The 125,102-nt window shown below is 40.7% G+C and overlaps 2 protein-coding genes across 2 annotated transcripts; one reads left to right on the top strand and one right to left on the bottom strand.

Annotated features, from left to right (window-relative positions):
* Positions 1-4,579: 4,579 nt before the first annotated feature.
* Positions 4,580-15,505, top strand: IFIT5 (interferon induced protein with tetratricopeptide repeats 5). The gene is made up of 2 exons (XM_057737169.1): positions 4,580-4,695; positions 12,451-15,505. Exons 1-2 carry the CDS (start codon positions 4,691-4,693, stop codon positions 13,892-13,894), a joined length of 1,449 nt encoding a protein of 482 aa, XP_057593152.1. The 5' UTR covers positions 4,580-4,690; the 3' UTR covers positions 13,895-15,505.
* An 11,679-nt stretch (positions 15,506-27,184) lies between these two features.
* Positions 27,185-109,055, bottom strand: SLC16A12 (solute carrier family 16 member 12). Its single transcript, XM_057734073.1, is given in 8 exon segments — positions 27,185-27,732; positions 30,514-30,773; positions 32,743-33,322; positions 34,919-35,062; positions 37,345-37,448; positions 47,635-47,883; positions 91,777-91,921; positions 109,026-109,055. Coding segments are annotated over 6 exon segments (1,554 nt in total). The 5' UTR covers positions 47,838-47,883; positions 91,777-91,921; positions 109,026-109,055; the 3' UTR covers positions 27,185-27,469.
* Between the last annotated feature and the right edge of the window lie 16,047 nt (positions 109,056-125,102).

Raw genomic sequence — 125,102 nt, 5'->3', positions numbered from 1 at the left:
GTCTCAAGTGATTAACTTTTCTCCTTCCTGGTAGACAGAGGAAGAGAGACATTTTTTCAGGCAGATGGGGGAGAGCAGAGAGCTTTTCTTATATCTGCTTCTTTTCAACTGCCTTCAGCTCAAAATAATCCTTATGGCAAGGTGGCATATTTGGGGGTGGCATATTCTGCTACCTTTCAGTGAAGAAAGCAGATATTTTCCCCAAATCTCATGCACCTTACAATCCAGTGAAAGAGACAGACAGTGAAACAACTACACAGTCAATTGAAGGTCTGCTTTCTCCATGAAGATGCTTGGAACTTAATTCATTGTCAAATTGTTCCAAGCACTTTCTCTTGTTTTATGCCACTTTGTTTGAAGCACTCTTGATTCAGTCATTTGCTAGTATTGATTCAGTTAGATTAAGAAACATGAAAAGGATGCTAAAGGATCTGAGCGACCATCTGTAGCAATCATCTTTGATTATGACGTTTTATTAACAGACAATGCACAACAAATAATATTTTTGAAAGGAAAATTAAGGAAACCATGTCATTGTTTTTTCATTCTCATATGTGTCTGGGGGCAGGGTGTATTAATTTCCTATTGTGGCTCCAATAAATCACCACAAACCTGGTGGCTTAAAACCACATTAACTTATTATGTTATAGTTCTAGAGGTCAGAAGTCTGAGATGGGTTTCATTGGCCTGAAATCAAGGTGTTGGCACAGCCAAATTCCATCCAGAGGCTCTAGGGCACAATTCTTGTGGTACCTTTTCCAGATTCTAGAGGCAGCCTGTATTTCCTGGTGGGGACCCCTAATCCACAGAAAATACAAGTCCCCAAGGAATTCACAGAAATATTGGGCAAGGATTTGGCTTTCTACTGAAACTCTATACGAACTGAACAAAATTTATATCACTGAGGGGCAGGCATCAGAGTTATGCAGAAGCAATTTTCACAATTTCCTTATCACTAAAACCAGAGATTTATTAGATTAACAAAAGCATAAGTTAAAGTGCTTATGTTTGGGCAAGGAGGCTGTAAGTTACTAAAGTAAGTCTAACCACTGCCAACTCCCTGGGGTCAGAAATATTAAAAGTAAATAACTATTGATAAGTGGTCAATTCTCAATTAGGCAACTCTTCCCAGGCATTGTTATACATTCTTTGCACCCACAAAGCAGAGCTCATAAATGTAAAATAAATCTCTGGATTATGTAATGTGTTTGTGTGAGGTGTGTTTGACAATCTCCAGAGATCACATTTACTTAGTGTGTCTTATAACCTAATACCATCTCTCTCTCCCATCCTTCCCAACTCTGGAAGAGATCTCTGCGCTTCCTGGAGCTCAGTAAAACTAAAATGTGGGACAGCCTGGATGTCTGCAGAGAAAAACAACAAGCAGCAAATCCAGGAAAATAGATACTCTTTGGTATTGAAAACACTATTGCCAAACTTATAAATGAATATCTCCAGGGATTACCAAGAGGTCTCTTTAAATTGACAGCTGAATTTCAGGAGCTTGTTATTCCCATGCAAATGACTGACAGAACCTCAGTTGGTGTCCTTATCGAGAGTTCCCCCGAAGTGCCCAGGGAGTGCCTCTCATGTACCCTAAATCAGGCCTCAGCTCCTGCCATTCACCACTATTACAGGTGCCCCAGCCCAGGTCTTTGCTACTTGCTGTCTACACACCACCACAGGATTCACCTCCTTGAGAATCATCCTGGCCACCACTGTCTCCATTCTCATGATGCTACTAGAGCTGGAACTGCATTAAGACTAAGAGCCTCTACCCTACAGCCTGCCCCAGCTTGAATTGCCTACCCTCAGTCTGTGTCTATAGCTCTGTATCTTGCCCCCAGCCAGACTCAATGTGATACAGCCACCTGCACTTTGGAGCCCATGGGAATAGGCCTTCTCTGACATTCCTCTGGATATCAACTCTTTCACCCAGGCCATCTCCTGAACTCCAGTACCACCGCTGACTTCCCTTGACCTGTACTCAACTTTTCCTCTCCCACCTAAAGTCCACCTCCTATCTCTTACAGGCTGTGCTGTGAAGATTAATTCAAATAAATTAGGTATTTACATGAGGTTTTTATTACTCACAGGATTCTCAACTGTGGGGAAGAGGAAAAGGAGGATGTAGCCCCTCAGGGCAAAAAAAAATGTTGGATTTGGCAATATATGGAGACAATTTCATTTGTCACAACTGCAGGGTGCTACTGACATCTAGTGGATAGATGCAAGACTGCTGCTTAAACATCCTAAAATGCACTGCTCAGCTTCCCACAGCCCAAATGTCAATAGTGCCAAGGTTGAGAAACTCTGCTGTCTACCTGTTCCTTGGTAGAGTTATTACTTAAGTTTCAGTTTCCCAAGCAGATTTTTGATCAGTTGCCACGTTTCATGTTCTACTTCTCTTTTTTCTCTGGTTGCTGTGTTTTACTGGTTGATAAGAATAAATTCAGAACACAATACACTATTATAATATTTTTCCCAAGAATCCACCCAATCCAACAGTCTGTAAAAAAAAAAAGACTGATATTCAAATTCCATCTAGTAATTTCAGCATGTTCAACACCTACTGAACAGTCAGGTCTTTGCTTCTTCTCAATCCTAAAAAAGTATATTCCTTTAAAATTTTCACAGACCTTTTTTGCCTTTCTGAATTTGAATTCCTAAACAATATGACAACCAGGATCTTGTCCCTTTTGATTTTTATCATTGATTGTTTAATTGCTGCCCACTCAAACCTTAATAAACAAAGACTATCTCTTGGCCCAGATACAGCTAAAAGAAAGGAAAGGAAAAAAAGTAGGAACAAGGAAGAAAAAAACATGATCAACACACTGGAAATTTTTTTAAACAGTGCTCTATTAAACGTTTTACATCCTTAGGATGGAGGAAACTCTGGGCTTATTTTTTACCTCCAAATAAGCCATTCAGTATTTTTTCTAAAACATGGCTTTGCACTTAAACATTACAATAGCCTACAGGCCCACCACATCCACATTACCTCTCCAACCTCATTTCTTACATTTTCCCTGCTCTCTCCACTCCAACCACGCCATCTGTGCTTGCTGAGTATGCTTGAACCTCCAGGCCTTTGCACTTACTGTTTCCCCAGCCTGGAAGGCTCTTCCCCAGCCCCATATCCACTTCTTCACCCTCTTCAGATCTTTGCTCAATTTTCACCTTCTCAGTGAAGCCTCCCCTCACCAAGATATTTATAACAGCAAAACACCCTGCACTCCAACCCTCTCTCTGCTTTTTCTCCATAGCACCACCTAATATAAAACGTTTTATTTCTTCTTTATCTTTACTTTTCACACTAGAAATTAACTCCAAACAAGAGACTAATAAAATCATAAACATTCAACTAACTACAGTTGTGTACCTACACTGTTAGCCATGTTTAACTTGATTCTGCGCGAGCAAGAACTGACTTTACCTACAAACCCCCTTTTCTGGCAAAATGAATGAAAAAATCCAAGTCAGCATCTTTTAAACTAGTGACCACATAGTAAAAACTGCACATCACTGTCCATACCTTTGAAAAGCAAAGTGACTAGGATGGTATAAAAGTGATAAACCAGTGCCTTTTAAACTTTTTGATGATGAACACTTTTTCTCAAAGTTTGAGAAGCATCTCCAACCCCTGTGCATAACCAGGAACAAAAGAAGACAGTGAGGGGGATAGGGCTTGTCACTTGTCTGTTTTATTCCTTGTTATATTAATAGGGTCTTCAACAATGTCTGGCTCTTGGCAGTTATTTAATAAAACTTGTTGAATGAATGAATGACTGAATTCGAAGGGGACAAAATTTTTAGTGTATGGGCATTTGATATTTTCCACTTAGATTCCTAATACCACCCCATCTTTATTGGGACCTTAGTATAGGAAGCTCGGTTGGCGAGGGCATGAAAGGCAAGGAAACTGTCATGCTATTGTGAGTGGGGCAGTGTATAAACCTCTTTGAAAAGCTGTTCGTCAATAGTAACCAAAATTCTGAATGCGTATACATTTGGGCCCCCAAATTTCTCTAGATTTCCCCAATGGAAATCACGGCACAAGCGCAAGGCACTGCACCTGCGTTTGCTGAATGAAGACTTGAGTCTCAGCCTAGGATGCTGAAAGCTGTAAAGAGCATCGCCGCCACCCGACCAAAATAACGCTAAACAATCTCCCGTCATTTTAGTTAAAAACCAACCAACCAACCAACCAACCAACCAACAACAACCCCTAAGAAAGCTACCCGAGAGGCACGTGCACTCATTGAGGCCGGTGAGAGCCAAGACCAAAGTGTCGAGGCCCAGCTGCAAATTCCACCCCGAACGACCCCGCGCTGCGCAAACCTTTCAAGGCGGCTCCACAGCCGGCCAGAGGAGCCCACTCAGCTCTTCCAAAAGTTTCTGTTTCCCCGAGATGGACTCCGCCTAGTCGGGGATCAGATTCCTTTTCTCGCTCGGGTCCCGCCTTTCACACAGCGGCCGCCCGCGCGCCCGCGCGCGCGCGGACCTAGCGCTGCGGCCATCTCGCTCGCCCCCCACCCTCCGCGCGCACGCACACACGCACGCGCACACGCACGCGCACACGCACGCGCACGCGCGCCGCCGCCGCTTAGCCGAGCAGGAGCCGAGAGCTGAGGAGAAAGCCCGAGCGGACCCGTGCATCCCAAGACGGCCGCAGAGCCCAGCCATCATGAGGTGAGGGCTTCTCCCCGCTTCTCCTCCCCAGCTCCGTGTGGCCTTTGTTTCAAAGCCGCGTTTCTCTCGTGTTCCGTTTCCAGCGCAGCGCTGCGGCCCTGGAAGGGGCCGAGCCCTCAAGCCCGATTTCCGGGCGTCTGCGTTGCGGACGCGCCCCGGGAGCCCCGTCCGGGTCCGGGACGGCTGAAGGCGGGCCTGCCGGGGAGGGTGGCCGAGGGGACCCTTCCCGCGAGCCCCGGGCGTCCGCGGTCGGGACGGTCGGGCCCGGGGAGCGGGCGACGCGCCTCTCGGGCCTGTCACCTCCCTGCGGCTCCGGTCGTCGCCGCCCCCGGGCCGGGGCAGGCGGCTTCTGCGTGACCGGTCCCCGCAGGCCGCGGCCCCCGGCGTCACACGCGTCCGCTTCTGCCATTTTGCCTTTCTGATTCCTGGGTCTGACTTCTCCCCCTCCTTTGTGCCGCGGGCAGATGGTTCTTGTTCCGCCCCATCCACCGTTTTATGAGGCCTTCTTTCTCCATCTCCTTGACTGGCGTGTGCTGGGGGGTCCTTGGCGGACCCATGTCATCTGGCCCCCTGCCCTGCACGTGGGTAGTTAACGGTCTGCAGTAGGCAGCTGAGAAGTGGGAGGTTCTGATCCTGGGCTCCTGATGCCCAGAGAGCCCTTTGTTCTAAATCCTGACTCTGACCACCTACCGGTTGGGTGACCCAAAGCAAAGTTTCTTCAACTAGGTGAGGCTGTTTTTTATCTGTAAAAATTGGTGGCATCCATCTCTTAGGACTGTAGAAAGGGTTGTTGACTAATGCCTAGCACATAATTGCAAATGTTGACTATAAACATGTTTAATAAGTGCCTCACTTCTACCATTTGTAAGAAGGGAGGGAGGTGGGAGGTATCAGGAAGGGGCCTGAAGAAATAGGAAAGGGGGGTGCACTGTATGTGTATGCAGGGTGGGGTGGACCCCCACTGGGCACTGTCTCCCAAGGAAGATGAAAGATTGTTCCTTCCTGACAAAAAGCAAAAACAAAAAAACAACCCCCACACACAGAAAATTACCTAAAGGTACATGTTACCTTTTCAAACACAATAGCCTCTCTCTGCCAGCTTCCCAGAGACAAAGTTTAAAAATTAGGTAGACGTAGTTGAAAAAGTAAAACTTGTCATAGTGTCCAGTTGTGCATAAATTCCATAGCGTGTGGGCAAAGCACTTACATGGCTGACTGAATGTCCCTTGGAGATCTCACAGCCACATCATAATGCCTGGGGCAGCCCCCCTCCTATCGTCCTCGCAAAGAGGCAGATGTTCATTTTACTCTATGGATGGGGAGAGGGCTGGTAAGCCCATGCTGTCGTGGATCTGGGCAGGCTGTTAAGGGCATGGATGTCTTGCCTATGATTTTGATGCATTTACACCCGAGAAAGGAACAACTACAAAGAGGTAGTCATACCAGGTTTCCCTATTTTTGGAAATAGTCCAAAACCTATTTTCAAAATCTAAACAGAGAGCCAGAGAGCATGCCAAGATGGAAAAACAAGTAGGATAGGGAAGACTGAAGTGGCAGAAAGTTTAGAGCCATTAGCAGGATGAGAAGAACTAGCAGGAATTTCCTCATCCAAAATTCAGGTGCTTTTTTTTTTTTTTTTTATGCTAGGCTCATGCCTGTGGGCTGGAAATGCCAGAAGCTACTGGTATACATAATGTATCCATTCATTAATTCACTCAATAAATATTTATTGTTGAGCTTCCCTTCTGTGCCTAAAATCACAGATTCTGGGGACACAGACGTGAAAAAATAAAACCAGAATAAGGTCCCTGTTCTCATTTAAATGGGGGAAATAGACAACAAAGAATAAATGAATAATCAACATAATTCAGAAAGTGATAAGAGCTATAAGGAAAATAAAATAGTGTAGTGAGCTAAGAGAGTGACCTAGAACGGAGGGGGTTATTTTAGATAGCTCTGCTACAGGCGGCCTCTTGGGTAAAGAAAATTTGAACTGAGTTAAAGGAAGGAGCTCGTCATACAGAGATTTAGGAGCAGAGCTTTTAGAGTGAAAACAGGTGTAAAAGTCCTTGAACTTAGTATGTTCAAGATAGGAAGAAGGTCAGTATGTCTAAAACACAGATAATGAGGAGGAGTGTAGGAGGAGACAAGGTTGCGTGGGTAGATAAATCCAGCTGCTTTAGGGACTTGTTAAGACATGGCAAAGGCTAGATTAAAATCTAAGGGTGTTGGGAAACTGTTGGGAGATTTTAAAGCAGGAGACTAACATAAACTGGTTTACGTTTTCAAAAGTTTACTAATGCTATATGGGGACCAAGAGTGGGAACAGGGAAACCAGATTTTTGCCACAGCTCAAAGGAAAGGTAATAGTCTTTTAGACTAGAAAATAGTAGTGGAAGTGGAAAAAAGTAGATGGATTTGAGATGTATGTGGGTGATAGAATTAACAGGACTTCCTATTGGATTGGATGAGGGGTTGAAGAAGAATAGGAATCAAAGATTACTCCTAAATTATTTGGCCTGTGGGACTAAGAGGTACCAAAGAAGGTGGGGAAAACTAAGGGAGGAACAGGCTCAGGGAACCCAGATTTCTATGATTTCTTTATTGAGATGCCAACTGAACTTCTAATTGAAGATGTAAACTAAAAATTAGATAATTCTGGAATTCTGGGGAGACAGAGATAGAAGAAATACCTTGGAAGATCATCAGCATATACATCTTTGGATTATGGGGAAAAAGGTATTTTAATTCCCTTACATTAATAATGATGATAATTATATCTTTGATAATATTTTTGTCCTTCCTTCAGATCACTTTTAATACATTTCTACCCAGCTCTTTTTTTATTTGAAAGAATCGTTAATCATCCTCTCTGCCACTCCACAGCATGTCCTAGTGAGGAGCTCCATCTCAAAACAACTCCCAACTATGCAGAATGCTGTGACCTTAGATTGAGGGCTCATAGTTGAAACCATTGTTTTCTTATCCTGAGGACTTTCACTATCTGGCATGTCTTCTCCAATGGGCAGTTACACAACCTCTTACCTGCTCTTTAAGCTGTTGTAAAATTTCTTCATGTTTTCCTTTTAAGTCCTTCCCAGGCAAAGTGAATTTTACATGCATTAGACTTATCCTATATTTTAAAGCAAACCATTCTTTAAAAAAAATTCCAATTTTTATATAAAAGAGGTAGTATAGCATTATGGTTAAAAGGCGTATACTTTTGTTTGAGTCAGGCAGAACTAGTTTGCATCTATGCTTGGCCACTTTATAGCTATGTAACCTTGGACGTGTAATTTAAACACTATTTCCCAGTCCTCATCCATAAAATTGAAAATAATAAGACATTGTTATAAAAATTCAGTGTAATTTGTGTGAAGTGCTTGGCACACTGCCTGATGTGTAGTGTGGCAAGTGAATGGTTTTGGCGGGTGTATATTTTTTTTTTTTGAGTTCTCATCGGATTCTGGAAATATATTGTACAAGTGTAACATTTATACTATTGAGCTGAATCTTTAGTGAACCTAGGTCATAGGCATAAAGTTGTTTTCTCAAATATATCCTTGTTTGCCATTTAGTTTAGCTCTTCACCTTGAATAAAATAGGGAAAATTTCAAGTTAAAGTAGAGGTCTAACCTGTTGGGCTTGAGGCTTTTCTATACATTAAGCTCTGTAGGCCCAGTGTCTTCAACTGTCCTGTCCCATACAGTAACCACTAGTCATATGTGACTATTTAAATTAATTAAAAGTAAATAAAATATAAAATTCAGTTCATTGGTCATACTAGCCACATTTCAAGTGATCAGTGGTCACACATGGCTAGTGTTTACCGTATTGTACAGCACAGATAAGAACATTTCCATCATAGTAGGAAGTTCTGTTAGAAAGCTCTAGTCTAGAACCTGCAATCACTAAAATGTGGGACCTGTAAATATGTGTTTATGTGTATGTACAAGAGAAAGAGAATAAATATGAAAAAAATTATAGTATTAATAATTATAAGTGAATGTAAATGTCTACTAAATATGTTGTTAGCTATTAATGTTTAAATTTAGCATTTATGAAAATTAGAAAACGTTTCATGAGGTATAATATTAGATTATAAATATGAAGTGGTTTTATTTTCCTAATCACTACTACTAATTGTGTAATTAATCCAGTTCTCTAACTCTTCTGCCACTTTTGGCTATTAGGACAGCCTCTTTCCAGTTCCTGAAGACTCAGCCCAATTCATTTTAAAACCTCAATCTCATATTTGATTCAAAGCACTCTTCTCCTCTTTCCCAACTCCAAGAAAATATTGATAAAAGTGCTATGAAGAATAGGAAAATGTGATAGACTAGACTTCAGGATGGCACACAAGGTGGAGATGCAGCTTAAATTAAGATGGTCAGGGGTAGGCTTCTTTGAAGAGCTGAGATTTGAGCCAAGACCAGAATTATGAGAATAAGTTAACCCTAGTACTCTCTTAGGAAGAATTCACAGAGTGAAGGAATAAAAAGCAGGTACAAGTGCCCTCACGTAGGTACATACTTGGCATAGGAAATAATAAACAATAAAATGTTTTAAAGGCCTGTATGACTGGACTACGGTGAGTGAGAAGAAAGTGGTACAAAATGAGGTTAGAGAAGTAGACGTGGGCCAGATGGTGAAGGGCATAGTAACCATGGTTAGGAGTTTGGGGCTGGAGGTAAAGATTTGAGTAGTATTAACAATGTATAGCTTCACTCTGCTTCATACTCCATCTTTCTCACAATTACTCCCCTCTCTCCCACAGGCATCATTTTCTCCCTTAATACTGTATCATTCCCCTTTGACATATCATTGTCATTAAAAATATGATTAAAATTTTTTTTGACAATTTCCTCAGGTTTGCTTCTATTTCTCTACTCCCTTCATAGTAAAATTCCTTGAAGGAGTGACCTATATTCCCCATTCCACCACTTCTCCTCTTCCCACTATCCCCTCAAATCACTCCAGTAATATTTTCATCCCTACCATTCTATTAAAACATTTATCAAGATGCCCCACAACTTTACTCCTCCCAAAACAGTGGTCTCTTCTCTGTCCTCATTTTCTCAACCTCTTAGGATCATTGTGCACATTGAACATTTATCTCTCTTTTTTGAAATCAACATTTTCTTCCTCAGGCTTTCCCGACACCAGATTTCTTGGTTTATCTGCTACCCCATTGATTTTTAAGATTAGAAAGGGGCAAGTGAATTGAAGTAAGATCTCAACAGTAAAAAGGAGGAAGTCATAAAAGATCTGAGGGCAGAATGGTCTAAACCAGTGCTTCTCAGCCAGCATGATTTTTTGCCTCCCAGGGGACATTTGGTGATATCTGGAGACAATTTTGGTTGTCACCACTGGAGAAATGCTACTGACATCTACTGGATCAAGGCCAGGGATGCTACTAAATATTCTGTAGTGCACAGGTCAGCCCCAACAAAAAGAATTCCTTGACAGTCATAACTAAAGTACACCACCACCACCACCACCTAATCTCATTACTCTGATTTTTTTTCCTCTTAACACTTAATGCAGTCTGGAATTATGTTTGTTTTCCGTCAACCCCTTTTGTTCCCTCCTCTCCTATAATAGAATTACCATGAAAAAAAGGCCTTTTTCTATCTTGCTCATTATTATATCCACTACCACCAGCATATTGCCTGGCATGTATGATATGAGGTGATCAATAAATGTTTATTTTTTGTGTATGTAATTGGCTGCATCGGGTCTTAGTTGCAGCACGTGGGCACTTTTTTGGAGCACACGTGGGCTTCTCTGTAGTTGTGGTGCATGGATTCCAGAGTGTGTGGCTCAGTAGTTGCGGCGTGTGGGCTTAGTTGCCCCACGGCATGTGGGATCTTAGTTCCCCAACCAGGGATCAAACCTGCATCCTGTGCATTGGAAGGCGGATTCTTAACCACTGGACCACTAGGGAAGTCCCCAGTAAATGTTTCTTGATAGAAATATTACTATAGTTCCCATAAATATTTATACAAATACACATACATATAAGGAGGGGAGTCCTGTGTGCAGCATAAAGGGAAATACACACACATAGTGTACACTGTTCATCCGATAATTAGAACATTTCCCTCTTTGAGAGAAGCCTTGTATAGCTTTTTTTCTGTAAATTTCTTTCAGCCCTTTATTATGGCCAGTAGTAGATTTAGAAAGTCTTTCCTGACTGCCTCACTACCATCAGCAAAACAAACAAACTAAGTATATTAATCAGGATTTTGTCAGTTGCAGACGGGAGAAACCAAGTGCAAACTGGCTTAAGCAAAAAGGGAGATTATTTCCTTTAAAAAATGGAAGTCCAGGGATGGGTGGGATGATCCAGGCAATACCTGCGTTCAGTAGTGAGTCAACATAGCAAGCGATCTATCTTTATTCCTGTCTAAGCTCTGCTTTCCTCTATGTTTGATTCTTTCTCAAGCAGGCTGTCTCCAAGAGTTTGGAAAGATGCCCACCAACAACTCCAGCTTATATTCTACCAGCTTAAAATTTTTGAAGAGAGATAGTTCTAGCAAAGCCCCATTTCAGCAAAATTATATTTTAATTGGATTATCGTGAATAAATCACTGGGCCCAAGGAATGGCTGGAATATTGTGTGCTTTCCCACAGACTGGAGGAAAGTGTAGACAGCCTGTCTCAAATCACATGGACTGAGAGTAGAGGGACATGTTTCACCCAATGAAAGCCACAGATGTCCACAACACTGGACTGGGTGCCCTTGCTGAGTCACTTCCATGGAACTTTTATTGGAATGCTGAGTTGTAATTGACTATGTACTTAGTGTACTTATAAGCTCTGTGTAAGCAGGACTGTGTCTTATTCACAGTTACATCCCCAGGGTTATTCAGAAGAGCTTGCACATAAAAGCCTTTCAGTAATGAATAAATATTTCCTGTCCCTTCCTTTCCCCTTCATCTTCCTAGTTTCAGAGATGAAACTAGGCCCTGCAGAGATTACACTGCTTCACACAAAGGGAGTTCACCAAATATTTGTGAAGTGAATATTAAGGGTAATGATAAGTTAATAATAGGCGGTAGCCTTTATTGTTGCCCACAATCCTAAAAGTCAGAAGGATGTGGCCCTTAACATCAAAATCTACTAAGCCTCCTTTTGCCTTTTCCCTATTTTCTCTAAATCTTTGTTATATCTGAGACTTATACTTCTTCCCGTCTCTTGGTATATTTGTTCCTGTCTGACTGTGTTTTTTTTCTCTGTGGGGTTTCTTTTGTTTCTTTCCTTCTTTCTCTGCAAAAATTATATATACATGTGGCTTCTCTGTCTCCTTCAGTGTCCTTATTTCTCACCTTCTCTTTCCCTTCACTACTCACAATACAGAAATGAAATTTTTATGTTATTTATTAACTGTGTATATATCTATTATTCTTAAGTTTCAAAGCTAGTAAATAAAATATTTTAAATTCCCATCTCTAAAAATAGGGGGTCCTTGTGGGCTAGTGACTGCCAAAAGGAAATAGATACCCTATAACATAGGAAACACTGTCGTCTCTCCAGAATTGGTTTTGTAATAAATAATGTGAATTTAATGAAATACTTCCAGGACATAACTATACATAGAGGAAACTAGTGTAGAGTTATAGAAACCTAGTTCTTTAACTGTAAGATCAAATAGATAAAATTGGTTGTTAAACAAAGAACTGTATTTAAGATTTAAAATTTTATTATTTCCTTCATTTCTTCAAAAATTAAAAAGGATTTTATCTTTGACAGTGAAATTCCTAAGGACTCCTTGAAGGCCATTCTGTTGGAGTTAGAATGTCACTTCACATGGAACTTACTTAAGGAAGACATTGATCTGTTTGAGGTAGAAGATACAATTGGGCAACAGCTTGAATTTCTTACCACAAAATCCAGACTCACTCTTTATAACCTGTTGGCCTATGTGAAACACCTAAAGGGCCAAAATAAAGATGCCCTGGAGTGCTTGAAACAAGCAGAAGAAATAATACAGCGAGAACACTCGGACAAAGAAGAATTACGAAGTCTGGTCACTTGGGGAAACTATGCCTGGGTTTATTATCACATGGACCAGCTTAAAGAAGCTCAGAAGTATATAGACAAGGTAGGTAACGTCTGCAAGAAATTGTCCAGTCCTTCTAACTACAAGCTAGAGCGTCCAGAGATTGACTGTGAGAAAGGGTGGGCTCTCTTGAAATTTGGAGGAAAGTATTACCAAAAGGCTAAAGCAGCTTTTGAGAAGGCTCTGGAAGCAGAACCAGACAATCCAGAATTTAACATCGGCTATGCCATCACGGTGTATCGTCTGGATGATTCTGACAGAGAAGGGTCTATAAAAAGCTTTTCTCTTGGCCCCCTGAGGAAAGCTGTTACCCTGAACCCAGATAATTCCTATATTAAGGTTTTTCTGGCACTGAAGCTTCAAGATGTACATGCAGAAGCTGAAGGGGAAAAGTATATTGAAGAAATCCTGGACCAAATATCATCCCAACCTTATGTCCTTCGTTATGCAGCCAAATTCTATAGGAGAAAAAATTCCTGGGACAAAGCTCTTGAACTTTTGAAAAAGGCCTTGGAGGCGACACCGACCTCTTCTTTCCTGCATCACCAAATGGGACTTTGCTATAGGGCACAAATGATCCAAATCAAGAAGGCCACTCGCAACAGACCTAAAGGAAAGGATAAACTGAAAGTTGATGAGCTGATTACATCGGCTATATTTCATTTCAAAGCAGCTGTGGAACGAGACTCTATGTTTGCATTTGCCTATACAGACCTGGCCAACATGTATGCTGAGGGAGGCCAGTATAGCAATGCTGAAGACATTTTTCAGAAAGCTCTTCGCCTGGAGAACATAACTGACGATCACAAACATCAGATCCACTACCACTATGGCCGCTTTCAGGAATTTCACCGTAAATCGGAAAATACTGCCATCCACCATTATTTAGAAGCCTTAAAGGTCAAAGACAGGTCATCTCTGCGTACTAAATTGACAAGTGCTCTGAAGAAATTGGCTACCAAGAGACTTGGTCACAATGCTTCAGATGTGCAGAGTTTAAGTGCCCTAGGATTTGTTTACAAGCTCGAGGGAGAAAAGAGGCAAGCTGCTGAGTACTATGAAAGGGCCCAAAAGATAGATCCAGAAAATGCAGAATTTCTTACTGCTCTCTGTGAGCTTCGACTTTCCATTTAAATACATACTCTAGGAAATTGGTTCTAAGCTTTTCTCTCCATTTTGGGTTCTTATATTTTTGTTTATTGTTTTAATCCATTGTTCATTATAGAGCTAATTTTTATTGAATGGTTATTGTGTACCTGGCATCATGCTAAATACTTCATGTATATTATGACGCATCTTGTTGTTTTGTTTTGTTTTTAAATACAGTGATCCACTGAGAAACAGCAAAATTCCAGCTGTTATAACTTTTAAAAATCATATGGTCATTATGACTTTGTATCCTTTATCTCTGCTGTTTATAACTTTCTGATTAAATTTTGTCAGATTTTCCATGTTACTCCCTTATGCTGTGAGTATAAGCCTACACAAGCCTTTGACACCTAAGTCAGGAACACTCTTTCAGGTGTGCAAAATTATATTAGTTAAGCACTTAACTATGTAGCTTGCAGAAGATGGAAACTTCAAGTTACAGATGTTCTGACTTTGAGGATATTTAACCATCAACCTGATAGTTACCTAAAGAATCCTCTTTGTTGGAAGAAAAAAGTTTATAATATAACTTTTATAGTAATAAAAGTTTGTCATCCCCGATGACTTCAGTAAAAGGAGAGAAAACTAGAACATGAGAAAAAAGTTTTCCCCAAATACAGAACTTCAGGGACCCATGAGAAATCCAAAGTATTACCTCCCAAAATGTTCATTAAGTAGTTAGAAATAGTGATGAGAAAAAAAATGAATAATGGAAAATCATTAGTTTCAAGTTTTTCTAATTCTTTAGAAGAATAAACCTAAAATTAATCTAGATGGAATTAATTTTATTCCTTCCAGTTAAAACTGCAGTATTTTTAGGTTGAAGTCATTGAGATAAAAAGCAGGCCAGTTGAGAAACTGGGAGAAATGATAAACAAATGGGTAAAGTAGATGCCTCTAACCTACATCCCTAGATTACCAAGACCTCAGTGATTTAGTTTTGGGTCAGGACTGGGTGGAATTCTCATACACAGAATTTCTGGCCTTTGGTTAACTGTTTTCGTATTCCAAAGTTACTTCTGTGAAGCTTTTCCTTTTGTCTGAAGTTTTCATATTGACATGTTTTCCTGTGGATCCTCTAGGATAGTTAAGCCCTGTTTTCGGTTTTAATATCCACCTTGAAGGGTCACTGCTTAAGGGTTCTTATCCCAGAGGACTTTTTAAATCGGGATGTTGCTAAAAGTGGCTTCTTTAATGTTGTTTCTTTGATTATAGACCACACAATTATATTTACCACCACAATGTTAGTGGAAAAATGTGCCATATGATTTAATTCTCTATGTCCAATGTAGCTCTTAAAACCACTGTATATATGTGTAAGTGTTTTTTACTTTTTGTTGCTATTTTTTTAATTTCTATTATAGTTTTGATTATTATAAAAGTAATGAATTCTCACTGTAAAATTTCAAACAGTATGGAAGTATATGAATTTAAAAGTAAGAACACTCCCTTCGCCCTACCCCAATTCCACATGCCCAAGGTAAACTGTTAATAATTTGATATGTATTCCTCCAGATATTTTCTTCTATGCATATTCAATCATACATAAATACTGCAATGTATCTCATGAATTAAATTTTTTTAATGTTTGTTTTACTTAGGTCCCTGCTGTTTTTATTTATTTTGCTGATTTCATTTATTTATTCAAGAAGGAAGAAGAGGCAAGGGAATGATCTTTAAGTATTTCAAAAATTCAGGACTGAAGTTCTAACCTATCAGTAGAAACATTTGTCCTGTTTTGCAGCAAATAGTTTATCTTTCCGCAAGTCATTTTCCCCCATTGGGAATAATGTCATGATTAAGGTTATGTTCCCAAGTAGAGACTTCACACACAGTGAAATTACAGTTGTGTTTTCAAAACAAAGATACAACTATAAACCTCTATATTTAAACATTAGACTTTAAGGTCTATTAAGTGATTTTAAAATCCACTAGATATTAAAATATTGAAATATATAAAAAGCATAACATACTAAGAAAAAATCAGCATATGAATAATACAACTATAATATTGAACTAAACTCAGTATTAAAATTTTGTCAATATTGTGCTTGCCTTCCTAAAACTTACAACTATTTAGAGATATATTCATAGACTCTTAGGTTTAAAAAAGATCTCAAAATTCACCTTTATTAATTAACCATCAAAATTTGAAGATTGAATTATCTTCCTAAATGATAGTTTTATCTTCAAATAGTCCTTATTCTTAGAAATGTATTTTTGCCATTTAACTGAAGACTTCTAGCCTGTAGTTTACACCTTTTGGCCTATCTTTGGGGACTTAAAGATCTAATCCTTTTTAGAGATGACATTTTGTATTAGTTAAAACTCTTGATTGCAGATAAAAAAAACTCAGCTAAACTGACCTAAGCAAAAATGAGAATATAATGGCTGATGTAATTTAATTTCAGATAAATTTGAAGGGACAAATGAATCACCAAATACATATGGCTGTTATTGGAAGTCAAGTGATGCTGAGTAGCCAAAAACCAAATGTCTAGTACACGTCTTAAAGTAATTGAAGACAATTGCCCTATGTCCCCTGAAACTTAAGTTAAACATGCCGTTTCCTTTTACCCACCCCTGTAAGACATACTGAAGCCTCTTCCCCATCATGGTTATTTTGAATTCTCCAAATCATCTTTACCCTTTGCCAATGGTTTATGCACAGGGTTCAACTTCATACCTAAAGTGAGGTCTCAGGACTCTGGTAGAATGATCCCTTATCTTTTCTATAAACTATATATATTAATGTGACCAAAATAATACCCGCTTCCTATCTGCTTATGTGTATGTTTTTCCATACATTGCTGTTTTAAGGCTTTTGAAAGTGTTTTATGTTACTTGGTAGCGTTCGGCACTTCAATTCGGATGACCCATGTCTCAAAGAAATTATATAAATATTATATATAAGATGCTATCCATTGCAAATAACAGAACTGATAACAGAAAACCCAGCATAAGCTGTTTTTAAACCAGTAAGAAACAAAAGTAAATTGTGTTTTCAAACAAGGCTTAATCTTTTCAAAGCACTGTGACCAAGACACACTCATTGTCTCTACTTCTCAGCACTGATTTATCAAATTTGGCTCCATTCTGAGAAAACTACCTTTGTGATCCTAAGATGGCTGCCACATGCACTCCCGTCTGTACAGTGGAAAAGAATATATCTCCTCCCCTAACCATCTGAGAAGTCCAGGTTTGCAATGTGGTAGGACCATCTTAGGTTACATAACCATTTTCAAATAAGTCATCATGGCCAGAGAGGAAGAGACCATGTTCATTAGTTAGACCTGAGACATAGCTGGTACAGAAAGCCAGGAATGCAGAGAAAGTTGACTTCCTAGAAGCGTATGAACTACAAAGTGCAGGTGGAATTATCAAAAAGATCAGGATTGGATACTGGCAGCCAAAATACCAAAGTTATGTAGATTCAAATTGTGCCTTCTTCCCCACTCCATACATGTCTCTATAGCAAGTAAAGAATTTCAAAAATGAGGTATACATTCTAGTCATTACTGAAGCTCCGGTAAACTTTTTCTGTTGAGATTTCAGTCTGGTTCCCTTATTTCTCTTTATTTCTTCAGATCTGTTCTGAGCATCATGGAGAACAGCCTGGTAGGGGACTGGTGTATGGAAGGTGGAGCAAGGGAAGAAGTTATACTCATATTTAGCAACTGCTACCAACTAATTCAGACAACTTCAAAAAATAGGTAGAACCACCAGAGGCATTGTGGCTTGTAAATGTATCCAAAGTGCCAAAGATGACTGTGTTGACTGAAATAATGACCTATATCCAATAAAGCTGAGCAGCCCCTGAAGAAGCCGCCACCAGCTTATTCACAGCTGCTGTGAGGTCTACAGGCCTTGAACTGGGCTAGTCCAAATTCAAAATGACAAAGGTAGATGATAGAAGTAAGTATGGGATGACCTAGACATCAAAGGACAACCAGATTACCCATGTTGCCAGCTGGTACGTGTGTGTGTGTGTGTGTATGTGTGTGTGTGTGCAATGGTAAAGTCCCATATAAAAATAACTGCTTTGCATTCATTATAAGGTACTTTCATGTTACCTTATTTAACTATCTCAACACTGCGAATGAACAGAACAACACTCAGAAGTTAGTTGAGTAACATTATCAGAATCGCACAAGCCACCTGGTTACTAAGTGGTAGGACTAGGATTTAAAACCAGATCTGACCTCATTTACAGTCCAGTCTCTCTCTGTTGTATCAGTGGTTCATAAACCTAACCCTAAATCAGAACTACTAGTGAAGTTTTTTAAAAATCAAATTCCCAGATCCCATTACAGACCTACTAAACTAGAACCTCCAGGGATGGGGCCTATATATTTGTAAAGCACCCAAAGTGATTCTGAGGTAAGGAAACAACTATAATAACTTTGGTGGGATGGCCTTGTCTACTGCATATCTATCCTATGCATTCCATTTGTAAGTAGAAATCCTAAGGTGAAGGTTAACAACAGCCCAAGTTTAGATACAACTTTTACCCTGTTATGTGGAAGCTCTCTGAATAAAAAAGGTTAGGGGAAGTAACAGAAGGAATAAACAAGAATAATGTAGAATCAGAGGTTTGGGGAGGATCTAACCTCTCCACTCCTCTCTCCCACTTCTCTCCCAGGACCACAGCCTCTCATTCCTCTGCAATTCTCCTCTTAGCCAAAGTTCTCTGGATCATTGAAATGTGGTTTCTTTTCCACCTTAGCTTCTTCTTTCCCTGTGATCATGCCACACATACCTATCCCACCCCAAACAAAACTCCCACCTTCTCTGGCAGGGTCTTATTTACTAAGATAAATTTGTTCATTAAGCATTTTGTTGTACTTCACTTTAAGTGAACTAAAAAACAGGTCTAATTACTAGAAACATGCACAGAAATGCCACATATTCTATCTGCTCCAAACCCAGGGGTCCTCTATAAGTGATGAACTAGAATTTTCAATGTCTCCTTTCACGATGGCCTCTAGGCAGAGTAAACAACAAAATAATGAAGGTGAGAGGTGTAAGCTTTGGGAAAGCCAAACCTCATGGGAGCACACAGATGCCTCATAGGTAAACTCTGAAGGACAAGCACGGATTGATGTCACCTGGATTGAACACCGAAGACACTGAACACACTGGTCTTTCCTATCCTTCAGGAAAAGCCATTCCTGTTGAAGCTTCTTCCATTCCAACATCAAAGGGTAAAATGGGGTGAGGGTAAAGAAAGAAAGAGATAAATACTCAGGAGTTCAAAAGTGAGCCTATAAATTAGCTTCCTCCAAACATGTCCCTAACTCACCACCAGATTGGAGCAAAGCCCTAGGAAGGAGGGAATGCTAGTTCAGCCACATATATACACTCTAGTGACACGTGAATAGCCGTAGCTAACTCATACCTACATAGAATACAATATGTACTAGGTGCTGTTCTAAGTTCATTACATGTATTAAACATAAAACCCTCACAAAATCCCTATAGATAAGCATTTTTATTTCCTTTTGCATATGAGTATACTGAAATTTAGAGAGATTAAGTAAACCCAAGGTCACATAGCTAATAAAAGGTAGAAAAAGAATTCAAACTTTGGATGTCTGGTTCTAGAATCTAGCATTTAGCCACTATACAATATTTTCTAAATGGTTTTAAAATTTGGAATGAAGGATGTGGGAAGATAGGACCAATCTATACAGAAACTGTAGGGGAATGCTACAGAGAATCACAGAGCACAGACATTCTACCATCATAGCTCACCCAACACTTTCACATACAGCCCCAAAAACTCCCTGGAAGGAATTGTGAAAGGGATTAAAAGCTGTTCTGAAACCCCTGGAGAGAATGGCCTAGGAAATCAAGGGACTCAAATCTAAGGGAGGGGTTTGTCTTAAGAGTTGAATTGTTAGAAGTCAGATACTTGTAATAAATTCTCAAAAAGGGTAGCAAACCTACTTTGGAAGTTTGAAAAACCAGTAGACAATTAGAAGCCAGAATACCTCGTCCTTTGCCCTTGGGAAGAAGGATACATCTTCCATGCACATACCAACCAGAATCAGAACATTTACCCAATGTGGAGAACAATGCAAGAAGGCAAGGAATGAGGGTGCTATAACTCATGTAATGGCAAGAAGTAGGCTGGGATCACCTGCCCCTTAACATCCCCTGGTTTGCCTTGAGCCTCTAAGCCACGGACTTTGGAAAGTATCTCTGAGCCCCTAATTCCACTGAACACTAGTTTAAGAGGCGTTTCACCTCTTCCCATGCTTTACCTTTTGCATACCACCTTAACTCCAGTAACCTTACGCCTCAATCTCACCGAAACAAACAACAAACATAGAAACCAAACAAACACCGAATATGAAAACCGCTTACAGGTCATGTGTATATAAAACCCCTTTATTGATAAGGTTTAGGAGAGAAGAATCTATAATTTAATATTAGATAATCACTTTTTTTTAAGGAAGAGAGAAGGAGAAAGCGTGGAAGGAAGGAGGGAGAAGAGATGGGCAAAAGAAAGAAAAAAGAGAGAGGGACTGAGGGAAAAAAAAAAAAAGGAAACACCCTCAAGCATTTCTTGATATTCCTGCCTCCTGCCATGATTCTGGGCCCTACCTCCTTCCCTATCTCTACTCTTCTCCTGAAATAAGAACCAATTCCACTGTTTCCCTTAACAGAGCAATTTAGTTTTCTCTTATCCTCATATATAGGCTCAGACCCACTTACGCATAACCAAATTCATCAAGTTGCTTAGTTCAACAAAAGGGTCTTTCATTTTAACATGATACATTCTCCTTTGAAGGCAATTGTTGCTATAAATAAATAGCATTCCCTCACAATTTCATGGGAATTACACATTTAAAAGTAAATTCAATCACTAAATCTGTCATAATTTGTATACAGTATAACAAGCATGATGTTTTATGTTTCCAAATTAGACAGAATATACTCCCCTCACTTGGTTTCAACATTTCTCAAAATTTGACTTCTGGTATGTGTTTGAGATTTCATCTTATACTTTAACTTAATCTTTCATCAACTCAAATCAATTAATGCAATAGCGGGGGACCAAAAATGGGACTCAGGATGGCAATCTGAATTCCCAAAGAAGGCCACAGAGGGCTCAAAATATTTTTTTCACATTAAATTTTACCTATGGTTAGCCCTAGTTAAGTCAATTAAAATCATCACTCATTAACTTTGATATTCTACATAGAGATGACCTAGGCAATCAAAATGAATACTGAAAAATACAACACAGCATTTTTATCCCTATATTTGTACTTGAAAGAGGAAGTGGATAAATGTGGGATGGGTAGTGAGTAAGGACTGCAGGAAGGAAGAGAACGAAACAGCAAATGTTAATGTTTGTTCTAAGCTTCGCCTTGTCCCATTAAACTGTAATTGGAGGCATCACCAACATTCGGGAAGTGGTCTCACTAATTCCAGCAGATGGCAGTGCTGTACAACGTGTAGTTATTTTAAAACAAAAAAAACAAACTTTCTTGAATCTCTGGGCCCTTTAAGAAGAGAAAACTTATAAATGATTCCTTTTTAAAGTTGAGAGGTAATTATTAGAGTAACTCCATGCCCTGAAAATCTGTTTTTAATATGAAGAAGCCAAATGCAACCCCAAATCCCAGCAGTCCCAAAAGTCCCAGACACTCCTTCCCAGGACCTTTATTAGTGTCAGCTTGTGTTTGATTTTGCATTGCCCTTAGGAATCTACTAGAACCTCAGGTAGCCACATAAAGCAGCTTCCCCACATCCTTTCCTTTTACTCCCCAGCTTCTTCCTGTGAGAAGAGTAGAGGCTGTTTCCAACCCACTCAATTCCATACCTGAGTTCTTAGGAATCATCTCAAATTTCTCCGGCCCATCATGATTTCTTCCTCTCCTAACCTCCAGAGTACGCAATGCCCTTAGCCTCAGGTCAGCATTTAAAAACCTCTTGGGATTGTTCTCACCTGCGTTAGTTTCAATTTGCCAATTAGGCAGTACACCTGAGATCATGGAAGGAGTGGTGGTATGTGTATTTTGAATTCCCCACAGTATATAACATGGTGCCAGATTCCAAGTGCTTAATAAATAGTTGTGGTTGACTAACTCCTCTCACCAACTCTTAAAAAAGCTTGCTAGCATGCCCTCTGATTTTCAGTCATGCCCTGTGAGTTAGAGGCCAGCCACAGGACTGGGCAAGACTCTAGTCAGGGACTTCTTCTCTTGGCCAAATCCTGGCACAGGGTTTTTGTGTAAAGTAAAAGCAACTTGCGTGGTCCCTATAACCGAAACCCCATCTTTTCATGCATGAGTCTCATGTGCTCCATCTTTTCCCAGTATTCCAGGGCTCCTTTGCATGGGCAGTGCCCCATGCCCAGGCCTCCCACTCAATGTGAGCACAACAGAGCTATTTAATTAAGTCTGTTGGGTTCAACACAGTTGTATCATTTTTACAGTCAGGCCTCAATCAAAAGTTTTAATTAATATATTTCTCCCGACTCTTCTCTTTGACACCTTTATTCCCTTTCCCAAATCTGCCCCCCATGATACTCAGGGCTCTGGAGCTCCTCCTATTTATGTGACACTTCTTACCAGGTGTCCTATTTAGGCCCACTGAACTGGGAACATCTAACATATCCTATGTATTCTGGGTGCAAGAGCGACTTCAAGCAAACCCCCACCCTTGCTGCATTACAATTCTCTTTAGCAGTTTCTTCCTTCATTTTTTCATTTGTTCACTTGTTTTCACTCATTCATTCATTCACCACCTGTTTACTGAGTGACTATGGATTAGGCGCTGGACTCAGTGGTCAGTCAGTATGATCCCTATCCTCAGAAAGTTGTGGTTTTGTGGAGGTGACATTTAAAAATAAACACACCAATGAATATGCAATTATGATTAAAATACATTCTTTGATGGGAAAGAACAGGGCGCTATGAGAACAAGTCATGTGAGTGGTGATGGCGGGAGAGGTAATTTAGATGGAGGCAATGGTTAAGGACAGACTTTCTAGGGAAGTGACATTTAAACTGTGGCCCAAAAGATGAGAAGTGAGTATTCCGAGGGATCCACATATGGAAAATGGCCTGGGAAACAGATAGAACAGGGCACTGCAGTGTAGTGAGTGGGAAGAGTGTAGCCCAACAGGGTCATATTCCAACGTATAACATTGGTGATTCTAAAAAGGATTTTCCCTTCCCTGTTCGAACTTTAGAAACTAGAGTCAGATGTCCGAATTGTTCCGTCTCTGCTTGGGCAGGAAATGGCACATTTAGAGATCCAGAGGCCTTCAGTGTCCACTGGAACCTCAGGTACCCTACATCCCTTTCCCCCACTAAGACCTCCTTCCCCACCTGAAACAGACTCTGCTCAAGGCCCTGTGGAAAAAAACAGAGACTGAGAATACATCTTCACTTTTCCTGGGATTGGGACCACTAACTTTTCCATCATTACATGTATCAGTGGGAAAAGACCTAACCTGCCATCACAATAGAAACAGTTTTATGGGAAAACGTTATACGAGCTGCATTTTAAAATGCTAATTTTAATGCCTTTTAATGTCAGTGCATATCTTAAGTGGAACATACATTAACTCCTCAAAACTAAAGTGCTTTATATTTAATTTTAGACCAATCCTAGGTCCTGCATCCCTCAAAGAGGCCTCTGACATTTAAATAAGAGTAATGATGGCAGTCATAATAGTCACTCTTTTCCAGAATTTAGAAGCACTTTTCACTTATTTTGACACCTCCTTAAGCTTCAGGTAGAAAGATCACATAGGGGCTGGGAAAGAAGGAGGAAGAGTTTTAGCCTGCAATTCAGGCACCTGAAGGAAGCCCACAGTGAGAAAGCGGTCCCCATCAGCTTTGTAGGTAATGATGTGGCTCTTTAATAGATGATACTGACCACCCACACCCTCCGTAGCCTGTTCTTGCCAAGTTTAGTTATTCCTTGACAACTGAAGGAAGCCATGTTCTGTCAACATATTTCAGATGGCTTTATCGGGCCAGAGGGAAAGGGGAGGATAATTGTAGGTGCTGGGGGATGGTACACCAGCTTTACTGTACTTTTCTTTCTGGTTTTGTATATGTTTGGAAAGTTTCATAATAAAATGTTTTAAACAGCAGTCTTTTTATCATTATTTAATATTTTTCCCACTCCTCCCACCAAATATTTCTTTGTGCTAATGGGACAAAATCCCAGTCATCTCTTCCTGGTAGCTGCTCTGGCAACAGGTATATATATATGTATTATTTGGTGGAATTAAAAAAAAAAAAAAGACTCAAATTTTGAAGTATGAGAAGAGAAACTCAAATATGTATCTTGAATTCACACTATTTCATTTCAACAAATAATTTCTGAATTAGACCTATTGGGACCAGGAAGGTGAGTGCCAAATAGATATCATCTTCATCATCCCTGGGCAATGGTGCGGGCACTTCAGAAAGAACTCACCTCCTGACTGAGAAAGCGTGACTTTGGCAATGTGGAAAGTGGGAAAAAGCGTGCTCCCCAACCTTCCCCACATTCCCCCACACAAATGCTCCCAAAGAGGAGCCTGGATCAATAGACAGCAAATTAAATCACTTAGCCTGGAAGTAGTGGTCTCAATAGAACCAGACTCTTGGGAACACTCTTGGAAATCTCCATTCCAGGATTCCCATCGATACTAATTAGAAGATTGAAGCATAACCCAAAGGATTTAATCCACCAAAGGAAGGGCTTATTTCTAAATGGTTTCTTGAACCCACGTGAGAAGATGATTCAAGTAGCTGCAGAGGGAGGGAGGCAGACTCAGCATCAGACAGCTTCCTAGTTTTATAGGAATGCATTCCAGGCACTCGAGTGCACTGACTACTGAGTCAGAAGCCGTGGGACCTGATGCCTCACTTTCCAGGTCTACTAAATGGTGATGATATAGATTATTATGGGGATTAATAAAACAGTGCATAAGAAGTGCTCAACATAATAGCTAACACACTGGAAGTACTCAGTCAATGGTTTTGGTTTTTGTAAATTATTTGACTGCTTACCACATCTTTATATGCCAGTTACATCTTGGCATAATCCAGACAGACCCACTCACAATCCAATCCAAACCCCTTGTGCAGGGGAAAAATGCATTTCCAAACACGACTATAAACTCATTTTATTGTGCTTTTGAAATAAGAATATATTATCATAAATATCTGATCTATTAGTGAAATCACAATCTGAAAAAAGGCCAAATGGTACAGTGTATCTACGGAAGTTAAACATTTCTTTTGCTTTTCTACTCAATTTCAAAGTAGAACTTTCAGTGATAGAAAGAAAATATTTAAGATGTAAAATCATTCCGCCACAATTTTGTTCTTGATTCCATAAAACAAACACATCACTCCCATGAATCTCCATTCTGAAATACACAGTATAGGCACGGGGAATGTAACAGTAAAATTTTGTGTAGATGACAATGGTAACCTCTGAGATCTATATTTTCCTTACTGGTTTTCTAAAAATGCTGTTCCAAAAAGAAAAGTAAAATACAAATGAATGCATGTATAAAATCAGAATATCACAAATATTTTATATAAATTTTTAAAAGCTCTGATCTCTATGCTCATTTTTCATGAATACTTATAACACTTTACAGAATTACATTGCAGAACCAGATGAACAAAATTTTACTGTGATCATCACTAGGAAAAAATATGTATCAGAATATTTATAACTCTTTATATTTCAAAAAAATTTTAGGCTTGAAGATTCAAGAAATGACATTTAGTGTAAAGTGCTATTCCAAACACATAAAACTTCATCTAAACTTTGACTGTTTACAGATATTTTCCAAATATTGTTTTTAAATTGCAAATGACAATAAGTGGTTTCACAACTAAATTCTTGAACCAAGTATAAAGATAACAGGAAACATTCCTGTTTTCTCTTTGGAAAACACCAATGAGATATTAGTTTTCTGCCATCAAATCAAGTCAGTATTTCATTCTGAAAGCAACATATTAATATGTAATTTTTGAAATAATCCAGTTATAGGCAATGATTCTTGCTGAATGTGGTCAGTCAACCCTGGGTCTTCCTCATGGCTGTGTTTTTTCTCTCAGTACCCCTGGCAAGGCATTTGTGAGACCTCTCAGGGGACAGTGGATTGAATGGCCTTCAGGGTCAAAATAGTTCCTTGAGGTTCAGATTTTAAATTTTGGAGTAATTAAAATCCCCTTTCAGTTGTATAACTTGCCCCTGTGTTACAGGTGCAACATGATTTGGGATTCAGGATTATAACTCAGAGAACTTAAAATGGTTGGAGACGGGCTGGGGGATCTGGCCTTTCTTTTCTCTCATCATGGCCTCCCTCTTCAATCTGAAGACTTTAATCCCAAACCACAGGAAAGTACGGTACTTGGGAAAGAGTAAACTATAATCCAATGAGTTAAGGTATGTGAAAGAGTTCTATAAACTGTAAAACAACACACCACCAGCCTTCTTAACCTTGTCCTCCCTCTCCCCTGACCAAAGCTATAATTTGTGAGAAGGCTATGCTGTGAGGTTAACCCCCAAAGCCTTCTCACCCAGCTGAAAAGGTCCACCAGGTTTCCAGTGATTGTAAAGAGACAAAGAGCAGTGGACACTGGAATAAAGATTAACACCAGGAGAAAGGAATCTCACCTTCAGAATATCTCTAGGATTATATTTTTCAGGCAAAACTCCCAAGTCCTGTTTTGGCTAATGATGAACCTGAATGCCTGATCTGAAAAGAAAACTCTCACTAGAGACCTGCTGATTCAAGAATTCAATTCCTGCCCAGTGGGAATGTAGCCAACATTTTTCCATTCCTAACAAGAATTGTCTACAGTTTAAATAAACACTCCATTTCTAAAGGGGAAAAAAAAAAAAGGAAATGTTAGTGTTAACATTTCTGGTAAGATTTAGAAATCGCCCATGTGTCTTGGTGTGTTCTACTCAGTTTAGAGTAAGTACTATGCGTGTTAGCAGCAGAGGTGAGTGTCTGGTCAGAGGTAAAGAGCTCTCAGTGGTGGTGGAAGGTGAGAATGCCAAACCTTCTTCCCAAGAAAGTTTCTCATTAGCATTTGAAACAAGGTTGTTGAAGAGTACTTTAGATTATTCAAAAGGCAATGATTAATACGGCCCCCTTCTCTAAACAGCATAAAGAAACCTACACATCAATGTTTCTGTTTACCTTCTAAGGAAGGAAGATGGAGGGGCATAGAGTTTGAAACAAAGCTGCTCCCAGTGTCAACGGCTTTGGTCATACCTTGAAATTACCCCTATTTACAGCTAATTATATCAGCTATGTCCTAACATTCTCCATGGCGTGATGCTCATTGCCCAAAAGATGTGATTCAATTGTGAGTACAAGTCCCAAATGGGGGAACTCTGAGCCAGTCCAGCTTGCTTTGTTATTTTCTATTTTCCCCCTACAAACATATTAACAAAACGGTAAATTTCCTTGGAAGGCAATACTTCTGCCAAAATAAAATCCTTCAGAAACATGTACAGTACAGTGGTCCCACCTCTCTCAGCCCTGAAGATTCCCAAGCTCAAGGCCTTTGATCATGTGGGGCTGGAACCAAGCATTGCTATAGCCACAGATTCCCCATCTTTCCAATCTAATTCTCTTGCTACAGAGTAAGCCACTGATCCATTGGTCCATAGCTGCAGCTTGGGATCTGATTCTCTGGCAAGGAACCGCAGCTGGGGCTTTTTCATCTTCTTTACAAGTCTAGCAAAGCCAAGCAACACAGAACTAAATATCATTGAAAATCCACAGAGAAGAAACGCTGTAGTGTAGCTGCCAGTCGTATCTACAAGCCATCCTGTAACAAGCAACAGCAAAATGATATTGTTGAGTTGAAAATTCAGTTATTTACCAACTCTCAAATCTAATAATTTGTGAGGATAATAACAGTAGATTGCTACCACCACCACTATAATTTTGACACAAAAAGCAGATGTCCTAAAAGTATTGTGCAGCAACTGAAAAATGCATTCTACTTTCTAGGGAAATTTCTCCAATGGATTGTTATTATTATATAAAGTGCCTGGAAGTGTCACATTCTTAGTAGTCACAATAAATATTAATTATTATTATTAATCCCATGAAATAGGGTAGAAAAGCTAAAAATAGCATCATTCGAATTACCGATGTTGGGATTCTTTCTTGATCTCCGGTGTTAAGAGAATGTAATTGTACAGAATGCTAGTAGTAGTATTCCCAGCCCCCCTATGATGTCTTTCTTGAGTAACAGAACGTGCTTCTAGATTAAGCAAAAGCCAAATTTTCTGTTGGATCCAGTCATTGTACCCCATCCAGTTTGAAAATCAGATCTTTGGGCCATCTTAAAGTTTCAAATGCAAACTTCAGAAAGCATAATTCTACAACCACAGCTTTTTTTCTTTATCTCTTATCGCAACAAATTAACCACAGTATCTATTCCAGCTCTAAATTTTGAGGCGAATCAGAGCATATGATATGCAAAATATAGTCACAATAATCAGAGACTCAATGGGATAAAATTAGATCTTGGCAGGAAATTATTTTGTGATTTAAAAGGTTTTTTTATTAAAAAAATTTTTTTTATATTGGAGTATAGTTGATTAACAATGTTGTGTTAGTTTCAGGTGTATGGCAAAGTGATTCAGTTGTACACATACATGTTTCTATTCTTTTTCAAATTCTAAAAAGGTTTTTTAAATTCCTCCAAACTTTACTTATATGCCAAGAAAATCTGCCAGAGAAATATATGATTTCTCCTCTCACCTACTTCAAAACTATTAGTCAAAAATGGCATGCAAAAATTGTTAGAAGCCCCATAAAGTTTCATGCAGTTCAAACTACTTTCAAATATTTTAGTTATCATGTGATTTACTTGTGCATTGCTGTAGCAGAAAACAGAAGAGACTGAGTAGAGTGTTGTCATCTTAAAAGTAATTAAATAAGAGAAGTATTAAATAGGAACTCACATGCTAATCCTCTAGTACCTGGCAATGAGTATAAAGTCTGATTTGCCAAAAGAAGGTCATGGTTTAAAAAAAGGATCCAGGAATCCCAACTTATGTCTTATGACTTTTTTACAGAATTACACTGTTCCTAAAGGTTGGTAAATACAAAAACTGGCTATGGAGGGAAGATGTGGGAACATTTGGGGGACATTTTTCAAAAATGAAGCACTAAACATATAATCCTTTACCATGGAGTTTAAACTGAGCAGGAATTTTCATCTGCAGCAGTCCAACAGTCACAATTTCCCCTGGTTTGATGCTTTAGCAATTGCTGGGGTTTGGAAATAACCTGAACATTCTACTCACAACAGCAGCTAAAGCAGAAATCCTGCCTTCTTCAAAAAATTCCCTTCCTTCCTTCTAAGCAAATGTTTGGTCCATTTCACTTTTACCTGTCTTCAGGCACTCTCATTTTTAATTCAGGCAGGTAATAATCTGGACTGTTTATTCTCAATCTTTAGTGTACAGGAGCATCACAAGAAAACTGGATGAGAATGTCGATTCCTGGACCCACCCACAGAGGGAGGGTCCAGGAATCTACATTCGAACAAGGGTCCTGGGGATTCTGATGCAGGTTAATGTATGCAATAAATATTTGTTGAATTACTTAATGCATACAATGAATATTTGTTGAATTACTTATTTAATCATGTTTTTAATTTTTATATCATTTTACAGTTTTCAAAACATTCTAGATGCTTTATCTTGAGTCCCAAACCTGTATATCCAAATCTGGCCTCTCTCTAACACTCAGATTTCATCCTTAAACAGTGCTACTGAGCATTTTATTGGGTATTTCAGATATCTGAATATGTCTAAACATTAAATTTAGTATTTTTCTGGCAAAGCTACTCTCTCCAATTTCCTGATTTCTTTCAACCATACCACTATCTCCTAAGTTATCCTGGATTTCTTTCCCTCCTTCCTCCCCACATGCTAAATTCAGTTGATTTTTTTTTCCTAAAATTTCCTCCTTGCCCCCAGAGCTCATTCTCATTTCTGCCGCAGCAGCCTTAGTTCAGGTCTTTATTAGATGGCTCTTGAACTATTAGAATGAAATCCTCTTTCTCCCCTAAAGTACCAGATCAATTGCTTGATCGTGTTTTCTAAAATATACTCTTTACTCTATTACCCCTTTGCACAAAAGCTGTAATACTATCCATATTCTCTGAAGCGTATAGGGCCCCAGCTCCTTCGGCTGCCACTCAAGACACTCCACTATGACATTGCACTTTATCATTTCAGCCTCTATTGGAATCCTGTTCTCCTGCCAGCCGTCCCTCTGAATGTGCCCAACTGATTTATAAGTCTGAACAGCTGCTTCATTCCATTGCTCCCATCATTAGTGTGGAATGGAATCAAGATCCTAATTTGGGACTTTTTCTTTCCAAGAACGCTAAGGTCCCCCAGTTAGTTGGAGGAAGATTACAAAACAAGGATGTAGGTGAGACCATGATGTTCTGGTGGCACTGGCATCCCTTTCTCTTTCACTCTTCGCAACTTACTTCCAATCCTCATCGTGTGTGTGTGAGTTCACTGTTTTCACATCAGTATGACAGAGAAGAGGTGACTGGGGGTTCTTTCTGGAAACTTACCTGCAATGGGTGGGCTCACTAAGTATGGCACTGCGTGGAGGAAGTATACCACGCCAAGTGCTGAAGACAAAGAAGTGGTCCCCACGATTTCTGCGGTCACTACTGGGATCAAAGTCACGTAGGCACCATCAAAGTAGCCAAAAGTACAAGCAAAAGGCACAAGCAGGGGGAGACTTTGAAGCATTGGGAGGCAGAGATAGCAGAGCCCATCCAGTCCGATGGCAAAGAGGTAGCAAACATACTGGTAATTCTTCAGACACCTGTGGATGTGAAGACCAAGAATGAGTGCAGGATGCACAGGTTCTATCAAAGAGCTCTAGCACCACGCCCATGTAGCAGTAAGCACTGCAGTTATTTATAGAGACAGCCTCCCCATTGTGTGTTTTCTACATTGCCTTCCTATCTTTCTTTTGATATATGCAAATGTAAGAATGTATCTTCCCAGGAAGCATGGTATGGTATAAAATACCCTATGTTCTAATATTAGAAAGATATAAGTTTGAATCCAATTCTACCACCTACTAACTGCCTAACTCTAACCTCAATCCCTTTAGCTATAAAATGGGGAGGTTGCCTATCTCACAGGGTTGTTCAAGGATAGTTGTGAAATAATTCCTAGAGGGTCAGGAGACTAATACTTCCTAGAAGTCTACCATATTACATGCTTTCAGATATGTCATCCGTCAGTCTCTGGCATGTCATATATGCTCAATAACCCAAGTGATTATACAAAGAGGAAGTCATGATATGAAGAAATAAAAATGATTTGCCAGAGATTATGAAGGTTTTGTATTAGGACTAAGTCTTATTTCAAGACCTCTCCAGTGGTACTTTCATGAACATTTCCCTTTGTAGATCCAAACCCATCTGTGATACCAATTATTTTAAAGATTCTGTATAATATCAGCACCAGCAATTTATGCTTTACAAATGTTTTTCTGCCCACAATCTCACTTAAGCCTCACAAAATGCTATAGGGTCCATAGGAAAATATTGAACTGGCCCATTCTACAGATGAAGATCCCTGAGGATCTGAGGGTTAGGTGATTTTCTCTAGGTCACAGGATAACATGGGACAGAGCCAGCACAAGAACTTAGGTCTTGTATATCTCAGACTAGAGATCCCTCTTTCAGACTTATACCAGGCTGCTTCTTGTTGAGTTATTTGATTGTAAAGATAGATACCCTTTGCTCTCCCCCCAACTCCTTAACCATTAAAAATGTGGATTTAATCCTAAATATTACATTCATGACACTGGAGAATGGCAGTTGGATCCTGATTAGTTCCCAAAGACATAACGTGTGAGAAGCCTCAGGATGGTAGCTCTCCCAGGTCATATGCAGCTCAAGTGCGAAGAGCCTATCATTTAAGAGAATATGAGTAGTTTGCTCTCTTCAATCCAAACAGATTAGCATTAACTGAAGAAACTACTCAGTAGATTTCTTATAACTTTGGTTTCTAAGTCTAAAATTATAATGAAAGTATTTGCTATTTGCACTGTCAAAAATAAATATGCGGCTACAGATAATGTGTTATTATTGACCTAATCCTCTTGCCTGGAATGGAGTCTGTTTCTGTCTCTATTGCCAGCCACTCTCTGTGGTTGTTCAAAAGAAACTAAAACCACAATGTCCAGACACAAGTTGTCTCACCGGAGGACTGACTTGACTTAGAATGGAATTAAATTTGTCACCAGAACTTTGCTCCTACCATTTAGACATACCCACCATCCTAAACAATGTAGAACTGGTGTCAGCAAACTATGGCCAAATCCAGCCCACCACTTGTTTTATTGGATTGTGAACTAAGAATGGTTCTCCCATTTTTGAATGATTGGAAAAAATCAAAAGAACAATATAATTTTGTGACATATAAAAACTGTATGAGAAATTAAAATTTCAGTGTCCTTAAGTAAAGTTTTATTGGAACATGGCCACTCTCCTTTGGTCACATATTTCTATAGCTGCTTTTGTGTTACAACAGCAGAGTTGGGTAGTTGGGATCATACGGCCCACAAAGCCAATGTGACTTTGTCTGTTTAATATCTGTCCCTTTACAAAAATGTTTGCCGACCTCTGACTAGAAGAACCAACAAGGGAGTTGCCTTCAGATATTGAAAACCTGTTAACATTATTCAGACCTAGGTATTCCAGAGGGTAAGGTGATGAGGGGAGACTCGAAGCTTAAAGTTCCTGGTGGGGAACCAATAGTATTTTCACGGATTTTACCTTCTGTCGGTTAGCCATCCGAATGTGATGTTGCCAATAATGTCAATCACCCCAAGTATGGACATAAGCAAAGCAGCTTGCTGGTGACTCACTCCGACACTCAAAGCATAAGGCACCAAGTACACAAAGAGAGGGCTGCAGCCATAAGCCATAAACAGAACAGAGATGGCCAACACAACAAAGTCTGACATGAGTAAAAAACTGTATTCCTGCTGCAAAGAGCCACAGAGGCAGGTCTGCACCCATTCTTTAGTCCAAGTCGAACAGGGAGACGCCCGCTGAAAGTCTTGTGTCTGAGTTCTACAGACATGGTTCTGCTCTGGAGTTGTCTGGTCCTCTTTCAGAGTAATTGGCCGCATCAAGGCACCACAAACACATAGATTCAAAACGAAGCCCCCAAGGATGAGCAATGCTCCCCTCCAGGAAAATTGTTCAATAAGGAGCTGAACCACAGGAGCCAGGATGAAGATGCCAATGCCACTTCCCGACATGGAGATCCCATAAGCAAGGGCCTTCCGTCTGCTGAAATACTTGCCAACCATGGCAATAGCTGGAGAGTAACAAAGTGCAAATCCAAGACCTGGGGATAAAGAGAACTCTGTGAGTGCTGGTGGCACGCCGTGAACAGCCACTAAAAGAACATGGCTCGGAATCAGACTGTTTGCATTAAAGAGGATCTGACCATCAAATAAACCCTTTTAAAACGGCTTTCTACACAAGCTGAAAATGAGTCTCCCCTCACCAGTCACCCACAATTTGGCAAGCATGGCATATGTATGACTTTCTTCTTGGGAAGAAAAGCCTCAAGGGAATGTGACTTAAGCAAAATAAAATGAAGAATCTGAAAACTATTATACAAGCTACATTTGAATTAACTAGAAAGTCAGGATAACACTGACCTAAGAGATTTATTCTCCCCACCAGTATTTCTTTTTTAATAAATTAAAATTAATTTAAAGAAAATATCTCTGGATAATTTAACAATACTTATTAAATTACTTCAACTCCTCACTGCCCATGAAGACACAACTCTGATAACCGGACCACTCTGGAATCTGGGTTCAAATAGCATATGGGACCCCATGAAAGTTCCAGACTAATTTCACATATTAGAAAACACGGTGCCAGTTTCATACACAGACATAGCATGTACACATAGCAACCTGAAACTATCCCTTAAAGTCAGCAGAAAGCCTCTTCAAGATTTTCCACTTCTATGCCTTGTAAGTCAAGAAAATCTGAAGGGCTTTATTTCAAACCCGGGATTTAAATGTCAAGGAAGGACAAGGAGGACTGCCTTCAGCTCTAGTTCCCATCTGCAGAGCAGGGTGAGCAACGAGCCCAATTGGCCTGGACTGAGGGATTTCCCAGATGTGAGGTTTCCAGCACCCATACTAGGATAGCTCCTGGTAAACTGGATGACGGGACACCCTAGCAGTCAGGCTCTTCGGGTGACAGGGGACAGATACATTTTTAGCGGACAGAGCTAGATTCATAACCCCGCCATGAGCTTATATCTTTTACAGGCCTGATCCTGCTACCCCCGTGGCCCAGACAAGAGTTAGTGTGACCCTCCCCTCTGAGTGATGGGGCAAAAAACTGCTGCTCCAGTCCGACCACCCAAGCCCACCTCGATCCTATGCAGTCCCTGTAAGTGTGATTTATGGGATACACATTGGTTGCTTCTCTTTCTACGGGCTTCATTCTCTAAAGTATACATCCATAACATCGAAAGAGGATGTGTCGGGTAAGACTATTTACAAGGGGCTTTCTTCTTAAAATGGTAACCCTCCATTTATTGGACAGTGGTACTCACGATAAAGTAGGGGCAACTCAGATCAACCACAGATAGTATTTCAGTGTCTTGGCAAAGATGCTGGGAGAATGAACATTGCCAAAAATTTATGTTGCCCTGACCAATGTCACAGCCATACACGGCTGCCCAAGGGAAAGCAAGCCGTCACTGTTGTCATGTGAATTAAAGTGGTGATACATTTTCATCACATGACAACAGTCCATTGCGTTTCTAGTCCTTTTGTTTAACTGCTAGGAAGGCAGACATTCAGCTAAATTATGCATCGAACAAAATGAACATTTTATGAATTACTGCTCTGTTGGTGGGCTTGACAACCCCTGGATAGGGTGGGGTGAGAAGGGTGGTACAAAGTGCCCTTACCTGTAAGAACTCCCAGAGTGAGGTAGAGATGCTTCAGACTGGTGGCAAATGAGCCCAGGATGAGACCAGTAGATGCAAGCAAGCCACCCAGCATGATTCCCACTTGACAGGAAAAATGGTTACTGACAACACTCCCAAGTGGAGCTTCAAAAACAATAATAAATAGGTTCAACACAAAGGCCTTGAGGGCACTGTGGAAAGGCTGTGGTGCTGCACTGGCAGAGCAGAGAACCATCCATCTTCAAAATCTCGAGCCCGCCCCACTCATTCTACAGATTTGGAAACCAAGGAGAGAGGAAATGACTTGTGCATAGTCCCACAGAGAATAAGCAGCAAAGCTGGAATTACAATCACGTCTCCTGACTAGCATTTGACCGCTCATTTCACATCTCCATTCTATGACAGTCACAATCCTAGGACTGCGGGGTGTTTTTTTAAACAGCGAATCAGCTCCTTTAAACTACATGTTACCTGCACAGCAACGTGCCTTGTATGTCTCTTATAGTTGATTATCCACAATTAACAATAATTATGGTAGGTAAACGATGGAGAAGGAAAGTGGGCAACACTGTGTGGGCAGCAGTGTTATGTAGGAAAAGGCCAGGGAGAGAAAGAATAATTTCACAATCTGGCACTGCTTCCCGGCTTTTGGAAACCCTGTGGTTGAGAAAGCAAAGCTCGGGAAATCTAGGAAATGCCATGATGACATTTTGGTTGGCCTCACTCTGTTTGGGGTTTAACAATGTGTCAGAATTGTGCCAACTTCCAGGTTTATAGAATAATAATTAAAGCTGGAAGAGACCAAAAAGAAATTGAAGTTCAGGGAAATATGACATACCCAAGATCACCAAAAAGTATAAAGCTCAAGGAATCTGACACTGAGTGCAGGGTTATTTCACCCTGGTTATTCTGGCTCCTTGAGTCTCTCAGACTGATGGCAGAGGTGTGAATTTCTTCCTAAAGAACAATTCATGCTGACACCAGTACTCCTAGTAACAAGATCAGAAGAGCCAATTCTCTGGGTATCTCTGGAGTGTAATTTTTACATCCATTGGGTTAAAATCAGGCCTGACTCAAATGTACATGGTAGAATCAGTCATCAGCTTAGCATCCCGTCTAGTTAGAATGGTGGCTGGCTGCATATATACCCTCTGGAGAATAGGAATGAGCAAATCTCCTGAAAATGTATATAATTCTCTAGGCTGATGTTGCTATGGCTATTGGAAAGTGACAAAATGTATACTAAACTCAATGAAAAATGTTCACTTCTCTGTTCATCATAGGGCAGATATGGCCCCCATGGGTGTCCCAGATGTGATTCTACAGCCTCTTGTCCATACTCTGAACTCAACTAATGTCACCAGGAGAGCAAACGGGTATATGGTAATTCGATACAAGAGGCCTCAAGACCTTGAATAGAACTTAAATATGCTGCATCTAACATGACCCTGGTTTAGCTCAATGTCTCATGTGGTCATTGTGACCACAGTGGTCACTGAAGGCCTTTTATTCCTCTTTGGGGGATTATAAATATTCTCCAAAAGATAACAGTGAGAAAACTGAGCCACCTGGATCCTCCATGAAAGATAAACCCTGTCTTGGCGTGCCCACACAAAGGCTGTGGCTAATCATCTGAGCCTGACAACCAAGTGATCATCTTACTTGTTAAAAACAAAAAAGACAGGCTAGAAAACCCAAAGATATGATTTTTTGATCCCTTATGACCTTCCGCTGTTATCAGTAGCGACAATTTAGCCATCTCGTGAAACCCAGAATTTCACTCAAATTCCTTCCAACCAAGAAAACACATTTCAGCACAAATCAGCCAATTCCTGATTATGTACATTTTTCTAAAAATAAATACGAATCAGTACCTAGAATGGAATAGATGACATTATTTACGAGTTACTAACTCCATGAACCAGATTTTGAACCCTCTGGGAAGGGAAGAGAGTGAAAACAGGACATGAGATGTGATGCACATATTGTCGGCACTCATTACATTGAGATCAGATTGAAATGGCTCAAGGGTGCTTTGCAATGACTGTTTACATGACTGTAGAATGAGGGAACCACAGAATTCAGAAGAAAGCAAGCATATACCGTATGGTTAACTGTGTCCAAAAACGGGACAAACCCTGTGATGCCCAGCTCCCTACCTCCATGTGGAAGAACCAAACGGTATGTCTCCAACTAACTGTATTCACTACCTGCTCCACCTAACATCAGCCAAGAATGTTAATTCCAAAATCACGTCTAATTGTGTTTGGCTAAAGGCAGGATCATACTTTTCTTTTTATACGGTTCTAGTCAATTTTTACCATAGCCCTTCTACTCAGAAAAACTGGTCCTCAAAGGCAGTGGAAGGTCACTGTCATGTACAGTCCAAGGGTAGCCAGTAATTGTCTCTCCCTGGAGACACTCACCACAGAGCATGGTCACACAGTCTATGATGGAATGGATCCAGGCTGTCTGTGCATAATCCTGAGAGAAGTGTGTCTGAAACTCCACAAAAAAAATTGAAATACATCTGAAAAAAAAAAAAAGTGCAAGCATTTTATAAAAAACAAAACAAAAAAATGAATGAACATGTATTTGAATGAGCGTTTCAAGTTTTGGTTCAATCAGCTGTTTCTGTCTCCAGGGGTTTTAATTGATTTTCAGTGGTACGTTGCTGGCCCATAATAAGTGGGAAATCAGAAGCTGACCACGGGGACGTTCTAAGGGATTAGAACAAGCGTCCATGTGCTAGAGTGGCTGCTTAAAGCTAAGTGGTTGTAAAGATGACTGCTGTAAGGAAGGTCTTATGGAAAAGACAGCAGGGCAAACACATGGATTCTTACTCATGTTAATGTTTCGCTAACATCCGTAACTTCTAAGAGGTTGTTATATAAGTTAATATTTGACAGTAAAGTGTTATACATCACCCAGGAATTTCACTTCTAGGTTTTAACCAAAGTGAATAAACAGATGATGGTAATAATTATAACAGATACACATAAAAGGATATATTCTGGAGAACTATTTATAATAGCCAAATATTGTAACCCACATATATGTCCATTAGCAAGGGATTGGTTAAGTAATCTATAGCATATCAATAACATGAAATATTATTAGGTATTAAAAATGATTTATTTGTATTTATTGATTTGGAAATAAATTCACAGTACAATGCTAAGTAAAAAAGTAAGTTACAAAATAGTTCACATAGTAAGGACTTATCTTTATAAAAACATAGTTCATGGAAATAGAAAAAGCCCAAAAGCATATAAACCAAAATGTATCCAGTCATTATATGTACATGATGAGGTTATAAATGATTTCTTTTGTCTTTACTCTGCATTTTGAATTATATTACAGTGAACATGATTTCTTATACAATCAGAAACACGTGTGTGTATATACATATATAGGGGGGTGTATATACAGAGATAGAGAAATTTTTATACTGAAAAATAGCTAATTACTTTGGAAAAACAAGACAAAAATGATCCAGATGCAATTGACTGTATCATTGTACAACTTGGAAGAAACCTCACACAGATTAGCAGGGTATCCTAATTCAGGACAGGAAACTTTTAAGAGCTCCGTGATAGGAGCGAAAGAAATCAGACCTTGCAGCTTGGGGATGAGATAGGAGGTTATCTGTCTCCTTGGATAGGACGACATACCAACTCATTATGCTTCAGCAGCCCCTAGTAACCTGTTATTTTACTCTCCCTTTCCTCTCCAGTTGCTGCTGGATGTGAACATGCGTGATGGAAAAGTCAAAGAAGAGGGAAGAAAATCAGGGTGAATCAGGTCCAGCTTTACGGGTGTACAGCCTACATAGTCACACAGAATCTGGCACTCAGAAGCATTAAACTTGGTTTAACTCAGCTGTCACTGTCTTAAAATTCCTAATAATTTTATCTTTGAATTTGTGTTTTGTAAGCGAAGTCCAGTGGGACAACGAAGCATGCATGTGAGCAAAGAGCCACGGATTCTTCAGTCTGCAATTCTCTGCCTTTCCATTGGCACATAGTGTTAGAGATGCCCCAGCACACAGAATTCCAGTAGACTCTTGTGCGGGAGTCCAGTGAGACCCAGACTGAGTACAAGGTAAATGTGTTACACCAACAACTGAGTGAGCATGGACATAGGGGAGTGAGAGAGACCATGCTTTCCTTTCAAACAAAAACTTGCTTCAGGACTTCCCTGGTGGTGCAGTGGTTAAGAATCCACCTGCCAATGCAGGGGGCAGGGGTTTGATCCCTGTTCCAGGAAGATCCCACATACTGTGGAGCAACTAAGCCTGTGTGCCACAACTACTGAGCCTGCGGTCTAGAGCCTGCAAGTTGCAACTACTGAGCCCACGTTCCACAACTACTGAAGCCCGAGCGCATAGAGCCCGTGCTCTGCAACAAGAGAAGCCACCTCAGTGAGAAGCCCATGCACCACAATGAAGAGTAGTGATAACATAAACTACCTGGCTGAGTATATAAATTTAAATTTAATTAAAATTTTGCAGAACTTTTTCTAAGGCATGAGTTAACGGCAACAGCCTTATACTAGTTTTATTTCAGTGCAACAATAACAGAAAACTCTATGATGTTTCTTAACATCCTAAAGATTGTTAGACTAGTACAAAATGTCTACCATTTTCTCCTAACCACTAGGTCTTTGATTTTTTTTTAAGCTCTTTATTGAACTATAATTGCTTTACACTCTTGTACCAGTTTTTGAGGTACACCAAAGTGAATCAGCTGTATTTATACATATATCCCCATATCCCCTCCCTCCTGCAACTCCCTCCCACTCTCCCTATCATGGCCAAGTCATCACCGATCATCGAGTTGATCTCCCTTTGTTTAGGCCTTCGATTTCAGTGAATAATGATTTCTTGGATGTAGCCTCATTATTGAAATAGTTAAGTTATCCTTAGCCCAGGATTTCTCACTCTAAGCACTATTGACATTTCAGAGCCGATAATTCTTTGTCCTGGGGGGTGTCCTGTGCATTGCGGGATGTTTAGTAACATCATTGGCCTCTGCCTCGAATGTCTCCAGACATTGCCACAGGTCTCCCTGGAGATCACCATCAGCCTGTTTAGGACCACTGATCTAATCCACTGTCAAATTCTGCTTATTCTACCTTACATATATCTTTCGAATGCAGCCACAGAGCTCCATCCCCTTTAACATTTATCACTCATGACAACATCTCTCTCCTGGACTGCAGCCAAAACTCTCCTAACTGATTTTCCTGAATTCCCACTTGGCTACCTTCAGTATATTTTACACTCCATGGTCCAAGTGTCCTCACCAGAACACAAATCCAATCCTGCTACTTCAAACTTTTTAACATTACTCAGGAGACTCTGCATAAGTTGGTCCTTCTTAGCATCTCTCCTTTCTTCCCAGCTGCTGCAGTCCACACTTCAGACAGACTGAACTTTTTTCTACAACTTTCGACGTACCTCTGAGCATTTTTTTTTCTAGGATGCTCTCCCAGCCTCCCTCATTCTTTTAGTCTCAGGATTAATAGTCAAGGACTTCCCTGGTGGCACAGTGGTTAAGAATCTGCCTGCCAATGCAGGGGACGCAGGTTCGATCCCTGGGCCAGGAAGATCCCACATGCCGCGGAGTAACTAAGCCCATGCACCACAACTACTGAGCCTGCATGCTGCAACTACTGAAGCCCACATGCCTAAAGCCTGTGCTATGCAACAAGAGAAGCCACCGCAGTAAGCCCACGAACCGCAACAAAGAGTAGCCCCACTCGCCGCAACTAGAGGAAGCCCGTGTGCAGCAATGAAGACCCAGTGCAGCCAATAAATTAATTAATTAATTTTAAAAAGATTAATAGTCAATTCCTCAAGGAAGGCTTTCTTGACTACCTGAGTCCAGGCTTGCTAGCTTTCTTAAGTATTTCTAACGACATGCTGGACTCTTACCACACTGTATGGTGATGCTCTTTGCATGTGTTTGTATTCTCCATTAGACTCTTGCTTTGTGACAGCAAAGACCATGTCTGTCTTATCTTGCACCAAATCCCAAAAATCTAGTACTATAGCTTCCATGTATGGGGTGGTCATTAAATATGGAAGGAAGGAAATTAGGAAGGAGGCAGGCTGAGAGTTGGTAGATAAGTGACTGGAAGATAAAGAAGTGAAATTGTTGAATAGCAACTTCAAGAACTTGAATGAGAAAGGAAGAGGAAGAACGGATGGCAGCTATGTAGGAGCACGTGGCTAGATATGGTACAGTAGAGGTGTGAAGAATCTGAGTTTATAAGCTGAGAGAAGGAATTAGTAAAAGAGAGATGCAGAAGCTGGAGATGCTGGAAGAACACAGGATGACAAAGAGGAAAGGGTCCCAGATGATAAGATATTTGGAACTGTAAATCATAATCTCTTCTCTCCACTAAATCGTTTTGGAGGATTTAATAATTGTTGGACTATGTTTGTCTTTTGTGACTTTTTTTTTTATCTTGTTCTGTTGTTGTTTTGCTTTCTGCTTGATGGGTTTTTTCCAACTGATTTGACTAGTCACGTCAAATTGTAGGTATGTAAAATTCAAAAGTAACACCTGAGATTCTTGTCTAATCATGTGAGTAGGTTTGTCAGAGGTAAAATTTAATAAGCATTATAGACATGCTTCTGAATGACTGTGACTTTTATGAAATATGGGAAGAATTAGTGTATTTTAATTTGTTCTTCAAAAAGAAAGGACCATGGAACTTTTCAAATGGTAAAGTTCCATGATCTATGCCTTCTAAACACAGGCATGAACCTTAAAGAAAACAAATTTTATTGGGAGCACACGTGTTTCTCACTCTAGAAATTATTTTTGTTGTCCCTTGGAATATTTGTGCATCTGACAGATGTCAGGAGAACTGGATTCTGATCTCTGATTCCTGTGCAGAATATTTGAGAGTTGTGATAAAGCTTCTTAATATCTCAGGGTCTTGGTTTCCTTATCTATAAATTAAGCATTTGGGGAAGCATGACTGCATCAATCAGAGTGGATTAGATCACGCTGCAAAGTGAACAACTCTGAACATCCTTCAGGGGTTGATAGGTTTTGTTCATAATATCACCCACATGTTGTTTGTCAGAACTTGTTCTCAAAGATACTTTCTCTCAAGGGGTCAACATACTTGCTGTCTCTATCTTGTCACGCTGCTATAAAATTCTTCTCTGGCACCTGCAGCGTTGGAGGCTGACAACATCTGATATTTGGTAAATGCTTTTTTCTGGCTGATGAAGTTATCCACTAAGTCAACACAGTAAATAATCCAGTGGTCAGTGTATCCCGGTGGTTAAAAACACTGCCACTTACTCACCATGTGACTTTGGACACATTATTCAACCTCTGTGTGTTATAAGGATTAAATGACTTAATCAATGCCTGGAATAATGTCAACAAGCTCAGAGTAAGTGCTCAGCTAACATCAGCAATTATTACAGGACTTCAGTTGTTGTTAAAAGAGCCCCACAGTTCCATAGGACTCTAGACATGTATTGCAATTAAGTTAATTTAGACCCAGAAGACACAGAGAAAGAGAGGTCTCAGAGCTGGGGGTTTTCTTTAAACATTTAAAACAAGTGTTGCTTTTCAAGTATCAGCTCCAATTCAATTTATCAATTTACTAACAGAATTTCATGTAATTCCACAATGAAATATGATTCTTAACATAGATAATGTGTTTGGTAATAAGATGTCTCGAAGAAAAAATTTCTAATCAATGCACATTAACAAACAGAGAGAGTAAACAAATAAGAATGACTGCTTTAATAGCCTGCACAGAAACAGAGACACAGATGTAGAGAACAAACATATGGACAGCAAGGGGGGAGTGGGGTTGGGGTGGGATGAATTGGGAGATTGGAATTGCCATATATACGTTACTAAAAAGAAAAAAAATCAAATTGTACACTTTAAATATATGCTGTTTATTGTATGTCAATTATATCTCAATAAAAGTTCTTTAAAAACATTTTAAAAAATAGCCTGCACAACTTTAAGCTTTATACAAATTTTATGTGTAAGGAAGCGTCATCAGTTACAAGGCAAGAGTGAAATATGATTTTAAAATGGCCTGGATTATAATGGTAGCATTGTCTCTAAAGCAAAACCCAGGAAACAATGTAAATGTCCATCAATAAAAATGTTTTAAATAAATTGTGAACACACCCATATGGTGAAATTTTAAGCAACTATTTTTCATTGAGGTAGGACCATATGTGCTGATATGGAAATATTTCCAAAAGATATTATTAAGCAAAAAAAGAGTTCAAAACAGTGTGCATAATATAAGCCAAGTGGTGTAAATGAAAAGAATATGCTTTATATATGGACATAAGGTTTTTCAAAAAAATTTCTGGACAGATCTCAAGAAACTATTTATGAGATTAACTTTAGGCAGTGAAAACAGGGATTCAGGAAGTGAGGAGTAAAAGACTTTATCTTATATGTTTCTGTATTGTCTGAATTTTTACCTTCCAGATGTATGGTTTAACTTTTAAGGATATTATTTAAATCAAAGAAGAGGGAACCCTCCCAAACTCATTTTGTGAGGCCAGCATTATCCTAATACCAAAACCAGAAAAGGACACTACTAAAAAAGAAAACTACAGGCCAATATCCCTGATGAGTATAGATGCAAAAATTCTCAATAAAATACTAGCAAAATGAATTCTGCAGCATAGTAAGAGGATCATTCACCAGGTTCAAGTGGAATTTATTCCTGGGATGCAAGGATGGTTCAACATACACAAATCAATGAATGTGACACATCATATTAACAGAATGAAAAAAATGAACTGTATGATCATCTCAATAGGCACAGAAAAAGCATTTGACAAAATTCAACATCCATTTATGATAAAACTCTTAACAAATTAGGCATAGAGGAACATATCTCAGCATAATAAATCCATAAGTCACAAGCCCACAGCTAATATCATGCTCCATGGTAAAAGGATGAAAGTTTTTCTTCTAAAATGAAGAACAAGACAAGGGTGCCCACTCTCACCACTCCTATTCAACATAGCACTAGAATTCCTAGCCTTGGCAACCAGGCAAGAAAAATTAATAAAAAAATATTAGAATTGGAAAGGAAGAAGTAAAATTGTCTCTATCTACAGATGATATGATTTTATATATAGAAAATCCTGAAGATGCAACCAGAAGATTCTTAGATCTAATCAATGAATTCAGTAAGTTGCAGGATATAAAATTAACATACAAAAATCTGCAGTGCTTCTATACACTAACAATAAAATTTCTGAAAAAGATATAAAGAAATTAATCCCACTTACAATAGCATCAAATACAATAAAATATTTAGGAATAAACTTAACTAAGGGTGTGAAAAGTCTCTATGCTAAAAACTACAAGTCATCAATGAAAGAAACTGAAGAAGACACAAATAAATGGAAAGATATCCCATGTTTGTGGATTGGAAGAATTAATATGAATAAAATGTCAACACTATCAAAAGCCATATATATAGATTCAATGTAATCCCTATCAAGAGTCCAATGGCATTTTTTACAGACATAGAAAAAACACTCCTAAAATTTATATGGAACCACAAAAGACTCTAAACAGCCAAAGAAATCCTAAGAAAGAGGTATCACACTTCCTGCTTTCTAACTATAATATAAAGCTATAGTCATCAAAACAGTTTGGTACTGGCATAAAAAACAGACAAATAAACCAATGGAACAGAATTGAGAACCTAGAAATAAACCTAAGCATCAACTAATGTTTGAAAAGGGAACCAAGAGTACTCAGTGGAGAAAAGGCAGTCTCTTCAATAAATGATGCTGAGATAATTGGATATTCACATGCAAAAGAATAAAACGACCCATATCTTAGACCACTCACAAAAATTACCTTGAAGTGGATTAAAGGACTAAATATGAGACCTGAAACTATGTAACTACTAGAAGAAAACATAGGAATAAAGTTCCTTGACATGGGTCTTAGTAATGATTTTTTGGATCTGTCACGTAAAACACAAACAACAGAAGAAAAAATAAACAAGCAGGACTACATCAAACTAAAAAGCTCCTGCACAGCAAAAGAAACCATCAACAAAGTGAAAAGAATGGGAAAAAACATTTGCAAACCACATATCTGGTAAGGGGTTAATATTCAAAACATACAAAGAATGCACACAACTCAACAGTAAAAAAACAAACAACCCAATTTAAAAAAATAAGCAAAGGATCTAAATAGACATTTCTTCAAAGAGGATACACTAAAGGACAACAGGTACATGAAAAGATGCTCAACATCACTTGTCATTAGGGAAATGCAAGTTAAAGCTACAATGAGATATTACCTCATGCCTGTTGGAATACTCATCAACAAGAAGATAAGAGATAACAAATGCTGATATGGATGCAGAGAAAAGGGAACCATTGTGCACTGTTGATGGGACTGTAAATTGGTACAGCCACCATAGAAAACAGTATGGATAAAAATGGAACTACCATGTGATCCAGAATTCCACTGTTAGGAATAGATCCAAAGAAAACGAAAGCACTAACTAGAAAAGATATCTGCACCCCTACACTCATAGCAGCATAATTTATAATAGCCAAGACATGGATGGATGAATGGATAAAGAAGGTGTGGTATGCATATACAATGGAATATTATTCAGCCAGAAAAAAAAAAAAAGAGGAAATCCTACCATTTGCAGCAATATAAATGGACTCTGAAGACATTCTGCAAAGTGAAATGTTAGACAGAGAAAGACAAATACTGTATGATCTTAATTATATGTGGAATCTAAAACAACAACAACCAAGCTCATATAAGAAGAGATCAGACTTGTGGTTACCAGACGCAGAGGGTGGGGAAAGGGGAATTGGAGGAAGGTGGTCAAAAAATACAAACTTTGAGTTATAAGATAAATAAGTACTAAGAATGTCATGAACAATATGATGAATAAAGCTTAACACCGTTGTATGATACATAGGAAAGTTGTTAAGAGAATAAATCCTAAGAGTTTTCATCATGAAGAGAAAAGTTTCTTCATTTTTTCTTTTCTTTCCTTTTTATTGTAGTTATATGAGAAGACAGATGTTAGCTGAACCTATAATGTATGTAAATCAAATCATCATGCTTACAAACTATTATATATAAAATAGATAAACCAAAAGGTCCTGATGTATAGCACATGGAACTATATTCAATATCCTGTAATAAACCATATTGGAAAAGAATATATATATATACACACACACACATATATACATAATATATATACCCATATACACACACACATATGAAACTCAATCACTTCGCTGTACATCAGAAGCTAACACAACACTGTAAATCAAATATACGTCAATAAAAAAATCATCACATTGTAAGCCTTAAAATTATATAGTGATGAATGTCAATTATTTCTCAATAAAACTGGAAAAAAAGGAAAAAAGAACTAACTGCCAATGGGCACTGATCCTCTGAACTGACAAATCACCATGCCAGCTGCCTTCCTTGTCTCTGTCTCCAGTTCTCTTGGCTGTTTCCTGGTGTGTCACATTTTTCTCCTCTAAGCTTATTCTGCTCAGGTATCCTCCTCTCAGCCTCTCCCAGGAACCTCTGAAAACAGGCCTTTGCTGCCAGCCACAACCCTCTTTTCTGGTTTCCAGACACCCTTTTTATAAAGCACTAAGCTCACATCCAAAATTTGCCTCTCATGGGAATGATGAAAGCTTCCACATGTAAGAACCAAGATGAAAGAGATTCCTTTTAACTCTGTGACTCCCAGAACACAAGATCCATAATGTTGATGGGAGAAAAATCAGATGCAACCATCATATCATTTTAAACAAATCTACAGTTTATTCTGACACATAATCAATGAATCCTTATTGCAGCAAAAACAAACATCCTCCTTCTTTCCTGCATTGTTGATTTGTTACGGGGGGAACATCGATGCTTTTCTTGATGATGCCATCAAGTAAAGTTATGTAGTGCAAATCACTTTCTTTTGCTGCCCAGGGAGTGTTGCCAGAGAAGAGCAACAAAGAGTTCGATTTGAATGAAGGCACCTCTAGAGGAGAGAGCTAGCACATGCAGATTTCAAATGTGCATTTATTCCAAATGTAAATGAGAAGAATGCATCTCAGTGTACGCACGTTTAACCTAAGTATATTCAACACTATGCCGTTGCGTAAAAGGAAAAGAGGAAACATGACCAAATGAGATGAGAGAATCCCTGTATTTATGCTGTTTCTCTCCTTCAACCTAGAAATCAGCCTCTACTACCACAGCCAAGTGCAAAATAAAGCAAAAGAATTTAAATTCTAGGCTTTAAACTTCCAATGGCTCAGTATTATGGTGAGCTGAAAGGTTTTCAAGGGCTATTTTGAGCTTATATATTTGTCCCTTGTGGGATGAGCTGCTTATGAAAATAAATGTCTGGCATAGCCATGATATTTAGTAGCAAAATGTCCTAACACTCCACGTTTATGTGTCAGATATTAGAAGAGACCACTATCCAGGAGTTTTAAGTGTCAGAAAATCACATTCCTTGCAAAGAAAAAGATATCAAAGCAGCCAAAGGAAATACACACATGTGCATGCAAAACATATATATACACATATATTTTCACAAGGACAGGTTCAGAAATAGAATGAAGCCGACTTAGAAAAAAAGACAAGCCAGATCATCTAATAATAAATTGAGAAGAAAGTGCCACCTACCTGGTTACTGCCCGGGTACAGATGGTAACAAGGAAACAGCCAGCCACAATCATCCAGCCCCAGCCTCCATCCGGTGGGGAGGTAGACCGAGCTCTATTCACTTTTGTCATGGTTCCAATTCTTTTTTCTTCTTTTCCAGGTTACTCCAGCAGCCCAGTTATGATCTTGGAAGGGTTTGCCGTCCAGCGACTTCCTGTTGGCATTCAAGATTGGCATAGAGTGCTACCTGGCACATGGGTTATTGGCCATCTAAAACCAAAAATCAGGACATATTTGTATTTTATTGCCATATCCAAAGATAGTTTTTCACTTGGTGGAAGTGATTATTACTTTCCTGTTACATACAATTATTTGTAACTGTGAATACTGGACTGGGGCAAAGACCATTAGTTGTCCTTGGAATCTATCTGCTCTCTTCTTTTTAATGACAGATTCTCTCAACTTTTAGCCAAATCCATGATGACAGTTTGATACCATTTTCCATACCTTGAAGGTAAATGTGGCAACGTGGCTTAGTCTAGACTAAAGGGATATGATTCTGGGTTCCTCAGCTCAAAGGCAAAGGCGCTTTCTCAAGACGTCCACCACCTCCTCTCCCACAGGGTGGAACGTGGATGTGGAGATGAGACAGTTCCAACCACACAGGCCCGGACATCACCCTAGAGGCTGGCACAGCAACAGGACAGAAGGAGCCTGGGTCCTCAAACAATTCTGTGGGAAAGAGGTGCCTCTCCAGCTCTGGACTTCACATACCCCTCACTGTTACGCCAAAGGTCAATAAGCCTCAGCTTTATTTGAAGCTCTCCATTCTGGAGTCTTTCTGTTACAACAGCTTAGGCTATGTCTTAATTATTACACTGAATGATTCTGACAGTAACTGCACTGGCATTTCTGACCAAGAATGCTATAAATCTTAGATGGAAAAAAACTGAAGCAAGAAGAGAATGGAAAATAAATGAAACCAAATAGAAAGCCCAGAAGGTAGTACACAATAATTCAATATAACTAACTAAGGTAGCAAAGAGGGATGGAGAAAAAACAGGATTATTTGCTACCTCCCGTTACAACTCTCCATTTAGTTCTTGACCTTCTAAATAGATCAGAGTTAAATGTAAAAAAGAAATCATTAAAAATCTAGGTGAAAATACAGGCAAATATTTATCCAATCTCTGGGTAGAAGAAGGACTCCCTGAGATGTAATGTTAACAAACCAAGGGAGGACTTCCCTGGAGGCGCAGTGGTTAAGAATCCGCCTGCCAATGCAGGGCACGCGGGGCCAGTCCCTGGGCCGGGAAGATCCCACATGCCACAGAGCTACTAAGTCCATGCGCCACAACTACTGAGCCTGCACTCTAGAGCTCACGGGCCACAACTATTGAGCCTGCATGCCACAACTACCGAAGCCCGTGTGCCTAGAGCCCATGCTCCACAACAAGAGAAGCCATTGCAATGAGAAGCCCATGCACCACAATGAAGAGTAGCCCCTGCTCGCTCAACCAGAGAAAGTCCGTGGGCTTCCCCAGTGGCGCAGTGGTTAAGAATCCACCTGTCAATGCAGGGGACATGGGTTTGAGCCCTGGTCCGAGAAGATCCCACATGCCGCAGAGCAACTAAGCCCATGTGCCACAACTGAGCTTGCACTCTAGAGCCTGTGAGCCACAACTACTGAGCCCACGCACTGCAACTACTGATGCCTGTGCGTCTAGAGCCCATGCTCCACAACAAGAGAAGCCACCACAATAAGAAGCCCGCACACCGCAATGAAGAGTAGCTCTCACTTGCAGCAACTACAGAAAGCCTGCGCTCAGCAACGAAGACCCAACACACCCAATAAATAAAAATAAAAAATAAATAAATAAAATTTTAAAAAAAATCTACTTTCAGCAACAAAGACCCAACACAGCCAATAAATTAACTAAGTTATTTAAAAACAAAACAAAACAAACAAAAAAAAAGAACCAAGGGAAAATTTTATTGATTTGTCTAAATTAAAATTTAACATTTCTATACATCAAAACATGTAATAAATAATACCAAAAGGTAAACCATAGACTTTGGGGAAAAAATTAGCACCACATGACTCAGAGAAGTAATATCTGCAACATTAATTCAACTACCAACACTTATGGAGTATCTAATATGTGTTAGGCATTATTCTGGTCACTGAGGATTCAGTGGTGAGCAAGACACACACAGCTCCTTGTGGTGGACAGACCCTATGGTCTCACCTCCTGCTGTTCTTGACTTTGTGTAATCCCTTCCCTTGAGTGGGTGGGATCTCTGACTTGCTTTTCGCCAGAATATGGCACAGGTGATGATGGGACATGATCCCATGATTAGGTCATGCTGAATAAGACTCAGCCTTGCTAGCTGACTTGCTCTCACTCTCCCACTGGCCTTGAAGAAGCCAGCTGCTGTGTTGCACACCACCATGGGGAGGGCCACGTGGCAGGGAACTATGGGCAGCCTGTAGGAGCTGCGGACAGCCTCAGACAGCTAAAGTGACAGCAAAAAGCTGGAGCTCTCGGTCCTACAACAGAAAGGAAATGAATTCTGCCAACATGCCAAGTGAGCTTGAAGGCAGATTCTTCCCTAGTTGAGCCTCCAGTTGAGAACACAGTCTGGCTGACACTTTGATTGCAGCTTTGGGAGACCCTGTGCCAAGCACCCAAGTAAGCGAGGCTTGGATTTGGCCCAAGAGATCAAGTGTTTCTTATGGTATACTTTGGCACGTCAGTCAAGCTTCTTAATTACAGTTAGGGATGAATTTTTTAAGAGACTAAATAAGAGTTTTAACAGGTGATTTTTCCACTGGATTGAGCCAATCACCCAGTTTTGGGTACAATTTCATCATGATCACCAGAAGAAATTTTAAGTAATATTAATTAAATATAACATCATTTCAAATATGACCAAGCGTGCATTTTTTGGTGACCATAGACCATGCAGCACCTGGTAAATTATGGACAAACCAAAATAATAAAGAAAAATTTACTTTAAAACCACGACTTTCTCAAGAAAATGGCTCACGGTAAGACCTTGCAAGCGTGCATCTTTGAAGCCACGGGAACAAATTGGCAGTCTGTGAGTTCGGAGAGCAAATGCAGAGCAAAGATAGTGAGCCCAAGGCAACAAGAGTGATTCCATGCAGACCACTTAGGCTTGCTCGCTTTCAAGACCTGGAAGTGTCTCCCTCTTTGTCTTAATTAGCCAACCTGTGAATGTGGGGAGCCTGACAAAGGAGATGGAGTCAATGGCTGGAGAGTATAAATCCATCAGAAGTACTAGAAGAGTAGTACTGGTACAAATATTAAGCCTACTGACTGAGAGAAAGTCAAAATTGTTATTTGAAATGGTAGTATTGCTAATCACTGGCCTGGGGACAGAGTCATAGCCAAAACACGGGCTAAGTGAAAACAACAGGATGGAGGTAGCTTTTCAGACCGTTGCCATAGGCCATGCTGCTATGAAGCATCATTATAGACAGCATCTCATTTAATCCTTACGATAACCATAGATGGTAGGTGTTATTATCCCTATTTTACAGATACAGCAACTCAGACTAGAGAGATTCGGTAATTTTCCTAATTATTATTATCACTGCCAAGGAGCAGAAATGGGATATGAACTTTAGTCTTACTTTTCCTAACCAATGCCCTACACTGCTTCCACTACCTTTCCTTATTCCATGAGGTAAATTCATATACATTTTTACCTAATCATATGCATATACTTCTTGCTGAAGGCACCAGTAGGACGACATTAATTGCAGTCTGATGCAGCTCACTGACTTGATCAGCCAGGGAACTCTCCCTGATAACAAAGCCGCTGAAAGAGTCTCTAACACGCTGGAGCTTTAGGGTCAGACCCTCCAAAACATAACTTTGTGTCATGGGTAAGTTACTTTTAATAGTCAACTACTTTCTTCCCCAATATTAAACATTCAAAGAAAAACTCATTTAAAAGATATATCATACCTGTATTTTCGCTTTAATATACACAGCCTACTGCAGCAGACAGAGCTAGCTGTGTAACCCAAATCCACAGCTCACCCCTCCTCCATTCTATCATAGCCCTGGCTTGGTTCAGGGGTCTACTCTATCTGCTGTCTCTCCAGCAGCCACTTGCTTCAGGGTCAGGTGGCCCAATCCAGTGTTTCAGGGAAAGGGTTCTGACTGATCTCCCTTTCCCTTGTCAGTAAGTGCTTAGAGACTAGGATGTGAAGCAATTCCAGCCAATGAGCTATGAGGGAAAGTCCTTTGGAAAAGATTTCCTTGCTCTTAAGAAAAGATACAGGAAAGAAACAAGCCTTGCTTCTTTCTGTGGACATTTTGAATCTGGATATGACACCTGGAACTACAGCTGTCACTTTTTCACCATGAGGGAAGCTGGCCTGAGGACAAAGTCAATAAGCCATCTTGCTGGCACAGCAGAAAGATGAAAAGAACCTGGAAATTTAATGATGTCACTGAGCCACTAAATTAACCAGTTCTGGAGCCACCCTATCTAGCTCTTTAGGTAACATAATACATTTTACTTACTGTGGGAAGTAGTTGAGATTTCTGTTACTTTGGCCAAAAGGATCCAAATGGATACATGCCTTCAGACAGTGGAGCCAGAGTCAACTGCCTCTCATCCCCATGCCACGTTCAGTGATGTCATATTGGTGGCTTGAAACTGGCCATGTTAGGAGTGCCTCTACCACAGAAACCACACATTGGTAAACTACACATCAAATCTTTTTGTATCCTGAGAGAACCAGTTAGTAAACATTTATTAGCACTCCACTGCAATGTTGGGGTAATTTAAGGTGTATACAGTAAATATTTCTATGAACTACGAAGTCAAGCCAAAGAACTAGAAAAGAATTTAAATATCTATACAGTGAGCTAGCCACTTAGCTAGTTTGTCACTTTTTAATAAGATAATTTGTCTGTCTCATTGGGCAGGAATTGGCAAACTACAGCCCTCAGGCAAAATTTGGCCTGCTGCCTTTTTTGGTAAATAAAATTTTACTGGAACACAACCATACCCATATATCTGCATTTTGTCTTTGCTTTCATGCTACAATAGCAATGGAGTAGTTGCCACTAAGTAAAAGTATTCAGGCTAGCAAAACCTAAAATATTTACTATCCGGCCTTTTACAGAGAAAGTGTGCAGACCCCTGTTCTAGGGAGATGTGATGCACTGATCTGCAGAATAAAATGCCAATATTTGGGAGGATGGGGTGGAAGAGAATTGATATTTATGGCTATGGTAGCAGAGTGCAGGGTAGAAGGTCGAAAAGAACTAGCAGTCAGAGGGAGATCTGGGTCCTACCTGGTCCTGATTCTCTAACTTATGAGTTATATGAACTCAGGCAACCTACTTTACCTCTCTGAGCCTCAGCTTTCTCAGCCATAAAATGGGGCTAATATCCTCACAGTACGTTGTATGGATTAAAATGAGATAAAATGAGTACCTGCACACTACTATATACAAAATAGACAATAAGGACATGCTGTATACCACAGGAAACTATATTCAATATCATGTAATAATCTATAATGGAAAAGAAATCTGAAAAAGAATATATATATATATGCATGTATGTATAACTGAATCACTTTGCTGTATACCTGAAACTAACACAATACTGTAAATCAACTCTACTTCAATAAAAAAATGTAATTGGAAGAACATGAAAAGAACCCAGATGAATGGATAAAGAAGATGTGGTCTATAATATATATACACTGGAATATACTCAACCATAAAAAAGAATGAAATTTTGCCACTTGCAACAACATTGATGGACCTGGAGGGTATTACGTTTAGTAAACAAGTCAGACAGAAAAAGACAAATATTGTATGTTTTCGCTTATATGTGGACTCTGAAAAATGAAACAAAGGAATGAATATAAAAAAACAGAAATTCAGACTCACAGAGAACAAACTAATGGTTAGCAGCAGGCAGAGGGGTGGGGGAGGGGCAATTGGGGGGAGGGGACTAAGAGATACCAGCTACCACGTAAAAAGTAAATACGATACAAGCATGTAATGTGCAGCACAGGGAATACAGCAAATATTTTATGATAACTTGAAACAGGGTATAATCTATAAAAGTTATCGAATTACTATGTTGTACACCTAAAACTAATATAATATTGTAAATCAGCTATTCTTCAATATAAACCAATCTGTCAATCAATCAATCAATAAATCATGAGCAGTATCTGGTACAAAAACATAGATATTATTTGCCATGTGACTTAACCTGTTTTCATTTATTCATCACTCATTAATTCAGTAAATATTCATTGTGTGTCCAACATGCACCAGGTACTATTCTAGGAACAGGGCATAGAGCAGCGAAGAAAATAAACAATGGCCCTGCCTTCAGGAAGCTTACATCCTAGCAGGACAGGCAGTCAATAATCTGTTGAACAATAATTTCTGAGCCTTACCTTCTTCGTTTATACAAAAAAAAAAAAAATCCCCTCTATCTACTTTGTGGGACTGTAGTTAGATACAGATGAGAATAGTCACAAACTGGCAGCAATGAGCAAATCAAACTTCAGGACATTTTTGTTAGACCAACACTGTTTTTAAAATGTTTACTTTGGTTGCCATGTGTAAATACGAGATTTCCTAATGCTATGGACTGAATTTGTTCCCCCAGAATTCATATGCGATGGTATTTGGAGGCGCGGGCCTTTGGAAAGTGATAAGGTCATGAGCACTCTGTGCTTACAGAATGGGATTAGTGCCCTTTTAAAAGAGACCCCAGAGAGCTCCTTTGCCCCTTCTGTCATGTGATGTCACAGTAAAAGCATGGCATCTTTTAACCAGCAAGTGGGTTCTCACGAGACACTGAATGTGCCAGCTCCTTGACCTTGGACTTCCCAGCCTCCAGAACTATGAGAACTAAAGGTTTGTTGTTTAAGCCACCCAGTCTGTGATATTTTTGTTATAGCAGCCTGTACCAACTAAGATATCTAAAATCCAGATTTCCAAGTTGTCTTGAAAAACTGAGAGCTGGTCTGGCATTCCTTCTTGACAGCCATCAGCTGCAGTCAAGTATGGTGCCCCTCCTTTGGGTAAGGTCTGTATATCCCCCTCCACCCTGCTCCTGACCTCCTGTATTGTCCAATCCCTGTGCTGTTTCACTCACCTACAATACCTGCTGGGCTCCTGGAGGCAATAAGATCTTCCACTTCTGCCTATACTGTGTTGCCATAAATCAAAGTTTCTTGCACAGCCACATGTGAGTCGACTTTATGGCATGATTAATGTCTAACACTCTGGCAATTTTAATAGAACTAGCATTTGAGATTCTACCAACAACTGTGTACAAACACATACAATGTAATAACTCACCGACTGAACACAGTTAAGTGTCATGAAATGAGAGGATCAGTTGTACAAGTGAAAAGGTCAAAGCTCAGAAAGCTCTGCCTTGGGACTTCCCTGGTGGTGCAGTGGTTAAGACTCTGCACTCCCAATGCAGGGGGCCCAGATTCGATGCCTGGTCAGGGAACTAGATCCCACATTTATGCCACAACTAAGAGTTTGCATGCCACAACTAAGGAGCCCTCAAGCCACAAATAAGACCTGGAGCAACCAAATAAATAAATATCGGGGGGGGGGGGGAAGCTCTATCTTGCTATATAGTCCTAGCCTCTTCATAGATTTTTCTGTTAAAATAGTCCCCAAGGTTGAGGTATCTTTTTTTTTAAACTCTTTATTGGAATATAATTGCTTTACACTGTTGTGCCAGTTTTTGCTGTACACCAAAGTGAATCAGCTGTATTTATACATATAAGCTTTTGCACAGCAAAAGAAACCATAAACAAGACAAGAAGACAACCCTCCGAATGGGAGAAAATATTAATCACCAAAGCAACTGACAAAGGATTAATCTCAAAAATATACAAGCAGCTCATGCAGCTTAATACCAAAAAAGCAAATAACCCAATCCACAAATAGGTGGAAGACCTAAATAGACATTTCTCCAAAGAAGACATGCAGATGGCCAACAAACACATGAAAAGATGCTCAACATCACTAATCACTAGAGAAATGCAAGTCAAAGCCACAATGAGGTATCACCTCACACCGGTCAGAATGGCCATCATCAAAAAGTCTAGAAACAGTAAATGCTGGAGAGGGTGTGAAGTGTCTTCTAATTTAAGATTATAAAGCCATCCACCCATAAATGGCCAGTGTGAGACCATCTCAGTCTGTGCTGCCCAGTGTTGTTGAAAAATTCGGAGACAGGCAGTGCTATGAAACAGCCCTCTGGAAAGCAACATAGTGCAATGGATCAAGAATTAGAAAGTTATTCATATTCTTTGAAGAGTAATCTCAGTTCTGGGAATTTATCCTAAGCAAACAATCTAAGAGAAGCTGAACACTGTGGGCAAAAAATAATAGCTGTGCTATGAATAACATGTAAAACTGAAACAAACTAAATGCTCAACAACTGGGAAGTGTCTAGAGAATTATGATACATCAAACAAATGGAATAATAGACAATCCTTTAAAATTATAAACAAGAAGAAAATACTGTAATATGGTAAAACATTTATGATGCAATGCTAAAGCAAAAAGAAGACTAAAATTGTGCATACAATGTGAGGGAAGCTATGTAAAACTTCTGTGAAAGTTGTATTCTTGTAACTTACAACAAATGGGAAGAATATGCAAAAAGGAAGTATAAGTGGGATGGTATAATTTAGTTATGATTCGTTTATTTATTATTATTTTTTAATTGGAGTGTAATTGCTTTACAATGTTGTGTTTCTGCTGTACAATGAAGTGAATCACCTATATGATTCATTTTTAAAATTGCATTCTATTCTGCATGATACTATAATGGTGGATACATGACATTACACATTTGTCAAAACTCATAGAACTGTAGAACACAAAGAGCGAACTTTGCAAACTATGGACCTCAGTTAATAATGGTGTATCAATATGTGTTCATCAATTGTAACAAATATACCACACTAATCTAAGATGTTAAAGATTGGAGAAATTGGTGAGGGATGGGGGGAAGGATATCTAGGAACTCTTTGTACTTTCTGCTCAAATTTTTCTTTAAACCTAAAACTTCTCTAAAAATTAAAGTCCATTAATTAAAAATAAATAAAATAAAATTATATTCAATACCATTATATATATAATTTTCTGAAATAGATATTTCAGGTTACTCTTGCAGTGTAAATGTCAGCACAAAAATCTCTTTTGTATGGTTTCTCCAGGACTACAAATAACCATATCATTTATTGACGCTGCACACTGAAAATTAGGTGATTATCCTGTAAAAGACACAGGGAAGGAAACAAGCCCCTGGCAAAATAAAATGTTCTGTTTCTTTAAAAGATATTAAACATCATTAATTTTTACCTTCCCTCTGCTATCCCCAGATGCTTCCATTTTTATTTGTTTCAGTTAGATAGCCTCTCTTTGGCATTCCCATATCTTATAAGTTAAGAACAGATTGGTGACGGTCTCTCAAAAAATATAATTGCATAAATACAAATAAAAAATGCAAGTAACAGCACAGTGAGCAAAGGTCTGTTGTGAATTAGAGTCAAGCTGGGTAAAACCATGGAACAAGGAATATCCTCACAGGGTTCCAGGGTGGGAAGAAAGGACTTCTCTGAAAGCATTAGTATGTGAGACTATTATTAATAATTCCTCGTGAATAGTCACCCTTGAGCCTCAAAAGCCTCAGAGATGGGCACGATTTTCCTGCTTCCATGATGATGAAGCCGAAGCTCACAGAAGTGAAGGGACTCACCTGACAACACTGTATCTGAATTGCCATGGGGATGAGTAGCTCTGGCACAGATTTCGGACGGTGCGCTTGCCCATCTGCCCTCCAGATTTCAAAATTGTTACTGGGCATTTCTGTCAACAAGCCACGGTAAAGCTTAAGCACTCATTCATGTGAATGACCACGACCAAAGAAGCAAGAGGTGGGGAGGTGGAGGTGGGAGGTGAGGTTAACCACAAGGTTAACTCAGGGGTATATTGCTGCTCACAAAACACGTGAGTTTCTTTCAAAACAGGTCATGTAATACGTATTCAGAAGAGATGCACAGGCTAAACAAGGCTAAACTAGTTTCCTAGAGACTTTGGAGCAGCCTGCAGTTCCCCTAGAATATTAGCCTGAGACTCTTGTAAATAATTAACCCACCTGATATGACACAAATATAATGAAAAAGTCTTTATTAAGAGAATACCTAAAAGTATAAGCAAAGAAAGTACATCATGCAATTCTTCATTTTACTAAGCAGCCTTCCATTTATTTTATTTTGACACCCAACCACTAAAATATAATTGCATTCTGCATCTCATTCTGGCTTCAGAAAAAAAAATTTTGAAGCAAAACAGGCTCTATATTATGATGTTCCTCTAACATTACTCCCTGAACAGTGCAAGTTGTGATATATTTTCAATTTCACTTTATCCTCTCTGCATTCAAAAATCTAATCATTTGCAAAGAATTCTTGCTAACAGTCAATCACCCTCCAGTAAAGCACTCCATTTGTAGGGCAAATCTTTCACATTGCCCTCGGTAAAGTTTTCTGAAGTGATCCCTTCTACCAGTAGAAAAACTACACATTTCTTACAGTCAGTATGCAGGTGGAGAAAAGATGCTTATTTGGGTAGGCTCCAACACTCTTTCTGTTGTTCTTTCCTTCCTCAATCCCTTCTACTTATTTTCAGTGCCCTAACCTTTAGCAGTGCTTACTTTTAAATTGGTTTGCGACCATAAGAGAGGTAAAGGTGTGTGGCAGAAAGATAACAAGAGTGGGATTCAAGACCACTGGGTTCAAGTGACACTACTTAGTTGTATGACCCTGTGTGACTCACTTCCTCTCGGCCACCATTTCCTCATCTATAAAAACAGGGCATCAGGGACTTCCCTGGTGGTGCAGTAGTTAAGAATCCGCCTGCCAACGCAGGGGACTTGTTTGATCCCTGGTCCGGGAAGATCCCACATGCCGCGGAACAACTAAGCCCGTGTGCCACCACTACTGATGCCCATACACCTAGAGCCCGTGCTTTGCAACCAGAGAAGCCACCTCAGTGAGAAGCCCGTGCACCGCAAAGAAGAGTAGCCCCCACTCACTGCAACTAGAGAAAGCCTGTGCAGCAGCAAAGACCTAACACAGCCAAAAAAATAAAATAAAATAAAAAGTTAAAAAAGTTAAAAAAAAAATAGAAACAGGGTGTCAAATTACTGATGTCTAGACTTTAAATCAGTCGACTGATTAAGTATCTCTTCCCCAATATCTAAGATACCTGGTAGACTTTGCTTATTGTTTATTGCTGTGCAGAACAAGGAAATGGGTCCCATCCAGAATAAATCCATCTATAAGTAAGAAGTCACAGAATTGTGTTGAAGGGGAAGTTCCCATCACACAGAAAGGGAGAGTAGACGCCTACACCAAGAGAGGAAGTGGAAATGTTTTTTTAAAGGAAGAGTGATGAGTTGTGCAGATATCTCAGGCACCACGTCTCCCACTGCCTGGACCAGCAGTATGTATGTGATACAGAAAAGACATAGGAACCTGAGCAGGTGAGGGGGAAGCTGAAGTAAGGAGGCCTGTGCTGTGTGTCCCATGGGTAAAAATGGAAAGACAGTGCTTCACTGGATGCCCTTGGCCTGTGATGTGTTTGGGCAGAGAGAAAGCCAGAGACAGTGTCAACTAACTGTCCCTCACCTCCCATCTGGCACAGGAGTGATTAGAGGCTCTCTCATGTTCTCAGTGGAAGACAGCTAAGAGATGAGAGGCAGAGCTGAGGCAAAGGGGAAAGTGACTTTGCGGCAAATAACCTGAGCCAAATGGAAATCATGGCTGATCCTCAAGGATGACAACAAGAAAGGTGAGAAATTTCCCCATGTGCTGGACAGTCAGAGAGTACAAACTGTAAGTTCCTCCAGCAGCAGCTATATCATCACAGTACACAATGAGGACAGAAGCCCTTACCTAGAGACAACCAAGGTGAGTTTCATCAGCAGAATGCCCAGTGACCAATACTAGGGACAGTTCAGCTTAGGCCAATGAGAATTCACAGATCTGCATGCCAACCACCTCCTCCACCATTTCCACGATGTCGCATGAATTCTCCCCTAAACCAACCACTCATACAGGAGAGGGAGGGATGAACACAATGCAGGAGAGAAACAACATTTATACAGAAATCAACCTTCAACTTGGCTACATATTGATTCAAAAAAGACTGAGCTAAATGGAAGACATTACTTTAAACTTGCAAAACCTGCTAGAAACTTTTTTAGATTGAGGTATAATTTATATACAATAAAACACACCCATTTTAAGTCTACATTTTGATGACTTTCGACAAATGTACACACTCATGCAACCACAACCACCACAATCAAGATATAGAATATTTTCATCACCCCAAACACTCCCTCATGCTCCTTGCAGTCAGTCTCCACCAACCTCAGCACTGCGTTATCACTATTTGCTTTCTGTTGATGCAGATGAGTTCGGCCAGTGAAGAATTTCATAAACATAGAATCACACAATATGGACAATATGAAAGAATCACTGGTTTCTTTCACTTATGATGATGTTTTGAGATTCATGCAGGTTGCTGTGCATACCTGTATTTGATTCCTTTTTATTGATGAATAGTAATCTGTTTTATGGATATATTACTATTTATTTATTTATTTGTTGAGGGCATAATTTTGGGCCATTACGAATAAAGCCTCTGTGAACATCTGTATACAAGTCTTTTGTGGCCATATGCTTTCATTTTCTTGAGTAAATACTTAGGAATGAAATTACTGAGTCACAGTGACAAGAACAAGGACGCAGGTGCAGAGAATGGACTGGAGAACTCGAGGTTTGGGAGGGGGTGGGGGGTGAAGGGGAAGCTGAGACGAAGTGAGAGAGTAGCACAGACATATATATAGTACCAACTGTAAAATAGATAGCCAGTGGGAAGTTGTTGTATAACAAAGGGAGTTCAACTCGAGGATGGAAGATGCCTTAGAGGACTGGGATGGGGAGGGTGGGGGGGACTCAAGGGAGGGTGGGGGGAGAGTCAAGGGAGGGAGGGAATACGGGGATATGTGTATAAAAACAGATGATTGAACTTGGTGTACCCCCTAAAAAAAATAATAAAAATAAATAAATAAAAATAAAAAATAAAAATCCAAAAAAAAAAAAAAAAAAAAAAGAAATTACTGAGTCATATTGTAAGTGTATATTTAACCTTAGAGGAAACTGCCCAGCTGTTTTTCAACATGGCTGTATGATATTAGCAGTAACATATTAGAGCTCCAGTGTGTAATGGAGTCTTATTGTAGTTTTAATTTGTACTTTCCTGACTACTAATGATGTTAACCATTTTTTTTCATGTTTTATTAGCTATTCGTATATCTTCTTTTGTGAAGTCTTTGTTCAAATATCATGCCCATTTTTAATTGGGTTATCTTATTATTGAGATACAGGAATTCTTTGTATATTCTAGCTACAAGTCTTTTGTAGATATATGTATTGCAAATATTTTCTCCTATTCTGTGGCTTGCCCATTCATTTCTCAATGGTGCATTTTGAAGAGCAGAAACTATTAATTTTGGTGAACTGAAATTATTATTTTTTCTTTTTAGTAAATTGTATTTCTATATATTAGTAGTTGTTGCCAAAACTCTGCCTCTGCTCACCAGTGCTGAATAGAAACACGGAGACAGAGTTTTGGGTGAAGTAGAAAAGAATAGCTTTTATTGCTTTGCCAGGCAAAGGGGGTCACAGCGGCTAACACCCTCAAAACTGTGTGTCCTGCCCTGGAGGGGGTAGTGAGGAATCTTAAAGTGTTCAAGGAGCAGGGCATGATCAGCTCGTGGACAATTCTTGGATTGGCTGGCAACAAGGTGAAGTTTCAAGCATCGTCAACCTTCTGGTTTAAACCAATCTAGGGTCTATGTTCTTCCGCTCAGCAGTGTTCATCTGGTGGGGGGTCTGCTTCCTGTAAAAACAACTTAGGAATGTGTGTCAGGACTTTATATCTTTCAGGGAACTGGGAGTTCGGTGATTCTGCTATGTGGCAGACATAGTCTAAATTGTTACCAGCTCCCCAGCCCAACAGCTATTCTTTGTTTCTACATCTTCATATTTCCCAATCATTAACTCTTGAGGCAGATTTTACTTCAAAAGACAAGGACACAGGGGCTTGTACACAATTTCATAGTGAACAATTAGAAACTGGAATTTAAAAATATCACCTTACATTAGGCATTTCATCAAAACCCATGAGATGCCTAGGAATAAATTTAACATAATATGTGCATTATTTGTACATTAAAAACTACAAAGCAGTTCTGAGAAAAATTTATAAAGGCTTGAGAGAGAGAGAGGGAGAGAGAGGGAAAGAGAGAGAGGGAGCAAGCATGTTCATTCCATGGAAGACTCAAAAGATGTCATATCTACCCATGTTGATTGTTTCAATGAAATCCCAATCAAAAGTCTAGCAGCCTTTTTTTAAATAGAAACTAAGCTGATTCTAAAACTCATATGGAAATGCAAAGAACCTAGAAAATCCAAAATAAATCCAAAAAATCCAAAAGTTAAAAGAAAAGTTGAAGATATACTAATTGACTTTCAAAGACTTGCTCTAAAACCAAAGTAATCAAGAGTGATTTTGGCACCTTAGATTAGTGGAACAGAATAGACAGTTTAGAAATAGATCCACACATTTATCCCTATGGGAAAAAACAACTCTCTAGTCTTACCTCACACCATATACAAACCTAACTCAAAACAGCATATCTAAACATAAACACAAAAACTATATTAAAAAAAAAAACTTCTAGAAGAAAACATAGGAGAAAATCTTCATAATTGGGGGATAGGCAAAGGTTTTTTAGACAGGACATAAAAAGCAAAATGAACTCCCCACTCTTGCCTTCATAGAGGCTTGTGAAGACACTTAGATTTATTACAGCAACAAAGAAGCTGTTTTTTTTTTTCACATCTGTGTCATTATATGAGCAAATCTTAACCTTACCACAACTCACTAGAGAAGATTTCCAATGGACTCACTATTGCCTCGACAGTGGAAAAGTCCTCTTTAATGGTATACCATTTGTAGCTCTTAGGGTGTCCCATTTGAAGCTCTTTATCTAGATACTCACTCCTGTCTCTGTAAAAACAAGAGGGCAACTGAGAGATTTCTGATAATGGAAACTCAATGTCCTCGGCCATGACCTGTTGACTGAGGACTGCCTGGTCCCATGTTCAGCCCGTATGTATGACCATTTCCTTAGCCAAACATCAGCCTCATTCCCAGCCCATCATCCCTCTCCCACCTATCCTATGATACTAGACATGTCTTGCAACCCACTGAAAAAATCAGGCTTTAGTATCTTCTTGCATGCTGTTTTCTTTACCTTCAAATTCCTTCCTTCCCCACTTCCCCACCTGACTTATCTATCATTTCTGCTTCAACTGCTTCCACTCCAGCCCCATCCCTCAAAGTAGTTATCTCCCTTTTACAGACTCTTCAAGCTCTCTTTATATACCCCTCCTGCCCTTATCAAATGCACTACTGTTATGTATTTAATGTATCTCTCTACCACTGAACTGTTTAATTCCACAGAACAGAAGCTAGTTTGTCATCCTTGCTCTTCCTGCAATTTTCTCCACCATCCCCAAACCCCAACACACAAACACAATGTCTGATGCAGAGTAAGAGCTCTATCAGTGTCTAATAAATGAATGAAATAAGTTCTGCCTTCTCCAGAGAGAACCCTAGCAAGTCATAAAAAATAAATTAAAAGCGTAAATAACAGTCACTAGTTTTAAAGTGGTAATTCAATTGAAGGAAATGGGAAAAGCACTCATCTTCATCAGAAAGGTCTAATCTTCAGACATCAAGCAAGAAAATCAACCATTTCAACTAGAAAATGAAGAATATTCAGCACAACCAGCTTCTCTCTAAAGGATGCACACCCAGGAGCAAAGCAGTCTTGCCACAGAGGAACCAGCTAGTATTTAGAGCTCAAGTCTCTGACTCCTGAGCCAGTAAGTAAGCCACACAGTAATAACAGTAACAAAAGTTACTATTCGGGGGCACTTAATCCATCAGGCTCTGAATTCACTATTATACATATGTTATCTCATTTTATCTTTACCCCAGCCCTGTGAAGGAGGTATTATAATTTCCATTGTATAGATAAAGAATGCTCTAACTATCCAAGATTCAGCCTTGGCCTGAGTTCAAAGCTTGTGGTCTTAATCTCCGCATCCTGTTACTCTACACTTGGCCTCCAAGCTCCCTCCTGGTGGAAGCCAGCAAGGTTATGTTCAATCTGGTGTCTCCAGCACCTAGAACACTGCCTGGCATATATTTGCTAAATGCTACAGTGAGATATAAGCCTCTTGGTCAAGAGCAAGACATCTTGCCTCCCAGTCCATGGACATTTTATTACACTCTCTTATCAAAGATTAAATGTCTGGCTGTATGCCATTCTAGGACTCAAGGCCCCACCGAACACCCTGGCCGAGGGGATGTGCATTAAAGGGCCAACTTCCAGGTCTGCCATGAGGGAATTCCAACACCTTCCCTCACAGCCTTTACATCAGTGGAGCAAAGTGTTCCAGCTGAGCCTTACAGACTTCTCTCCAGGGGCAAACTCAAGCCCCCAAGATGACTGGAAGTAGGAGGGAAATTAAAGAAATCTCTTCTCTCTCTGCTTGGTTTTGTACAGTCTCTGGCTCAGGGACCCAATTGTTTTTTTTTTTCCACTTGGGTCTGGATCTTACAGACACCTTCTAATGCATATGGATTTATTTATTTTTGTTGCCCAATGATACTACACATATGTTGTGAAAAAAATACATTGTTCTTAAGTGCAGAAAGACTAGTAATTTGCTTTTTTTGTTTTTTTTGCTTTTCCTTTCTGCTTCTCTTTGCTTAGTCCTCAAACAGATTCTGGTAATGGAGTAAATAATTACTGACTTCAACCAGATATTTTTGGATTTCTGTCAGGACCTTTGGGCACTAAACTGAAACACTGACCTTTGCTAATAAAGCTGCCAACGTTTCAACATTGTCTATGAGACTCTGAAGATAGGAATACTTTACATAAAATGTAGGATAAACAGCCAAGTGATTTATATGGTATTTGGTCTACAGAAAAGGAGAAAAAGATACAATTTGTGATTCACAAGAGACAGAGACTAGAAAGCAAGCTTCTTTCTCACCCTGTCAGTTCCTAATCAGCAGAGTCGCTGATTCTAGGCAACATCAGAAAAACGCTTACTCCAGAGTCCAATAGTTTGTTGACAGTGCAATTTATAACCAGGAGCTTGCCCCCAGTAACCATTTTCTGCAAAAATACAGTTCTTTTCTCTTCCATTTGGCAATACAAGTAAAAGCAGTGATAGACCTAAGCTATAGCTAGCCCTCTTCAATAAAACACATAGCATGTAGTTGAATATTCCAGCACTTAGCGCATCTTGTGTAAAACTGGTGCTCAATACTTGTGTAGTTCGAGGAAGAAATTTTTGTGTGTAACTCAGTGACCTTGCACAACTCTTTAATTCTAATTTTACACTTTTAACAGCATATGGAATTATTAAATCAGATTATGATATCAGAGGCCTCTTGGCTACAGAGGAGAAACTTGGAGTTTGAGATGCATTTCACAGTCCTTTTGTTAGCTGACAGAGAAACTTTTATTGAAGAACAGTGCTGCCTGTCTCTAACACAACATTTTCCTCACTCCCTAATCACTGCTCCCACCATGTTGTTGACATGGGAGGGGAGCTGAGTGAAATATTTCAGCTGGCTGGAAGTTAACCCCTCAAGTCATGGACTGTTGCGGAGAACTACTGTTTAAAAGAGGGTGCAGGCAGGAAATCCCCTGCCGGCCCAGTGGGTAGGACTCTGCTCGTCCACTGAAGGGGGCACGGGTTCAATCCCTGGCCGGGGAACTAAGATCCCACAAGCCACGTGGTACGGCCAAAGATTAAAAAAATAAAAAATATAAAGATATAAAAAAGAGAGTGCAGGCAGAAGAACTCAGGTCTGTGCTCAGAGTGCAAGCTCCCTGAGAGCAGGGACCTTTAATGTTTCAGTGCCTAGGATGGTTCCTGCAGGAAAATGGCACTCAGTAACTATTTAGTGAAGGAACACCCCCAGTTCTTGAGTTCTGGATGTTTTCTCGAGTCATGTGGGAGGGCGTCTAGGGAGCTTGAGGAATGGGGACAAGAAATTACCCATTCCTTCTTAGTTCTTTTTAGCCACTGTCAAACCAGGTTAACCAACCAGTCTTCCCAGTATCTGGGTAACAGAGGCCTAGGTGAATATATCTCATTGCGAACACAGGGGCAGGGCCAGGCCCTAACCCCAGACAGGGCCAAACCTGGAAACAGAACCTCCCTGCCAGGCGGGTGGTCGCTTCTTGCTTTTGCCGAGTGGCTAAAAATGAATGTGGGCTGCTGAGAGGCTCACCTACAGGGCCTGGCGCTCGGCCCACTGTCTGCCCCACAGTGCACAGGCCATCAAATTCCATAGGCCCTTAGAGATGTTTATTTTTGCACTCTGTAGGCTCTGCTCGCTGCTGGAGCCATGGCAGGTCACACAAAGGACAAGGTGTTGCCAAGCTGAGAACGTGGGGTGTTCCTTAGTGCAAGACCCAAGACCTGAATTTCTTCCTGGAAATGAAAGAGTTAGGAATGCTCTTACAAAAGTTCCTTCAAGATGTAGGTGATCTTTGTCTCTGTCTTTACTGAAATTATTAGGAAAGAACCAGTTCATTCCACTTCCTTATAGTTTTGGACCCAGGGAAAAGTTTGATGAACAAAGACCTTGGAAGTAGTTCCCAACTGTTTTGCATGTGAGGTCCCTCTATACATCCTAAAGTATTTCGTTAGCCAAGCAAGGCAATAGTTATATTTTTAGAATAAGTTATAAGTTGATTAAGAAAATATGTAAAGGCAACATTTAAATGAATTTCACAGCATTTTCAAATACATTTTGTTTTATTTGATGAATCACTAAGACATTTACAAACATTTGAAAAATTGTGGTAACTGTGTATGATATTCTTCTGTCCACTGACAGGATACTGTCATGTACATGTGGATTTGCACACCTTGTACTAATTCTATCGTCTCCTCCCAGGTCTGAGACCCCCAGATTAGAAGCTCCTCTCTGTTTATTAAGGGTAAGCCTGGTGCCTTGAAGAACATCAGTTCCTTCTGGTTTACTAGGTATATTATTTATTCAAGGTCCCAGTAGGAACTGGGAAACTGGGGAGATTTCAACAAAGATATTATTTATAAAGGTGTGAACAAGTGTTCATAAAATCTAGCAAAGGTCAGTAGAGTCCTCTGGGGCCAGTAACACTACCACTTCTAGGCCTGAGAGGCAAAGGGAAAGAGCAGTTATTGGAACCTTCTGCAGAGTCACTGAGTAAAGGAAAGCAGCCAGTCCATAAGTATCTGACAGTAAAAGAACCAAGGAAATAAATACACCAACCTCGCACTCCTGTCTTCCAAGTCCCATCTGTGGCTGAACCGAACAGCAACCCAGCTGATGTAGCCTATACGTGTCAGCCTCCCAGGGCAGAGAATTGGGTGGAAATGAGTGAACAGTGAACTTGGAGGTGCAAATGGAAACTGTCCTGCACACCAGCGTAACCTATAAGCTTGCCCTGTAGTGCATTAGGGCTATGGTTAAAAATGAGGTCAAGTCCTGAGCTGATCAAAGCTGGGCCTTGCCTTTAAATTAGGTTACAGACTCAAATCTTTCAGTGTATTTCAAATAAAAAACTCAACTATGAAACCAACCTCCTCTTTTGCTTCTCATACTAAAACTCTCCCTTAGTTTCAGCCTGCGATCACCTTTAAAAGGGCAACTCCAAAATCTGCATCTCTGCTGCCAATCTTCCTCCGAGTTGAAAACTCAAATTTCCAACAGCCTACAAGCTACCTCAACCTCACATCTCTATAAAGCACTGGCTAGTCTCCCCTGGAAACACTTTTATTTTCGTGCTTTCACCATTTTCCAACTAGGTGTGCTGGAACACTCTGAGTCTTTTGACTCCTCCCCAACTCCCAGAACAAGTGAGTCCAATTTGTACCACTTCTGCTGGTATCCCTCTCACGTCTGCCCTACCTTTTTAGTTTCCCATGACCTTGTACCTGAATGAAGTCAGAGCCTGTCCCAGCCAGCCTGGCTAATCTTGGCTCCACCACTTAGAGAGTGACTCTATTTAGACTATTCTGCACTTACAAATTATGACTCTTATTTAGTGATTCAGGGCCTCAGTTTCTTCATCTGTAGGGTAGCACCATGTACAGTACCTACAACGGGGGACAAAGATCTAATTGATTCCACAGGGCAGAAACTCCAGTGGAGCTAGCACCCCTGGCCTTTTCTCTACCTCCTCACCTACTTTTCTCTGCAGGAGGAAGAGTTGGTTATCTGATTCATGGGTTTGGGAGAAACAGGTGCACAGGCTCAGGGTTTTTTTTTTTTTTCCTTTTTTTTCCCCCATTTGGGATCTGCCTGTGACTAGAGAGTACTCAGCTTTCTCAGCTCTTCCACCCTGTACGTGAAACAGGGGCAGACACCCTTCAAACGAAGTTGTTTGAGGTCCACCATGAATGGTGAGTAAGTCCATCTTCTATGTGGGTAGCATACTGCAGTTCTTCTTGGCTGGTAGTTCTAAGCCTCATTCCCAATTATCAGCATTATTACCACATAAGACAGCATTTTAATCTTTGATTCCAGGGTTTTTTAAAAATAAATTTATTTATTTATTTATTTATTTATTTATTTATTTATTTATTTATTGGCTGTGTTGGGTCTTCATTTCTGCACATGGGCTTTCTCTAGTTGTGGCAAGCGGAGGCTACTCTTCGTTGCGATGTGCAGGCTTCTCAATGCAGTGGCTTCTCTTGTTGCGGAGCACCGGCTCTAGGCACTCGGGCTTCAGTAGTTGTGGCATGTGGGCTCAGTAATTGTGGTTCACAGGCCCTAGAGCACAGGCTCAGTAGTTGTAGCGCATGGACTTAGTTGCTCCACGGCATGTGGGATCTTCCCAGACCAGGGCTCAAACCCATGTCCCGTGTATTGGCAGGCGGATTCTTAACCACTGCCCCACCAAGGAAGTCCTGATTCCTGTGTCTACCTCTAACTTGGTCTTGAACTTGTGAGAAGACAAGTGGTTTTTACTGATCTTTCGATCCCAATTCCTACCTCATTGTTGAGAAAATGAAATGAGGTAATCCACATTATATCACAAAGCATAGGATCTACCCATAGTATGCATCCAAATAAATGTTAGCTATTCTTTTTTTTTTAATTGGGATATAGTTGTTTTACAATGTTGTGTTAGTTTCTGTGAAGTGAAGTGGAGTTCCCTGTGCTATACAGCAGGTTCTCATTAGTTATCTATTTTATACCTAGCAGTGTATATATGCCGATCCCAATCTCCCAATTCCCATCCCCACCCCCACCCCTGCTTTCCCCCCTTGGTGTCCATACGCTTGTTCTCTACATCTGTGTCTCTATTTCTGCCTTGCAAACCACTTCATCTGTACCGTTTTTCGAGATTCCACATAAATGCATTAATATATGATATTTGTTTTTCTCTTTCTGACTTACTTCACTCTATATGACAGTCTCTAGGTCCATCCACGTCTCCACAAATGACCCAATTTTGTTCCTTTTTATGGTAGCTATTCTTATTATCATGGTTGTTGTTGTTATAGACTGCCTCCATGAGTCTTAGAAAAGGAATAGGCATTTAAAATTTCAGTATCTTATGATTACGATAATATTTTATACCAAGATAGTGTGGAGAATAACAATTTCATCAGGCAGAACTTTATAAACTGCAAAAGAAAATTTATCACCATTTCCTCTCCAAAGACTTCACACAGAGGCATCCACATGTGTGCTGAGGCTGGTGTGAAAACTGTTCTGAAAGCACATTTCTCTGAGGAGGCTTACAAGAGGCCCCTAGGCCACGACACAGCTGTAAATAGTAACATAACAGGGCTCAGAAAAAAAGTTTTAAAAAGAAAAAAGAAACCCACATTCCTCTGACAGGATGCCCCTCTCGAAAGAGTTCCAGAGGTTTCCCCCACCCTGAGATATACTACTGCTCTTTGAGGCCTTTAAGGCTGCTACAAATATGAATGCTGCATTACATTCGGAAGCACATAGACCAGTGCACTGGGCCTGGGGTCAGACCTGTCTGGCTTTAAAACCCAGCACCTACAATTAATAGTTGTATGAACTTGGCATGCAACTCAGCTTTCTGAGTCTGTCTCCTGCTCTGTACGTTGGAGTTAACAGTTCCTCTTTATTAGGACTTTAATGAGGATTAAGTGGAAAAATATGTGTAAAAGCGCCTGCTAACCTATTAAAGTATTCACATAATAACATATATTAATTCCCTTACCTATTTTACCAGCTGATACATCTTTCATCTTCATTTGTACCTTTTAATAATTTTCCAAATTAAAAAGTGAAGCAAAAAAAAAAAAAAGCAAAGTAATTATACAAGCTATACAGTAGCACGTAGCAGGCACTCAAAAAATGCTTACCTAAGTTAAACATATACCAGTTACTAGTTCAAATAGTGACATGGTTAGCAAATTATTACTAAATAAATATCTTTATCATAGCTGAAAGTATCCACATTTCTTGTCTTAGAGTATCCAAAGGAAAAAAGTCAGAGAGGGGCTTCCGTGGTAGCACAGTGGTTAACAATCCACCTGCCAATGCAGGGGACATGGGTTCGAGTCCTGGTCCGGGAAGATCCCACATGCCATGAAGCAACTAAGCCCGTGTGCCACAACTACCAAGCCTGTGCTCTAGAGCCCACAAGCCACAACTAATGAGCCTATGTGCTGCAACTACTGAAGCCCGTGCACCTAGAGCCTGTGCCCTGCAACCAGAGAAGCCACCGCAATGAGAAGCCCGAGCACCGCAAGAAGGAGTAGCCCCTGCTCGCCGCAACTAGGGAAAGCCCGCCCGCAGCAATGAAGACACAACACTGCCAATAAATAAAAAAATAAAATAAAAAAAGTCAAAAAGAAAAAGAAAAAAAGAAAAAAGTCAGGGAGAGACCCAGAGACTGTATCTTTGTCAATTCTCCCTTATGATATTGGGACAAGACAAAAGAGCTAAATAATTGAATGAGGGAGAGTGGCAAAGAGAATATGATGGGGAAAACCATAAGTCCAAGAAATACTATGCTCTTTGAACATGTGAACTAATTTTCACTTCTTTGCAGGCAAATTTCTGTATATCAAATATCTGTGTCCATGTTCTCTTCCCTTTAAAATGACTTTCCCTAAGCAGTACACAGATGGCACTTCCCATCCGTGGATATTATAAAGCCTTTACAAGTGACGGCTATGAGGACTGTAGCAGCACCCAAAAAATGCCTGTGTTGGGCTAACTCATAATCAGAACACACACTGAACAAGCTCTGAGTACAACCACAGAAAATACATACGTGCAGGGACAAAATGGGGAAGCAATGCAGAGAAAAAGAAGATAGTTGTGTGACGAAAGTAAGATTATGATCTCTTCCTGTATTTTCTGAACTTCTTGGAATATTCTTATACCCTTCTTATAAAAAGTAATAGAAACCACTTTTATATAGTTGTATCTAAGTGTATTCTTACTGCTTTTTCTCCCCATTCAACACTGATTCATATTTGCTTTTTCGCACATTTGACAGAGTTGACATTTGATATTTTATACCATTATCATGGTTGTGTTTGCCCTCTTCATTTAAACTTGCCAAGATTTTATCCTCCTGGAGTACATAAAAGGGCTTTGCTTTGGGACCACACTCTAATACGTGGATTAAAGTTTACCCCTCACTTCTTTTCTTCCCAACAGGCTGAAAACAAGAAATCTGTGGAAAGAGAAAGTTTATAATTATATTTTAAGGCTTTCTAAGGAAACAATCCAATTGACAGAGTTTAGTTTGTTTTTTTCCAAAAAAAGTGAATGTGTGTGTAAAATAAATTTATTCCAGCATGCTCTTTCACTATAATTTTCAAAATTGTTTTCCTCTTACAAAGTGATGCAATATTTGATGAGTAAATAACAGGGAAAGAAAAAGTCCACTTTAGGGCAACTGTACGAGACAGGATGAGAATGCCATGTTCTTTCTCGTGGCATTTGCAGCTCACTCAAGGATATCATTCCCTTTTCTTTGATAAACTTCTTGGGAGAATGCTGACAATGACAAAACTGTCTTTGCTGAGGGCTAGGAGGAGAATGAGTTCCTTAATATTTTCAGGATAAAAATAAATGAACACGATTTATACTGAAATAGTTTTAGGATTTTAGAACGAGAATAGAAAATAAACATTTTGATTTCTACAAAATAATCACCTATAAGATTGAAAAGTACAATTTCATCTGTAATAAACTGTTCATGTCTTAAATCCATATGCCTCAGTTAGAAGAGAATGTCAAGTAACACAGATTTATTTGGTTTCTCATTTCTCAAGCAATCAATTAAGAACACAGCAAAAAAAGGTTCTTGAATAAACTTTTTGAATGAATGAGTGAACCTTGAATGAATGGCTGAAGTCTACATTCCAAAGGCCAGTGTATTTATACTGTGTATTCTATGGTAACAAGATTGATTTTACAGGTTCCAAGCCCACCAATGATAAGCTATAATCAGTGTGGCAGAAAAAGGTAGCACAGATAAATCTGTAACAGAGTGCAAAAAGATCATTGTTAAGAGTCTAATGGCAATGGAATCGACCAAGAAAAAAAAGAAAGAAAAGAGAAAAAGAAAAGATCCAGAAAATTCAACAGCCGGGAGTCATTTTGTGTAGAAGGAAATACATCAACATGTCTTAATTCAGAGCTTCCCAGCTGCTGAATAGGGCTATAGGTGTGATATGGGTCTGTATTAGTCAGCTTGTGCTGTGTAACAAAATGCCACTGACTGGATGGTTTGAACAACAGACATTTATTTCTCATAGTTCTGGTGGCTAGAAGCCCATAATAAAGTTTCTGACAAATTTGGTTTCTGGTGAGACCTTTCTTCCTGGCTTGTAGATGGCTACTTCTTGCTGTGTCCTCACACGGCCTTTCATTGGCAGGTGGGGGTAGGTGGGTTGGGAGGGGAGGGTGACTGGCCAGAAATAGAGAGAGGTGGGAGGAGCTCTTTCGTGTCTCTTCTTATAAGGACAGTAATCCTATCAGAAAGGGCCCCATCTTTATGACTTCATTTAACCTTAATTACTTCCTTAGAAGCCCCATCTCCAAACAGGTAACAACCACACTGGTGAACAGGACTTTCACAGATGAATTTGAGGGGGACATTCAGTCCATAACAGGATCCCTCAGCTGAGCAGAACCTCAGGTTTGTTCAGGCCAAGGATAGTTTCATGGTTCACCCCAATTTGGCTGAGAAAGATCAGGATTTTTGAGGTCTGGCTCCATGAGAGAGGTTGGGAAGCACAGCTTTAATGGACCCTGAAAGCATCACTGCACTGTCAAACACTATGATAATAAATCTCAATGACCCCTTAGAATGAAGAAAAGTCACGATAATAATTAATGCTTCAATAACATTCACTATGTGCCACACCTGATCTTAGTGTTTCTTTATACATGTTAACTCATTAAACACTCACAACAGTCCTCTAATATATGAAGTATTATAACACCAGGCTCAAGAGACAGTCCTCTGTCATCAAATTGCCTGAGTCCAAATCTCAGCTTCTGCACTTTTAGCTCTGTAACCTCGGTCAGGTTACTAATTTTCTCTGAACCTCAGTTTCCTCCTCTATAAACTGGGGATGAATATACAAGTGTACCATTCCAAAAATCTCTGAAACCAAAATTTTTCTATGTTTTGGCAGTGTACCCATTTTGTGTCTAGACCCAGACACTCATAGTTTTTAATTTATCTTTCTGAGTGGGATATTCTTATGTTTTATTGCAGAATCACTTGTGGTTGGTTGATCACAGGGTGCTCCCCTTCCCTGACCCTACTGGAGGGTTACAAGTATATGATCTACATACCATAACAAAACACATAATCCTAAGGATTTCTGAAAAAGATTTCAACTCACAGTTGTGAGAATTTTATTAACTAACAAACTTCGAACAGTGGCTGGCACATGTGTTAAGTGATATACTAGTATTAACTACTATTGTTGTTGCTCTTGTTATTATTATTACTGCCATTCTCTAGATGAGGAAACTGAGACAAAGAGAGATCAGTCTGTCCAAGCGTCAGCTGGCATGTGGTAGAGCTGAAAGTGAACCCAGACAGTCTGGCTGCAAAGCCTGTGGTCTTAAGCACTGCACTGTACCATCTCCACACTTAGATACATGTCACTTCTGTTCAGTGATGTTCAATGTTTCATGTTTAAGAAATACTACTCACCCATGAAAAAGAATAAAATCATGCCATTGGCAGCAACATGGATGTACTTAGAAATTATCATACTAAGTGAAGTCAGACAGAAAAAGAAATATATCACTTATATGTGGAATCTAAACAAATGATACAAGTGAACTTATCTACAAAACAGAAACAGACTCGCAGACTTTGAAAACAAACTTGAGGTTACTGAAAGGGGATGGTGGAGGAAGGGATCAATTATGAGTTTCGGATTAAAATATATACACTACTATGTATAAAATAGATAATCAAGAAGGATCCACTGCATAGCACAGGGAAATCTGCTCAATATTCTGTAATAACCTAAATGGGAAAAGAATCTGGAAAAGAATATATACATGTATATGTATAACTGGATCGCTTTGCTATACACCTGAAACTAACACATTGTAAATCAACTATACTCCAATATAAATTTAAAAAAAAATTTTTTAAGGCAATGTTTTAATAAAATATTTTTAGAAATTCTGTCCAGCTCAGCTTCAGGGGAATTCAGCTCCATCATTCAGAATGATCCAAGAGCAGGCCCTGGGGGATGGGGCCTGCAGCCATGGCAGTGCTATAAAATTTGCAGCTCCCTGGCCCAGCTCACAGAACCAGGAGTCCACACCCGATCCCAAGGAGTCAACCAAAGGCTGAACCAAACTCTGAGATTCTACATCCTTGGAACTGGGAATGGGGAAAACAAAGTGATTGAGTCAGGCTGCAGCTGGGAGGTGCTGGGAGGCAGGCTGGGGAGCCATTCTCTGCCATGTAGGTACCCAGAGGAGCTGAGAACCAGGAGAGGAAGGTAGCAGTTCCATGCAGACCAGCAGTTCTCAACCAGGGACAATCTGGTCCCCCAGGGGACATCTGGCAATATCTAGAGACATATTTTGCTGTCACAGTCAGAGTGCTCTTTTTTAGCATCTGGTGGACAGAGGTCAGGGATGCTGCTTTACCCTACGGTGCACAAGACAGCTCTGCAAAAAAATAATAATAATATTACCTGGCCCAAAATGTCAATCACCCTGGTATAGACTCAGAGCGAGCAACCATGTAGCACACAGAGAGGGCGAGATGAAGGAGTTAATTGCTTTAGTTCCAACGGCTCCCCAGACCCTGATTTCAGCTGCTCAGAAAGCCTAACGGCTCTTCCTGCCCCAAGTTCCGCTGAGCTACTTTATGGCCCATGTTCTTCCTGTTCACGTATCTTTCCATAAAAGTTCCCCTTTACCTTATACCAGCTGATGAGTTGATGTTACCTGCAACTGAAGATACCAGAGACAGTTTTGGGGGAGAGAAATTCAGGATGGTGGGAAGAGTGTTTAAGGCAGAAGGAACAGTACGTGTAAAGGCACAGAGTTTGAGAAGGCAGGTGGAGAAACACAGAGGGACAGATGAAGAACAATGAGGGTGAGAGGAAAAGCATGAGTCGGGGCACAGAAGCAGCGAGAAGTATGGTGTGTTTCTGTGCAGAAAGGAGAGTGGTCTGACTAGATCATCAGCTGCGTGCTGGGGAAGTGAAAGAAATTAATCTAAGTGGAAACAGCTTTGAAGGAAGCATCAGCCTATACAACTGTAATATAGGCTTGTTCTAGGCCTAATTCATCCTTTGAATGGATAAAAGAAGAAAAGTACATATGGGGATGTATATTCCCTTAGCAAGTCATCTCTACTTGGTAAAAACACTGCCCTCTCAGTAAAGCAAAAAAAAAAAAAAAAAGAAAGTAAGAGCAACAAGCAACATTTTCCCAATATACGAAATAAACTAAAGCAGAGGCAGAAATCTCTAGCATTCGTGGCAATTGGCTAAAAGACTTTTTAATCAATAAGCTCCTTGGTTCCCCATTCTGTACTCCGGGGAAGATGCCAGGGTTGGTGGGCAAGCTCACTGCCTGGAACTGAGGAGCATCTGAGGTTGTATGTAAATGCCCCATATGGCTTACTTATTTTTTTAAAAAAAACTAAAAAAAAAAAGGCCACGAACACTAAGAAATGGGCTTCCCCTTCACCTCAGTCAAGGATGGAGAGTTAGGATTCATAAAATCATCCATAAATCCTTCTGGGGAAGAAAAAACAAACAAGAGAGTCAAATACACATGTCAATCATGTGACGGTAACATAATAGAAATAAGTCTAAAAACAAAAAGAGATGAGGAAATGAATTTATTAAAACTGAGGCCTCCTCCATGCTTTGTTTCTCTTTTCTCTTGCTAGCTTTCTCTAACATGGATAATGTGATTCCCTGAGGAAATGTTGCTTTTGTAGTCAGCAGGTCAAAGTTCTTAGAACAGAAAAAAGTGGATACACAATGTTCCAGGAGAGATGTGTGTGGCTTCCTGGTACTGCATTGACCTCTGCAGGTCAAAAGACACTCACGGATGAAATTTGGAACTCTGGGATGAAACACATACCCTTTCACTGCCAACGGGCAGTGCTTCAGAGGCGGGTGGAGGGCCACCAGGAACCTTTTCACAGCTGGCTGGGAAGGAGGCCTGGGCTCTGTGGGGTCTGTACAAAGGGTCAGATTCCTCTGAGTTAGCATGGCCATCCTGGGGAAAGGCAGCAAGGCTCCTCTAACGGGAAATAACATCTGACCAACTAACTGGGTGTTTAAAGGAAATGCCCAGGATGGTGTGGCAAAAAGAGGACTCGACATTTTAATCCCATAAATGAATATCATCATCACAACAGCAGCCACTACTTTTTTAAATTAATTAATTTATTTATTTACTGGCTGAGTTGGGTCTTCATTGCTGTGTGCGGGCTTTCTCTAGCTGGCGGCGAGTGGGGGCTACTCGCCGTTGTGGTATACAGGCTTCTCACTGCGGGGGCTTCTCTTGTTGAGGAGCACGGGCTCTAGGCATGTGGGCTTCCATAGTTGTGGCACTTGGGCTCAACAGTCGTGGCTCATGGGCTCTAGAGCACAGGCTCAGTAGCTGTGGTGCATGAACTTAGTTGCTCTGCGGCACGTGGGATGTTCCCAGACCAGGGCTCAAACCTGTGTCCCCTGCACTGGCAGGAGGATTCTCAACTACCATGCCACCAGGGAGGTCCCAGCAGCCACTACTTTTTGAGCATCTATCTGTGGTCCAGGCACCATGCTCAGGGAGTCACACACAATACAATAATTATAGTCATTCAGAAATGGATTTGGGTACCTGCTCTTCAGCATCGGTGTAGCTTGGCATCATGGTACCACAATTTTGTACAGCAGCATTTCACTTTCCTTTCTGAATTAACGCTATGTTTATAAAAGTGCTTGTAAGGGCTTAGGAACCAAACCCCTCACCCCCAAATTGGCAGGCTATGGGAGGGACTCAGTGAGGCTTTGAAAATAAGCTGGCCTTCTTCAAGTTGGGTGATTGCCATGCCTGTGCCTGGGATAGCAACAAACCAACGGTGACAGCCCCCCACCAAAGAGTGCCTTAGGAATCTAAAGATGCTCCTTCTCTGTGCAGTTTGGAGGATTTTCAGAGGACCACCTCCCTCTTGTAAAAGAAGTTAGTTGCAAGGATGACTAGGATTCAGAGAGCTCATGGAACTAAGATATAAACTATACCCAGAGATACCAGGATCTGGTTGAGCTTATTCTGCACAATATTAAGTGGCGAGGCCAACAAATAAATAAATAAATTTTTAAGACAATTTCTTTAGAGATGGAGGATGCCCCCACCCCGTCTCAAGCTTAGAAAAAAGAAGGTGCCAAGGAATCCAGGGCCTAGTTGGGACTCTGAGTTTGAAACCACAGTGAAGAGGGGCTGGACTCTAGGCCCAGGGGCATCAGAAGAGAGGCTGGCAAATGGCTTTGACCCTGGCACAAAGGAGAACTGCATCCTCCCAGGAATAGTAAGTGCACGCCCCCTCCCCCATGGAGACTCCAGGGAGGCAGGAAAGTTTCCCACAGGCCCGGTTCAGACTTTGCTGCAGGAAAAGCTGCCTGAAGCCAGTGCAGTCCCGCCCAAGAGGGCCTCCGGGCAGGGGAAATGGTTCTCTACCAAAGGCAAGGGTCCATAACCACCAGAGAACCAGGAGCTGAGGGGGTTGCAACCAGCCAGAGGAGAAGGATTATGCACCTCCCAGGAGGTGTGCCTAGAAGGGATGAGCAAAAAAATAAAATAAAAATAAAATAAAAGTGAAATCATCCCCTAGATAAAGATGTACATACCAAGTTAGACGGTGCCCTAGTCTCCTAATCGCCTCTCCTACGGAGCCAAGCCCTAGAGGAGTTAAACAAAAATTTTATAGCAAGCTGGGAGAACAGAAACATTAGGCTGGAAAGGAAGGAAGGATGATGCCTCCCTCCCCTTCTACAAACAGCCAATTTCAAGGTAGCACTGCCTGGGCAGAAGGTAAGACTTGACATTAAATCAAATTCTACATTTTTACTATTTGCCTGGGTTAGATATTCTAATATCTGAATTAAGACTGTGTGACTTGAGGTGACCAAGAATGAACAGAAAGCCATGGGACCGATCCACGTTTTCATTCAGATATAGCAGAGAGCTATTCCCCACTGAACAAGTTTTAAAGAGAAAATGGGAGATGGAAAAAAAAAGTTGCAGTTTTATTACATCCTGCAAGGGATACCTAATCAACATCACATACACCTGAGGAAGTATGTCACTGTGACCTATAAAAATTTTATGGAACTCATCCCTGGAGGCAATTACCAACTGAAGCATAAACAGAGTCAAGAAAAGTTTAGACCAAATCATGGCTAATATCAAAATAGGTTACCCAGAGAAAGAGGGAATATCTGGAAGATGCTGTCATACTTTGGGACTATCATGATAGCCATGTCCTCCTACTGGCTTCACCTGTTTATGGTGTCATACTTACAAATGGACAAAAGATCAATTTTAATGTTTTAAAGCTGCACATATCATAATTGACCATAACCATTATCTAACAAGATAGAATAATCCATGGTTTTTATCTCATTGACCAAGGCACTTTAAATAAGACTCTATAAAGATGATGATACATATGTGGAGATTATCCACTTAAAGTTATTATCGACCTTCCTTGAAGTTATCCTTCATCTTATGTGGCCTGAGACAAGAGTAGTTTAGGCACAAGAATGGGAACAACCCAGCCATGCCTAAAAGAATTTGCAAAAATTATCTATTAATAATTTATTTTAGGAAGTCTGCACTACTTAGTCATGGGTGAGTATCCATAATAGAAAAGAAAAAGAATAAGTTACGTTTGTTGTATAGCGCAATGGACTTTCTATCCACAAACATTACTGTATTTAAGCCTCAGACGATCTAGTGAAGAGAACAGAGAAACTAACGGTCATCTCTTGGTTTTTTTGTTTTTTGTTTTTCTGTCCGGCATCCAGGCCATATCATCCAGGCAGCAGCAACTCAGTTTCCCGTCAGGCCTCTTAACACATCCTCAGATCACGTGCTTGGGAAACTACATGCTCCTACAGAGGCCTGGCCAGTGAGAGGCACAATGATTCATTCAGAGCCTTATGAACCAAACTAGGCCAGTGAGAGTTGGCCTTGAGGCATTTGCTGGAACAATTGGGAAGAAGTGCCTTCTTTGCATGGGATTCCAAGTCATGGAATGGATGCATAGAGCTGCTGGATGCATAGAGCATTTTTGTCTCCACTGGGAGAGACCCCACCTAAAATGAAGTCAACTCAGGAAAGAGAAGGAGGGAGAGAAATACATAGCTGTGAAACTGTGTAAACCTCTGAATCAGCTATAACTAAATTCCACCCCTGGAACTCTCTGTTCAGTGAACAAATGAATTCGTTTTTTGCTTTTAATCAAGTTGAATTTGATTTCTGTCGCTTGCACCCAAGCTCCTGACTAATTTTTTTGAACAATTGTTATTCTTGTCTTACAAATATGGCTCACAGGTTATACTGCTGTCCAAGATCATGCAGTAATATGTGGCTAAACCAGGATGCAAATGCAAAGCTGTCAAATTCCCCATCCGTAGCTCTTTCCAATTCCTCAGCTTGGCTCCGCATCCCATTGAGTGTTTTACAGACCTAAACAAACACATTTTTATCTCTTTTTGCACAAACACTCAAATAATCAGATGAGCCAGCAGCCATCAGAAGCAGGAGGATCGGGAGAATGAGTCTGTAACACAGCAGAGAAATGAAGGGTTCTCACTAAAGTAATTTTGCCAAAGCAGACTAGTACCAAAGCAATCTTCAGTTCCTCTAATGCTAAGAGTTCTGGAAGCCAAGGAAATTGAAGTATTGTGAGCCACAGGAACACAGCAGAAATAAAGAAAACCCAAGTATTGGCTCCATTCCTATTGGTAAACTAATTCAATCACCCACACACTATATTTTCTTTTCTTGAAGAACTGTGATACAACGATGTTTAGGATCAAGTTTTTCAATTATTTAATATGAAAGTCTGCCAGGATTATTAAGTACGGCAAATGTTTTAAATCCAACAAAGAAATCAATCAGCCAAGGATCAAAGACGATATACAGCTAGTTCATTAACAAAAACATATGTTCTCTCTCACACTGTTGATAGGAGTATTAATTGGTTCAGTTTTTTCGAGTGATATTTTGCTGCATCTATCAAAAGTTTAAATGAACTTAACTTCTGACCCAATACTTCTACATTTATTTAGTAATCTGTCATATATGCTCAGATATGTTTGGATAAGGGTGCATTAGCATTATTTATAACTGCAAACACATTGGAATAAGTTTCTATTTGCACGGAATCAGCTGGATAAATTGTGGTACATTCAGACTCCAATTTATTATAGACTGAATACACATGTTTATATGTGCTCTCTCCTAAAAAGCCACTGATAGTAAAGGAATAAAAAAGAAATAAGCCACAAAGTTAAAGAGAACAAGAGAGATGATGATAACCGATAAGAGATGTGAACCAAATATTGGAAGCTGGGAAGTAAATGAACAGATGGTATAGGACTTGGCCAAACAGAGAAGGCTGAAACCTAAGCCAAGAGGGAAGAAATACAATAAGGAGTAAGCCGATTGCAGAATCACAAAAGACTCAGGGATGGAGGAACAGAGGACTTCTAGAGGCAGTGAGTGTGGTTAAAAATAGGATTGATGAAGTCTCTAAAAGTTCTCCCCTCCCCCACCCAAGAATGAAATAATGCCATTTGTAGCAACACGTCTGGACCTAGAGATTAGCATACTAAGTGAACTAAGTCAGACAGAGAAAGACAAATACCACATGATATCACGTATATGTGGAAACTAAAATACAACAGAAATGAACCTATCTACAAACAGAAACAGATCCACAGACATAGAAAACAGACTTGTGGTTGCCAAGGGGGAGGGAAATGGGGGAGGGATGGAGTGGGAGTTTGGGATTAGCAGATGCAAATTATTATATATAGGTTGGATAAACAACAAGGTCCTACTGTATAGCACAGGGAATTATATTCAATATCCTGTGATAAGCCACAATGGAAAAGAATATGAAAAAGAATATACATATGTATAACTGAATCACTGTGCTGTACAGCACAAATTAGCACAACATTGTAAATCAACTATACTTTAATAAAATTAAAAAAAAAAATTCTCCTCCCCTCCTCAACCCAAGACAATTAGCCTCCCCTTCTCTGGAAGAAAAAAAAAGGTGTTTACTCTGTGGAAATGCTACAGACTATGTTATTGGGAACCATAGATACAGTTGGGGGTGCAGGGGGAAGATGAAGCACCATATGAAAACAGAAGGATTAAATGAAAACCATACTGAAAGGTGAAATTCCCTGTCCCAAAACCCCGGCCTCATTTGACTCCCAGAACACTAGCAGCCAAGCTTCTAACCTTAGGGCAAAAGACTAAGATGTATCTTTGGAGAAACTAAACAAACTGAGAGCAAAGGTACTAACACTTGGGAGATGCAGGACTACATCCAACAAAACTACTGGGTCCAGAGCTCCTCGTCCACAATGCAGCTTGCCAATTCACCAATTCTTTCATCCAGTCAGCTTTTTAGTGTCTCGTTCTTAAATGAATAGACAACCACAGATCACCAGATAATTAAAGGCCTCTAATATAAAAGCTAGGATAGAGGGAATCAGAAGGGGGACAGGGAAATGAACTCAGAGGAAACAAGGACACATTTTTTAAAACTTTAGTTAATATTTTCAAAAAGATAAAGAAAAGATAGTGCACAAATGAAACAAAAAATGGAGGCTATAAAAAAAAAACATTCAGGAACCAAAAAAGAACTCTTGGAATTAAAAATATGATAGTGGAGGGACTTCCCTGATGGTGCAGTGGTTAAAAATCCGATGCAGGGGACACTGGTTCAATCCCTGGTCCGGGAAGATCCCACATGCCTCGGAGCAACTAAGCTGGAGAGCAACAACTACTAAGCCTGTGTACAACAACTACTGAAGCCTGTGTGCCTAGAGCTCATGCTCTGCAACAAGAGAAGCCACCGCAACAAGAAGCCTGCACACCGCTACGAAGAGTAGCCCTCGCTCACCACAACTAGAGAAAGCCCATGCGCAGCAATGAAGACCCAACACAGCCATAAAATAAATAAATTAATTAATTAAAAGCATTTTTAAATATATGATAGAGGAAATTTAAAATTTTAATGGAAGGATTGAAAGATAAAGTTGAAGAAACACCCCAGAAAGTAGACAAAAACACAAAAATATAGAATATTAGAGAAAGAATAAGAAAGTGATTGCATTGGTTCAAAAGATCAAACATTCAAATAATAGGTGTCTCCAAAACAGCGGAAACAGGAGGAAATATATGATGAAAGAAACACTATAGAAATATCTTCCACATTTGAGTGTCCAACAAAATTAATGAACATGCTAAACTCATTTCTGCCTCAGGGCCTTTGCACTTGCTCTTTCTTGCCTGGAATACTCCTCTCCCCCCATGGTCTTTACAAAGATGGCTCCTCTTGTCATTCAGACCTCAGGTCAAATGTCTCTTTCTAAGAGATCCCTTCCCCACCATAACAATGCATGCTAACTCCGGTCCCCACAACCCCTAAATTAGACTGTTTCATTTTTTTCATAGCACATTTATCTCTATTTGAAGCTGTCTCATTCATTGATTTATTTACTTATTGTTTGTCTTCACTACAAAACCATATGAGGTTTGGGGGGAGCGGGGGGTGAAGGGGAAGCTGATACGAAGCTAGAGAGTAGCACAGACATATATATACTACCAACTGTAAAATAGATAGCCAGTGGGAAGTTGCTGTATGACAAAGGGAGTTCAACTGGAGGATGGATGATGCCTTAGAGGACTGGGTCGGGGAGGGTGGGGGGGGGAGTCGAGGGAGGGAGGGAATACGGGAATATGTGTACAAAAACAGATGATTGAACTTAGTGTACCCCCCAAAAAATAATAAATTAAAAAAAAAAAAAAACCTTATGAGGGAGGGAATCTTGCCTATCTTATTTACTGCTGGATTCCCAGCATCTAGAACATACCTAACATATAACAGGTCCTGAGTAAATATTTATTGAAATTGAAAAATTAATTGAAGACAACGTGATCATCACCGTGTTGCTTTTCATTTCAGCTATTTAGGCTGGCTACTCACATGGCCCAGATCCTCAACTGCTTGAAAGCCTGGCCTTAATTAGAGTGGTGTAGGGAGTACATGGCATGCACAACCACCATTTGATGCTGGAATTCAGGCAAGAGTGATGCTCCCAGAAATATTCCTGGTCCAGCTGCAAATTAGAGGCCACTTGCATTCACCAGCTGGTGGGCAATACTCCTGAGCAGAATTCAGCCGCTTGCCCAGGAGTCTGCAGCATTTCAGAGCGGCACACTGGAGAGCTATCAAAAAAAAGCCCTTGGAATTATAGAAGCAAATAAACATCAGTCATCTTGGCCGTACATCTGCCAGGCATTGATACAGTTGATACCACTTCCATAAGCAGCATGCATTTAAGTTTCCAGCTGCCAAATCACATTGGCTGCCACAAACTGAGGCCAACTCAGTGCATATAAATATTAATTTGGCAGAGAACCAAGAATTCCCTGACCTCGTATCAACTGGGCCTCCATCTGTCCAAAGAAGCCAGCAGTCAACTTTCTCTTATCCCTTCATCAACAATTGAAAACATGAGGAGCAAAAGTGGTGGGCAAAGCTTGTAGGAAACATGCGCTCTACCTAGGATCAAAACCACAAGCAGAGCTCAGGTCATGGGGTTCCTATTTGGTAATAAGGACCTTGTCAAAACAGACACATCTTAGTTCATTTCTCTACAGTGAGCATTTTCAAAAGCAGCCCCATGTCATTAAAAACAGTAGGCATTAAGGAAGATGGGGCAACACTCTCTTTCTATAACAAATCTATCAAATGACTTGTTTCTCAAGTCATTGACTGGCTTCTACCTTTTTGGTTTTTAACATTATTTTGCCTTGATAGTAAATATACCTTACTAAGGTGGTAGGTCCTTGACTAGCCTCATTACATAAACATAGCCTTGTTTTAGTTGAAAAAGATTTTAAAATAAGGTGGTCAAAATATGCTTCACCAAAAAAGAAAACTCACAAACGATTAATTTAGTGCCATCTAATGCATAGTTGCTATCCCAATGCTACTTAGAATTATAAAAGGTCCCTGTAAAATCTCGTTAACCTGAGAAGAACCTCTCTTCATGGATCTGTGCCTCCTCCAAGTGGAAGCACAGAGTGATGAAGTAGATGAAACACGAAGTGATTTCACACCCAGGGGGTAGAGAAAAGGGAGTGTCCAGTAAGGGCTCTTAGTAAGCAAGATTTCTAAATGTGCATAAAGAAAGTAGAGACATGAACAGGTGAGTCATGGGCAGTGACCTGAAAAAGGCCATGGGGCCAGGTGGGTCGGGAGAAGTGGGTGTGTGCAGAGTCATTGGAGGAGACAAGCCCCGGGTTAGATGGAGAAGAGACTGGGAGGAAAGGGGCTTGCAGGGGAGTTTGCAATTGTCCTCACATGATTTGGACCACTAAGGCCTGAGCTGGGCTGGGGCTTCAGTGATGGAAGGGAATGGCAGCCCTAGGAAGAGGCTCTGGAGGAAGATGTGCCCGAAGGGTAGAAAGGAGGGAGGAAGGCAACAGAAAGCCAAACCCCAAAGTCACCAACTGCTTCTCTTTTGAGAAGTTTGGGAGAAAACCAAGCATAAGAAATGTTGAGATGAAATGAACAGCGATGTCTTATCCAGATGTAATGTGATTAAGAAGTAGAATCACTCTTGTGTCTCCTGGATATACAATCTGTCTTCAGCTTCACCTCCTTCCAGCTCTATGAGGCCCCAGATTTAGTCATCACATCTTACCGCTCTTTCTCATATCCACACAAAAGCAGCACAAGTCATAACAGCTCAAGTTCGGACTGTTCCAACAGTCTCTCTGACTTTGCCTCAAATTCTTGGCCCTTGAACTAGCCAGCCAGAATCACCATGTCAAGAGAAGGCAAAAAGGTCACTGATAATTGATTAAAACAGTCAATCACGTGTAAAGAGGCCCTTAACTAGTGCCTTTCCTTATCACCTGTCCCCTGGATCATCGCTCCATCCCTAAAACAAAAAAACCAAAAAACAAACAAACAAAACCTTTGTAACCTACCCTTTCACCCTGTAGGTGAACAAATAAAGTAACTGGGGATAAAAGGGAATAAATCATATCATTGTAAACTGGACAAGCCTTATTTTCATAAAGGTAGTAGTAATTTGCTCTATGAAAGGATTTCTTTAAACACTTTCTGAATTGGTAAACGTGCAAACTTTACTGCCTTTTAAGCTGACATAGGCACTTGCTATGAGCCTTAAAACTCTTTGGAAAATTACAAAATATATACTTTCACAAGATAGGAAGAAAGCAGCCTTTCCTTTCATTTGTAATCAACCAAGATGACGAGTCAAAACCTTGGTGAGTAAACATACCTAAAAAGGAGATTTCTTTGTGCTAAAAGTCAAAATGAGGGAGGAAGATGCACTTTGGCACCAGAAAGCCACATGCTGAAGCCTGGTTATAACAGTATCTGTAGCTTAAACCACTGCCAAGAAGCCCTGTTTCTGCTTCATTGGGCAGAGGAACGTGTGGCAGCTGGGCCTCCAGCGCCGAAGCATCTGTGGACGGCCTCAACCCATGGAAAATGGCAGTGTGACAAGGGCAGCATCGAGTCCAAAGTCAACAAGTATGAGGACTCATGTGAAGGCTGTACAGTCAAGGGCAAATGGGAGGTACTGTCAACCTCTGAATTGATATAGCTTGATTCTGAGCTTCAAGCATTCTTTAATTACACATATTATACATGCTTAATGCAGAAAAAGGAGAGAATAGAGCAAGAAGACAATAATAAAAATTGGCTATATTCTGCCAACTAATAGGCACTGTTTTTATTTGGAATAAATCTTTTGAGTTTTTTAATATAATATATGAGGGTGAATCAAAAATTATCCGCACTCTGGCTGCAGAATTTATAGAAGTTTTTAATATAATTGGAGTGCAGATAATTTTTGACTCACCCTCATATGTATGTATATAAATATAGTTTTTAAAAAACAAAACTGAGAATTCACACCCATTACCATGGCTATTATTAAAAACAAAAACAAAAAAGTTAGCAAGTGTTAGTAAGGATGCAGAGAAATTGGAACCCTTGTGTATTTTTGGTGGCAATGTAAAATAGTACAGCAACTATTGAAAACAGTATGGCGGTTCCTCAAAAAATTAAAAATGCATTGAACTACCATATGATCCAGCAATTCAACTTCTGAGTATATACCCAAAATAAGTGAAAGCAGATATCTGTATATTCACTTTCATAGCAGTATCATTCACAATAGGCAAAAGATAGGAGCAACCCAAGTGTCCAGATGAATGGATAAACCAAATATGGCATATATACATAATGAAATACTATTCAGCCTTGAAAAGGAAATTCTGACCCTGGTACAACACAGATGAACATTGAAGACAGTGTATGAAGTGAAATAAGCCAGTCACAAATGGACAAACATTGTATGATTCCACTTACGTGAGGTACCTAGAGTAGTCATATTCATAGAGACAAAAACAGAATGGTGGTTGCCAAGGGCTGGGGAAGGAAGATGGGGAGTTATTGTTTAACAGGTATGGAGTTTCAGTTTGAGATGATAAAAAATGTCCTAGAGACAGATTATGATGATAGTTGCACAACAATGTGAATGTATTTTACTGCCACAGAACTATACTCTTTTTTGTTTGTTTATCGAAGTATAGTTGATTTACAAAGTTGTATTAGTTTCAGGTGTACAGCAAAGTCATTCAGTTATACACACACACACCTATATATACATATATATATTCTTTTTCAGTCTTTAGAACTATACTCTTAAAAATGGTTAAAATGGTAAATTTTACATTTTGTATTTTTTACCAAAATTAAAAAAAAAGAAACCCACCATGATCATCCTATCTGTAATTTGCTGTTTTCACTTCATTTGCTACCATGAATGTCAATTAAGGTACTCTGATCATTTAGACATGATTGCAAACTATCTGTATAAATGTACCATAACTGAGTTCACCAATCCTCTATTGTTGCACAGTTAGGTTGCCTCTGATTTTTCTCTCCCCAGAAGACATCGTATGATTCAATTGTGACATATCAGGTCACACTACATTCCTGACGATCCTTCTTTTGGATTCATTATGGGCATTCACAAATATTCTGAAAATCTTGCACTTCAGTCAGCAAAATCTCCTCACCATTAAAAAATATTTATTAACTACTTGTCCCTGTAATATATTAATAATTAATAACAAAGATGATTAATACTTAATTTTAAATATTTAGTAAATACTTGTACACTTTTTTTTTTTCTGGCTGCACTGCACAGCATGTGGGATCTTAGTTTCCCAACCAGGAATCAAACCCATGCCCCCGCAGTGGAGGTGCAGAGTCCTAACCACTGGACTGCCAGGGAAGTCCCAGTACTTGTACACTTTCAAACTTACTATGGAGGAAAAAAAGGTTAGAAATGTTACTAACTGAACATGACACTGTGGACAAGATTCAAAATACTTAACAAGAGGTTGATAAAGGCACCAATCACTCAGAGGAGAGGCCAGCTGAACAATGGGTACGCCGGAGCAGTTAGCCCTGACCAACCCCAAAGAAACCATTTAACCAGGAGTATGGGGTAATATAGGAGTTCTAAAGCAAACGTTTCTGAACAGACCCTATCTTTTGTCGGTTGCCCAAAGGAGAAAGAGCATAATTGGAAAAAGAGGAGCCAGACTCTGGACTGGTAAAGTTCAATATCCTTATGGGACCTAGAAGTGGACAGTCCAGAGGTTCTGTAGGATAAAATGGCCTGGAGCCTAGGAGAGAGCTCTGGTGTCCAGATCAAATATACACTTGGAGGTCAGAGCACACAGTTGGGCAGAGAGATCTTTAGAAGCAGGACTTTGAGACTTCTGTGGGCGTCCCCTGTTAATGGCAGAGTCAGTTCAGCAGCTCTGGGGGGAGCCTGAGATGTGCACCTCTGACACGTTGCTGAGTGAGGCCTATGCTGGTGCCCAGCCTACAAACTGAGAAGCAAGGTGTCCTGAGGGTGGGTAGACATGGAGAGAGAGTGGGACTTTGAAGAACCCTGATCTTGAAGAGAGGTTAGAAGAGGCACCTGAGAAGTCCAAGAGAGCCTGGGTTCTCCAAGATCAAGGAAGAAAGGAACAATGTGACAACCCTGCTGAAGAGGTACTGGGCTTGCCTTCGCCCACTCGGGCTGGCACAACACAACATGACAGACTGGGTGGCTGAAAGAGCAAACATTTATTCTCCCACAGTTCTGGAATCTGGAAGTCCAAGATCAGGGTGCCAGCCTGGCTGGGTTCTGGTGAAAGCTTTCTGCCTGGCTTGCAGGCAGCCACCTTCTTGCTGTGTGCTCACATGGCCTCTCCACGGTGTATACCTGGAGAGAGAGGTATTTCTCTCTCTTCCCCTTATAAGGACACTAATCCCATCACGGGGCTCCACCCTCATGATCTCGTCTAAACTCAATATCTCCCAAAGGCCCTACCTTCTAATACCATCACATTGGGGGTGAGGGCTTCAACATACGAATTGGGGGGGGGGGGTGCTGGGAGGGTAACACAAACAGTGCGTCCCTCACAGTGCCCACTGGACTTTGTGCAAATGTAAAGATGCCCCGTAGGTATCTGGCAGCAACTTTAGTGGATGGTGTGATTACTTGAGGGTACACAGATTCATTATGACAACCCAAGACCACTTCTGTAATACACATGAGCTGTCAGGACTCTCAGCGCCCCCCGCCCCGGGAATGCTGAGCCCCTAGCTTGGCAGAATCTCTGCGTCCCAGCTCAATGTAGCACCCTCAACACAGAGGAGGAGGCAGGAGCCCCTGGGTGCACATGCCAGGATGCTCCTGAAACAGGAGTCCAGGCCACAGACATTCACATCTCTAACACCTGCTAACTTGCTAAAAACACTCCTCCTGGGCGCTACAGACTGAACAGACAGAGTCAGAAGGCTCAAATCCCTGCCGGCAGCCTGCATTTTCTTTCTCTGAAACTATCAATTTTGCTTCACTTTACAGGCCCAGCAGAAGTTCTGTTTGCGGAAATTGAAGATACGTGCCGTCACAAATGCCTCTTATCCCCATATTCCCACAAGAAGCTCAAAGTAAAGGCACGTGGTTTCCCAGGTCCAAGCTCCCAGGCTTGTTATTCTAGTGATCTCATCAGTCATTCTGCAGAAAGCCCTACAGAAAACCAGGCCTGCAAGAGCCCTGCTCCCCATGGAATGGCTTCCTGGGGAGTTCTCGGCTCAGCTCACAGCTCTCTGGCTCCGGCCATGGGATCTGCTGACCAGGGGAGTCATAAATTGCACTCAGCCATCATTAGTTAACCTTGGAAAGTCATCACAATCCACTCAATGAGAGATGGGATTTTCCACATGCTTTATTCTCGATTAAAATTAAAATTAAATAAGCCAGGTACTGCCTTGTAGAGCCAATAATATTTTATAATTGTGCTTATTTGTCAAGATAAGGCAAAAGACCAAGCAGAATGCCAAAAAGAAGCTACCTTGACTTACATATCATCATTACAACAATCTCACTTATCCGGACATATTAGCTATGTGACAAAGGGCTAAAAGCTAACAAAATTGAAATCTGTGCAATTTATTCACAGGAACACAACAATGTATCTGATTTATTTATTTATACTCTGGAGATCATTCTAACTGGCCTAGTTATTTGTTTTCCAAGGCAGAAACAAATTAGAATGTAAACTCCAGGGCAGGGATTTTTGTCCATTTTGTTCCCTGATGTATCCCTGACACCAAGAACAGAACTCAAGTATCTGATGGATGGTGAGAGAATAAACCTTTACATGTTCTCCTCAATTTTATAGTCCAGACCCACCCTGTTATATCACAACTCAGCTACTTCACACTTGAGCCCCCCAAAGACTTTTGATTTTGCAACCCCTGGTTTAAGTGCTATGACAGACCATTGGCTTATAAATGGATATTCTAAACAACGGATATAGTTTCCTGTAGGAATAAAAATATTCCCTCTGTGATCTTGTTTCCACTGGTTATTTGCTTAGCCTTTTGTTTTTACCAAAACAAATGTCTACCTTGTTTGCTACCAGGTTGTAAACTCCTTCACGCTAGTTATTGGGGCAAATTGGTTGAATTGAGCTGGAAAGGGAAGTTTTAGCTCAATGCCTAGCCTTCTCTCCAAATTGAACTCTGCCTGGAAAGCAATAGAGTCTCGTAAAAAATCAATAAACAGAAACCTCAGTTAAGAAGTACAGAGACCAGAAAGGGGAGCACTTATGCCCTGTGATGATAACGGAGTCCAACAGGAAGAAGAAAGACTCCTCTTCTTTCCTGGCAACAACTCACCCAATGAAAGGCCATGGACTCTGTGTTTACTAAAGCCCTTCCAACTTCTTTTTCCCCTCTATAAAAGAGTTCTCCTCCCCTGGCTGTGTGGGGACTTGCACGTGGGTCGCCATGGTTGCAAACCCCAAATTGCAATTCTCTGCTGATCCTGAATAAACCTATCTTTGCTAGAGAAATATCTGGCAGTCTATTTGTTTTAGGTCAACAGTGTGAGTAATTGTCTTTAATCCCTCTCATTACCTGGCATATCACATATCACAGTTTCGTGGCCAATCTGATATTTCCTATAATAGCCAGGAATCCACTAAATCTATGACAGGCAAACAGTTCTTGCCAAGGCTGAATTCAAGAAAAATTGAAATGTTTAAGAGCCATGTTTTTAAAAAAAAATTCAAATTGAAAATAGCTTATTGAGTTCTATTGGGAGAATGGGGATATTAGAAATGTACATTCTCACAATTTAGAACACCTAGAACATCAACTTTATTGAATAGAAGACTCTCACTACTTTTTTAATCAAGAAGTTCCTGTCTGGGCATCTCTAAGAAATAATCCTGCAGGGGCAGTTGGGCAGTTTTCTGATCTTTCATATTTTTAAAGAACTCTACCATTCACGAGGTGGGTTATCAGGCATTACTCATTCTCCAAACCACTCCTTAAGGGATTGAATACCACTTTCCCACAACCCTAAAATAACAGAAATTGTAAGTTACCTCATGGAGTTAAAAACAACTTTTTAGGAAAAAGGAAAAATTAAGAAACTCCAGGATATTAAATATATGCATCTACTGCTGATCACATCTTATCTCAGAAACATGAAAATAAGAAGGAAAAATAGTGTACCTTAGACTCAGAGGAGCTGAGACTATAATCTTCTGATCTTCAAGTGACTTGCCCAACGTCACTCGATGATTTGCCTACAGGATCAGGGCTAGGGCATCTTCTTTTCTTTCATGCAACAGTAGCTGAGCACCAATACATGCAGGCACTGGAAAAACAGAGATGAGCAGAGGCAGCCCCAGCCGTCCTCCCCACCTCTCACCGTCAGGGGCTCTGCTCTCTGCTGGGGCAAGGCAGGACAGAGCAAGGCGGAAAGCCAGAGCAGCACACATAGCCCTCCTTTCTCAAAGGAGCTGGCGGCCAGGACACACTGTTGCTGCTAAACCTGGGAGTATCCTGGTTCCCAGAGCCCAGCACCCCACCAGCCTCACCCAGGTAGGTCCTAGAGAGGACAACGCGTTCCTGAGCCCCACCTCTGCCCTCTCAGCTCTTCTGTCTGGCTGGAGACAGGCATGCCTGGCTCCTTCAGGTGGTTTGTACGTACAGAGAAGGTGGCCAGGGAGCACACCCACCAAACTGTTAGCAGTGTAAACCTGGAGCATGGGAGAAGCGGGGTGGGGTGGAGAAGCAGAAGGCCCTTCATTCCCTTCCATAAAGTCTGAATTATTTGAGAGGTAATTTTGAAAATGCAAATCTGGAAAAAGAAACCAAGAAAAACAAACACGAAATGTGCAATTCAGATATAGAAAGATTTGGGTTGAAATCCAGGCTCTCCCATTGACTTGCTGTGTAACCAGGTCTCCATTTTCTACCCATTTCATAGGGTTGTTCCAAACAATGTAGTTGCTACCACAGGACCTCTCCCTCTCTGCCCCCCCCCCCCACTCCCGCCACCCAACAGTCCTGGTCACACTGTGTGGTCAGTCTGTTAATGGGTTCCTCCAGGGCAGGGGTGGTCCCACTCTTTGCTTTTTCCTATTATCATACATGACACAGTAGTGTTTAAAATTACCTGGGGAAACATATAGGCAGAGAACATGATTTATATCGCATACACTCCACTTGAAACTATGATTTTAAAAAATCTTTTTAAGAATAGTGGCAGTTCCTTCCTCTGACTTTCTGTTGCTACATAGCTTCATTCCTCAATGTATCTTGTGGGAGGTAGGAAGACTTAGGGAGAAGTATTTTAGGAGTTGTTGAAACAATTACACGGGGTCATAGGAATGAGTCTTTCTACTTCCTCCTCAAAACCAATAACAAATACTCCATGTTCATATTGCATCAGCAAAAAAACAGTATCTCTCACTTCATTTTTCCCATCAATTTACTCACAGAATATCTAAGAGTATAGCAGAGGTCCCAGCATGAAAGCCAGAACCATGAATAAAAAGCAGATGTGTCTGAAAAAGAGGCCTTCATGGAGCTGATCTACAAGCAGATCAAGAAGCCTCATCAGCAGTAACTCACACTGCAGGGAGGATGAATCAAGGTGTACAAGCTGAGTTTCTCCCCTGGACTTGACAACTAATGGGGAGGCGTTGACGTGGGCTGGATTTCCTCAAAATCCAGTATAGGCTGAGCTGTTGAAACACTATTTTTATTATAACTTTATTATCATTGCAAAGGGGGCCTGGGAAAAAGTAAGTTATACAATATCAGAGAAAACAGTTCAGATTTTCTGGAAATATTTTCTGATCCCAGGCATATAAAACAGCAGAATGAAAAAACACAATCCCCATGTGTGGCATCTTCACCACTCAAAAGCCCTCCATGAACCGATCAGGCAACTCACATAAAAATTTCAAACTCTCACCCAGCTGTTCCCCTTTGAAGAAACTAACCGTAAGGATATAAAACAAAACATGGGGAAAGTTCACTCCACAACGATGCTCAAAGCAGGGCAATGTGCAACATCAAAAAAATGATACCCCACGTTTACTGACTTCATTACCTGATAGGTCTCTTGACCGCAAAGCCTCAATACAATACAAATTCAATCTTGATCTCTTCACGAGGCTCAGACAACACCAAATATACAAGAACCTGAAAACCATTTGTAAATCCTTTTACTATTTCAAAAGCGCAAATATGCAAAAAACTTACACTCAGGGAAAGAAAGGAACGGTGGAAAGCAAAGCAATGCATGTTCTAAAAGTACACATACACCTGTGTTTTGCAAATTTCCAGAGCAGTGAGCCCTGAACTAGTGAGCTAAAGACAATTGGTGGCAGATAACAGAGCAATTGTCAGGGGCTCCACAGCCAGCTGTCACTACTCAGTCACAAAGGCCAAAGCAACGGAACTCCTGGCTGAAACCGAGCCCACATCTGTTCACTGTCCCCACCTTTGGGCCTTACTGTTGCAGAACTCAGCTTAAGCGAAACGAGAAATAAAGCATTTTTGTAAAGCGCCCTGAGTATGATGGTTGCTTGATATGTGTTTAGTGAGTAATAAAGAGAATGCATTTAAGCCTGCAGCAAGTGCCTGGAACATGTAAATGCTCAGTAAATAAAACTTGCTACTCTTATTAATCATTTTCTTTATTATTATTAGTAGTAGTAAATTAATTAAATAAATAATTACCATTTGTATAGCTCCTTAAAGTTTATATAAACTGTTGCCAACTCCCACAGTGATCCTATAAGAGAAAACAGTCTCACAGAAGTTGGCAATTCATCCAAGTTCGTACTGCCAGCAAATGCTGAAGTCGGGGACTTGACCTCCATCTGAGGTTCTTCCCCCTTGACGAGTCTGGAATCTTATAATAATGGCCTCAAGCCTTCTTTCTATCATGGACATGATTCTCAACAACCAGTCCTTCCCCAGAGGCAAACCGAAAACTCTGGCAATCGTGTTCCCCTGCCAGTCATGGACTGACTTAGGGAAATGGCAGTGACCCAATCCATGCCAATGACTTGAGCAAAAGTCTTTTGGGATTTCTGGGAAAGGGTTTCCTCATTACTGAGGAGGTGTAAAGACACGCCTTCTCCCCTTCCACTGGATGTCTCCTATCTTGATATGACCCTTCAAACTACGTACCCATCCTGGGACCATGAGGGGAGTCAGGCTGAGAATGAAACCAACACGGGGCAGGAACAGAACCAAAAGAATCACAGAGAAACAAACTCAGAGCCAGACACTCTGCTCCTGGACTTTCTGCTACACAAAGGAATTCTTTTCCCTACTAGGAAAGCCAGTCCGGGTTAGGGCTTCTGTTCCTTACACCCCCAAACATCCTATTTGATACATTATCTACGCATGCCCCTTATGTATCAGACCCAGCTCACATATTTCTTTTCCCCTATGCGGTAGCTCTGTATCTTCACATGTGGGGATTTCTAAGCTTCCATCAGATGGGATTTTGATTTCCTGAAATCCTAAATGGCAGAAGAAGAAGGGACACAGTGGTATGCACAGCTGTACAAAGGGAACACATACTGCCGGTTCCCATCACACGGCTAACTATAGAAGCAGAGGACACCACACTGAGTCCCACTGAAGCTTCCGGCGCCTCTCCCATGACCCCCACCTCCATACGGCACAACAAAGCTCGACATCTGGAAGCCTGATGATCTTCAGCTGCCTCTCTCTGCCCAGAGAGTATCGTACTGCACACGACCAGGAGAAAAGAAAGAGGAGAGAGAAGGAAGCAGAAGAGATTTCATTAGAGCATGTAGTCTTTTCTTTTGGGGGTGATAATGGCAATTTGGTTAAAGGACCCAAAATTACTTGTGAAATGTGTTTTGTCAATTAACACTTCAAATTCTTTTTTCAAAACTTATAGTACAAAATAGAATCTATTCAACTGTTCTTTGATAATGTTCTACTGAGACCACTGAGTGATTTTTATTGCATGCCAGGTATCAGCTAACCTTTTGTATCTTTCCCTAAAACCATAACACACTTGAGTTGCAGCTTTCTAAAGTCTAGACCAGCCTTAGGGCTTCTCAGCACCCTCCTTCCAGCAAAAGCAGGGTCTAGTCAACATTTACCCAACATGTCTGCTGATCTCAGCCTCGACCTTGACCTCGTGAGATTTCCCTCCAATCCACTTGAGTCATGTCCTCCCAAAACCTATCATCACCTGTGCCTACCCTCACTTCTGAAATGCAGCATTGTTGTGAGAATTAAGCAGCCCTCTCTAACCCCGCCTATCTACCCTCCCCAAGTCTCCAGCTCTTCAACTCTTATTGCACCTGGTTTTCAACCTCTTTGAACCCTCAGGCCCCTTGCGCCTTTGTTTTCTCCCATGCCATCAACATGTCCTGCTCTCGTTTCCTTCTCCTTAGAGGCTAGAGCTCATGATCCATCACATCAACTGCTCTCTTTCTGGCATCCCCAACCCTTCCAAGCCACCAGTCCCCAATTCCACACCAATCCATACATCCAAATGTTTCCACTTCTCTAACTGGTAAGGCAAGTTTTGCTAGAGCAAATCAACCTTGCAGACTAATGGCATAACACAATTATGATTTCCAACAAGGCTAAGTGCTTGGAGTGACTCAGCAACAATACGTTGTACCAATTCCATGCACACATTGGTTGTTCAAAATCTTAAGTACTCTATGCACCTGCCATGACCAGCAGGAGAGCATGATGGGGAAGAGCCGGGCATCCTGGGTCTGCCTCTTAGTAGCTGTACAACCTCAGGCAAGTTGTTTAACCCTTCTGTGCTTTAGTTGTCTCATTTGTAAAATTAGAATAATAATTCTATCTTTACAGAGTTGTTGCGAGAAATTAGTGAGTTAATATATGTCGTTAACAATGCTTGGAGCATAAAAAGTGTCCAAAACGATTGGTGTCAGTTACTATTTTAGAGAGGATTGGGGCCATTGGATAGGATTTCCCTCTATTTCCTTTCCTTTAACTGTTCCTCCAGTTTATTCACATCCACATGCATCCTTATTTCTTTTCTGCCTTTCTCAAAGAAAGAGGTGTCCATTTATATTTAATTCTTCTAGTTAATATGTCCTCTCCTCTTGTCTATATTTTGAACCTAGACCTTTACACTGGGTCCTTTTTAACCTATAAATTTACTCAAGTGTCTCTCATCTTGAAAGAATGGAAGAAAAGAAAGAAGGGGAAAGAAGGAAAGAGAAGGGGTGAAAACTTCCTTTCAGCATTCCCAGCCTTTCTAACTACCACCAATTACTTTCTTCCCTTCACACTCCCAGCCTCTTAAGAACCTGTCTCCTCATCCCTGTTCTCCTTCTCACCTCCGTGGAGTGGAATTTGCCACCTGCCTCCATATACACCACACAAGCTGTTTTTGACATTATCATCAATGGCTCTAATTGCCAGTGGTAGCTCTGCCATCCTTAATTAACTGACCTCTCTGTAGCATCTGGCACTGTTGACTTCCCTTTCATTACTGAACTCTTTCTCCCCTGAATTTCCATGACACGAGAGTCTCCTACTGAGCCTTCCTCCCCTCAGACCTGTGCCTCTTACTTCGTTGGCTAGAACCTTCTTCCTATGACCAGGTGTACTGAACACTTACCGAAGAGCAGGTACGACGACAGCTGCTGGCACCAGTTAAGCAGGGGCAGCTGAAACACAACTCCAGAGGGCACTACTCATAGTGGGATGCAAGGACTCAGATATCTGAGCGGTCCTTTCTGAAGTCATGCGATGGCAGTGACACGACTCAGTCCCTGCCCTCACACTTGGTCTAGTGAAAAAGATCAACGTGTAACTAGATAATCGGAGGACAAAAAGAAAGGTACAGTGACGAAGGTAGAATGTGTACACACCCTAATTACCCTCCATAATTTTTTGACGCATTTCACACGTCACTCTTCACACACTCCCCAAGTAATGACGTCCCATCATGCGATTTTAACTGAACCTAGTAGCCGATGATGCCCAAATTTTGTATTATTTGCACAGAAGATCATATTGCCTCTCAAACATCTCTACCACAAGCCCTAGAGGGCACCAAGCACCAAAAACACAAACATAAATAAATCAAAATCTTACCATGAGGCATTAATCATTTCCCATCTATACCACTTCAGCAGACCCCCTGGTTTGTCACCCTCTTGGACGTTTCTTCAAGCCTGATTAAGAGTTATCTGTTTGAAACACAAGCTAATTTTATCACCAAACCCCTAGTCCTACTCAACTCCTCTGCAGAAAAGCTTTCAAGGATTGCTCTTAGCAGCCCAAACAAAATCCAAACTGCCTGCCCCTTAGTGTGATACACAAGACCCCGAATGATCTAGCTCCTGCCTGCTCTTCTGGCATCTACGTAGCCACATACGTACCCTGCACCTCAGCCACACCAAACCACCCTGAAGAACCATGCAGTTCTTTCAATCCACAGTGTCCTTTCCCACCTCATTGCCTTTGTACGTATTGTACGTCCTGCTGCCTAGAATGCCCTTCCTCTGGTTTTTCACCTCATGAATTTCTACATTTCTCTGTTTGACCAATCTAGGCAGAGTTAAGTGCCTCTGGCTCTAAACTCCCCCCATAGAAGGCAGTCACTTCTGGGACTTGTCACAGTGCTGTGATTCTTTATCGACAATGTGTCTCTCCTAGGACAGCGTAAGCCTCTGCCTGAGGACCCTGCTCATACTCTTGGGCCTTCAGCATCTGGGGCAGCGTCTAGCATGTATTGGGTACTCCGCCTGGTCAAGAGGTAAACTCACTGATTTATTTTAACATTGTTTAATCACAATATTTTTTATTAGGGACTTTGAAGGTAATTAATTCTCTTTCATCAAATGTCTCTTCCCCAGAAGAGACTATTTGACTGTTAAAATGATAAAAATCTAAACTGGAATTCTACCTTAATATAACACATATTTTGAACCAGTTAGGTATACTATTATGCAAGAATTTATAAAGAAAGCAGAATGTGCCAGGACCTTCTGAGATGCCAATTTGGGGGCATCAAATGACTCAATGTCATTTGAAATTTTAGTTAGACATTCATCTCTAATAAAATTAGAATATATGGTTGCCTATATTTTATCTCACTTGAATGTGGAAGATAGCCAAAAAAGTCAACCTAAAGAAGTAAAAAGGAATAACCCATAATAGAAGACAATGTAAAAAGAGAATATATATACGTATAACTGAATCATTTTGGTGTACACCTGAAACTAATACAACATTGTAAATCAAGTATATTTCAATAAAATTTTTTAAAAAGAAGTAAAAAGAGGAAAATGTGTAAGGCTTAATTTTTGCTACAATGACCAGTCGCTTTATCACTGGAGTACCCTAGCTATTAAGTAAAATATTTTTGACAGTATCTTATTTATAACCATTTATTTATTCTTTACCTAGGTACTTTGACTTTCTCTAAGAAGGTTTATGTGTTTTAATTAAGTTAATACACTGATATCTGGTAAGCCTTGTAACTAAATTTGCCAAATAACTGGCCAGCATGGAGGGCAGGGTCTGAATCGATGAAACAAAGTGAAGCTTCAGACCCATGTGGAACGGACCTTACCCCTGGGTTCACTGGGATCACACCCAGAACCTGGCGGTCACTGCTCTGATTTCCAAGGAGAGAACAAAGACATGGGGGAAATCTCTGGATTTTAAAAGTCAATAAACCACAATACTTCTTAAATCATTCTATGCCAAAAACACCACAATGGCTGTCTACACTGCCAAATCCGCTAGCTAACCACTCAAGTTTAGATTCTCATTCTGCACCTCAATATGAATACAGAAGGAGCCCTATATTTTTGTGCAGGATGCAGGATTTTTGAAGACTGGGAGAACTTCCTTGGCTGGTTTCCACAGTCTGTGCTCTGACCCTGTCAGGCTACCCCACACCCCACCCACTACATATACACTCATGCTCCAACTCTTCCGACAGTTGTACACGAGCATATGTAGGGGAATAGCGAATTAAAACATAAAAAGGAAATATCACAGACCAATGTGTATTGGGTTAATGTGAGTACAGAAGAGGGTACCTGACCTAGCATTAGCTACTCCTTGGGGTTTCATCTTTGACCCATTACACTCTCTACAAAACCTGTGGGTAATTACACACACACACACACACACCCCTTAAACTGAGTCTATGCTGATAACTCCCAGTCTGTATTTCTTGCCCAGAATATCTAACTGCTCATTTGGCTCTCTCCCCACAAGAATGAAGGACATAAAGTTAATAAGACCCAAGTCTTCCCATGCTTTTTCAATACAGATGCACAGTAGCAGCTAGAAACAATTAAGAGCTACCAGAACTACACAAACCGAATTTGGCAGGGAAAGAAAAGCAGGAACTTAGACATGTGGCCTAGGCATTTACAAACTTGTTTTTGCCAAGAAATGCTTTGTTCAAATAAAATCTTACTTAGAAACCCAAAATGTGAAATCAAGAATAAACCACCTGCTCAGGTTGCAGAAGAAACCACGGAAAGAGGAACCCTAAGCTGGATGCTGGTCTCTTCCCTCCCCTCCCCCAACATTGTCCCCATTTTCCAGAGCAGCCCCTGAGGCTCCTTGAAACTCTCAGAAATCTGCAAAACATAGTTCAAAAACTACTGGTCAATGATTATACTACCCAAAGCAATTTACAGATTCAACGCAATCCCTATCAAATTACCAATGGCATTTTTCACAGAACTAGAACTAAAAAGACCCTGAATAGCCAAAAGCAATCTTGAGAAGGAAAGACGGAGCTGGAGGCATCAGGCTCCCTGACTTCAAACTATACTACAAGGCTACAGTGATCAAGACAGTATGGTACTGGCACAAAAACAGAAATATAGATCAATGGAACAGAATAGAGAGCCCAGAAATAAACCCACGCACATATGGGCACCTTATCTTTGACAAAAGAGGCAAGAATATACAATGGAAAAAAGATGGCCTCTTTAATAAGTGGTGCTGGGAAAATTGGGCAGCTACATGTAAAAGAATGAAATTAGAACACTTCCTAACACCACACACAAAAATAAACTCAAAATGGATTAAAGACCTAAATATTAAGGCCAGGCACTATAAAACTCCTAGAGGAAAACATAGGCAGAACACTCTATGACATACATCAAAGCAAGATCCTTTTTGACCCACCTCCTAGAATCATGGAAATAAAATCAAGAATAAACAAATGGGACCTCATGAAGCTTAAAAGCTTTTGCACAGCAAAAGAAACCATAAACAAGACAAGAAGACAACCCTCCGAATGGGAGAAAATATTAATCACCAAAGCAACTGACAAAGGATTAATCTCCAAAATATACAAGCAGCTCATGCAGCTGAATACCGAAAAAGCAAATAACCCAATCCACAAATGGGCAGAAGACCTAAATAGATATTTCTCCAAAGAAGACATGCAGATGGCTAACAAACACATGAAAAGATGTTCAACATCACTAATCATTAGAGAAATGCAAGTCAAAGCCACAATGAGGTATCATCTCACACAGGTCAGAATGGCCATCATCAAAAATTCTTGAAACAATAAATGCTGGAGAGGGTGTGGAGAAAAGGAAACACTCCTGCACTGTTGGTGGGCATGTAAGCTGGTACAGCCACTATGGAAAACAGTTTGGAGGTTCCTTAAAAAACTAAAAATGGAACTACCACATGATCCAGCAATCCCACTACTGGGCATATACCCAGAGAAAACCATAATCCAGAAAGAAACATGTACCATAACGTTCATTGCAGCACTATTTACAATAGCCAGGACATGGAAGCAATCTAAATGCCCATCAACAGATGAATGGATAAAGAAGATATGGCACATATATACAATGGAATGTTACTCAGCCATAAAAAGGAATGAAATTGAGTTATTTGTAATGAGGTGGATAGACCTAGGGACTGTCATACAGAGTGAAGTAAGCCAGAAAGAGTAAAACAAATACTGTATGCTAACTCATATATATGGAATCTAAAAAATTGGTACTGATGAACCCAGTGACAGGGCAAGAATAAAGATGAAGATGTAGAGAACAGACTTGAGGACTCGGGGCGGGGGGGTGGGGGGGGCAAAGGGGAAGCTGGGATGAAGTGAGAGAGTAGCATTGACATATATACACCACCAAATGTGAAATAGATAGCTAGTGGGAGGTTGCTGCATAACATAGGGAGATCAACTTGATGATGGGTGATGACTTAGTGCACCAGGATAGGAAGGGTGGGAGGGAGTCGCAGGAGGGAGGGGATATGGGGATATATGTATAAATACAGCTGATTCACTTTAGTGTACCTCAAAAACTGGCACAACAGTGTAAAGCAATTATATTCCAATAAAGAGCATTTAAGAAAAATCCACCTAAAAAAAGAAACAAAAAAAAACTACTAGTCAAGATCCATGAAGGTACTATTTTTAATACAAAAATTAACAGTTTAAGCACAATTTGGGAAAGCTAAATGGTAACCATGGGTGAGAATTTCCACGAATATTAACAGATACACACTACTATATATAAAATAGATAACCAACAAGGACCTACAGTATAGCACAAGGAACTCTACTCAATATTTTGTAATAACCTATAAGGGAAAAGAATCTGAAAAAGAATGTGTGTGTGTGTGTGTGTGTGTATAACTGAATCACTTTGCTGACTCAACAGCACAGCACTGTAAATCAACTATACCTCAGTTAAAAAATAAGTAAATAAATAAACAAATGTCATTAAAAATAAAGTTGGTTCTAAGCAGTCAGCTAGATCTGTCTTTTTCAGGTTCTATGTCAACCACCTCATCACGTTTTTTCAAAGATGATAAATCCCAATGACAAGGAAAAGCCTAAAATTAGTCATTTTTTGTTTAAGTTACAGAAGGCCAGGTTTAAACTGCTATCTTTCTTATACGTCCTATATCATATCTTTCTTATATAAAGTCCTGTATTTTCAAAATCTATTTGGTTGATTAAAGAAAAGGAAAGAAAGGAATTCAATTAAAGAAACTGAATTAAAGAAACAGAAAAGTATCCAGAGGAAAGCTTGGCATTAGGATTAACAACTCAATCGACTTAAGGAAACAGATAATAAACAAGGGCATATCTGTAGGTTACCATAGAGGAAACACACTTTTGTAAAGGAAAACCCCAACTTCAAGACATAGACATAAATGACACCACAATCACCAAAACATGAAGCAAGGTGAGCAACTGATTGGTTGGTTGTCGGTCATGATACCAATTTGGTTGCTTTGGTTACTTTGACACTGTAAAAGTGTCAGTGAATCTCACAGGGGCAAAAAATCAGCAGAAATTCACTTAACAATTAGAAATCTTCCCATTTACTTAGTGGACACTGTATAGGGAAATTACAAAAAAAAAATCATCTTTAATGTTTTCATCAGATATGATAAAAAGATACTATAATAACATTTATTCTGAAAAAGCATAAAATGATTAAGTATTATACAGATTGGTGCTTCTCAACCCAGGCTGCACATGAGATTCACCAGGGGAGCTTTTAAAATTCCTGATGCCCTGGATCTATCTCAGACCTACTGAATCACAATTTTTGAGGGTAGCCCTTGGCACCAGTATTTTCTTTTCATTCCCCAGGTGATTCTAATGTATCACCAGGCTTGAGAGCCATCGATATAGTCTTGAATCAACTGATCAGCTCAGCTGTCAAACACCAACCTGAACAAACCATTCCTTTTTGATAGCAGTGATGCCTGTGAGTTGGGCTTCTCCAGTTCATGACTAGTTAATAATGATGGGTAAGGCTGATTTTTGCTGGTTGTTTGCTTGACCCATATCTGACTGAAGAGGCTGCATTCTCTTCTCCTTTAAAGCAGACCTAACTTTGTTGTGAGTGTGGGTTTGGGGTTTGGCGGGGGGGCGAGGGTTGGTGGTTCCTTCATGGACTGTGAATGTCATTGTTTTGATACAGGTTTAGAGAACTGAAATTGCTGTTTCAAGAAATACAACTGGGGGCTTCCCTGGTGGCGCAGTGGTTAAGAATCTGCCTGCCAATGCAGGGGACCGGGGTTTGGTCCCTGGTCCTGGAAGATCCCACATGCCGCAGGGCAACTAAGCCTGTGTGTCACTGAAGCCCACACGCCCTAGAGCCTGTGCACTGCAACTACTGAGCCCACATGCCTCAACTACTTAAACGTGCGCACCTAGAGCCCATGCTCTGCAACAAGAGAAGCCACTGTGCACCACAACAAAGAGTATCCCCTGCTCACCACAACTAGAGAAAGCCTGCATATAGCAATGAAGACCCAACAGAGCCAAAAACAACAACAACAACAAACAACTGGTTTTAGTAGATAAATATGAGCTCGCTTGCATGGAATGTATTGCATCAAAAAAAGTAGAATTACAAAATGAGTAATTACAGCCTTAATCTGTAATATGTTAGGTAAACCAGAAAATGATAAATCGTGCTCAGAAATATTTTGAAAATTATAAAGTGTACTAGTGTTTACGTATTGGTAAGAGATAAGATTTTATGTTGCTACTCTGTTTACACATATGAACCAGGGAGCCATAAGATAGTTTGGGGAAAAACGGGTTGTGATTTTTATGGTGATTTAGAAGATTGAAAACTAGGTTCTGGCCTCCTCTATAATTATAAGGGACTAATATTATATCCATAAGAGAGGCTCATAAACACGGAATTTCTCTCCAGAGCCAGAGAGATGAGCTATTTTCAAGTTACACTGGGGTACCATAGGAAGTTGAAACATGAAAAGCTTCCTAACTGAAGCAATCAGAAGTCAGTAAGAGCAGAGTCAAAAAGCTGATACACCATGTTTCAAACATTTTATTTCAATTTTAGTCATATAAATAAAAGTAAAATAATTCACTAATCTTTGGATGTCAGGTCATGATTGCAGTTCTGTGCTGCCTTTCTTGGTTAAGCCATGCCTAGATTTCCTTCTTTCATTTCTTAAATGCACTTGTACCTTAAAGTCACTTGTGAAAAAACCTGAGGGCAAAATGTCCCTGGTTTGTTTTGTGTTTTTTTTTGTTTTACTATAGTTTCCCAATCTTTTATAGCTATCTATTCCACACCTGGGGAGCAGTAGTTTGTTGATTTTTTTAAAATTTAGCCTTTTAAAGTATATAATTCAGTGCTTTCTAGTGCCGTCACAATGTTGTAGAAACATCACTACTCTCTAACTCCAGAATCCAGCCATCACCTCAAAAAGAAACCCTGTACCTATTGCCATTCATTCTCCATTCCCCCCACACCAACACCCTGGCAACCACAAATCTACAATTTGTTTCTATGTATTTGCCTATTGTGGATATTTCATATAAATGGAATCACAATGTGTGGTCTTTTGTGTCTGGTTTCTTTCACTTAACATAATGTAACATAATGTGTCCATGGTTCATCCAGGTAGTAGCTGTTGATACTGTTTTTTAATATGGCTTATCTTTATGGGTCTATTTGGCAATCAACTTAGCTTTCATAGAAACAGCATTCTTTTTTGACACTCCCATTATATCAGTTTATGTAATATTTAATTAAATTGCAAAACTACGATAGCAAGTATTATGAAAATAAAGACTGTGACTACACACCACTGTAAGTGTGCACCTGAGCTGATAAAAGCGAAGTACCCCTGTTCATTATGATGACAGTTATTTGCCACAGGGGCCTCTGCGCCCTGAGCAACAAGGGGTCCGTGATTCAGAGGGAAAGGAGAGCCCCGGTTAACCCCATGAGTCGTTGTAGTGTTGGTGGGTACTCCGTTACCTAGGATGGAACGATATGCATGCAGAGGGTGTAGAGGTGATAAGTGTCTATTAGACAACCCAACACAACCTCAACTGTCCCCAAGAGGAAGTCTTCCATGTGCCTACTTCTTCAAAAGAAGCAAGGATGTGTTTCCACAAAAATAGGTATACCCTTTTGCTTCTATAAAAGCTCTCCCATCCTACCCATCTTTCAAGGGTCAGCTCAGAGGTGTCCTCCTCCCAAGCCTTGACTCCCCAGAGTGCCTACCTGCTCTCTCTCTCTCCTTCCTTTCAATTTCCAAAATACTTATCTAGTTCTTACAGTGCTTATAACTAGTATTATATAGCTAGTTACACAATGTCTTCTCTTCCAGAGGAGGCTGTAGGCTGCTTCAGAGGCAGGCTTTGTGTTTTTATATCCCCTACAGCCACCAGTACAGGAAGAGGGGCTCAGGACACAATCTTTGCACAAATCTGTAATAAGTTCAAGAAATGTTTATTAAGTAAATAATGAATAAGCACATTGATTAAATAATTAATGAAAGTATGTACCTTCCTACCTGGCTACAGAGCAAGGCACCTCTTTCTTCAATATGCAGTAAGGGGGGCGGGGATGAGAATCTGATGAGGCAGAGTGAGAAGCAAAGGAAGAAAATCAACTCCTCTGGGTGCCTAGCAGCTATCAGAAATCATGACTCCTCCAAGTGTTGAACAGAGATCGCTTTCAAAAAGGACAGTGTTAGATAATGACACTTCCTGATGTCCTTTGATGTAGAACAAATTGAAAACAGAGAGAAAAATCTTTGTACTCAAAATCTCCCAATGTCTTCAAGTGTGGATTTGGTTTTTCTCAATTAAATTGTTATACCACTTGAATGGGTTTTTAGATATCCTAGAAAGGTACTCATAAGACCATAGCTTCCAAGTTGGCGATTTTTTTAAAGCATTGCTTAGGTGAGGAATGCATAAACAATCCCCACAGCGGCACTGAATACTTTTTTTTGGCTGTATATGACTGAAAAACTGCCAAGTTCATTTTGATAAGCCTTTGTTAAAAACAATAAACATGCCTGAGCCTGCAAACCATGCTGTTTTGAAGAAAAAGCAATTGAGAAAATTAGGAAATGCTTAAAACTGCAATGTCTGATTAAAAAGAAAAACCTCTCTGGTAACGGATTTACAATAAGTCACAACACTGTGCAACCTATTAACACGGAGGGGAGCGGAGGACAAAATGTTAAGTGAGACCAAATAAAAGCGGAACACCATCTTCGTAAATAAATGAGAAGCTACATCTTAAAGCTAATACAGTTTGCAACACTAACATGGGGGCACCAAGGCTATCCAGGAAACTAATCCTCTCATGCTTCGTTAAGTTCAATGTTACCACAATGATGCCCTTGCACTAAAGGAAGTGTAATTTCAGGGACTCGGAATGAACATACATAAAATAACCAAGTGTGGGAATTTCTATTCACATAGAGTTCACGTATGCTGGTTCATAAATGTCTAAGTAACTTTACCGGAATTCATTTCTGTGTTTGTTCTTCACTGATTATAAAATCAGCAGAATCTTGGGATTGGAAGGAAGAGAATTTGAAAAATTTGTGTTCATTTCCCTACTTTAGACAAAACTGAAATTCTCTTCTATCTGCCAAACAAAATCGCAGAAAAATTCTAATGAATGAATTGTAACTTGAGGTCCACAGGATCAAAGTTCTCCGTTTTGTTCACTGACATCCCTCAAGTGCCCGGAACAGCACTGGGCACATGGTAGGCACTCAGTAAATACCTACTAAATTAAATTGGAAAATAAAAAATGTGCAATATAGTGCTAAAATGCTAAATAAGTCTGTTTAAAATTCCTTTTTCAGCACTGTTATAGGTCACAGTGTTAATCAAAACGCACAGATTGTCCTCATATAAGCCACTTTCCTCATGCCAGCTCCAAAATCACAAATCATACTTCTAACTCAACCAGTCAACACAACAGTGGGGTAAGAATTGGAAGACTCCAAAGAGAGATCAGGGTAAATTCTGTCCATCTGTTTTGATTACTTTTCTTCTCCTGGAAATTCACCTGGGATGTATCTGCATATTCATTTTTCTATTATTATTTAAATGTATTATTTAAAGACATATTTAAGAATGTGCTATTTAAAATTAAGGGTTTGTATTTTTTAAAATTATGCTACAAAGGTGGTTTGACTAAATCAACTTCTCATCTATTTCAGAAGCCTCCCAGTTTAAAAAAAAAAAAAGAAAGGTAAAGATAGATAAATAATAACAGGAAAATGACATGATTAGGTGATTCTAGTCATCATTTTTGTTCAAAATGCCTGGAAGCTTTGAAAATTGAACTGAGTTGGAAGGAGAGGGCCTGGATTCTGGTGTTGGCCCCATCACCAGTGAGCTTAACCAATCCTTGCTAACAGGAAACTGAGCTTCCCCAGCTGTAAGGTGAAGAGTTTGACAAGATGATCTCTAAAAACCTGTACAATTTCCAAGATCCTGTGATTATGTGATCAAATACAGTCACTTAACTACTACTCTTTGGGAGGGTCAGACACCATTGGCCTAGTCTGACATGACATTTATAGGGGAAGGGGAAGCAAACTAGTCAAGGGCAGTTGATCTTAAAAGCTAGTGAAGGCAGATACTGGTGAAGATAGTGTGTTTCTAAATTTGGAGGATCTGAAGACTTTCCTCCTGGTTTAAGCTGACTGGGCCTCCAGAGTGCCCAGCTCTCCGCAAAAAAAGATTAGATAAACTAATTAGAGTCCCTTCAGAATGGAAGGGTTGAACCAGTGCTCTAGCAGGTCCCATCTGACTCAACACTAAAAAAAAAAAAAAAAAAAAAAATTAGAAAAATAAAAAAAGCTACAACAGATTCAGAATGCTGAGTTGTGAAAGCCGAAGGCTAACCAAATAGCCCCAGGACTTCCTGGAATCGTGCTTTTAAATTTTGCTTCAAACACTTCCCCCTGAGTCTGCACTACAGGTGCAGATTTTCACTGATTTTCTTTGAGGACAAGGAGTAATTAAGAAATTAAGTCAACTGAAGGTTTTGAATATTATTCCTTGAGGGAGAGGGAAGATTCAAAATAAAGAAATATATGATACACTGGAAACAGAATCCAGAAGAAAAGCGGTCTCTCTTGCACGAGAAGGCTGCATTTGGAACCCACAGGAGATTGGGATCAAAGCCGCTCCCTCTCCAGCCACCTGCCCAGACACTGCCCAAGCGCCGGCCCAGCACCGTCGGGGCAAGTGGGCACGTGTCCCTCCCCTAAACCAACGGGCGCTCCGAGAGGACCGGGTTACGGTGGCGGGCTCCCCGCGCGTCGCGGGGCGCTGGGGCGGCGGGGAGTCAAGGGAGAGCCCTCCGCCACCTCCGCCCAGCCCAGCCCTAGAGCCCGCCGCCCCGCCGCGAAGGATGCCCGGGTCGCCTGAGCCACCGCGTCCTCGGCACGGCCGGGCCGGGGAGCGGAAAGAGGGTGAGCCAGGTGGCTCCCGGGCCCGCGCACTGGGCATCCCGGTGCCAGAGCGACCGGCGGGAGACCGCGCCCAGGCAGCCCGGCGGGCCAGGCTCCAGCCCTCCGCAGCCCGCCCAGAGGGCACAGACCCCCTCTCCTCCCACCCCCCGCCCCTCCCGGCCGCGCTGTGTGCTCACCTCGCGTGGACCGCTGCAGCCCGGGCGGCGGCGCGCGGACATACCCGCCGGGCGCACCCACCGTGCAGCGTCCCCGCGCGGTGGCCCCTTCCCGGGCCCCAGGCGCCGCGGTCCGCGCTTGCCAGAGGGGAGGGGCGGGGAGGGGAGGGGAGCCGACGGGGCGGAGGCGCCGGCGGGGCTGCGGCGGGGGCCCCGCGGGCAGCGCGGGAGACCGAGGGAGCGGCGGGGAAAACCCCCTCGCTCGGCCCCCGAAACGCGGCGGCAAGTTCAGCGACCCCGGCCCGGCCGTGGGCTCTCTGGCCGGCGGGTGAATGGGTTTAGCCCTGAGATCCGCTCTGCGTGCTGCGGCTTGGCGAGGGGTGAGGGGCGCCCAGGAGGAGGGCCGCCTCGCGGTTATGTAATGGACCGGCCGGCTGCGTCCCGAGCCAGCTCGCTCCGGGACCGCCCGACCCTCCCGGGCAGCGGCCGTGCGTGCCCCTGACCTAGGCGAGCAGAGGGGAGCAGGTGTTCTCAAAAAGACACTTTCCCCTGAAGGGTCAAAGAGCAAGCTCTGGAGAAGGAATCCGAGGACTCCCTTAGGTGTATCTGGCAGGGGTCTGGACTCTGCCCCCGTCCCATTTCACGGCACAGGGAACGGAGCCCCCAGAGTGTTTTAAACGCTGTTTCTTGGAGTTAGATGGACCTAGATTCAACTCTCCCGAAAAGCTTGACCTTAGGCAAGTTACTTAACTCTCCGAGCCTCAGTTTCTTCACCTATAAAACGACGATAATAATAGTGTCCACTTGCTGTGCTTGCTGAGAGGACCATGAATGAGGCGGTGCGTAACACACCCCAGTAAAAGTTACTGCTGTTGCTTGTGCTAAGGTTCGCCCAGCTCCCCAAACGTGGCCCTGAAGTCGGCTGTCTCACTGGCCTGGCGAAGGAGCTGCCCGAGGGCCCTTCCTGTAAATTATGCTCCTTGTCAGAAGCAAAGTCTCCGAACTGACTAGGTCTGCTTCCAACTTGGGTTCTACATCCTTGCTCCTCAACAGTATCGGCGTCATCTTGGGACCTCGCTGGAAATGCAAAATCTCAGGCCCGACCCCAGAGCCATTTAACAAGAATCCGTAGGTGATTTGGCCGGTTGTACTTCAGAGTTTCAAAATGAGTTCGACTTTTTGGAAAAATTGAGAAGGGGACTAGAAGGTTGTGGCGCGGTGGCCACAGAATTCCTTAGGGTGTTTTAAAAATAGACCGCTAAAGTCCTTCCTCATTTTATCGTCTGGCTATTTTGTCTCTTTTCCCCTCAGTTTCCTGCGCTTTAACTATAAATCTGGATTGAGCTCCTCTTTTCACTTGCAGAAAGCTCTGGGTTACCCCTAAGTAATGATTAGTGAAGCGACCTCTAAAAACACGCAGAAGAATTAGCAAATACGACTTGTAAAAAAATTCATTAGCATTGAATGTGGACTTAAAAATGTTGAGGCAGCGGGGAGTCCTGAACTCTCAACTGTGAAGGTCTTTAGGTTAAAGGCTTGAATACTTTAGAGGTTCAGAAAAATACTTCTCTTAGTTAAACATTGTTTTAGGTGGCAAAGAAGCCCCATTCCCAGTTATATAATGTAGGACAACTAGTTGTTTTTAAAGGTTCTGAAGAAGAGAAAGAAATCTCACAGGCTTCCCCCCCACCTAAGTTACCAGTTATAGGGGCCGTAGCAAAGCCGAAAGCAATTCTTTTATGCCATTAAATGCTGTGTGTTTGTGTTTGTTTGCTCAGATTTCATTCAGCTGATTCTCTCCCTGGCAGAATGATTTCCATCTTTTCAGAGGTGAGTAATCGTGGCTTGTTGATGATGATGCTGGTAGAGGTCACTGCCATGCCCGCCCTTTGGGGCTCCCCAACTCAAAGCTGCTGAACAAGCTGTTGCCATGGTGTGGTGGGGTGGGCAGTGTGGAGGTGGAGTAGAAGATGGAAAGAGGAAAGGCAGCTCTTTTCTCTGAGGCTGAAGGAGCTGGGAAGGGGAGGAGAAACCCCTCTGCTTGCCTTGGAATCCAACCAGGGAGGAAGGGGGAAATAGAACATTTCTCTTAAACAGCGCTATCCAGTAGAATTTTCTGCGATGGTAGAAATGTTCTGTATTGGCACAGTCCAAAACGACTATGAAATGTGGCTATTTACATTTAAATTTTAATTAAAATTCAGGTTATTTATGTGTTTGCTTCTTAGTGCGCATCTGTTGCAGTAATCACATTTCAAGTGCTCTACACTGATGTGCAGCTAGCTCGTAGCTGCCCTACTGGACAGCATATAAAACATTTCCTTCATCACAGGAAGTTCTACTGGACAGGGGTGCATAGAGGCCAGGATTTTGGTGAGGAGGTAAGCCCAGAAATTTCGGCTTTTCCAAATTCTACTCAGAACCTCATCTGTCCTAAGGCAAGTGGCAGAGCTGATCATTAAACCCAGGCAATTGTGTCCTTGCGAGAGTCAAAATGGGATAATCCTTAGAATGCACTGGATGCCATGCCCTGAACATAAAAAATGTGCAAAAAGTCTGAACCAGTATTTGTATTAATAGTCATTTTACATTTTAAAAATCTGGGGGGACATGGTACTACAGCTGCATCATTATCAGTTAAATAACATTTTGCTGCTGTGGCCAGCAATTCTGGGACCTCAACTACCATTTATAGCTGTACTCCAGACTCTCCCCCTCCCCGCGTCTTCCTCCCCGCTCTGAGCTGGACACTACCTGTACTATTCTGGCCTGGAGGCATGGCATACATGGTCAAATCCCTACCATTTGTATCCAACAAATAACGTGTGTGAACTAAAATCATATTGCACCATGGTTCAGGGGAATCAATTTTCAGATGAGATTCTCAGAAGCATGACACCTTAGGGTACACCCATTATAGAAGGAATTGTTTGTTCCTGTTATTTGGTCAAACAAGGATGTGTGGACTCAGCAGAGAGAAACGAGAACATTGGCTCCAGATAAGTAATGTTGGGGGTGTTCACGTCTGCCTGGAAGCTACCAGAAGGTTGGAGATGGGGGGGGGGGGTGGAAACTTGAAGGTTTTTCTAAATAGAATTTGACAGTTTATCTCCATGGCCAGTAAAGATTCTAAGGATGGCTACAAACAGCATAAAAAAATGCAAGTATTTTATGCTGTCAGTTATACAAATGAGGGCAATACACAGAAAGGGAAACTGTGAGATTCTTCCCAGCACACCAAGACCCAGATTTCTGGATAAACTTCTCAAAAATTCCTGTTCTTTTGACTTATTTAATAAGATCACATCCTGTGGGCACCTTTCAGATTCCGCTTTCTTTACTGTATTGTCGTCCTTGGTTCCTTTTTCATCACATCACTTTTTTTCTCATGGAAGTTTTCTTAGAATTCAGCCTCCTTTTCTCTGCTTTCCTTTCTTTACCTAAATCTCAATCCCCTCTTGTCATGTCTATAACTAACACCTGCCTGTCAGAGGCAGTGCATGTCCAGTTCTGAACCCCAATTCTCATCACCAGGCCCCCAGTGGATATTGTCACTTAAATCCTCTCCACCCCATCACTTCAGATGTTACCCTATCGGGAGCTGCTAGCTGGGTGACCTTGGCTAAGTTACATAACAACTCAAAACTTCAGTTTCTTCATTTATGAATCAAACAAAATAACACCAGCTTCCTTCTAGGACTGTGGTGACGGTTACATGAGACATTTATGTGTGAAGTATCTGTTGACCGATGAATAGATAAAGAAAATGTGATCTCTATATATACATATGTATATATACAATGGAATATTATTCAGTCGTAAAACAAGAAGATCCTGCCATTTGCAACAACATGGATGAACCTGGAGGACATTATGCTATGTGAATAAGCCAGACACAGAAAGACAAATACCATATGATCTCACTTATATGTGAAATCTAAAACATTTAAATTCACAGAAGCAGAGAATAGAACAGTGTCAGGGCCTAGGTGCCATGGGAAATGGGGAGATGTTGTCGAAAGGTATAAACTTTTAGGTATAAGATGAATAAATTCTGGGGATCTAATGTACAGCATGGTGACTATAGCTAATGATACTGTATTGTATACTGAAATTTGTAAAGTGAGTAGCTCTTAAGTGTTTTCACAATGCACGCAAAAAAGGTAACTGTGTTAGGTGATGGGTGTTTTAATTAGCTTGGTTGTGGTAATCATTTCACAGTGTATACATATATCAAATCATCACATTGTACACTTTAAATATATTCAATTTTTGTCAATTATACCTCAATAAAGTTGAAGGGAAAATTAAAAATAAAATAAATCTCAGCTGAAAATACAGCAAATACAAACACTCTTCCCTGGACCCCATAGAGTATAAGCTATTTGATGACAGGAGACTTCCCTGTCTCATTTACTGTTCCCCCAATGCAGACACAGTAGGAACTTCAATAAACCTTTGTGGAATGAGTGAATATTAGTTTTGCATCGCCTTTGCTGTCATCTCTGTGATTCTTCCTCTTATAGATTCATTTGATTAGTATTTGTGTCATTTACTCTGAACTAAGTCAGCAGCTATGTGCAGGACCATGACAGCCCCGCACCTAACCCAATACTATGACTTTCTCCCTGGTTCAGGGCTGCTGTGCAGTTTGAGGGTTCTCTGACCCAGCTAGGACTCCTTCCGAGAGCACATCTGGAATAAGAAAGTTTACGTGGAGAATGGGAAAGAGAGAGAAGCTGCTGGTTTTGTCACCCAACCAGCTGTGGAGTATAACCCAAAAAACAGTGAGAAAGTGCCCATGATCTGACCCACAGACTTCATGACCTCCTTTTCTTGATCCCATGGGATCAGCACACAGGTCCTACTGATTTTAATAACGTTGAGCTTCGTTTCCTAGTTAATTTCTTCAAAATCTTTCAAATGATTGCTCAAACTTTTACGTCATTTTTTCCTGAAGTATGCATTTGAGTTTAGCATTTTATTTCTCCAAATCAAATTTAAATAAAATTATTTAATTTTCATCATGTTAAAGGCTGATATACACCTCTTTCCCTTCTCTGAACTGCTGTTGGGAAAGACGTGAGGATATTTACTGAGTTCCTATAATGTCCCAGGCCCTATATATAGATTTCATTCAATTCTCACAGGCCCTATATTTCAATTGAGGGAAAGTGGCTCAGAGTGGTTACATTGCCCAATATTATGCAACTAGAAGACTGTGCTGGTGTATGAAACCTGGTCTGTCTACTCTGAGATAGACTGATTGCAAAAACAGTAATCAATTCTCCATCCCTGTTTCCATATCCTTTGCAATGTGAATTAGCTCCACCCATCTGGAAGTGGAGCTTGTTTCCCCACCCCTTGAATCAAGGCTGGTCCAGTAACTGTTTTAACCAGTGGGGAAGAGGAACAGTGCTGGTCCAGTGCTTAGTCTAAACCTTAGGGCACCATGTCCCCACTGGCTCTCTCTCACTACCCTGCATCACCATGAGAAATGAGCCTGAGCTAGCCTGCTGGAAGGTGAGCAAACACATGGGGCCAAGCTCAGTCAGCTCAGTCACCCCAGCCAAGGCCCCAGACACCAGGAGAGCCAGGCCAACATTAACAAAGCTGGCTGCTACCTCCACGGCAGGCTTCAGGGACACGAATGAGCCCACCGAGGCCAGCTCAGATCAGCAGAACTGCCCAGCCAACCTACACACTCTTGCACATATATAAAGGTTTCCTATTGTAGCCACTGCAGGGTTGTGGTGATCTGTCATGCAGCATTATTTAACCAAGAGATAACTAATATAAGTTCACAATGTCGGCAGATATTGTATTTACCTTATAATAGTATAAGAGAAAAGTTTTTGCAAACACATCTATCAGAAGTCTTTTTTCTCCAGTTTTTATCGTGCTATTAGGCTCTTTCCAGTGACTCAAGAGGGAAAAGAAACGTGTTGTGAGCAATATATTAGAAGAGAAAAGAAATTATTTGTGTTTAATGGGCCAATTTAATGATCAGCTGAATTGCAAACTGAACCATAGTGCATCTCTTGTTTTCCATCATCAGACAAATCCAATGCAAACAAATCAACCAGTGTTTTTGAGTGTCTAGACTGTGTGCAGTACAATAGTATTTAAGACAGTGTTCCTGTCTTCAAGGAATTTACAATCTAGCTGAAGTCGAAGTAGGCATGGAAATGAGACCAGTTGAATAACAATAAAAGACTTCAAAAACACCATCACCACAACCTAACATTTCAAAAAGAAAAGGTGCGTGATCATTTTGATAAAGGGAGTCCTCGCTTGCTAGAATTCAGAACAGAAGCTAAATGCTTTGGACAGAAGCTGCTTAGGTAAAGTCTGGCTTTACAAGTGGGGCCAGAACTCCTTGGAGCATGTCAGTAAGCAGATAGGAAGGCCCTCATGGTAGATGACACTGCAGGTGATAATATTAGCAGTGGGAAAGTGAAAGGTGTATTTGGCAGTGAGTAAATAAAGTCATTCTGATGAGAACAGAGAAAATCAATAGGACAAAGTGACTGATTAGATAGGGAGTGAAAGAGACGTGAGAAGCATGTGTGTCTCCAGCCGGGAGCATGGTGATCATTAACAGAGAGGAGTTAAGAAGTAGCAGTCGGTGAACTATTCAGTATATGACACGTGGAGCTTGAGATGGGCATGAAATACCCAGCAGGCTGTTGGAAAGTTAGATCAGGGGCCAAGGGAAAACGTCAAAGTTAGAGATAAGGCTTGAAAATCTTCAGTGCAATAGAGCTGAGATGAAACCAGAGCAGAAGGACAAGGCCTGGACCTTGGGGAATGCCCACAATGTCTAGTAGGGGAGATAAGAAAGATGCACAGCTGACTGCTAGCGGGATGGAGGGAGTGCCACATGAGTCAGGGAAGTGTGATAACCATTCAGAGACAGGAGGGAGGTGTACACCAGCAGAGCAGAAACATTCTCTTTCAAGAGAAGAATGAGTGATAATGCACAGGACCTGCTCACAGCAGGACCCGACGCCTTCTGTAAGTCATTTGGAGGGACGCATGGTTCCAGCTAGACAGCTCATCTGCTAACATCAGAAACACAGTGAAGACTCATTAGACTTTATTTGAAAAAAAAAAAAAAAATCATCCAGCTTTGTTTGGGGCTGATTTACCCTTTTTGACTCTCCGTGTTGATCTTCTTAATGGATTAATTAGCAAGTTTCTGCTTCACCTTTATTCATTTTTGATAAATTCAGAAAGTGTAAATTGAAGAAAATACTTGATGAGGGTAAAGCCAATCCAAGTAAATAAGCATCAAGGTAAGAGAACAATGGCCAAATCCCCTTTTAGTTTCTGTGCTAAAGTATATCTTACGTGTTAACACAAATTAACACATACTGGGTACTACTGTATCGGCTTTTTTCAGCAGAGACACGTTTATACATTCATATGAATTAGTTCTCCTGATTATAGCTGATGACATGATAGCATCATTAAATGAAGAAAATACAAACTCACTCCAACCACTGGAAGAACCATTCAAAGAGTTTCTAGCAATATAAATAATAGCCATTGGTTATATTTTTATTTTAGTAGAGTGTGAAGAGTAGAAAAGCACAATGTGAAAAAAAAGGTTACCTTGGTTTTTTATATGTTTATAAAAAGGAGCCATAAGTCTGCCAGCAAACTGCTTGCCAGTTGCTTTAAATGTTTCCAGCCAATCTGAAGGTTAGCTGAAAGAAGTGTATCTTGCAAGTAGACACGCCCGTATTAACCTTCTGGTCTATATCTGCTCAAAGTGCTCTTTTCCAGAAACACTATGTGTAGGAACCGGTATGTTAACAAGCTTTCCAAATGGCTCAGCATCCTAGAATTTGAGAATCATGACCTAGGTATTCTAGGGAAACCCAAGGGCACTTGGAAAGGGGGAAGGCACCCCAGTGGACAGGACCCAGCCCTCCCCTTTCCTTTTCTCCCACTTTAAGTGAAGTTCTCCTTTATGATTTTGGTGTGTTGGGCTTCAATCCACTCCATTCATCAAGCCAGAAATCTAAGGGTCGTCCCTTACCTCCCACATCAATCCATCTGCAAGTCTCATCAAAATATAGCTCAAAATCTGCCTCACTTTTTTTCCATCTTCACTGCCAGCACCCTCATCCAGCCTGCCGTCTTCTCTTGCCTACTTCTGCCATAGCCAACTTGTTTCTGCTGTAAGCCTCTGCCAGTCCATCCTCATGAGAACACCAAACATCTTTTTCCCAAAATTAAATTAGATCACATTGCCTCGCAGCTTAAAACTTATCTGTGGCTCCCAAAGCACCAACCTGGGCCCCTCTGACCATGGCCCATAAGTGTGTCATGCCCCTGCCTGTCTCTACATCATCTTGTGCCACACTCCCCATGCCTGTTTTTTTTCTTAGCATCAAGCCAGGGAGGCAGAGGCCTTTATATCTGTTCTTCCTCTTGCCTAGAAGGCTCTTTGTCCTTTTTTTATCAGCAAAGACCTCAGCTTAAATATCACCTCCCCAGCGGCCTTCTAAGACCATTCTATTTAAACGCAATCTCCCCTCTCCATTATTCTCCATCTTAGCACTTTTTTTTACCCCTTCATAATTTTTATCGCAACTTGAGTTTTTTGTTGCTGTTTGCCTTCACTTTATTAGGCCCTAAACTAAAAGCTCAATGAGAATAGGAACCATGCCCGTCATGTTCACCATTGTGCCTCTGGTACCTAGCATGGTGCCTGGTATATATTAGAAACTCAGTTATTGGATGGTTGAAAGGATTCGAAGTTTTCAAGATGTGGAGTCCCTGAAATACACAAATTGGACATTTTCGATGGGGTGAGAGTATGCATTCAGAAATTAAACTCCATTCCAGAGTTACATTGGTGACTGGGGATCTGAAATTACCACGCCCGTTGCTCTCCCAGCCTCGTGCAGCCAGACCACATTGTTGCTGGAAAACTTCGATGAAGCTAAAAGGTTGTCTTGCCCCTTATGAAGAGAGATGTATTCATGTTTATCTGTAAGTACAAATGCATCACAATAAGAAATAGGGATTTGAGCTCTTCAGGGGAAAATGCCAATTGATTATACAGCGTGCATGATTACTTGTTATGGTTGTATTAAAACGCATACGAATCCCATATAATCTCATTTTAAAAGTAGAGGCTTTCGGCCAAGAGCGTTATGACAATCTAGTCTGGTGTTTGCATCACCTGGAGAAGGTCTAAGGCTGGTTACTCCATTAGCTTCGGCTGCCTGCTGACAGCACGTTGTATTTCCCGTCGCGGATAGAGGTGAACGTGGGAGAGGAGGGGGCGGTGTCATGCTGGGGGGGCGGGAGTGGACGAGGATGACTGGAACCCGCTCTAAACGCCTTCCAACTGCTTCTGACTCTTCCAGTCCAGCTGAGCCACGTCAGCCTAACTACACTGTTATTGAGGGCCTTCTGAGTGCCAGGAACTGAGCCGGGCGCATGGCCGGCCACAATGTAGGTACCCACTCTGCCCTGACAGAATCGGGAGATGGTCGATGGGAGGGGAACACGGCTTGGTAAAACCAGACGGTGACATCAGTCAGCACTTGGCTGTCCTCTTAGCATGTCGGTTGGGCACAAGAATGAGCCACATGTAGTGAACAATTTAAAAAAAAAAATAGTACTTTCTGGAATGGTATGGAATATTTCTAGCCCCCAGTTCCATGAAATGACCATTGGATGCATTTGAAATGATCCCAGAATTTGAAGTCCCAGCTGCCTTCACTCAGATGTTCCTTCATCCCCTCATTTTTCTGAGCTCTTTCACCATACCTACATGTTTATTATATTTCCTCTGTGATATCGAGCCATTTTTTTCTTAATTTAATAGTAAAATCCGTATGCACATCTCTTATTAGATTTCTGAAATAACAGAAGGTCTGACTTGCCCAGAATTTCTTGATATGTAATCCTGCAGCTGTTTTCCAATATCCTGTTGGGTTCATAGTTACTTACATTTGATAGAATCATCACGGTGCCGATTTGTATCCCATGGCAGCCAGAGTAGCGCATCTTTTGTTTCCTCATTAGTCCCTCAGCAATAATCATCATTTTCCTCATTCGATGCTACATTTATTGTTCGTATGAATCATACTCTTCTGAATTGTCTCAGCACCAACATTGCCAAGCAGCTGGCTCATTTCAGACCTACCTTTTGTTTAAAGTTGACAAGAGTTGTCTCACTAGTTGCCTGACATTTCCTCTATTTTTTCAGCTATTTTATGACTTGGGAAAAAATACGGATTATGTGATGATGTTGGGCAAGTCATTAACTTCTCTGGGCCTGGTATTCCATCTGTAAAATCAGAGGATTTAATTAGGTTAGAGGTTAGACTACTGGACCACGAGGCAAATTTCGCTCTCAGATGAGCTTGGAATGGCCTTCACAGTATTTAGATAATTCATTGGCAGCTGTATAAAATTGGGAGATTTCCCATGAAACTCCAGATTTCCGGCTTCTCTTTGAAGGATCAACATCTGAATTCCCTTGAAAAATCTGGCCCCAAGGACTCCCTGCCTCCGTCTCACATCCTTCTCACGTTCACTAATGACAGGGGAGGAAGACACAGCTAGCCCTCACAGTTCTCTTCTGATAGCACCTGAAGATGGTTACGCCCCATGCCCTGTTCCTGGTGAAATCCAACAGGAGACTTAGAAGAACTGGACTCAGAAAGGGAAGCTCTCTTACTGGCCTAAAAAATTCCTTGAGGAAAGAGGAAAACAGCGATCTTATCTGTACCCTATACCGTAGCCTTTGGCCACTGTTCATGTGGTGCTCTTGCATTGCTCAATAACGATCATGGTTTGGGTTAATACATTTGTTTTAAAAAAAATATTTGAGGAGGGGTGAGGTGGAGAACAAGGTGATTTACCTGGCCCCCTTGCCCCTCCTGGTTCTCTGAATCCACTTTCCCTAGAACAGTTCTTTCTGCTTGGTAACTTTAGGAGAAGGTGTGTGTGTGTCGAGGGGAGCAGGTCTTGTTTGGGGTTTTTAAAAAAGAGAAGAAAATTCTAGCCTGCACCGATTGGGAGAGAGTGGTCTCGAAATTAGATGCCCGCTCTCCACTTCATCACAGTCCCTTCCCCCACCCCCAACCCCCACCACCCCACCCCGGCCCGTTTTTTTAATTTATCTGTCTGGCCCCTCTAGGCATCTGGGTTTCCACTAGGTAATCTCTAAATCCCCTTCCATCTTAATAAACCTAGACATTTTAAAGATATTCTTTCAAAGGGGTCGAGACTCTGCAGCAGGTATATCCCTCCCTCCCTCTCCTGACAGAGTATCACCAGTCCAAACACGAAGGTACACCCCTTGTCTGGGTTCCAGTAAAGGTACAGTATTCCACAAAAATCAGTATTCAGGGTTAGCCATTACCTTTGGAAAGGATCTGTGATGATTAACAGCAAATTAGTGTTTAAGAGGGCCCAGACAATCACCTTAATTGCGATATCATTATGTTTTGTTACCCAATACAGAGGGATAGCCAGCTGAAAATTCTTTGGTTTAAGTATTTTGTTGTTTTTTCAACTCCCTATTAACATGTCCTGGGTACAGGCAGGCTTTCAGATTTCAATTTTATTTCTACAGAAGGCTATGTATATATTCCAGGCAGTAGTGAAGAAAAACAGTAAGTCTGAGTCTTAAAGGAATAATGGATTTGCTTCCTTAACTAAGGCTTTTAAAAAAAAATGCACTTTACAAAAATCGGGTTTCTACATGGAGCCAGGGAGGGGAATAGGTGGCAGAATGCTGCCCCCTGGTGTTTAGTATTAGAACTTACAACCTAAGTGCCCACACAGATACAGAGAACAAACTAGTGGTTACCAGAGAGGAGAGGGAGGGAGGAGGGGCAAGATAGGGGTAGGAGATTGAGATGCAAACTACAATGTATAAATAAGCAACAGGGATATATTGTACAGCAGGGGGAAATATAGCCATTATTTTGTAATAATTTTAAGTGGAGTATAATCTGAAAATGTTGAATCACTGTGTTGTACACCTGAAACTAATACTGTAAATCAGCTATACTTCAATTAATCAGTCAATTAATTAAAAGTTCAATCTGGAAAGTTAAAGAAGAGAATGCTGCCATATTTGGAAAAGTACACATGAATAATCTTCTCAGAGGCAGAGATTGAGAAAACTGCCTCATTTGACTTCAGAATAAATTTAGCAATCGCAACAAACCATCTGCCAGCACTGGATGGAGAGCGCAGATTTTAGAAGTTTTCAATTACTTTATCACCTCACCATCAAGTATGTATTGAAAATCTAGATGGAAGTCATTGGAATGGAGGTGGTGAATAAGGTCATGGAGCTCCAAGGAAGAATCCCACACCCCTAACTGTGGATGGTTCTCCGTAGGGTCTAACCTCTCATACTTCTCTGCAAGAACACTTAGCCACAGCATTGTTATCCGGGACTTTTTGCTGATGACAACCCTTCCTTCAAAGCCTTACCATCCTAAACCCCGTGCCTCAGGACCGTCAAAGAGCTGATACTGCTTGGCCTCGTCTGTTGTTGAGAACTAGTCTAATATTAATAATGATACCTAACATTTTATGGAATGTATACATTTGCCAGGCACTGTTCTATGTGTTTTACACACATTCACTCATTCAGTCTGCATAAGGACCCAGTGAGGGGATTGTTAGTGTTGTCTCATTTTACAAGTGAGTAACAAAGCTGCAGAAAGACCACACTGTTTCTAGGTGCCTACTGGTAAGCTGCCGAGGCTGACTGCTCTGTCAGGCCTCTCTTGATAATAATGGCTAGCTGGAGGCCTCCAAAAATTGTTCTACAGGTTGCTCATTGTGCAAGGTTGCCGCCCAAGGGAGCTTGGGGACAGTAATCCAATCCCCACTTAGCTTGCCAAATTGTAGACCTGCAGGGCTGCATCAGCCCAGAAAGGTCTTTACCTAATTAGCGCAAAGTTGCTGGGAGCCAAGTACTGAGTTGAAGGCTTTGTATTATCTCATTTCATCCATATGTCCCAAGCCTCTGCCCATTCTGTTTTCAAGATCTCAGTGCTTCCTACACATGCAAACAACTGTCTATTGCTTATGTTTTTAGAAATATAGGTCACATGGATCATTTGTAGACCTACCTATGAACACCATCTACTTGCTTTGATTTTTATCTGTCAAAAGATGCTACAGGTGTTAACTGCTTGGGCAGCTTTAATTAAGCAACTAGGTCAACTAGGGGAGAATGGGTAACTTTGAAATAAGCTGTTAATAATTTAAAACATAACTGAAACAGTTTCAAACCTATGTTTTCTGCATCTTTAGTAGCAATATTTGTATCTAGTAATTTACTTATTTTGCATCCAACAAACACTTTTGTTTGCTTTTTTGTTTGGTTGGTTGGGTTTTTTGTTTTTGCTTTCGATCTTGATGGTCAGGCACTAGTTGGTAGTGAGAATTCAATAAGCAATAAAATTATTGTTACCCTAAAGAAACTCCTAGCCAAATAAAGGAGACATATAGGAAATAGAACTCATTTACTTATCATTATGTATTTAAGGGTTATTATATATCAAATTCTCTTGGGCACTAAAGGTACAAAGAAGCTCTGAACTATAATCACCAGACAGGACAAATGCTTCTCATGCTAAAATATATTTCAATCAAGTCAAGGTTACTTCACCTAACTAAACTAAACAAACTAGGAGTATCCAGTACAGAGATCACTTACTTAAAATGCTGTAATTTCCTCATAGAATCTTCTTGGACCACTCTCTCAGATGACAGTCTCAGGAAGATACTCAAAATGGAATTGCTTTTCCAACTGTTAAAATTCTCGAGAAGCCCTGAGCTTAATGACAGTGATTACCTTAAAGAAAATAACATTTTTATGCATAATATAAACACCGATGAGTATGAGTCTTTAAGTCCTCAAAATTAGTAACAATTAGCATCGTGCTTCCCAGATTACAATGCATTTTCACAGATATTTTTCACTCGATACTCATAAAACTCCACAAGGAAGGTTTTGATTTACTTTCATCTCTTTCTAGAGGATTAAGCAAGCCCAGTGAGATTTGCCCAAGGTCCTTTAGCTAATAGGTGGAGCCAGGTCTATAAATCAAACCAAGTATCATGTAGATTTCACAATGACATTACAATATCCCTTACAGTATTTTGTTATTGCACTCTTAACAGGAGTATTATTATTTATTGCCAGCTTAATAAAAAGATTCAAGCTACGATAATTCAGCATGAAATAGACATTTAAAAAACATGTCTGAAAAGTAATCTCTACTGACCCAGAAGCCACTGTTGCTTATAACCACATATAATAGCCAGATCCATGACATATTGTATGCTGTAGTGTCAAAGCATCCATAATGTCTGGTTCATTAGGAGTCATTTGACTTTGCAGTGAAAGCAGTTCTTGAATTGATGTAATTTTACTGTTTAGTTCATTTCACTAACTAGTATTGGGACAGACCAGGAAATTCTCAAGAAAGTAATGCCATCTAGTGGTAAAATCAGGCAGATGACATACACTTGTAATAAATTGCAAATAAAATATATAGAATATTTAACCATAAAAAGGAATGAAATATTAATACATGCTGCATCATGGATGAATCTTGAAAATCTTGTGCTCAGTGAACGAATCCAGACACAAAAGGTTACGTATTGTATGATTCCATTTATATGAAAGATTCAGAATAAGTAAGTCCACAGAGAAAGAAAGCACATTAGCGTTTGCCAGAGGCTGAGAAAGTAACTGCTTAATGGGCAGGGGGCTTTCTTCTGGGGTGATGAAAATCTTTTGGAACTAAATAGCAGATGCATGAGGTTATGAATGTACTAAATGCCACTGAATTGCTTACTTTAAAATGGACAAAGTCAGGCTGGAGCGTTCTTGTCACTGTGCTTTTTGCATCTTCCAGGGCATCCCTGGCGCGGCTCAGTGAAGATTCTCCTACCTCCTCCTTACAGCTCTTGCAGCTTTTGTGTCTTCTTTCATAGCATATCTCTGCTTGCTAATAGTGCCTCAGGCAAAAAATAAAACCTTGCCAGAAAAGTAGATGCTTCCCTAAAGCCTCACATGCGTCCGTCCTCTCCTCCGTGTCCAAAAGTCACAGCCTTCGTGACTTCTGACCCTGTGGACTGGCGCGCACGCGCTCTCTCTCTCTCTCCATATATATATGTGTGTGTGTTATGTAACGTAGTGTACGTATTCTTTTGCATCTGCCTTTTGCTCAATATTGTTGAATTCTTCCCTGTTCTTGCACGTAATTGTAGTTCATTTTCATTGCTTCAGAATTCCATTGTATGAATAAACCTCATAGGATCTACTCTCGGAAAAATAAATAAATGGGCAAAGTCAGTTGAAAACCTTCGGGAAAGGAGTCACCATTCTAGCTGCCATTAAGTGAATTTTGCCTTGTTTAAAAATGTTTTAAATAAAATAAATATATAGAATGTATTAATTTGTAATACCTTCATTTATACAAAATAAGTATTAGACCATAATTGTCCTGTTATTTGTTGACTGAGGCAGTGTTCTAGGCACTAAGAAATCTGAAGATACATAACCCAGTTTCTATCTGTAAAAACTACACGTCAGTGGTGAGGTGTTTTACGTTCAAATGACAGGACTAGACTGTGGAACGTCTAGTTGGCACAAAGGGAGAGAACAGATAACTACAGGCATACCTCAAAGATATTGTGGGTTTGGTTGGAGACCACGGCAATACAGTCACATGAATGTTTTGGTTTCCCAGGGCGTATAAAAGTTAATTTACAATATACTGAAATCTATTAAGCATGCAATAGCATTATGTCTAAAAAACATACATACCTTAATGTAAAAATACTTTATTGCTAAAAAATGTAGAACTTTAGAACTTTCGAGCATTTGTAGCCTTTTTGCTGGTGGAGGTTCTTGTCTCAGTGTTGATGTCTGCCGACTGATCAGGTGGTGGTGGCTGAGAGTTGGGGTGGCTGTGGCAATTTCTTGAAATAAGACAACAAGGAAGTTTGTCACGTCCGTTGACTTCTTTTCATGAACGATTTTCTCTGCAGCATGCAACGCTGTTTGATAGCACTGTACCCACAGTC

This window comes from Hippopotamus amphibius, chromosome 5, assembly GCF_030028045.1.
Source record: "Hippopotamus amphibius kiboko isolate mHipAmp2 chromosome 5, mHipAmp2.hap2, whole genome shotgun sequence".
NCBI lineage: Eukaryota > Metazoa > Chordata > Mammalia > Artiodactyla > Hippopotamidae > Hippopotamus > Hippopotamus amphibius.
The sequence above is the reverse complement of the archived record's forward strand: the minus strand, read 5'-3'. Positions and strand labels throughout refer to the sequence as shown.